The following is a 144,179-nucleotide window of genomic DNA, read 5'->3' on the forward strand; positions in this document are numbered from 1 at the left end:
ATCACATGGCGTTTCAATTACACCAGGCAAAGACGCATCATATGACGTATCAAGAAAAGACGTTGAGTAAATAAGAAGCACCTGAGGCAAACAACTGTGTATTGAGGCGAGGATTGTATGATTTTATTAGCAAAGCCTCGTGGATTTTAGTGTCGAATTCGGTGAAACATTTACGCATAATTCTAAAGGACTCCAATGATGGTTTGTTACTTGAACATGTTTGACAATCGAATGCTTTGCTTGTTCAAATTAGTTAAATCCAAGTGCTCCCTCACTCTCGTGGCCAAATGCCGCGTAGACATACCGATGTATGTACAATTCGCGTCATGCGAACAAGTGAACTTGTAGGCTACACGACATTTGAACACAAGTAGGAGGGAGTCCTAGATTTAAGCTGAAAATAATAGCCAACTTTGAACGTTTTATACACAGGAACAATATCCACGTTGAACTTCATTTTGATAAAACTTGACATATTACTGACAAAGCGTCTCGATGCTTTACCCACAAAGGGAACTGTAAGACAGTTTTTCCATTCACGCTCGTCCGCCTGAGAGTGCGTAGAACGTGAATCCAAAAACCCCCTCAGCACCTTATTGAAAAACCATGTGGGGTAGTTGTTCGCAATAAAATCCTATGTTAATAAAATCCAATAAAATCCCAAATTCTCCTATGTTCTGCCGTTTCATTTTGCATTTCGTTTTTCAATTCAGTGTTTAGATCAGTTATTCATTTTCATTGTAGATATGATAAGCAGTTATTTTTTGTTACTTGATAAGGGCTAACGTGTGTATGGCCGAAAACGTTTGTAGCTTATAGTTTTGTTCAATTTTAATCGATTATGTTAAATGCCGTGTGGTTGCTTGGTTGTATATGTCTGTGGTTGAAGAAAGTGACCTCTTTACCAAAATTGTACTATCGAATATATGTGTGTATCATTTATCCATTATTAACTTTTTTCTAAAAAAACGTTGTAATTTAACAAATACGCATATTACCTTGTTGTATAAGCAAAAATATTTTTTTATGTTTCTTAACATCAAAAATGCACACCATGGGGCGTGTAGTCACAGCTGTGACAACACGCCCCGTGGTATGAAATCACGTGGTTTCAACAACCATGATTGTGTACATCTCTACTTGCATGTCTTATCTGTTTGGTATGATGAAAAGAGCAGGCTTAAAGCAAACGAATGGTATCTTTCTTGATCAGTTATGATCATACCTTAGTTTGCCAGACCAATTTTTAGTTTAGTTATAAAACCTGATTTTGCCCAAAATTCAATGGAACTCCTCATAATTTCTGCTGTGGTGACAAATTAATTAACCTTAATTGCTTGTAGCCTACGAAAGAGAACTGAAAACTATGCCTTCCATTGAAAACTCGTAGTTATACGCTTGGGTTATCACATGGAAATCGTGCTGTGACAACACGCCCCTGTGACAACACGCCCCACTTTGCCTTATCTGTTGTGAATTATTATATTCACGTAGAGTATTATCAATGTAATATATTCGTATATTTTGCCACCCCCAATAATTTGCAGCCCTACGCAACTGCCTACTCTGCCTACTGCTAAATCCGGCCCTGGCTATAGCCTACTGTACAACTCATGCTGTGTTATTTCATACAGAATACAGTTAGCCTACTTTTAATACAGAAACCTCATAAAATTGATCCAGTTTTGCCAGGGTGTCGCAAACTATTTATCTCTTTGATAGGGTGCCGCAAGGTCAAAAAGGTTAGGAACCACTGGTGTAGGAGAGAAAAAAACAAAACAAAGACCAACCACAGAAGTAGTAAGTTTATAAAACGTGTATGCGATGCAGATTTAAAGGCTACGTAGATGAAAGTAAATTAGGCTTAGAACGGCCACCAAAGCTAACAGTTTAAAATTCAGGAAGCTTGTTACCTTTTGAATATCATTTTTGTGTAGCCTAATTAGCCTAAGTTTAAATCGACCTTGCACTTGCAAGTGTTAGGCTAATTGTAATTGTAGGACTATTATCACAAAAAAAAACAATTTATTTTTTCTATTTCTGTTCTAGGTTTGGTGCAGGGCTAGTTTGGTGGTTGTACAATTTTAAGATAGTGGCAGTTTAGCTAGTAGCCTATACAACTTGGGAAGTTTGTAGAAATTTCAAGATCAAAAACTGTAAAAATTTGTAATGAGAAAAATAGTAAGTTCTGATTACAAAAAGCAGAAAAAGAGCCTTGGGCTGGAAATCTGATAGCACGTGTGATGGAGAAGACAATGACCTCGTTTTTGTTCGAAATCACTCAAAAATTGGAAGAAAAATACTTTTTGATGAAAGTGAAGATCAATTTTGGACATCACCTTGAACTGGACAAAACATATTGCAATGGAAATGCTCAAGTACCCTTTGTAATGAAACTGTGCTTGTGAAATGAAATCACGATTGGGGTTTTTCAAAGCGGTTGTGGAAAAGAAAAAATGAAGAAACCAGTCAGGATCGATGCCTTCGAGCTCTGGAAGTAGGCTATAGGCGAATGTTAAAAATTTAATGGAAACAATGACAAAGTATTATCCAAATTCAATTCAAGCAAAATTCTTTTGCAAATAGACTACTCTAATTAGGGATATGTTTAGGTATCCCTGACTCTAATGAAGAAACTTAAAATATTTTGGACACACGACAGGCAAAACTTCTTACAAAGATCATCGGAAGAATGGAAGATAAATGATAAAAGAAAAAAAAAGCAGGCAAAGAATAATTTGAAAAACAAGCATCTCTAAATAGACAAAATTAAATTGTGAAATTTCTCTGAGAAAAGCTCATGATCGAAAAGTGCGAGAACAATGGCGTATCTCATTGTATCTTTCCCCTCAATTAGAGGAAGAAACATTATGATAGGAAAAACTTAATTTTTTAGAGTCTGGCAACGCTGATAAAAGACATTATGAAAATAAGTCAAGTGTGTAATCAGTAATCACAGTCACTGATCAGTTCAGTTCGGTTCGATATTATTTTGTGTCAACAAAGCGAAAACAATAAGCATTAAAGTTAAACCAGTGTTTCTCAACCTTTTTTGGCTCAATGCCCCCTTCATGAACTGGCAAAATGTTACCGCCCCCCAACAAAAACGATTAATTACGAAAAGCGAATATCATATAAAACAATAAATACCGTACTATTGACACTACAAAAAGTGCTCAATGCCAAGCAGAGTGAATTACATCAAATATAGGCTAGTTACCAGTCTCTAAAACCCTTACAGCCTGTTATACCCTAAAAGGAAGATTATCAGAAGGTCCTTATTCAAATATAATTCTATTTCTATTAGAATAAGGATGTTTTGATGATCCCTCTTTTAGGGTGAAACAGGCTGTAAGGGTTTTAGAGATTAAACTAGTAACTATACTTGAAAAAAACAAATATATATTTGCAAACATGAAAACAGTACAATATAGGCCTACTGGTAGTCAGTGTGAACCTTGGGCTTGGTGAGAAAGTGTCAGTTTCTTCACGTCCGGTGTAAAGCCAGTGAGAAACATTCGAAGATCACCTCTTATGAATAATTAGATATGTCAAGTGGGTTTCGCTGTTTGGTATGTAGCAGAACAACACAGCTAAATGGCCGTCTTTAAATGTAGCAAACCTAGCAAACCTCGCAAACCTAGCAAACGTAGCAAACCTAGCAAACCACAAGGTTGCCAGATGGTATTTTTTATTGTATTCTTTTAAATTTCTTGGCTCTTTATTTATCGGGTGCATGTTTTTTAAAACCTTTTGAACATGTTACTTGTTTAGTGTTGATGTTGCAGATTATTCTCATCTATAAAAAGATATCATAATCTCTGCTTTGTTAGTTATTGTTAGTTTTGATTAGGGCAAGTTTTTGTTGCACTAAAAACATGAGAAAGTTGCACTTAATTTTAACAAAAGTTGCAGTTAAAAGTTGCATTTATTTATTTACCTTTTTACCATTCATTTACTTCGAAAGACTAGACACAACCTGTTTCCGTTTATGCGGGCTTGGCCAAAAGCCAAGTCATACTTCCACTTCTAATTTAGTTCGGGCGCTGTCGTGCTTGGCTGAGGTTGTTGAACTTCTAGCTTGCAAGCAAACTGTTGCGTCATAGATAACATTGAGATGCAGCTAATCCATCACATAGCTTTTGTTGTGCAAATCAAAGAGAATAGAACCATACTGTACTAGAAACAGTTTTATAGCATGTTTTTTAAATCACTCCTTTACATTTTGCTCAATACTTGATAAAAGTTGCAGTAAAAAGTTGCATGAAAAATAGAAAAAAGTTGCAAAAAGTTGCAATATAAAATTCCTACAAACAGCTTAAAACATCATACTACATAAATTCTGAGTATTTAGGAAGCTGCCGGAAGCTGTAAAAAAAGTTGCAAAAGTTGCAAAAACTTGCCCTAGTTTTGATATAAATACATTTAAAGCAATGCCTTTGCGATCAACATTTGTGAGATAGCCTATTGCAAGTTAATATTAACGCAATATTTGGTAGTCAGACATTCGGGAATCAGTACTCCATCCCTTAGTTGACCATGGTTGGGTGAGTTCACTAATCACTGGTTTTCTAAAAACCGGGCTGCAGACGATAAATAAAACTTAACTTTTGCAGACGACCGTAGTTCCAGCCCTGGGCTACGCCGTGTGACACAAAACGAAGAAGTTCCTAATGACAAGTTTTTGTGTGTGTTTAGAAAGTAAGGGATATTTTGTGAACGAAACCGGTTTTTCCAAGGTTTGGTCGTTTGAAGTGTGTTTAAAATACATATATGCTTTGGCTCTTTTTTGGGCTACTTGCAAAAAAATGGTTTGTTTTTGGGATTGGTTTGAAACGTGTTTTTGGCTGGGTAATTTTGTGGAATCTGGCAACTCTGCAAGGTTTGCTTCTTTAAACCTAGCAAACCTCACAAGATTTCTACATTTGTACAATTACCTAGTGATGGTAGCTACTATCTAGGCTATGACTTTTAATAAGGTCTGTGCATTTGTCAATTGATAGTTATGAGGTTTTCTCAGCGGGCGTCTTTAAATGTCGCGAACTCCGAATTCCTCGCAAAACTTGAGAAGGTTTCTGCATTTGAAAGCCTACCGCAATAGGTTTTCATAGTCTCCCTAAAGAAGATATAGACTAGCAGCAAGTAATGATAAGGTTGTCTGTAGTCTAGGCCTATCTATTTGATGCAAACTATGAACAGTTGAAAACCTCATTGGCCATCAATTGTAGAAACCTTTCTCAAGATTTGCGAGGTTTGCTAGGTTTGCTACATTTAAAGAAGCAAACCTTGTAGAGTTGCCAGATTCCACAAAATTACCCAGCCAAAAACACGTTTCAAACCAATTTTTTTGCAAGTAGCCCAAAAAGGAGCCAAAGCATATAGGCATTTTAAACACACTTCAAATAAACAAAACTTTTGGAAACACCGGTTTCGTTTAAAAAATATTCCTTACATTCTAAACACACACAAAAACTTGTCATTAGGAACTTCTTCCTTTTGTGTCACACGGCGTAGCCCAGGGCTGGAACTACGGTCACCTGCAAAAGTTAAGTTTTATTTATCGTCTGCAGCCCGGTTTTTAGAGAACCAGTGATTAGTGAACTCACCCAACCATGGTCTAAGGGATTAAGTATTGATTCTCGAATGTCTGACTACCAAATATTGCGTTAATATTACCTTTCAAGTTTCAACATCTCACAAATGTTGATCACAATAGCATTGCTTTAAATGTATTTATATCAAAACCAACCATAACCAACAAAGCAGAGATTTTGATATCTTTTTACTGATAAAAATAAGACATCAACACTAAACAAATAACATATTCAAAAGGGTTTTAAAAAACATGCACCCGATAAATAAAACGCCAAGAAAAAAAAAATACAATTAAAAAAAATACCATCTGGCAACTTTGTGGTTTGCGAGGTTTGCTACGTTTGCTAGGTTTGCTACGTTTGCTAGGTTTGCTACATTTAAAGACAGCCAGCTGAATCCCTTTTCCACCAGGTAGGCTATAAGGTAGGAAATGCTACCACGAAGATACGAGCTCTTTGACGAAATTGTAACCCTGGGTGGTAGATGGGTTAAATCAAAATACCCCCAAATAATCAAAACGCCCCCCTTAAGCCGAGTTAATCATACCGCCCCCCTGCAAAATCAAAATGCCCCCCCGGGAGGTGGTACCGCCTTCGTTGAGAACCACTGCATTAAACATTAAACAAAGATAGGCTCGCAGAGCTGCATGGAAAAAAGTTATAACTCGAACGTTAAAAAGTGCTCAAGACAAAAATTAACATAGGATACAAAGTGAAACTATAAGGTCCATTTGCAACCATGAATGTATTTCATTTATTTTATTTTTCTTTATTAACGCGTCCGGGACGAAAGAGATACCACTAACTACAATAGTCGATATAGGCCTACTAGCGTCCAATTGGCAAACATTTGCGATTGAAAATAAATTGACAGAAAAAAATTTAACAGTTTATTTAAACCATTATTAATACTACAAAAAGTGCTCAATGCTAAGCAGAGCAAATTGCATCAAATATAGTTACTATTCTCCACAGCGGCACAGCCTGTTTCACCCTGAAAGGAGGATCACTTTTGCAGGTTAAATTAAGGTTATAGCATTCAATATCTTTTCAGGTACCGGTACTGGGATGCAACCTAATTCGTACCCTGAACAATTCGTATTCGTAACCTCATTTCGTATCCTGAAAAAATCGAGAAAAAAATTAAAAAAAGCCAAAATAGCACATGGATCAGAGTTTCCGCTTAATCGTAACTTTAAAATTTTTGCGGAAACTTTGATTAGCGACTTCGGCTTTGTGCTAGTTTTTCTCTCAATCTTTTCAAGGTACGAATTAGGTTGCACCCGTATTGTCATGATATCTTAAAAAAAAACTATACCAGTTGTTGTTGTGATATCTTTTGCCAGAAGTGTTATAAAGATATATATAATTAAGTCACTAACTGTATTATCATGGTATAACCTTTACAGCCTGTGTTCACCCTTTGTGGGATCATCAGAAGCAGGGTTGGCTGATTTAAATCAAATGATTTAAATCATTGATTTAAATCATGATTTAAATCAAACAATAAAAATCAAAAAAATCAATTAAAAAAATCAAATGATTTTTTATTTGCTAAAATAAAAATAAATACATCAACAAACGTTTTACTGCTTCTTTGTAATACAAAAGTTATATTTAAATACATAAGGCTATAGGCTATGCATGTTTTGAAAGGCAACTTAGTTTACTTGGCAGTTCACACTTGGGACTTGTATACCAGCTCCAACATAGTATATTAGGCTAGAGCTTTTTAGGTAAAAAAAAATACAATCAACGATTCAGAAAAATGATCTGTGACTTAGTAAGGATGGTACTATCATAATATATCTGTGATGTTAAGGACAATAACGTTAGTAGGTGGGAATAATTGCACATGGCCAGGGTGACTGCTCTTGTCATTTATGAGAAAGGATGAGCCCTGGTCTGAAGTTGCAGCAATGTAATAGCTCAAAGTATAGCTGTGATTTAAGATACTGATAATTAAGTATAATACGGAGTTTCAGTTGTGCATTTCAACTCAGACAAAAAATTGTTTCAGCATTTTAATACAAAAGAGGGTAAGCTGCACTATTCTGCATTGAGGCTCAGGGTTTTCAAATGTGAGAGTTTGAGCTAAAAGACACGGCACAGATTAATTTTTATTAGACCTTTTTTAAAATGCCTGTCCAGGTTAAAAACCGTTTTAAAAGATTGGTACTTTTTAGATCATAGAAGTATTTTGCAAAATGTGTTTCTTTCTTTTTTCAAAAACATGTTACCATTCCACAGCTATTGATATTTTGTAGAGCCATAAACTTTAGCGCGAATTTTTCCTTTTTATTCAACACAGATGTTGTCATGCAATGTGACGTCACGATGGGAGTTTTGCGCTCAAACGTAAGGAAAGATCTTAGTGTAGTGAGATGACAGTCTGAGACTCACCTCAATCTCGATATGCACAATTGTGATTTAGTATAAAGCAACATATCACACCTACTTAAAAATATGTGCAATAGACAGGCTAGCCTACAATATGATAATAAAAATGATTAAACACTTGCAAAGCAAAGCCTTTCAATCAATCAAGGGGTTAAAAATGATTCTGCTATCTTACTAAAATGATCTCTTCCCCCAAGTAGACTCGACGCTTTTTTATCTAAAAAAAATCAAAAAAATCTGATTTAAATCAAAAAAATCCGATTTAAATCAAAAAAATCCGATTTTTTTGATTTTTTTAAAAAAATCATGATTTTTTCCAACCCTGATTCAGAAGGTGCTTATTCAAATAGAATAGTTTAAAATAGTCTATTTATCTAGATTTTCTTTTTCGTTGCAATAGGTTTGAAATTATTCCTGGTGAATTTATCATAGTTCCTAAAGCGCTTTTACAAGTGCATTGTGTTCCATGTAATGTTAAATACTTAACTAGACTGCAGTTGTTTAGATAAAAAAGCACCATGTCTGGTGGATTAGAGGACTTTGATTTGGCTGCATTGAGAGTAAGTGGTTTTGTGTGACAGACCTACATGACATTTTATTTGTGGCCGGTTATGATGTGGAAAACCTTTCAGTGTGGAGCGATCAATAGGCTATTTTGAATGTTTTCAGTGGCAAAAAAATTGATAGCCTGTTAGATTTGTTTTTCATGAAAGTGCACAATAAGACAGTTACCGTACTGCTTTGTAATATACTGGTAGCCTATTGAACAATATAATGCATGCTGTTTTTAACCTGTGCAAGATAATAAATTTTGTTTTTTGTCTATAATATTGGTTGTTTGATGGTTCAATTAAGGTCGAGTTTGCACTGTTTATTCACCAGCAGAAAAAAAAATAAACTGAACTGTATTAAAAAGTAAAACATGTCTTTTCTCCGTGTTAAAAATTAAGGTCTTAATTAACTTCCAGGTCACTGCATGGAAATTTATTGCCCATGTGGTGATGTGGCTGCAGTATTGTCGTATTCCACTGCTGCAATGGCTACCTTGTTAAATAGAAAACTGTCAGGTAAAACGGCTTTTGTTTAACCCAATTTTTTATATCAGTATTTGAAATTTCCAGGAACCAGCAGGAATTTTTGAATTGGTGGAGGTGGTTGGTAATGGCACATACGGACAAGTCTATAAAGGCAGGCATGTCAGGACAGGACAACTTGCTGCCATCAAAGTTATGGATGTCACTGAGGTATTTTGGTTTTGTGGCTATATTGATGTTATCATTCAACTAGTTCTGAAAACATTATTGTGCATGGATGCTTTGCGTGTACAGTAGAAACCGTCAAGTCGACGACGGCTAACTCGACGCTTTTTTTCTGGTCCAAACAAAACGCCATTTGTTTTGTACATAGCTTTGGGTTGGCTAATTTGACACCTCATATATCTTGATGTTCCCTCTAATCTAATTGGACATCTTTTTCACGGTCCCCACAAAAAGAATATTTCGTGTTAGTCGACAATTTCGATGTGTCAAACTGAATGCTATGCTTGAATGCAAAATTTCAACTTCCAACTGAACGTCATGCTGTGAATAGATTTGCAGCTAAGCACCACGTTTCACAGTTTGATCTTTTTTCAACTTTTCCAAGTTGTACAATTGCAAGTTTCAATTTGCTTATTTGTAACAAAAAAAAAAAAAGTTTACGTTTATTGCACAAATACGGTTGCTGCGAGTTACAATTTTGGACAATGTCAGGAAGATCTATCAAACTAAAATTCTTAACTTTGCAAGAAAAGTACGATATTGTTACAAGCAACTAGGTATAAAAGTGAAGAAATAAAAAACAAGACAACTTTCTGATGAGTTTCTCACACTTATCACCTGTCTGGCGTCGTTCTTAATTCTTATCCAAGCAGCTATTGTCTTCAGTAACAAGGAACAATCCGTTCATTAATGAAAACTCATACAATCATTTTCCGGTTTCCAGACGCGATGTTCTGCGATGTCTGTTCGTTCTATAATAGCAACGTATTCTCATCCCAAACTCGATCTATCTTGCGCAAATGGATAGCGTCTACTGCAGTAATACGGTACGCAAAAATACACGGGGTTCGCCTTATTGTGGTGGAAAATTCATGTTTTGCTTATTTCGACGGCTTCTTCGATTCCCCTTTAGGTGTCGAGTTAGGCGGTTTCTCTACTATAGTTTCTCTGCCTTGGCATCTTGTGAAATTACAAAACTTTATTTTCACCTTTTGACCACTCAGTAAGAGCAGGTTGTTTTTATTTGACTATTTTGGCCTTGTTTTGTGAGTTAAAGAATTCTTGTAGCAAAATAGTTTGTTTTTTATTTAAACCTTATTGTGCAAAACTTGTAGGAAGAAGAGGAAGAGATTAAGTTGGAGATCAACATGTTGAAACAATACTCAGATCATCGCAACATCGCCACTTACTACGGTGCTTTTATTAAAAAGACACCCTCCGGACATGATGATCAACTCTGGGTTAGTCTATGATCGTCCCAAGTAGTATTTTTATTTGATAAAAGAAAGATCTATCACTGATTGAAATCTGAAGTTTAAAAATTTAGAAACAATTAAATCCATGGTTTAGAAAGTGTTTTGGAAACTAAGATAAAGCTATTAAACAGAGTAAATTATTTATTATTCAGTGCTGCAACTTATCAATGAGGTTACTTTGAAAATTGAAATTGAACCATGACTTTGGTTTCTGCATTTTGACCTCTATCCCAAACAGCAAATCGACTTTTTTTTTTTTACATTGATTCAAACGGTTGATTTGCTGTCTGGAATGTTATTCATTTATCTTGTGCTTGACGTCGCCTTTTAACACTTTGCTCCTCAAAGGGAGGCCAGATTTGGCCCCCCCCTCATATTTCCTTTAATTATTTGAAGCACATTAACGCCATGCACTTGGTTTTTCTTGACTTTTCCTAAAATTGCCAGGCGGATCTGATGATATTAAATTTAATGCTAAAAGTTGTGCCGTTTTCTTGTAAATTCAAGATTTTGGTGAATTTTTGCTATTTCTAGCTCACTTCCAGCAAAGCGTGAAATGGATTACATTGCGATAACAAGCCATAAGCTCATAATTGCTTCGTGCATCGATATGCGCGAGCAGAGAGAAGCATCCTCTTGCTTTCCTTTGTTTGGTTTGACCTCAATAATACAAAGCGCGTTATTTCTTATGCTACAAAGAAAAGCCAGTGATCGTAAAGCTGTTAATTAGAAACAATAATAGCAAACGTTTTTTGCGTTATCAGCTCTACAAAGAAGAATAACAATCCACGATCAAAATAGTAGGCTATGGAGGCCACAAACTATTCAAAACAGTTGTTTCAAGCAGATAATATTCATTGACGAATAAAAAACGTTACAATAAGAAATCTTCTCTTGGATAAAGACACGAAAACCTGGTTTCGAAATAAACGTTCTATGGAAATGCTCTCATTGACAAAACTTGCAATTGAGGAAATGTATCACTGCAAATGCTTTTGGGAGAAGCCGGAGAAATAGCGTTTTTGCAAACAGTAATTGTGAGATACACTCAAAATTATGAAATAGGCTCCATTTACACGTATCAGCTAACTCGATAGCGTCCCTTCAATGCTTTATGTCGCCTACTTGTTGTTATGTCCTGTATTTTTGTTTCACAGTGCACTGTATTTTGTTCCAAAGAGCGCAAAATAAAGATGATAATGCCTCATCTACATTACAAAATATTTTGTAATGTAGGCCTACAAACAAAATGTACAATGTACACAATGTACATTACAAAATATTTTGTACTGTAGACGAGGCATAAAGTTAGGCGTCACATAAGACAAACAACAAATCAGCTTTCTTCATCATTGATTCAACATCTGAATACGTTGCGCCAATGTATAAGAGGCCGGCTATTGTGAAGACCCGCCATTTATAAACGATCCGATTATACCAAAAGTGGGACAAACTAGTGGATCAAAGAATGAATAAACAATGCTGAGAAAACTAAATCTAAGTGACGAACAATACCGATGTCTTCATTTATCTTGGAAAAATGCTGCCTAAACTTATCAACAAAAAATACCGTAAATAACGGCAAGGATCCCGAAAGCAGAATTTGCTCGACTTTGGCATGAATTTAGTCAGACATCTACAGTAATAATTCCACACATACAATAATGGGCTCTCAACTGCTGTAAGATACATAATAATCAACCTGGTTCTGGGCGATTTGTGTAACAGTTTAGGGGAAGACACTACTTGAAATGATGCACCACACAAAAGATTTTCAATGAAGACTGAGTCTAAAAACCGATGTGGATTGTGCTGCACAATAACTTCAAGTTTAGGACAGAAGAGGCACAAAATATCACGATAAAAATAAAGACCTTGTGGGAAATTTTCGAGAATCATAACACGATGCAAATACCATAAACGCTTAGTTTGCATGCTGCTCTAAGCTGGCCGGCAACTACAAAGGTAGACAATAGCCTACAGGCAGTTTATAATTCGATAACAGCGCAATAAACATTATAAATACGTAAACCGACAATTTTCTTTTACAAACGTTTTACGTCTAATAGTAAATTTTCCCCCAACAATTTTTTGTGAAGCACTTGCAAACCACGGTTTTGTAAAATAATTCATCATTATTATTTTTTACTTCTCGGATATTGTAAAACGTCATCAGCAAAATCACAAAAAAAATTTCATTACTTCAATGTAGTAGGCCTAAGAATTTTTTATAAAATTGTAGCCACGTTGTTTCAACAAAGAAGCCATTTTTTAGCAATATAAAGTTATGGAAAATAATTTGCAATCCTGCAAATGATTGGAAAGAATCTAGGAAATCTTCTCACAATCTGGCACAAAATGATTATGTTTATTGTATCTCTGTAAAATTTTTTACGACAAACTTTGAAGCTTTGTTATAACTTAATCATTTTTATCTTTGAAGTCAAAAGTTATTTTTTTTTGGCCAGAAACATAATCACTGCCTTGCTGATGTTGTCGCTTTTACGCGTATTTTTAGTGCTTCAAACAATAAGGACCCAGTCAGCAATCCAGTCCTTTTACATTGATTCAACATTTGTAAACGTTAAATTTATGTAGATTTGCTGACTGTGGGTTATTTCACATTTCCTTTGTTTACGCATGTTCCTCAATTCGCTGTTGCATTATTACGACGCTGGCGGACTAAAAATGTATTTTCAAATTGATTGACACAATCTTCAATAAAAAGTGAGCTTCCAACTTAGCTTTGTTGATGTAAATGCTGTATTTTTTGTGGATGTAATTTATGAGTCATGTTTATAAACACCCGTAAGCGAAATGACTTATGATGTGGCCTGCATGATATTTGTGATGCGACTTGACACAAATCCACAATTTCAAAAGCACCTAATTTGGACTTAGAAATTTCAGATAATTTCAACAACATGTTCAATTATCTTCTCTCTACTAAAAATATTCATACTACGAACTCAATTGTAGACCTAAAATACACAAACGAAGATGTAAATAGCTATTCAAGCAGGCTAAGCTGTTACTTATGAAAAATTTAGTTCCATAAAACTAGAAGCTAGCCATGAGTTTCGGAATGCATTAGTTTAGGATAAAAATGTAAGACAACAAACGCAGTTTTGATTTTTTTTCAAATTGGTGTAACAATGTTACTCTGATTGTAACTATTTTAGAATCAGTGAGTAGCTTACAATGAGATTTGCTCGCAAGTCGTAAATTCTAATCAATGCAATGATTCGGCACACCGCACACACACTTCGTGCGTTCGATCGAGCTCTTTGTTATTCAGAAGTTTGCATGAAATCGGATTAGCACAGTAATTAAATAGTGGCAAGTTAAATCAAAATTGTCGTTTTTGGGTACCTTTGCAAAAATTGAAATATCAAGTTTAACATATAAAATTTTAAAATAATGACTTTTCAAACTTATAGACAAATGATTTGCTTTCACACCAGTGCAACTTCTGTCGAAATAGCATCAGCGGATAACACGTAACAGCTGATTGAATTTGATCCAAAAACGGCCCCCCCTTGAGCAGTTAACTTCCAAAAAAACGTTGAAAAGCAAAGGGTTAATAGAGATGTGCGATACAATATTTTGATGACCAATACTTTAGTGTTACAAAAATAAGCAGTTTTGTGACGTGGTAGGAGTTAGATCGAATGCTAAGTTTGAACAATGAACATATTTGCATAAAACTATTATAAAAGCATTGACTTGTCATAATTTATTTGTAAAGATATTCTTTCATTATCCCTTTTTAAAGATTTAGTCAATCCAATTTAAATTGCATTGTTGTTTAATAGTAGTGTCTAGTAATAAAAGGCCACCATGAATGGGGACTGGGATATAAAGAGACGAAACAGACATCATAATGGGGTTTCTGAAATATTAATAAAGGGCCTGCGCAAACTCTCCAAATAACTTATCATAATTGAGTACAGTATAAAATTTAAACCAAGTCCTTTCTGTAGTCATGTGCAAAAACTTTTCGACAAGCAGTGTTTGACCTAAAGACGCTTGTCATTTGACTGAAGCTTGTGCCAGGCTGAATACGGCTACCCAGGCAGAAAAAAATGTGAAGCACAGGCTAATGTCGCGGTCCGAAAGTGACGCGAGCACGAATGACGCGATCCCCTTGACACAAGACTCGAATGACACGAAACTTAATATTTCTTATATAAAAAAAATATTTGGTGGTTTTCAGTGGGCTGGTTCTATCAGTTTGTGATTTAATTTTAACCTTTTGGCTGTAATGAACTCATCAAGCTCAAAGAATATCACGGCAGCGTAAGTAGGATATGAACTCTCACAGTAATCACCACTTGTTTCTGACAAGTCAAAAAACACCTTTATCTTGTCATGTTGCCTATTTGCGTCACATTTTTTGTGGTTTATTACGCTGATAATAATCGCCCTTCGCTATGTTTGTTGCATCACAAGGTGTGCGTCAATGTAACAAACTGTTGGTCTGCAAAAAACTTTTGAAATTTAGAAGTTTAATATTTGAAAAGATATTGAACACTGGTATGTGGTGAATACAAATTCATGAATGCTGATTAGGAAATGTTGCATTGAAATGCTACTCTACAAATTTGTTCTTAGTAATTCTGTTTTGAAGGTAGATGACGATTGACGAGTGTGAACAAAAGAATAAATTTTAAACTTAGTTTGGATTGAAAAGACATGTCATAATGTCTACCATCCTTATCACATTCACAATGTTTCAAAAAAATAACGGACCACGAAAAAACGGACCACGAATCCTCATTAAACCAATCAGTAGATAGTCTTTTTGCGCCTCAACATGGCAACTTTATTTTTACTGATCTCCGGAGCTGAAGTAAACCTTAAAGGTGATATCGACTTGTCACATATAGAGTAATGAATGCGTAGTTCTATTGAACTTCAAAATCAAAACGTGTTTATTTTGTAAGGACCAAACCGCGTGGCGGTGAGATAGCGCAGCAGATAAGACGTTCGCTTTCAATCATGCAATCCTGGTTCGACTCCCGGTTTGAGTTGGTTGTTGAAAAACACCGCTCACCTCTACCCAGGATGTAATAAATTGGGTGGGCGTAGTTGCTGAAGGAAAGGCGGCCGAGAGAAAGGAACTGGCCACCCTACTCTCGTCAGTGCCGAAGGCTTAGAAATGAGAACCTTATCTTCTCAAGTTCTCATCCCCCCATGCTTGGATCAAGCATGGGACTCACCTTTTTACCAAACCGCCTGTGACGATCAAATTTGTTGATTGATTGATCGATAAAATGTTGAGCTGATGTTACGTTATTACACCGATTTCAATGTGACGTTAATTACTACTTCAAAAAGTTGTATCTTTGCTGACTGAAAGATTCGCAGTAAATGCGTTTTTTACATTTTTAGTATCGGCCAAATTTAGCCGATACCAATCCCGATACTTCGAAAATGGCCGTTATCGATATATCGCTACATCTCTTCCTTTTAACCATATTTCTCTGACGTTCGAAACTAACGCTGCCTACCCAATCCTGCAGTCAGTGCTTGGCCAAATTTTATTTTAAACACTGCGTAGTGGAAGTATTTATATTTTATGGTTATGTTATTATTGCATTGTGGACGTCTTAACCACCAGTCGGATTTCAACCACTTACACTAGTACAAGATTGCTGATGACAAATATACTTTCAGCTTGTCATGGAATTCTGCGGTGCTGGATCGGTCACAGACCTTGTCAAAGCAACAAAAGGCAACTCATTGAAAGAAGATTGGATTGCTTACATTTGTCGTGAAATACTAAAGGTGTGTACTGTGTAGCTCGATTTGTGAACATTCAGATGGTCAAACCCTATTTGACTGGGTCCCGTTTGAAGGGGCCGTTTGCTGAACCAGACCAATATTATTCGGTCTCCATGTGCTCTGCATTAAATGATTAGTGACAAAACACTTTGAAAGTTACTGAAATGATCTGTAATTCTTGTTTTCTCAAAGCTTATTGATCAGTGTAGGATTTTTCAAAACTTTTCCTTTATATTTCAAGGGCTTACAACATCTACACAAGCACAAAGTAATCCATCGAGACATTAAAGGACAGAATGTCCTGCTGACAGAAAATGCAGATGTAAAGTTGGTCGACTTTGGTGTCAGTGCCCAGCTTGATAAAACCATAGGAAGGCGGAACACATTCATTGGGACTCCATACTGGATGGCTCCGGAGGTTATCGCCTGTGAACAAAATGCTGCTGCCACATACGATTATCGGGTATGTTTTACAATTGCACCATTTCATTAAGGAAACCTTATTCCAATGAAAACCGAACTTTCTACATACCTTTCATGTATCTAGTCATGTGCATATTTACAGCTCAGGTTGTGAACGTTGGAGGAAAATTTGTAAATGTGAAGTCCATTTCACAAGTGTGAACTTAACATTTATATATCTCAGTGATCATGTAATTGTTGAAACAATGGTTTGGACGCTATAGAAATAATAGTCTCACCAATGGCTGCATGTTTGTTATGATCGGAAACGTGTCACGAATATTCCAATCACGTTCTTGTAATTGACTGATGTGCCATGATAAGTTGGTATATGTTCGGCCAGGACCAAGAAGGTTTGCAATAGATTGAGTTTCGCTTCAAGCAGCATGATTTTTGTTTATTTTACAAGTAGCAAACAACCTGTTTTTGCTTGATTGTGCAGCATCAAGCTAAAATAGGTCGTTTGATCTACACTTGTAACATGAAGAAGGCTTGGTTTGGTTAATTTTCATCAGAGATTGCGGCTTGGTCGGCTTTCACATCATACACTTTCTCTATTATCATCGACACGAAACCATTACGCAAAGCTTAATTTGACCGTCTTTGTGCTTTGCCGGATTGTGAACGAAATACTGCAGATGAAGATCCGAAAAGGCTGCAAGCATTCTTAAATGAATGTGAGGTCTTTTTACATTTAAATTTTTGATGATAACTGCAACAATTTTTCATGAGCCAACTGTAGAAGCGCCTTGCTGCTCCCATGGAAAATTCCACTTGATCTTTTATGGACCTTTTACGGACAGTTAATATGTCTTCTATTCTGGTGACTTCGTGACTTCAGGCAACTGCAATGAACAACTCTTGTTGGTTCGGTAGCTACAGTGAATTTTTACAGCGGAGTTCTTTGGCGTTAACAACATCCAACACTTCATGTTATAACAAACAGGCGAATCATAGCTTCCTTTAAGTCGTGACGTCATTAATGGTTAACTTTGGCGGCGAAAGGCTGTCCGACATGACCTGTACCTTACGTGATATTACTGTCAACATGCGTTGAACTTAGTGAAAACATTGTTATCTAGTGACAGACTTCTCAGTTGTTCAGTGTTTGTTTTGTCAGCAGCTCAAACGTTTCGACAAGTACTTGTAAAAGTTATGAATAAACATTGACATTATGTTTATTGTCACTGGCAGCTTGGAAAAGTTATTGACTGTTATTGTGTGATTGGTGTATGCTGACTAGTGACTACACACTAACAACTGCGATACCATGCAAAGAGTACCCAAACAACAAAATCCGTCATTTTTACGATGTAAAATGTAACAATGACAGATTTGCTGTCTGGGTAGTAGTCTGCGTGGCGGGAGAGATCCTTCAAGCTGCAAGGAATCGACCTTCGAAACTAAAACCATCTCACCCGCACAGCCCCTCCCATTTGTGGCTGGCATTTTTGTCTCACGATTTGGCACCATGGTCTAGAGCTGTCAAACTGTTGCGCTGTGCATAGCAAGCAATGCGATTATCAGCCTGTTGATTCATTGCAAGATAATCTGTTTTTGAATTATTTCACCAACGAAGTGTCTCTTTGGTTTTGCCATGGCAAAATGTTAATGACATGATGGCCCAACTTTTAACAGTAACAATATGTCTTACATTGCCTTCGCGCTGTAAAAGTGCAAAAATATTAGTTTGGAATTACGTGATTTCAAATCTAATCCAGTTCTTGTTGCATGCTGTTGATTTACCAATACTCCTTATTTTCGTGACTTAGCCACCCTGCTGAGTGTTTTGTGGACTTGCAGTTATCGTAACCTCATTTGCCCAGCATTCACTGACGTAAATGAATTGCCTCACGAAGTTTCATGTGGAGGTGCTAGATCTATGACGAGTGAGGACATCCCAGCCGACAATCGGCCTTTTCATGCCAGTGATGCAACGTCCGCAGACATTGAGTCAATAGATAAAAATAACAGATTTGTTTGGAGATATTGCACCTGCGAAACTGCAGCGCAGTGCAAGTTTGTTCGGCATAATTAAAAATAGTCTACTGCATGTCCAAAAAATTTTTCAAAGCTCTTCGTTTTAGAACAGAAACTAAGAAAGCAAAGTTATTTTATTTTACACTAATTTAACATCTTCAGCCGTTTCATTGAAAAGTTGTTTTAAGTTAACGAGTTGGCATCAGGCGTTGTGTGTTGCATTCAATAAGCAATGCTTGCTGCCACCAGATATTAAATTTAATGGGTTTTAGTTTTCAAAACAACCTGGTTGGTATTCGATATGTTAACAAATGATTACCGTATATGTTTATCTTTCCTCACAAGCCAAATAAACGAGGAAGCGCCGGCATACACGTGCTCATGGTTTGGGTTGCGTCATTTTTCCGAGAAGTTGATCGACTTTCAGTGTAAGTCTGACATCATTCTCCTTTTCTCCCCAACCGCAAGCTCGCGTTCATTCGATCGTTGTCTCTTTGTCATCGTTTTCACGTCGAAACGCATCAGTATAATGTGAACGAAAGCTGAGCTTCGCCAGCTGGCCACTTGCCTGAACAATACATTTGGCCTGCCCACGTTAACTTTTGTACACCCACTCCAATCAGCACCTTGTATGTCTGGTGTAAGAATTAATCAACAAGTGATTATTTTACATCACTTTATATCTTCTTTTGATCTGTTTGATAAGTTTGTGAAAGGTACAAATTTGATAACGAAGTCTGCGTATCGACAAGCAATAGACTGTTAATTTAATTCGTGAAATATTCACAAGTATTCGTAGTCATCTGACCTCAAACATAAAATAAACACAGCTAGGCATTTTAAAATGATTGATTGATTGAATCTTTATCCTCGGACTGGGAAAGCTTCTTGCAGAGCTTAATCCTGGCAGTTTCGCATACTTGTAGAGGCTTTGAATCACTGACGCAGGCCCGGTGACCGAGATTGACAGAGTGAAGTTTCCGATTGTTGAAGTCTTGTTGCTGGGAAATTATTCCATCCATTAGATGCCGCTGAATGGATAGCAGTCCTTAACGTGCGTTGCTCAAGCGCACACCCCGAGAGTCGAACCAGCGCTGCTTGATCTTATAGTTATCTTCGTTCCAGAAGTGACGCGCTAACCAACTGAGCTGTCGGGGCGTATAAACGCTATCAGTAACCACAACGTTTCTTTGAACCACAAGGATTTGAATTCTTCACACATTGCCATGATGCAATGTTAAGCTTCCTGGACACCAACACACCACAATACCGTGCCATCTGGGGTGTTGTTCTGAAAAGGTTTCCAACTGTTCAGTTTGTTGTTTTGCTTGCTTTGTCCTTTGAGCTCGATTATTCGTGACGGGTTGGTCTGTAGATAAATTGGAGACCACCAATGGTGTTTTTCGTTATTTTTGCGTCACTAAATAAAGCTTACTACCCGCTATGGTTTCCCATTTGAATAAGAATACTATTCTAACAACGTCTCACTGCGTTGAAATGGGAAGCTTTTGTAACCGGTTTGGAATCCATCCATACTCAAGGGGTTTCATGAAGCCGGCTGCTATTGAAGGCTCGTTTACTTTAAGATCTCGTTTCACCAAGTAGTGAATTGTCTTTACATTAATGCAACATAGAGCTTGGTCAAAACACAATTAGATCAAATTTGGGAGTTTGTCACTTGACTGGTGAGCATCTGATGTGGTTGTCTCCAGTTAGAAAACTTAAATTAAACTGAAAAAACGATCTTCGTTAGGAGGCGTGTTTTCTTCGTTATAATTTTTACTTTACGTTTCTCACTTGTTCAAAATATAAGAGATGTTAACATTGGAGTCAATCTGGTCAATAGCCATGATTTGGATTGGCTGCATGCATTGTTATTTAAGCTGATGGTCTATAAAATAAGCCTTGTTGAGTTGAGTGAAGCATGGCGGCATTTATTAGTGAGTGTGTAATGTATGGGTTGCTTTGTAATAAAGACCAAACTAACTATACAACCGTTTTCGCTGGAATGTAGAATTTGTAGACATGCTTTTCTCGTTGTATATTATCCAGGAATGTATCTCATTGTATGATTTGATGCGCGGAGTTATTAGTTTGGGTCCACTGGAAAAGAACGTTATCTCCGCAAACAATCTCTGTGAAAGTGATGCAGACTCGTTGATTCAAGCAAACGAATTACACGCTTGATTTATACTTTCTTACGCTCTCCAGGTCCGCTAGACATGCTAAGTCATTACAAGCTTATCCGCTGTTGTCATCCTGGTCTTGAAAGTTCGACATAGGAATAAAAGAAATAAATAGTTTTGTGGGTAAATTTAGTTTTGTGGTTAAATTTGATACCGAGCAATCAAAATCCGTTTGTTTGTTTCTTTCGTCCACGCGCATTTTTATGTCTTGCATCTGTGTCTTCAAGAGTTCTCGAAAACATTCTTCTTAAGTTGTTTCTACGAGAACGTTATTGTATGAATACGTCCAAACTTTTTGCTATTTGCCGTGATTTCTGTACTAACACATTCGCTTTGCTGTGAAGGTTGTGATGATACCACCGCTTTGCAATATTGCCAATGGCAGCGAATTATTTACAAACTTATCGGCTTCATGTTGCCATAGAAATGCACAACCATAAAAACAATCTTGCTCATATCCTTGTAGAAGAAACCAATTACAGATGTTGAGATATTAGCGTGAACAATATTTGTTTTTTTCAGAGCGACATCTGGTCCCTAGGAATCACAGCACTTGAAATGGGCGAAGGCTCTCCACGTAAGCTGGCTAGGCGTTTTAATTCTTTACACTTAGTTTTGTTGATGTGTCAAAGCTTTGCAATCCCCTATTCGTAATCTGATTATAATATGGACAATAGGGCAGCATCCATGTGTTATTGCTCTTACTTTCAATGTACTTTGTGAAGCTTTGTTTATCAATAAACTATGAAGATTTTGCAATAGCTGTTCTAAGTTTTTTAATTCAATTTGATGGTATCTCATGTTATGTTGAGAGCTTTGTAAAGCTACATAAAAAACTATTTTCCCGACATGAGAGTGAATGTTGGTGAACCGACACGAGGTCTGTACTGTGCACAGTGTGAAAATGTAATGTCCTGCTCTCTCATGTATCTAGTAGATGGGTATTGGGTACGCCCGAACCTTGCCTGAAGATAGGATAAACGGTTATTTCACGTCGCACAGTCGAAATAAAACGTTGAATTGCTACAAAGTTAATATTTTCTGTTTCAGCTCTATGTGACATGCATCCCATGCGGGCTCTCTTCCTTATTCCAAGAAACGCCCCTCCAAAGTTAAGAGAAAAGAAATGGACATTGCAGTATGTTTTCTTGTGATTTTGAAACTGGTCTAAGCGTCTTTGTGACGTATTTGAATGTTTGTGACGTGTTTGAACGTTTGTTGCAACTTGTACATCCCAGCTGACATTGACGTTGTCCTTTTTGAATTGAATCAACGTGGGCAGACTTTAAATCAATATAAAACGGACGGATTATGTTGGCAAGCATGCCTGGTACCGAGGACCCGGCATTGGAGTTAACGACACCATTACCATATAAGGATTGTAAATTTTAAACCATGGTTTCGCCAAATAAGTGCACGCATGATAACCGGTTAATTTTTCATAATACATCCGGCTTTTAGAAATTGCATAATTCGCTTGTACGAATAGCAATGCTCAGGAAATGTAATTAACTAAATTCGTGCGTGACCTGTCTTTGGGTAGGCAGCACCTTCAACACTCAACAGTTCTTAATGGAGATGACTCATCGGTATGATAGAGGATGAAAGGTGATGTGGGTTTGCTTCCATCACTTTTTATTTGGCTGATATTATCATCAAGATTATTTCTCTTCGTAAGCAAGCTGTCCACAAATTGCAAGGTTTTAGGATCATGAAATTAAAGATGAAGTTTTTGATCAAAATTGATCTGAACCCCAGTGAATAAAATTACATTGAAAACACAAAATGATCCATTTCATTGCATCACATTAATTATATGCCCAGCTGCTTTTCGTCTAAAGTCCAACACAATAAAATCAATATTGAAACGCAGCAGGCGACTCAATTCGCCACTCTACTCCAGCACACCGTTAATCAGCATTGTTTCAACAGAAAGTAACGTCTTTTGCATGGAATAGAGTGATTGTTGCTTGCTTTCCAGGTTTCAGAGTTTCGTAGATCAGACTTTGGTCAAGAATTATCACCGTCGTCCCAACACCGACAACCTCCTCAAGCATCCTTTCATCAAGGAGCAACCGACAGAGAGACAAGTGAAAATCCAGCTCAAAGATCACATTGATAGGACAAAGCGAAAGAAGAGTGAGTTGTTAGATTTGATTTCAGAGAACATGGTTTTGTGTGTGCAGCCTCTTTTCGCACGGAGTTACGTCCACATCAATCACTTAGAATTCTAATTTGTTTTATGATGATTGATGATCTAATAATTGTGACTATAAAATTTTGAAGTTGAACCAAGCTTACGCTGGATTTCATTGCTATGATTTGACGTCCGGTCTCTTCTCCTTTTTTTTTAAATGGACAAATTTGCTTTTTCAACCGGATACCAACTTGTTGCCACTTCCAGTGGTGGGAGTTGGAATACGTTGCTTGGTCTGCTTAAGTATTTTGATTTGTGACAACAAAAGAATTGTTAAATCACAGTTTGAACTTCACACGGTTTCGCCACCTTTTCCCATTCATTAGCGGGCTGGTGCATCGCATACTTGATTTTTTTCTCAAAGACGTTGTGGACAAACAGAAAATGGAACAGAATAAATTATTTTACATCAAAGATTATTATAAAAATCACTCATGTCCACTGTCCAGTGGAAATTATTTCGTTTTCCTCACATGTTACTTTTTCATAGACATGCTTTTCAATCATTGCTTTCCCACTTATAAATAATGCACTAGTTTTGACTGAGCGTTGTTGTCATAATAATTAGCGTGATCTGTTCAAGTACTCCTGACTCTTCTTGGCTAGTAACTACCAATCACATCACACAAGCATCGGGTTGCAATGCCAATCATTACAAACAAATACAGCTAGTTTCGAAGTGAGTGCTACCAACATTGTGCCACCAGCAGCTGAAGACATTACAAGTTTCCTTGCTTTCCTGACATTGTGTTCTTGTTTTTTGCTAAATTTTTGAAGCTTGACTAGCCATGTGGTAACTTACTGCACATTTCATTTCGCATTTCAACAATGCATCGATGTTTTGCTCATATCAGTTTTTTCCCAGGTGTGACAACTTTGTTTATTTTATTTCTTACTTCTTACAAATGGTTGCCGCCTTTCTTTGCAGTTGGTGAAACGGAGTATGAATACAGCGGATCTGAGGAGGAGACGGAAGAACCCCCGGAAGAAGGAGAGCCAAGCTCTATCGCTCTTGCTCCAGGAGAATCAACTCTGCGGAGAAACTTCCTTAAACTTCAGTAAGAGAACAAAGAATAGTACGCTCTTGCGCCACCTCCTGGAAGAAAAACATCACTTTAAAATTTGTCATCACCTAAACAACCACGTGACCAGTGCGTCATTATGATCACAGCAACCATTCTGCCACTCATGAACAGAAGGAGTACGCGGGTTGGGTTGTGCAGAACCTGAACTTCACCACCTACCATGGTACTGTAATGGTGGCATGTAGAAACAGTGCCATGCCCCAAACGGCAAATTCCGTCATTTTTACATTGATTCAACGTCTGCAGACGTTTTGTTGTCTGGGCGTTGAGTATTATCCAGGAATGTATCTCATTGTATGATTTGATGCGCGGAGTTATTAGTTTGGGTCCACTGGAAAAGAACGTTATCTCCGCAAACAATCTCTGTGAAAGTGATGCAGACTCGTTGATTCAAGCAATCGAATTACACGCTTGATCTGTACTTTATTACGCTCTCCAGGTCCGCTAAAAAAGAGCAAGATGAGAAGAATAAGCCCAGAGATCCGGTGGATGCGCAGAAACGAAAGAACGAGGATGGCAACAATCCTCTTCAGGTTAGATGGAAGATAATGACATTGATTCCACATTTTAATTCGATGTTTAACTGACATCACTTTTTTCAAACTTTTCTGTAATGTTCATTACTTTCCAACCACTAAGATTGCTTTCGTTTTGGAACCCAGTCATGCTACCCACTGAATTCCACCGAACCCAGTCATGCTACCCACTGAATTCCACCGAACCCAGTCATGCTACCCACTGAATTCCACCGAACCCAGTCATGCTACCCACTGAGTTCCACCGAACCCAGTCATGCTACCCACTGAATTCCACCGAACCCAGTCATGCTACCCACTGAATTCCACCGAACCCAGTCATGCTACCCACTGAATTCCACCGAACCCAGTCATGCTACCCACTGAATTCCACCGAACCCAGTCATGCTACCCACTGAGTTCCACCGAACCCAGTCATGCTACCCACTGAATTCCACCGAACCCAGTCATGCTACCCACTGAATTCCACCGAACCCAGTCATGCTACCCACTGAATTCCACCGAACCCAGTCATGCTACCCACTGAATTCCACCGAACCCAGTCATGCTACCCACTGAGTTCCACCGAACCCAGTCATGCTACCCACTGAATTCCACCGAACCCAGTCATGCTACCCACTGAATTCCACCGAACCCAGTCATGCTACCCACTGAATTCCACCGAACCCAGTCATGCTACCCACTGAATTCCACCGAACCCAGTCATGCTACCCACTGAATTCCACCGAACCCAGTCATGCTACCCACTGAATTCCACCGAACCCAGTCATGCTACCCACTGAATTCCACCGAACCCAGTCATGCTACCCACTGAATTCCACCGAACCCAGTCATGCTACCCACTGAATTCCACCGAACCCAGTCATGCTACCCACTGAGTTCCACCGAACCCAGTCATGCTACCCACTGAATTCCACCGAACCCAGTCATGCTACCCACTGAATTCCACCGAACCCAGTCATGCTACCCACTGAATTCCACCGAACCCAGTCATGCTACCCACTGAATTCCACCGAACCCAGTCATGCTACCCACTGAATTCCACCGAACCCAGTCATGCTACCCACTGAATTCCACCGAACCCAGTCATGCTACCCACTGAATTCCACCGAACCCAGTCATGCTACCCACTGAATTCCACCGAACCCAGTCATGCTACCCACTGAATTCCACCGAACCCAGTCATGCTACCCACTGAATTCCACCGAACCCAGTCATGCTACCCACTGAATTCCACCGAACCCAGTCATGCTACCCACTGAATTCCACCGAACCCAGTCATGCTTCCCACTGAATTCCACCGAACCCAGTCATGCTACCCACTGAATTCCACCGAACCCAGTCATGCTACCCACTGAATTCCACCGAACCCAGTCATGCTACCCACTGAATTCCACCGAACCCAGTCATGCTTCCCACTGAATTCCACCGAACCCAGTCATGCTACCCACTGAATTCCACCGAACCCAGTCATGCTACCCACTGAATTCCACCGAACCCAGTCATGCTACCCACTGAATTCCACCGAACCCAGTCATGCTACCCACTGAATTCCACCGAACCCAGTCATGCTACCCACTGAATTCCACCGAACCTAGTCATGCTACCCACTGAATTCCACCGAACCCAGTCATGCTACCCACTGAATTCCACCGAACCCAGTCATGCTACCCACTGAATTCCACCGAACCCAGTCATGCTTCCCACTGAATTCCACCATGTTCATTACTCATTCGATATTTTCATTTTGCGGTTAAGTTTGGCAAGCTATGGAATTTTCCTCATTTTGACAAAGTCTTGTTACCCAAGCGTTTGAATCCAACAGAGAGAACAACTCCGACAGCAGCTTGCAAGGAAGGAGGAACGAGCCAGGGAGCAACGGAAGATGTTGGAAGCGGAACGAAAAAAGAAGGTTTGTATCGTCCAGCTGAAGTAATGCAACGTCGACCATCAATCTTGGATCCTCATCAAGTGTTGTTTGTGATATTTGACATTCTAAAATTTAACGAGCATGATCGAACGTCAAACCAGCTAATGGCACCCTCATCCAGCTCTATTGGTTACTTCAAGGACAAAGTGATGTGTTTCTCGTCTTCATTCACTCTCCGTTCCAATCTTACCTATCTCGGAACATTTGTCATTGATTACTCGCTATGTAAAATTATTTTGCATCCTTGTGGTTTTATCATTAATCCTCCTTCCTTGCATCTTTCCAGGAGGCAGCAAGTATTGCGCAGCAGAGATTTGCAGCTGAAGAAGCAAGAAGACAAGCTGAGCAGGTAGCTGATATGTGTTGCTGCCGTACAATATTGAAGGCCGCACGCAACTCTTAAGATTTTCCTTTTATTTTTAACGAAAATGTTCTGCCATACAATCTTTCCCCACACCTGAACTTAACCCAACCCAGAACTTAACTCACCTGAGCTTAACCCAACCCAGTCTTGCCCTAATCAAGGTTGTTGCCAGGTTTTCGCATTTCCAAGATCGCAATAGATTCGAAGGCCATGTGATTGAAATCCTGATCATACAGTTTTTCTTTTAATCGTAGTTTGCTTCTTTTTGCAGCAGTTGAACCGCGAACGATCCCAACAGCAACGTGAGCAACCGCAGTGGGCCAAGCAAATCCAGGAGAGAAGCAAGAAAAACCGACCTGGCTCGTCACCGGTGTGTCATAATATAATGGACGTTGCCCAGTCAGCAGTCAGTCGCTTTTTACGTCAATTCAACGTCTGCCAGACGTTAAATCAATGTAAAAACGACTAATTTACTGGCTGGGTACCTATTTCATTCTATAATAATACTTACATTGATTTTATATCCTCTGACGTTGATCCAACCATTATTTTCACGACAGAATGGATCTCCCAGCCACAGTCCCCCTACCAGCAGACGACAGCTCGATGGGGCTCAACACCCGTCCGCTGCCCAAGCTGAAAGACTGATGGACAGTGAGTACAGTTCGTTTTTGCTCGATTCCATAATATCGCTGTTCCTTATTTGGATTTTACAAACAAATCTTGCATAGGAACGTGCTCTTAAACCTTTGCCATGCGGTTTCTGTGCTGCCCTGTGAAGTCACAATGGAACTGCATTATCACATTACAAATTCATTGCAAACCGTGTATTGGCATGACCAAAATCATCAGCACGCATATTGAAGAGATCTATGACACATTATTTTACTTGTCCTGCTCATTTTCACCAACCCGTGTTTCTCTTACAGAGGGTCGCCCCAGAGAGGACCGGAACGCCCAGGGACAAGTCAATCCTGACTCTGTGGCCTCCCAGTTTCGAGCGATGGCCGCCCCTTCAGGGTAAGCGGGTTAGATGTGATGATTTGGTAAAATGTGCTTTGTTCTGCCAGATAGTTGCTAAAGAAAAACATTATACGACATTGCTGCTAATATGTTTGCGCAAGTACACATGCTTGCATCTGTAGCCATTTTCTCAATCAACTTATTTATTATTACTCTGGGTAGGCCAACAATATTTTTCAAAATCTCCTTCAACCCCTTAACAAAACTTAAAAGCTTGTACTGACAGGGCATCACCAACTAGTCAACGAACGACAGCTTACTCGTCGTCATCAGACAGTGACAGCGATGATTCGTTCGTGAACGTCAAAGATCTCGGCAATCGCCCGTGAGTCGACTACAAGCATTGGTCTCGGTTGCAACTCCAAATAAAATGTTTTATTTTTCAATCTGTTAAAATATTTATCCAGTAAAATAACTTCTTTCCAGCGGATATAAACAATGGATTGATATTGCTTGGTGTCGATTGTTCTTACCATCTAACTCAAGCTAACCTACTTGATGTGTCTGAGTTGTGACGTGCAGTGGAACATAGTACCGTGGGAGTTGTAGCACCCAGCGCAGACGCACTGCCATGTCCAGTGGCTCCGAGAGAGGGGGGAAGTCGGCCAGTTTCCCCCCTAGCAAAACATTGTAAAGGAAAAACGAGTAGTTTTTTGTTTTTGCACTTTTGAGGGGGGCTCATTTTTAGTACTAAAGTAAAAATGTACCAACTAAATGATCAACAAATTCTTAAATGAAGTGCGTAGTTCCAAGTATTTCTCAATCATTGTAAATGTCACTCTCGATGCTTCTCATCAAGAACAAATCATTTTCGTGTTAAGGTAGGCGATGTTGAACAGCTTCAAGACGTAAAATCTGAAGCTGAAATGATTTCTGTATCACTGAAAGGTTTCGATTGTATTGATAGTTTCAACTTGAAAACTGGTGCTGTTTTAGCTAAGCGGGAACTATTTTTGCTTGACAACTGAACCTTAACTTCAAAATCTGTGTTGGCCAGGCATAGGATGTTGTATCCAACATAAGTTATCTGGGAAAGTTAAAGGTATCAGTCCAAGCACGATTAAAAAAAGTAAATCCTGTATATTTTTTGTTTATGGATCATCATCATTATCAGTCATCATCTCCGCCTGCAACAGATTGCGCATCAACATGAGTTATTTGCTTCCAAGAGTGGCGATTTTGAGCCAGCTCGCCCAGTGTCGTCAAGTTGAGTCCGGTCCATGATTGGATGAACTATATTGTCTTGCCATCGTTTTGGTTGTCTGCCACGTTTTCTTTTTCCTTCTGCTTTTCCTTCTGTGCAAACTTTGCTGATTCCGAATTGTGATCTTTTAGTGTGGCCGAACAGTTTTAAAACTTTTGATTTTATTATTGCTGCAATTGGATGTAATTTTGTCATAGTTAAAAGATCTTCTGTTTTCTTGTGGTCAAGTAGCCTTTTGTTGGTCATGCTTCTCATGATGTGATTTTGAAAGGTAGTGAGTTTTTTGTTTATTTGAGTTTTTTGTTTATGGCTGTTGTTGCTTAGGCTAAATCTAGTTGGAATTCATAATGTTGCCTGCAGACAGCGTTGTTCAAATGTCTTATCATTTTTGGAGTAATTGATTATCTGTAAGCTTGTGGCATCTTTAAAGTTATAGCCCAGTCAGAGGAAAAATTCTGAAAAATCTAAAGAAAGCTGTCCTATCATCTTGCAAAGAAAATTGACTTCGAGAAGATAATCAAGGCGTGGTGCGGTCAAACCCAATGCTTTACATTACCCTTTTGCAATTGAAAGTCTAAAGACGTTTCTTAAATGCATCAAGTTGGAACTAGCAAGAGCTTGATCGGAAGCTGAGTCAATGCTGAAGTAGCCTACAACTAGCAGTTTTAAATTTGTGACTGCTTTGCATTATGTGGATTACGGTCCTAAACAAGATTCACTGATGAATTTAATGAAATTAAAGGAAGATGTAATCTAAGTAAGAGAAAGCTGAGAAGAGTAGGCTACTACTCGCAAGCTAAAGTTGCAGTGGCAGTTATAAATTTAAAAGAAAATGATTTTCTTTTTCTGAGAACAGAACGCTTTTATAACTCCACTTAACTAGCTGAATCATTCGAAGGAAATGTATTCTACCGTACATTGCGAAGGATTCGATAGTTGTTGGAATTGACAAATGTATTAACAAACTCAAACTTATCGTCGATGAGTTTGAAGTTCCATGAAAATTTCATCGTATGTCTGCTGTGCAGTTGCGGGCATGTGGACAAATTTAAACCATTTGTAGGCTACAACAATGACATTTTTCAAGACATTTTGGATGAGTTGGTACTTTTGACAGAAAGCCACACAGGAAACTTCAGCTGCAAACCAGAACGAACCACCCCATAATCTCTACACAAGGAATCATTGATTGCAACTTTCGAAAGGTTTTTCCAAATAGTTTTGTTATGATTTTTTTTGTGTTCCGGTAGCTACCTCCAACGGTTGCGCTTTGAGAACGTGGTTTTAGCAATTACTGAAATTTGTAAAGAATTGTTTGCGCTCTAGTAGGCCTATGACTCAAAACCGATTGAAAAGCGTAACTAATACTATACATGTTGTGCATCAATTCAGACGTCGCAAAATTTTATCATTTGATGCTGTGATCCGTAATTTTGCGTTGCAAAAAGTCCAGAAAGGGTTGAATTAAATCAGGGATGTCCAAAGTCCGGCCTGCGGGCCAACTCCGGCCCACGAGACGTTTTTGTATGGCCCGCGCCTGTTGTTGTACAATGTGTTATTTTTGGCCTGCAGACACACAAAAATCATATAAATTCAACTTGCAGTTTTCCGAAAAATTATTGTGGCTATTGGCCCGCGAACACTTATTATCAAATCTGGCTTGCGTGGGAAAAAGTTTGGACACTCCTGAATTAAATGCTTGGTTGAACTATTTTCATTGCCTGTAGGCCTATTGTGTGTTTACAAAGCTAACTAGGCAACATAGTTTGCCTCAATGGCATTTTTGCTGCAAGTGTAACCCAGTGATTATTGATGATTTTTACATTGAACGAAGTTCTTTTCATGCTGAGGAAAGTAGGCTAATTTCAGCTTAACACGAACATGCAACGCAAGGTACAAATTAGTTGTATATTTGCTAAAAAATATTATGGGGCCCATTTTTCGTATTGTTTCCCAACCAGTGCTGACTTCTCTCGGAGGCCCTGGCCATGTCTAGTAGAAGACGCCGAAAAGAACGTTTTTACCGTCTGAATGCCGCTAGACCTTGAATCAGCGTTAAAATATGCGGCATGCCAATCACGTGACCCAAGCCACTCTTCCATGTTGTATGCAGGTCCAACCAAGGGACGTTGGTGATGCAGAGTGGGCGTCCATGGGAGGAACACACTGTGGTGAGTGCAGGGATCACTGAACTTGTTTGAATTTTGTTCGTTCAACTTCATAAGTTTGCGCTTCGGGTTTTGAGTTTTAGAACGTGTTAAAATTGCTGTCTACAGACTATGTCACTCGAGCTAATGGAAAACTAAAGCTTTGGTGGAGAGTTTGCTTTGTTGAACCGTAGAGAAATAAAACAGAGTAACCTTAGCGGGTTTAACATACTTTTTCAACATACATACTTTTCGGGTTTAAGTATGTTAAACTCGCTAAGGTTACTCCGTTTTATTTCTCTAATGGAAAACGGTTTTATTTTTAACTCCAGTTTTACAGGTCAGAGCCTTGTAACCATTTTCGTCTTTCAGTCACATGATTTATTGTATAGTATGTATTGTCCCTCTATCTATCCCTTCCTAACTCATAGTCCGTTTACTGCGCACGATGTCATACTATGCTCTCATTATCCGGTATTACGAAGCAATGATGTCACAGTCGCATCATGCTGGCCTCGTTTTCGGTTCGGATACCCCTGGGATCAATCCATCTAGAACAGGGGTTCCCAACCTTTTTTACACCGTGGCCCCCTTTGACAATTTTGAAAAATCAATGGCCCCCCTATTTTTTCAACCTTTTGAAAAAACTAAGAAACGTCATTTTAATTTATTTCTTTTGTTATATAGTGTTGGAGTGGACTTAGAAATGATAAATTAAAAAAATTCTTATTTTTCCATGGCCCCCTTGAAAAAGACTCATGGCACACTAGGAGGCCATGGCCCTCAGGTTAGGAACCCCTGATCTAGAACGACTTCCTTTATAACGGCGCATGTGACTTGACATGGTCAAACAATCCAAAAGAGACGCTAAACATGACTCGTTGTTGTAGGAACGTAAGCACAGCGGGAGGGGTGATGAGGATGGGGAGAACCAGTCCAGCTGGGATCGGCGGGTGGGACCTTCTTCCGGCCTCCCAGACCTTGTGGCTTCCTCCAGGAGACAACAAAATGACAACTTTGACACTGAAGTGAGTAGCTTCGTGGTTGGATTTGTATGAAAGATTATTTTGAGTAAAATTCCAGGTTTTTGTCTGACTCTCTTCAGGAGCCATCGTCAGAATAAAATAAACGTAGAAGTGGTAAAGTATTTATACTGCAGTAGAAAAAAAAAACGAAATGTAAATTTGGCTGATCAGAACAATTCAAAATAACGAAGAAGTTTTAAGGCATAGACAGATTCTTTGTGGCGGCATAAGAAAGCTGAAGAAAGTCAGATGAAAATCGGCAGCTTCGAGCTATGTGCAACGTTTTACTCGCAGTTTTCAAGCTTTGTACCACGAATCAACTCTTGAAAGAATATTTCAACTAGGCTATATTATTATGTAAATGTCAAAAGGATTATATCTTACAAGACACTTGATAGCATGCGTGGAGATAAACACGAAGATTTGGCTTTCTTGCCTTCCCGTCCACTTATCCAACTTCTCATCATTAGACTTAAAAGCTGGATGTGTTATAAGATAAAAATAGATGAGGATGTTGTGTTTATGATTTTGCCAAACGTTATCTAAAACGTTGCAGTTTGAACATTGTCGAATTTCGTGAATGTTCCGAAACGTCTCTTTAACGTAAAATAGCAACGTCTAACCTTACGAACATGATCTTCCTCCTAGAGCATCACAAGTGCATCTGTCCCGTCATCAGTACGGGAAGATAGGAAAGTCTCCATCGTGAACGTGAATCCTCATGCGGCGGAGGTTGCTCCCGTGGTGAGCACAGAAATGCCGGAAATAAGAAAGTACAAGAAAAGATTCAACTCAGAGATCTTATGCGCCTCCTTATGGGGTGAGGATGCAATGACATCATCCCATCGTTTGTTTTCAACAGCTCCTAATTCACTTCACAACTTGTAGCTTAGGTCTCGTCTTTTCTATTTCCTTCACATTACGTTGATACATTGGACCGGAGGTTTATCACGTGTGACTGACGATCTGGAGACGCGTGTTCGACACCTTTCAAGAGCATAGAGCTGTGTCTTTAGCAAAAAACTTATCAAAATACTTAAAGGTGGACACGAAAATTGGCTTCCATTCACTTAACCCAAATCTTCAACCACCGAGCATAAACCTGAATGTTACAAAAATAATGCGTCTTTAGCGTTTCGTCTTTAGCGTTTCGTCTTTAGCGTTTCCAATGCGTCTTAAGTTTTTGTGCCTTTCAAGTGTTGGGAGCATTTTTATCAAACTAAACTTATCAAAACATATCTTCCACTTCTAGGAGTGAATCTTCTCATCGGAGCGGACAATGGGATGATGCTTCTGGACAGGAGCGGCCAGGGGAAGGTTTACCCGCTGATAAGCCGAAGAAGATTTCAGCAACTTGATGTCTTGGAAGGCCTCAACCTGGTTGTCACTATTTCTGGTGAGCGATCCATGTCGGTTCACTGTGGATGGTGCAATAGTAGTCACTGGTCAATGCTAGTCACATCTTGTTGAAGTAATATAGATAATTGATATCGAAAGGACCGCCACTGACGCTTCTGTATTTACATCACAGGCAAGAAGAACAAGCTTCGGGTCTATTACCTCAGTTGGCTTCGCAACAAGATCTTGAGGAATGATCCGGAGGTTGAAAAGAAGATCGGTTATGCTGCTGTAGGTGACTTGGAGGGATGCACACAATATAAAGTAGTCAAGTGAGTACAAGCCAATCATGGGCTGTCGCCTCTGTGATTCATCAGTTCGCATTGTGACGTAACGTTTTGATGTTTTCAAAGCAAACCTGTCCTTGACCTCACATTTTGTCGTCTGGTAATATCTTCCAGGTACGAGCGCATCAAGTTCCTGGTGATAGCGCTCCGGAACAACATCGAGGTGTATGCATGGGCGCCCAGACCCTATCACAAGTTTATGGCCTTCAAATCGTTCAGCGAGCTTCCACACAAACCAATGATTGTCGATCTCACAGTGGAGGAAGGATCCAGGCTAAAGGTATGTCACTGTGAAGTATCGATGACGTAGGCCATGTTTGATAATGTATGTCACTGTGATGTCTCGATGACGTCACCACCGCTTAGTGATGCATGCCAGTGACACGTCATGTCTATTGCAGCTGCTGTACGGGTCAGCGTATGGTTTTCACGCCATCGATGTCGATTCTGGACAGAACTACGACCTCTACATTCCCAGTCATGTGAGTAGCAGTGTTTGTGCGTTTCCTGTTGCAAAACTCTTGTCTCCCTTCTGATTGGTTTAATTGATGTTTAATGTTTAATTAATCTCGGGGCTCTGTGGCTTCTGGCGTGATTCGCGAAGCTCTTGTTCACATTTCTCTTTGTCCACTTTTCAGCTGTATTGGGAGAGCTGTAAAAACTTTAGGTGCTAACTTTATGTTTATGTTTAGCTATGTTTTATGAAGCCTGTTATGGCAATCTTATTAGATAAAAGAATATGCCACATCCCATTCACTTGTCGTTGTAACAACGTTGTTGGTTGTTGCTTTTGTATTAACCCAGTGGTTCTCAAACCCTTTTCTTGCGAAGTTTTTTGAAAAGTTGCTGGACTTGCAACGCACCCACCGATGGGGTTTTAGTAATTTTAATTTGTTTGTTTGTGTCTCCACTCTCCAGCCTTTTATCTTGCGGCGAAATGAACTCGAATTGTGCTATGTGATGGTTAAATTATAACCAACTGCTGCAGTTTCATAATAATGAGTACGAATGCACATCTATTAATATCTGTACTGTACATACGCATGATATCTGTAGCATTTTATGACCGCATTTAAGTTTAGATACAAAGCAGAATTATTGTGCGGCGCCCTTGAAAGATTGAACCCAAGGTCATCGCGGCGCACACTTTGAAAATCTCTGTATTACACGGTAAAACTAGTTTTTAAAACTAACGCTGACCCCCCTCAGATTGAACCGCCCCTCACCGCCCATGCCATCATATTGTTGCCAAACACCGACGGTATGGAGCTGCTGGTTTGCTACGAGGATGAGGGGGTCTACGTCAACACCTACGCCAACGTTAGCAAGGATATCGTGTTACAGTGGGGAGAGCATCCAACATCAGTGGCTTATATCAGATCAGGTATGTCAGACGTTGAATCAATGTAAAATGACACATTTTTTGTCCGGGTATGTGTTAGGACAATCTCAATGAAATGCTTTCAGCCACCCCGATGGTACGCAGCGCTTTCATTGCATTCCACTTTGTTAAGATATGTAGAAGCACTGCAAATTCGCAAAAGATGCAAGCTGTGTGTTGACCCTGCGGCCTGTCTACCCATACTGGCACCAGCATTACACCCATGGCGATCTGTAAATGTCCTCAGTATTATTCGCTGCTGCAGCGATACCGTTGCTATTATTACGTACAAGGCTGGCCATAATGTTGTGGGACGGCTTTTGTTCATATCAACTTGTTGAAGCAATTTATTTCATTAATAACCAGGTCAAATCATGGGGTGGGGAGAGAAGGCGATCGAGATCCGGTCCGTGGAAACGGGCCACTTGGACGGAGTCTTCATGCACAAACGCGCTCAGAGACTCAAATTTCTCTGCGAACGAAACGACAAAGTCTTCTTTGCTTCCGTCCACAGTTCATCATCCAGCCAAGTCTACTTCATGGCTCTTAACCGCAACCTTCAAATGAACTGGTAGATATGTTCCCGCCCTTGTCACAAACATCGCTACCGCCGCCTCACGTTGCCACTCATCAGTTCTCAGGCAGAAAATCAGTCTTTTTACATTGATTCAACGTCTGCAGGCCTTGAATCAGTATTAAAAAGGTGTGGTTTACTGGCTGGGTTTGCAGATCTTCTGTTGGTCCTGGCTATTCACATTTTTTTTAGGCGGAAGTGAATTTTTTTACACTACTGTGACGTCAAACTGACGTCATTGTTTGCATCTGGCGTTATTTGTTTATTTTAATTGAGTGGATGTCGTCGTGTGTTGCGCAACAATGCGCACTCGTCAACTTTGCAGTGAAATGCCAACTTTTGTATCTCCGTCCTTCTTCACCTGCCACGTTCCCAGACACCAAAATTCGTTTCTTTTACATTGATGCACCGTCGGCAGACGTTGATTCAATATAAAAAGGCGGATTTTGAAATGTGAGTTCTCGTGCAGGCAGTGCCATTCATATTATTCTCAATGTAATATCAACATCAACGTACCGAAGATTTTTTTTCATCAACTTGTTAACAATTTTGTACCGCTAAATCGCTTTATTTTCTTTTCCGTGTGATGGATCTGCATCCCATTGCAGTGAAGCGTAGACTGTGCGATATCACAGCTCTAAGTTCATTGCAACTCGCATAGTAATCAACTAATCATCAATGCTTGTCAAGAGGGCGTCGCTGTGCAAGCGTTTGCACTGCATGGGTTGGGAACGGTGAAGATGCCCGTCTTCACATTTATATTTAATTTCTAAAATTTGAGGTTTGAAATCGAAATGTTGCTACCACCTTCCTCGTCGCCATTTGGCAAAAATATTTTATTGCACTGACTTTTTGCTGACTAATATTTGCAGTGCTGACGCAGCAAAGCGCGTTTCGGTTTTGTGCATAATCATCTTTTTTTCGAACCAATGTTTTCTTTATGAGAAGTGCATTTGAAGTAGTACAACTGAATGTATCAATTGTTTGTTTTATTTGAAATCACTGAATGTGCTTAAAACCCAGACAGTTAATCAGTCGTTTTTTTCATTGATTTAACGTTTGCAGACGTGGATGATCCCAGACATTTAACGTCTACAGAGGTTGAATCAATGTAACACACGACTGATTTGGCGTACGGGAAACAACGACAAATTGTGTGCCGTATTTACGTTGATACAACAGTATAACAACGAAATCTATCTGTTACAAATGCAGTCTGTGCCATTATCACCGCAATATGCTCGTGTTGTACTTTGGCAACTGATTTGTGAATATGAGCTTAGAAAGGCAACTGGTTCAGATCGAACTAACCTCTCCAGGCACGGACAAACAAGCCAGGAAATTGGTCGTTTTACAGTTGATTTTACGTCAGCAGACGTTTAATCAATGTAAAAAGGGACTGAACTAACCAAACCCTGATGAGGCTCCGACTCATCTGCAGCTAATTGAGCTTTACTGCGAAGCCGTGTGCCGATAGAAGTCGGCAGCGATATCTTTCCTTCGTACTTCTTCACTACCAGCAGCTGGATAATAAAAAATCCAGAAGTGCCAACGTTTTGCAAAGAAAACGTTGAGCTTGTTCGGCTCAGCAGTCAGTCATTTAGTTTTGTTCTGATGCAAAACAAAACGCACATAAAAAACATCTAGTGAGAAAAACCGTAGGCGTGGGTCAAGTCTGCACTCTCCAATTTAAACAGATATAGGCCTTCAAACACAAATATTACATTAATATTCAAATAGTAAACTAAAATAATAAAGAGAAAAAGTACGAATTTGGACGCAAGTAATGCTGAAAAGAACATTGAAAAAAGTCTGCTCCCAACATGTTTGTGGGAGCATACGTTTTGGTTTATAAACTTCACAAGAACAGCTTGAGTTCAAAACTGGGCGACTTTCGTATCGGTTACGTTATGTTTTTTGCTTATCTACTTCTAACCTTGAACTAAATTTGATCTGGGTATTGGAATCAAGACGTTAGTTTCATCCTTCACATCAACACAGCTGTGTTTTACACGAATTCCGGATAGTTTATGAAAAAAATACTTAAACCTGCATATTGTTTCGAATCTTTATCCTCGGACTGACAAAGCCTTGGTAGGTGTTTCGCATACTTGTGACGCAGGACCGGTTACAGAGATTGACAGAGCGAAGTTTCTGATTGTTGGCCGGAGAGTTAATATTCTTTCCACTAGGTGCCGTTGTATGCTTCAAGTGCAGGTAATTTGTTCGCTTACAAATTCAGCCTTTCAATAAATGTCAGAAATGTAGATTATTTTGCACTGTTTATCATTTTAACTGTGAAGGGTCCCGGAAATTCTTTGAAGATTAAAAGGGGTCACGAGAAAAAAGTTTGGGAAGCCTTGAGCTATACGATAAGGAGGCGTGTAAGTAGGCTACAGTAGAACTCAGTTAATCCGGATGAAACTGGAAGTACGAATGAGTCAGGATTGATAGAACCGTTATCGGTTAATCCGGATGGAATCTCCGGTCAAATCGAATTAATCGAGTTCTACTGTATGTCGAATGGAACGCATTTGTAATTCGCAGATGATTTATTACCCAATCAGAAAGCAAGACGTACCCCAACTAATTGCAGCCAGCAGCAGTGAACGTTTCTCTGTCAGAAGCGTGGCTTAGCGATTTGGGGGCAAGTAGTCGTTTCGACTCGCACCCCTGCTGTTATTATTGTTTCTTTAATTACCAAACTTTAAAGCAGAAAAACTCTATAGCTGCGTGCTAGAAGGGTCATAATGACTACTGACTAGTCATCTGATTCACAACAAAAATTGTTGTGTCTTCCACTCAAAACACCCTATCAGCTTCAGCGACCTACAGATTACAATAAAGGCCGAACATCGGTAAGCTTCGCTTCTGACCCATGATTTAATTGTACACCCACACGTTATATTTGGAACAGCCGACTGTACAACCTACACCACTACCATCTTTTCTGTATTACTATCAGCAGCAAGAACAATTTTTTTCAAAATTTCACTGACAAGCTCTGGTCTTTGAAATGCTGGCGTGGCAGCGTTATAACCTGCACCTATCTTTGAAATTCCAACATGTTTACGATGACCAGCGACGACGCGGCGTGACTTACAAAATGTTTCTTGTCAACCCTAAGACAATCTTTCTACGAGCGGGTCATGTTTGAACAGATCAGCTCTTACTGTAAGTCTGGAAAAATTCCTCTTCCATAACTTCACTGCCATGATGTTCATTGTAGTTGTGTTGCGGCAAACTATTGGAATGATATTAGTTTTGACCTGGTTGCATGTTTAGCAATATTGGTTGTTATCCACCGAGATTTATGCTGTCACAATTGCCTTGACTGTTGACACGTACAATTTTGCGCAGACAGATATTCTTGACATGGTGAGAAAACTACCAAAAAACAAGATAAATAGAAATTCTTTACGTAAATCATCCCGTCTTGAATAAAAAGGAACTCAATAGCGATAGAAGGCTTTAAAAAAATATTCCAAATCGGCCATAAGCTTCTTAGACACAAAACATTGAAAAACGAAAAATAGGTTTCGGTGGGTCAAGCCAGGAGCAGCATCACTTCACTTCAGCGTATGTGAGCAGTGAGCACTCATGTGCTTGGAGGAGTTTCTACAGTGTACAATTCACGCCACTCGTTTTCAAAAGCAAACGACACGTCCCAGAGAGCAAATCAGTCGCTTCTTTCATTGATTTGTTGCCTGGGACTCAATAAAACATTATTCAACAACAAACATCAATAAACAACTTTATGTTGACCGAGATTTTCTATTTTCTTACGTTAAATCAACGCAAATACACAAGACATGCAACAATAATAACAAAGTTTTACTGCAGATAGTTTTGAAAGTAATTGCACGATGGTTTTTGAAAGAGACCGAATCAAGGTGGACGTGAGGCAATAAAGCCAACTTGGAAATGACAGTTTTGAAGCGAGCAACAGTTGTCCTTCTTTACATTGTTTCGATAAAAAGGAGGAAACTACTGCTGGCTGGGATGACACACATCGCATGATGGAATTTATTTTTGAGCCACTAATCGAGTTTGGTGCCGTGGATAAGTTATTGATGTATGAGAAAACACTGGACACTGTTAGTAGTTATAGAAAATAACAACGACAGCCTATATTTGACAGCTTTTTGCATGATGACAACGCAGCTTTAACAATCCAGTTTTCTGGCGAAATATATGACTGATCTACTGGAAAAGAACTTCATTATAGAAACTTTAACTGCCCAAATTACAATAGACATCGTTTTCCATTGATTCAAATCAGTTGAAGCAATGCAAACGACGTGTATTGATTGAACAGACGAGAACATAAATGTATGGAAGTAGCGATTCATTCACAACTTGAACGTATCGACACATGAGCGGACATTTTGTTTGAAGCTATTCTTCTTGTCCATGGGATGCATGGATCAATTCCGAACCAATCACTCAGTTGAGAACCAATTCTCTCAACCCTTCCATTGGGTTGATGCCTACACTTGGTGTTAACTGGTCAACTAATCCATCATCTTATAACGCCAACTATGAACTGAAGATTGCATACTCGCCCGTGTAAACTCGATGCATTATGCTACTAATTCCACTGTATAGCGAAAGTGTTGATACTTTATAGGTATAAACCGCCCTTTTGTCGTCAGCGCTAACCGGCCTCCGCGGCCATAGCAGGTCCTCAGAGCAAGATGCAACCACCACGACTTCGCAACATCCAAGCTGATCTCTCCAACATCAGAGCAAATCGCTTCCCCGCATTCAAGTTTTCAACTTTTTTGCCTGTATGTACACAAAGATTAATTTGTAATGTACGTTCATTGTTCAGGGGTAGGTCGACCACATAAACGAGTGTGAGATCTGGTACGGCATTCCAAAGGGCGCCGGTTCGACACCGCTCAAGAGCATGCTACTGTGTCTTTGGCAGGACACTTAAAGGCATGCCAGAAGGTGGACACGAAGATTACACTTTTGAAAAAAATTCTGTAAAATTGGTGTTTATTCTTAGAAGCTAAGGAGATTGCTTTCCTTTTCAGGCTGTTTGTGTCGATGTAGTTCGCCCAAAGGAGGGCTCCGAGGTTATTTAAAATACTAAAGCGAATATCGACACTGAGCAGCATTGACCAATCTGTTGACGTGGCCAGTGATCCCACCAAAACATAAATCCAAGCATGATACTAACCAATGTGAAGTGGTCGTACATCCTCATCAGTTCCTCAGTGTGGTACTGGTTGAGGACGACGAACTCCCTCAGGTCGGCGCTCACGCTCATTGCACAGTTCGCGCAGTGGACGAGATGAGTCTGGAGGTTCTCCGACCGACGCACAAACAAGAGGTTGAACACTTCCACCTGGAGATGCAGATGTCAGGAGCATCATCAACATCAATGTTATTATGAGGTGAGCAACAAATCTACTGGTTTCGCAGGGAAATCTGAGATCACAAGACTTTGAAAGTTGAGGAAATAAAGATAGCACGCCGTGTTAGCCTCTGCAGTATCCCCAGGCTTGTGACAATGAATGAAACGTCTCACGAGCGTAAGAATATATCCCAAGCAGCCCACTATGAGTGCCGCCCTGTATGGGTCAGCATGAAACCTTAAAGCGATCGGGCGATAGTACAGATACGCAGCAGTTGTGTTATTACATTAAACACACCTATAAGCGTTGAAAGACAGAACAAAACACTAGCAGTAGTCCAACGCTTGTGAGATTACATTAGCGTGAGAAGATTGTGGCCGAAACTGGGCAACCAACGTTGTAGAAGATCATGACTGATGACAATACCTCATGCAAATATTTTGACAACACGAGGTAACTTACGTCACAGATCTCGCAATAATGCGCCGGTTCATGAGCAGTCCTCCCATGCCAAACCACGTCGATGTTGTTGTGCTTGAGCTTGTCCACGATCTGCTGGCATCCCCACAGCGTGCGCATCATGCAAGTTCTGAGAATGGAAACCAAGACGGAAAGATCACATTTTGGGGACTTTACAAAGTGATAAGTTCACTGATTTAACGTTGCTACATGTGAATAGGTGGACATCAGTTTCAAACATGCAGCACGCCCGTCCACCAACACACCTCTCAACTTACTTCATGATGGAGAACAACCTGGGATCGGTGACACGGACATGCTGGGACATGTTCCATGTTAGTTCCACCAGCGGTACTATAGACTTGTAACTAGCAAACTTGTTCCACTCGTACCGTTCAATGGCCATCTGGTACTGGTATGCCGATACGAGACCTACGTTCCACGCTATGTTGTTGCACCAGCCCTGGAAGGAATTGAGCATTTTAGAACAAATGTTTTAAAATTGGTCACTTATCCCAGAACATCCTGGATTTCGGAAGCGGCAACCTTCAAGACCATGCTTCCAACTCGTAAAAGCTATCGGGAAAACAACAACAAAGCATTGGTTGCCTAGTATCTGTTACGAAAGACATTGCAACAGCAATACTTTTTCATTGGAAATATTATTATTCAGATAAGCTTGAATGATCAACCGCTTTAGCAAGAAGCTAATTCCCAGACAGTTTTACATTAACTTAATGTCTGATTACATCGATTCAATGTAAAAAAACAACCGATTTGGTGTCTGGGTTCGTTGGCTAATTCGACGTTGAATCAACATTGAAACACCGACTTTGCAACAAACTCACCACAGCCTGCACCCAGTGTACGGTCCCCGCGTTGAGCCATACCATGTCTCCAGGCTTCTGGATGAAACGATAGACAGGGATGTTGGCATGGTACAGCTCCTCCAGGATCGGCCACCAAGATCCGGACAGGTAGTTGATGTTGTGTCTGTGGAAGATACATCAAAACATTTCAATGTAAGTAGCGTCCATGGAAAGAGCGGTAAAACCAGGCTTACACGAAGCTAGCCTCAATGATTAGGATTACCCTCAACCAAGACACTGATGTGGAGCTGTTGGAAAGAATAAAAGCCGTGAATCTTCTTCGCTTGAACCTTCTTCGCCACCCTAGGGGTCAAGGGGCTTTGCCTGTTACCACCTTTGGGCAGTGGCGGCGACTCAGTCTAGATGTTTGGACAGGTGTCGAGCAGCCATTGAATTGATTCGTCATCCAGTTCATGCAGACCATGCACACTAGGATGTTTCATTTTTTCACGATTTTTGAAATCAAAAATGCTTGGGGTCTAATCAGATCGGATTTTGGCCACAAACAACCGATCCAAAATATTTTTTCGATCGGACGACTTTTAGAGGGTGCGCGGCCCCCCCAAAGTTTGAAAATTTGAAGCGTGGGAAAATTTGCAGGAAATATGCGATATCTCGGTAACGGAAAGTGATAGGAAGACGTGTAAGGTGTCAACTTGTGGGGAATGGCCAACTTCCTATCTGCGTTTAATACATTTTGCTACCCTATCTGCAACGAAAAAAAAGTTAATTGCAAAAAACTGTTTTTTTCATATTTTCGATGTTTCGTTCTACAGAAGCAAAACCCTTGGAACCAGTAACTACAGTGATTACAAGTTATAGAGAGCAACAAACATGTGCTATGGCATAGGGTACAAGTGTGCATCGAATGTTACACAACAATGGACTTCCTTTCACGATTGGCTTAGAATACCGCCATCTCCTATCGCACAGTGTCTCTCACATGTAAACGTTTCAGCATAAGCTACCAACACAGAGTAATTAAACAAAACAGTTGACATTGACGTGGCTGTGCAAATCAAGAGTCATACACCATGTGAACGCGAAGAAAATCATAAATTCAACAGTATGTACAATACTTGCGGACTAGAGGTACTCAAACGCAGGAACAGGGATCCCCAAGTCATGACCAGTGAAAGCAAAACAAATAAGCAACATCATGTAGAACGAAAATTCGGGCATGTTACCCAAGAATAAAAATTACTGCCGGCATGTAACACTTAATGATTATTCTTCAGCATTGCTTAAATGCACCACATGCACCAATAATCGCATTAAAGACAGCTTCACTATTAACAGAAATTTCCTTGAGAAAAGACTTTACTCCGATAACTCTTTCCATAGTTTTGTTCTTTGCTCGATCATGCGTTTGAACCAAAAACACATAACGATCCATGCCATTCACATTTCGATCATCATAATGAAGCTGCAGGAAATCAGAAGCAGAGATGTCATCATCACATTTTTCTAAACACAGCTTTCTTGTTTTCTCCCTACATCTATACATGGTAGTCGGTGAGGCAGCAATATCGTCACCAGCACATGCAAGCAACTGGTCAGATTGTTGGCGAGTAGAAGTGTTTCGCCGGTCAGCTAACATACAGCTTAAAGAACTTACGGCAATTTTTCGTTTTTTTGTGTACATCTTGCCACCTGTTACTGCTGTCTTGGCGAAATCAGGATCAAGAATTAAGCCTCGTGTCTCATCTTCCGAAGACTCACTGCTGGAAACGGTTATATCAGGTGTAATCATATCTGCAGGTCTTCGCCTTAGCCTCTCCTGTGCTACCAGGCTGGAAGTTTCTGAGCTGGTTGAATAAGAGCAAGATGGTTCATCTTCACTTGGTAACTTTTGCTGGTAAGAACTCTGATGACTCAATCTATTTTTTTACCCTTAAAGTAAAAGATCTGTCGCGAGATGCAGTAATAAACATCTTTCTAGCAGAACTTTGATCTTGCAAAAACTCAACCTCCTCTTCTGGGATACGGTGCATCCATTGACAACTACAAGAAAGTCTGCCGTTGTAAAACTTCACCTGTGATGGAATGGCACATTTACACTTGCAGATATCAAACAGCTCATGGAATATACCTTCTGTCGCTCCCGTCTGTGGCTGTTTTCTTTTCTTGATTGCCTTAAATTTGTTTATGAGCAGTTTTAACCTGGTCTCAACTCGAATGATGCTTATCACCGGAAGGCTGGCACTAACCCAAACATGAACTATATCATTTATCAACTGTCCCTTGACATCAGCAAAACATGGAGGCTTCTTAAAGAACTTGGGATTCGTTTCACTGCATTGCTTGCATAAAAAAATGTAGTGAAGAACGCTTATGTTTGTGGGTAGTACATTCCCTGGCAGCTTTTCAAATTTCTGCAATGTCTCACTGGCGTCAAGTCTTGTTTCTGGCATAATAGCAATTGAACTAACTACTTCTGGGTACAAATAGCCAATACTTAAATCTTAACACCTGCAATGACAATCCATGGTAAATTATACCAGCAGATGGCGAATGACATCGACTCAATCTGCAACGGGAGCTTCTCAAAACAACTCTATACATTATAACTAACAAATCTTCTTACTACAATCTCGAACAAGAATGTAGTTCTGAAAACTTAAAAAGCACAGTATAATATTCTACAAGTCGTCCACCTGCATTGTTAGATCAAAGTGCATTTAACAAAACCTTTTGTTCGTAAAAAATGTCATTTGTCATCACTGCAGTTACTGGAAGGGTTTTGCTTCTGTAGAACTGGGAAGAAAACATCGAAAATATGAAAAAAACAGTTTTTCGCAATTAACTTTTTTTCCGTTGCAGATAGGGTAGTAAAATGTATTAAGCGCAGATAGGAAGTTGGCCATTCCGAACAAGTTGACACCTTGCCCGTCTTCCTATCTCCTTCCGTTACCGAGATATCGCATACTTTCTGCAAATTTTCCCACGCTTCAAATTTTCAAACTTTGGGGGGGTCGCGCACCCTCTAAAAGTCGTCCGATCGAAAAAATATTTTGGATCGGCTGTATGTGGCCAAAATCCGATCTGATTAGACCCCAAGCATTTTTGATTTCAAAAATCGTGAAAAAATGAAACATCCTAATGCACACCATTTGACGCATGGTAGATGGCGCAGTTACAGATGGTGTGGTCTCCTTGCCACACTCACAGATCGCGGATGGAGCCATCCTCCATTTGTGCATGTTGGAGCGGAATAGTCTGACGCCAGTACGCTGGCGGTTGAGCCGCACCCAGGCCGTCTTTGACAACAACGTTCCGGTTGGGTGGGAGCCGGTGTCGGAGATTAAGCTTTGGAGTCTTGAGGATTTTTTTCATTTCGAGCTCCATTGGTGGCCCGCCCAGGTAGCCGCACTGATGGATGGAGACTTGAGGGGAGCAAGTGGTTGGGGTTCATAGCGCGGCGAGAAGGAGACAGGATGCCTTCTTCGCGACAAAGCTCAGGTGGTTGAATGCATGCAAGGACAGGGAGATTGTCCGATGGTGTAGGTCGCAGGCATCCAATCACGATACGCAAGGCGTCATTGATGGCAGTGGACACTGCGACTCCAGACAGGTGTACAGTACAGTATTCTGCTGGAGCGTGAACTAGCGCAATAGTGGCAATGCGCAGGGTGTCAACTCCGGCTCCCCAGCCTGAGCCGACCAGACGCCTTAACAAAGCTAGAGACCTTTTTGCGTAGTGACTCCAAATGTTGACGCTAAGTGAACGCCCAGTCCACGACTATCCTTAAATATTTAGGGTTTTCATAGAACAAGATTTTTCTATCGGCGTTGATCTTGCCGTACGCTTCGCTTCTCGATTGTTTAAGTGGAAAGCTGTCGTCACTGTTTTAGTTTCGCTGAGCTTTAATCTCCGAAAATAAACATTTACAATTATACATACTAGGAAGAAAGAGTTTTACGAGTAAACATCAATTTGCAGAAATACGCCGCAACCACCGCATTGCATTTCACTAATTATATCGGTGTAGCCTCCATGCTAGCCACCAAGACTTGCAAAAACAGTGGTCTAGACTTAGAGAATTGTGGCGTGTACTAGTGGTGCGGAACTTATGAGTCCAGCCTCGCGGGCAAAACATTTGTCTATCGCTGTCAATTCTTGTTAGACTGCCAAGAAGCACTTACTGCTCGCACAAGTTATTAATCTCCCCCCAGTATTCCTCAGGGGTGGCAAACCATTCACAGTCACCAGGCCCAATGTTGATGTTGATGGCGGAGTAATTGTTGTTCTCCTGGTGTCCAGGAGTACGGGAGCCAGGGACCTTCATGTACAACTGGATGGTATTCATCCCCAAGATTTTGTGACTAACATGACTCAGCATATTTCCAGCAGAAACAAGCTGAAAGAGATAAGAAATGGTGACTAAGCAATTTCTAATCATATTAAAACACGGTTACAGCATAATTGTTTTAAAGTTCCTAGGAACGAACAAGCTGTTGCCAGCAGTGAACGGAATTCCTGTCAAAGCGGAAGCACTAAGCGTCGTCAACAAGCTGATTCGCGACAAGCGGCGCACAGCTAAAAGTTTGAAATCTCCCTTCCCTACTTCGTTACAGGCACCGCTGTATCGTTAACTTTTCAACGAAGTTGTATTAGCTTGTTGGGAATGAAGCCTAAGATATTGCGCGAATACTCGACAAAAAACTACAGACAAAAACATGATGCTCTATCAAACATTTTGCAACAGGTTCTCATAACTTTTGATAAAAGTTACTAAAAACCTTTCTTGCATTGATTCAACGTCTGCGGAACTAAACGCAATAGGGTTTATCGTTTTCGCATTAGATAACGTCTAGCAACGTTCAAACAACATTAAAACTTTCTCCACTTACCCTGAATAGCCATGGTAGCTTGGATAGCTCCTGCAATTGCGGCCGCCATTTCTTTTCGTTGGAGAGGTCGATGTTGGTTCCAAACTTGATTGGTTTAAAAGTCTTCTTTCCACCGGATGATTTTTTTGAATCATGGGATTCGGACTTTTTGTTGTCTCCTCCGGATTGGGTAACCCTCTTCGCTTCCTCCTCCTACAAAAACACATCACTGTTTTGTTTGTCGTATCCAGGCTTACACCTGGTGGTTGAAGATTTAGATTAAGTGGACGGGAAGGCAAGGAAGCCAATCTTCGTGTCCACCAGGCATGTCTTTAAGAGTCCTGCCAAAGACACAGCCGCATGCTATTAAGCGGTGTCGAACCAGGGCCCTTTCGAACGTCGTTCCAGGGCTCTCACTACTCGGCCATGCAACCGAGTGGTAAACGTCTTACAAGTTTCAGTTGGGCCAAACACTGGTAAGCTACGATTACACGCATCATCTAACAGAGTGCCCTAAGACCGAAGTATCCAGTAGTTGAAGTATTATTACTTGGATAACTGGAACGGACAACAACGAGAGTTAAAAATAATTTTCCCTCAGTGCGTACGGAACTCAAACCATGATTGACTTCAACTATTCATAACGCTCAACAGCGATAGAGGTTTCAAAACCAATCAGGACGGAATACCTGTAGTGATTCTTGGAAGGTGGAGGCTTGGTACTGTGCGTACTTGGCTATGCTGGTGTACGACCTACTGCTCTCACACAGCCACACCTTGTTCGTGCCACTCGCATCCCAGTTCTCCTCGGATGGTTGTCGAACCTGGATCAAGTACCATCACATTTCTTCAATCGCATACAACATTGAACAAATGTCAACAATTAAACTGTTGGTTAAGTTTTTTATCTTATGATGGCGACAAGGATAACAGCTTAGATTCTCATCAACAACTCTGTGGCAATGTGGCATGCATCGAAATGTTCGCCAGTTTGCAATCTCAAAACGGTTTCAAGATAAAAATAACAAACTTGTTCGATTGTGAAACGCGACTGCTTGTTTTTTGTGCGGGGTGATCTCAGGGAAGCGGCTTGGAACCGAACGGTTTGAACTTTTTATTGAAGAGTTCAGCACGTGCCCGATCGTGGGCTTATAAAGCAGTGAATTACCCCACACTTCAAGTATGGGAAATAATGTATGGGCGCGGTCTTCATCTTAAAACAGGAACGTTTCTATCAAGCGGCTTGTTTTCACGGGAACATTTCATCACTTTCTTACACTGTAACAAGAGGCATACAATCAAGGCTGGCTTATTACCAAGAAACAACAACAACTGTTGTTTTACCTGAGTCCTGACTTCAACTGAGCAGTCGGGATTGCTCTCAACGAGAGTCTTCGTGGAAAAGAGACCAAGGTCAAGTTTAAGGGCAGCGGCCAATCCTCTAATCACAGTGACTGGGTTCTTAGGGTTCGTGCAAAAGTCAGCGAGAGCCCGGGACATCGCTTCTTTTTTGCATTCAAGCTGTCAATCAAAGATAGATGTCATTCTCCAGCCAGAAAATCAGTATGTTGTTCGAATGGATTAAACGTCTAGAGACGTTGAATCTATGCAAACACGTTGCAGCCAATGCAAAGAGGACTGAATTTTGGATAGATTAATTCTTGTCAAATGAACATAACGAATGCGTGATATTTGATACAACTACGTCTTAAAAACTACTGTACATTTTATCGTATTGCTCATGTTTTTATACAAGAGACAAACAGAACTTTCATTCAATACAAATTATCTTACAGACGAAAAAGTAAACCACTAAGATCCAGAACAACTCACATAAATCGTTGGGGCTGAAGGGCTCAGCTCTTCTTTCGGGATGACAGCTGGATTGCAGCGTTTAGGAAGAGATGGAGGGGGGCACTTTTCCAGGAAAATATGTTGTGAAGATGCTCCGTTACCCGACAGCTTCCTATACATACAAATGGCATGTTAGTGCTCTCATTTGCCCCTGTTGAAATGCACCATGAAATATACTTGGCACTACATAAACTGTTGGCAATAAAAAATTTTGGTGTTTGAAAAGTGCATATCTGTTGGTCGGTTATTTCTACATTGTCATTTACTTCATTATGTCATGGAACCAGGGTTTAAAGGGAACAAGCCTTAAGCTGGGTTTAGACTACGTGCGTTTTACGTGCGGTTTTGTTGCGTTGCGATTTACGTGCGTGTTGTCTCAAACAGCTCGCGTTTACACTACTTGCGGTTTTCATGCGTACAGTGTTACGTCATTTTGAAAATATAGGTTATTCCCCTACATTGATGTCAATCAGCTGATCTAGTTGATATCACTTCAGTTCTGTCAATGCGATCATTACAATACATGTTGATTGTTGAGTTGTACTTCCTCTGCACAAATGACTTTCACAGAAAGAAACAAGCTCATAACACAAGTAATTGAACTCTAGACTACACTAGCTATTAGCACACAATGATATCAAAGTAGAACACTTTTGAGGGTCATATATTGCGAATGGAAAAGCCAAAAAAAAATTACTTCTCAATATGAAGTGCAGAGTGGCATCCAGATTTTTAAAACAATGCCAGATACATTTAATTTCACCGAGTGGGTTCTTGTGTTAAAATAAACTTTGTTACATGTGGACCAACACCAAGAGTGTACCACTGGAATTTTTAGACAGGCTATGTTTTTAGAATAACCTTGGATTCTAAACTCATGTTTAGCAAACACTTCGAAAACTAAACTGTCTATTTCTGAGCTATATATTTTTTGATTAGATTGACCTTGCATTCCAACCATTTTACCCCTGACATTGGTATCTTTGTTCAACAACCTTTCTTGTTTTATAACCTTTGAGGAATAACTTTGAATTCTTTGTTGGCTTTTTAGTAGATTGGTTTCTTTATTTAAACGTTAAAAGTTAAAACTATACCACAAGTCTACTGCTAAAAATGGGTCTGCTACTATTCGGTGAGTTCCTAACCTCTAACCCTAAAACGGCAATGATAATTAGGCTACGGTACCCGATAATTTAAAAAAAAAATTGAAAAAATCCCCCGTTAAGGGACCGGACTCACCGAATCGGACTCACCGAAACGGGCCATTTCCGGCTAAAAATTGCTTTCCTACTTTGCACTCAGCATAAAGAGCACTAAAAATGCCGGCAATGTAAACCACTGAGCAATGCAATTGTATATTTGTGTAAATATACGCTATACAATACAGGGTGTATGAGATCTCACAGATCACTACCATTTGTGACGGACTAGATTTTCTGATATTATGACAGGCTATAGTTTAATAGCTGTTTATTTTCTGCTTTCATAAAATATTAATAGGCTAAAACAAACAAAAAAACTGAATGCAATTCAACTTTATTTGTCACCAGCGAATCAAAACTTACATAGTATTTTTGCATGTTGGCAGTTTTCTGTATACTTGTTAATAGGCTATGCACAAATAATGAAAAAAGTAGATGCTACAAATTTGGTAGAAGCAAATAAAATAGCACTAACAGAATTAAAAAGGTTGCAAAGTCACAACAATGAAAAGTATGGACAAAGAATTCTTTGTAATAGCAATGTTAGTTCAGGCCCTTAGAGGCAAAAATGAGCATCTTTAGGCTAAACGTGTTACACGTTGTTTTTTTGCTTTTTTTTGTAGTTGATGAATCTAACTTCAATTTTAGTGGGTGCCGCAACTTTTTGGGTCACGTGATCACCCCCAAATCGGGGATTCCCCCAAGTCAATTTTGAGCTCTTTTCACGGCATTTTTATGCAATTAGATACGTTATTTTTTTACATTTGGACTGACTGCCACTACAAAATACACGAGATAAAAATCACACAAAATTATGTTATTAATGACGTCATTGTGACGTCATGTATTAATTTTTTGCTTGTTTTTTTCTTATTGTAGTCGCTTGTTTGTTGTTGGTGTTACTTGTTTGGTTACAATAAGTTACCAATGGTTTTTCAACTGATTTGATTAGTATTGAGTGTCAGTACTAACATATTCAAAATCTTAAGAAATCCAACTTCCGGAAAGTGGTTATTTTCAAGTTAGCTTCCAAGATGGCCGCCAAACCATTGAACAAAACAGTAAATTGACCATAACTCGGTCATCATATGACCAAAACATGTAGTTTTGGTGTCTATATCTAGGTTTTTCTACCCTGTGAAGTCAATGAGACTGTTCTCAGAATTGTTGAATTATCTGATAGCCTATAAATTCAATATGGCCATCCAAGATGGCCGCCAAACCATTAAAATAACAGTAACTTGACCATAACTCGGTCATCCTATGACCAAAACATGTAGTTTTGGTGTCTATATCTAGGTTTTTATACCTTGTGAAGTCAATGAAACCATTCTCAGATTTATTAATTCATCTGATAGCCTATAAATTCAATATGGCAATCCAAGATGGCCGCTAAACCATTAAAATAACATAGTAAATTGACCATAACTAGGTCATCATAAGACCAAAACATGTAGTTTTGGTGTCTATATCTAGGTTTTTATACCTTGTGAAGTCAATGAGACCATTCTCAGAATTGTTGAATTATCTGATAGCCTATAAATTCAATATGGCAAACCAAGATGGCCGCCAAACCATTAAAATAACAGTAAATTGACCATAACTAGGTTATCATATGACCAAAACGTGTAGTTTTGGTGTCTATATCTAGGTTTTTATATTATACCTTGTGAAGTCAATGAGACCATTCTCAGAATTGTTAAATTATCTGATAGCCTATAAATTCAATATGGCAATCCAAGATGGCTGCCAAAACAATTAAAAATGTACAATAAGAATGTATTGTTTATTAATAAACCCGGTAAATTTCTATATATATTTGGGTTAACTGAGCAGGCATAAAGAGCTCATACGATGTGGTCATGTAGACTCTTGACATAATCAGCGTAAAGAAAGCAAATGGATCAAGTATTACTAATGCTCATCGCTGTCGCTCTCGATGTCATCGTCTGTAATTATGTGATTGCTGTATGGACACATGAACCACTTTGGCATGGTCCACATCCAGCATGGTATGGTAGCACATATCTCCGGCAACTACAGTGAGGTGAACACGATTCGCAATTGCAGTGATCATTTTCAGTAGGTTGTTTGGGGCAGCTTTTATGTCCGTCATGATTGGAACCATCTGATTATTGTCTACTTTCCATCCCCAGTCTAGAGCATCCATACCATCGTCAGTAGCCTACCCATCCTGACCATAATCTGGTAGTAAACTCTGAGGCAGTGGAATTTGGTAAAGGATGATGTAGGTGGCAAACGTTCAGGGTGAACAAAGGATTTGGCTGTTTTAATTTTCTTGACCAATGTATTGTATCGCTGTGTTTCTAGGTTACTACTGCCATCGTTGCCAAACATAACGGTCATAGCTTTGTTTCCAAGATCCTTAATGATGTGGTCTGTCTGATTTGGGAGAATAAAGCAATTTGCACATTCTTTGATTATTGGTTGACTTTTCACTAGTTTCTTGAAAGCGTCTTCTTCCCGATACCAAATATCCTTGACGTTGAATCACAACCGGTGAATGAAGAGGAGCTGTAAGCATAATTATGTCTGGTCCGATGATTGCTTTAAGTTTGTTGATGTCGTGTATCTTGGTTGCGTTTAAAGCCTTTTCGGAGCGGAAGTAGAGGTCTTTAATGTCTGGGTCAGTGTCAGCATAGCGTAGTATCAATATTAAAAGGTCCGTGTCTTCACCAATTAAAGTCGTACTATGTCGATGAGGGCTGTCCATCTGCCGTCTTGACGATGTCAACATCTGCATCACCTGGAGCGTTCCTCACATTGCAGCTTCTATTCCTCAGTTGAGCAGAAATTAATCCTTCCTTGTTGGAAGCTCGAGGCAAGAACTGCTCCTTCTTTCCAATGAACTGGGTGTCTACAGTAAAGTGAACAACCGGGTGGACGTTCATGCCGCGTCTTTGATGGGTATTGTCTTTGATAGACGGACCACCATATCCATCAAAGACCACCGTTGCTAAGCGATAATGACGAATGGTAAAATCTGCACACGACTGTGCAATAGACCCATAACTGTCTCCAGTTTCCATGGCACTCGATGCAACAAGAACCCTCCATCAAGGACGTAGTGATCGGTTTTCGAGGCAGATTCTTTCACTACTTCATAATCGGCTGACATCACACTGCTGGCATGTTCTGTGATGGCAGTAGCTATTTGAGGCATATCTTCTGCAAGAAACAGGGTCTGGATGTTACGTGGCTGTCACAAGTAATACTCGTCTTCCTCTCAACTGGTCTGAGTTTTTGGGAAATGACAGCAACAAAACTGCGTTATATCAACTGGTTCAACAAGCTGTGATAACTTTAGTCGATCCAGACTTGTTTACGATTGTTGTAACATCGTTAGACACAGCTCTTAACAATCAAACATTGGACATGCCTGAGGTTTCCGCATGTGATCACGAAGAGGCAGACACCCGTATGTTTCTCCATGTGAAACATGGAAAATCCGATGCCATAGTCAAAACAGTAGATACTGATGTGGTAATTATTGCGATTTCGTGTTTTGACAAGTTAGAAATCTGTAAACTATGGGTTGAATTTGGAGTTGGAGAAAAAACTCGCTTCATTCCAATCCATGATATTGTTTCATCTTTACCTCAATCTCCGATGATTTGCGCTTCTTTACCTTTGTTTTATGCTATCACAATCTGTGATACTGTTTCGTCTTTGGAAAAAAAGGCTTGGGATTGTTGGATGCTTAATCTTACCGCAATGTGTGGCTTATTTAACTCTCTAAATGTCTCAAGCTCACCTAGTTCTATAAATGACATACAAAAGTATGTCATAGCTCTTTATGGCTATGGTCCTACTGTCACGGATGTAGACGAATGCCGTTATATGATGTTTAGTTTGTTTACCAATGGTTGCACTATTGAAAAGCTGCCACCAACGTCAGCTGCTCTGATGCAACATACACGCAGAGCGATACATCAACCTAAAATACGGAAATCAAGCCTCGTAAATGTTCAGCAACTACCTTCTCCTTTAGCTTGGGGTAAACATAATGATGCAAATCAGCTTGTTCCGTTTTGTCAGTCTACTTGTGGCTCTCGATGTTCCTGTAAGAAAAAATCCATAAAATGCGCAAGTCTTTGTTCATGCGAGTACGAAACATGCAATTCGACCACAAAATATCCAATCCTCTTTGATGTTTCATCTTCAATCCACATTGACGTTTCATCTCCAGTCCACACTGATCATTCAAGAAATGCTTTTGACTTTCTAAACTCTATCTTGTAACTTGAAAAAACTTGTCGTACACGAATTTTTTTGACATCAAATTACGTATGGTAGGAATTTAACATCGAAAACCGCTAGTTTTTTCATCTTGAATTAACAGTGTTAAGACTCTGACATTGCATCATCTGGGGTCATAGGCGTCATTTCAGGGGTGCGAAGGGTGCTTGAGCACCCCAAAATGAAAATCTGAGGTAACAACATAAATGCGAGAGCACCCCTGGGTCCTGGTTTGCATACAAAATACACCGATTCAAATGGAAATTTGCATTGCTAAATAATGTTTTTTTTTTCTTTCTTGAAAGTCGTTTCACCAAAGCGCAATATTTTCAGTGTTTTACATTTGTGTGTGGCACGCAGCGCCACACATATCAAGGGCAGACATGATTGTACTATTGCGTAACAATTAAGCACAAACACGCGCACTGCGTCAAGAAGTGCCGTTCGAGAGAAAACGATTTGTCTGGCTCGAAGAAAATTGCTGTTTTCTACTCAAACGTCTACAAAAACATTCTGCAAACGGCGTCAGGTGCAATCGTTAGCCGTTTCCCTTGTTCATCATACCGAATGGCAGACTTGCTACGAGAGCTGCTAGAGAATCCCACAATGAAAGACGACGAAATTGCTGTTTTCTACTCAAACGTCTACAAAAACATTCTGCAAACGGCGTCAGATGCAATCGTTAGCCGTTTCCCTTCTTCATCATACCGAATGGCAGACTTGCTACGAGAGCTGCTAGAGAATCCCACAATGAAAGAAGCCGATGTTACGAAAGTAAGCCAATTTTATGATGGTGATTGGGAACGCAAGGATTTGCTGCGTGAACGCAAACAGTGGTTCGCTTGTTGCAAACGTGACGGTGATGTTGCGACAGTGAATACGCTACGTCAGAATTTCATTGCACAGCCGTCAATGGTCGATATAATGCCAATTATATATGCAGCTTTGGTAACTTACATTGTTATGCCGACTTCTTCCTGTGAAGCCGAACGTTCCTTTTCGTTATTACTACGCTTGAAGACCTACCTTCGCAGCACTCAAACGCAACAACGACTGAACAATTTGGCCGTTATAGGTAGTTATCGCGAATTGGCGGAGAAATTAAACATGGAAGAACTTGTCACGGAGTTTGTTTCCAAGACAACGACCCGCAGAAACAAATTTGGATGTGATTAATTTATAGCAAGCCGCATTATAAGGCAGACGTGAACAAATTAAAGTCGAATATATTTCAATATTCAATGCATGGTGACCTCTAGTAAATTCAATGTAAGATCACTTTCGCCTCGCATGTAATACTTGTTTTCATTTCTATCTGATCGTTTGACACACCGCTGCAGTCTATTCGATTACACATACAACAAAATTATCTTTTATGTTGATTCGACGTTTCATGACGTAGGCTAAACATGGTTGAATTTACTATTAGATTGAGTCATTTGTTTTAACATTTTTCATCGGTCAGATTTTCAATTGATTAGCCTATATTGACAATTTTCATAAGATAACTTAGAGCACCCCTAATTTCGACAAATTTAAAAAAAAAATTACGCCAATGTCTGGGGTCGTGTATTAATTTGATTTGTAGATCATAATTAGGCCTACATATTATTTGAAATTTTAAAGTGGCACGACCAAAAGGGAAATTCACCCCTGGTAGCTGCTCTTCTGGTTATTCCCTTGATGACGTCGTTATTGCGTCATACTGTACTGGAATTATTGTTATACTTGCAATTGTAAAATTTTAAGCATTTGCAAAACTTATAATGAGAGTATTTGATCGCTTTTTCGGAATAAACTTACCTTTGGTTCCTGAATTTGAAGTTGCCTAGTTTTAATAATGTAATGATGACGTCATAAATGATGCAATCATGACGAAACTACTTTTAGGAATTGTGAAATGGTTTTAGTAACCGGTACTCCAACTAAAACCAACAGCAAACGACCAAAATAGGTTAAAAAAGCAAAAAAATATATGTGATGACGTCAAATAGACGTCATCAATCAAATTATTTTGTGTTTATTTTGTCTCACTTATTTCTATGTGCTTTTTAAGTTAAAATGTGCAAAAATCAAATATGTAATTGCACAAAAATGACGTAAAAAAAGCTGAAACGTGATTTCTGGGGAAATCCCCGATTTGGGGGTGATCACGTGACCCAAAAAGTTGCGGCACCCACTAAAATCAAAGTTGGGTTGATCAACTGCAAAAATATGCAAAAAAACAACGTGTAACACGTTTAGCCTAAAGATTCCCCTAAGGGCCTGAACTATGTTGATAATAATAAACCACCATTATAGTTGACAATTTTTGGCTGTTTATCAACAAATCTATAGGCCAGCAATGGCAGTTATTCATCACAACAAACAATTTTCAGTAAACAAATTCTCTTGTGTTAACCTGCCTAATGATGGCAATTACAATATTCTATATTGACATGTTTGTGTCACACATGTATGGAATAATGTCAGTTAATATTATACTTTTGACAAATCAATTGTAATGCCTAAGAACACATACTATAACATGATACCGTATGTTATGTGTGTGTTCTTACCACCAAATTCCTTTAAGGGTGATTGTAATGAAATGCACAGCCAAAGTAATCATAAGAACAAATGACTTCAGAATAATTAATTTTAAAAGTGGTTGTAATAAAACACATAGGCTAGTCAAAGTAACCATAAAAACCCATAACTTCAAAACTGAAATACAAAAACATAATGAAATAGGCTATAAGCAAATGTACACCTCCAGTCTACATGTATACTTTTGAAATATTGTATTATACTAGAGTAAGTGTAATGTATTAATTTTGATATAGTATAAACATGTCTATGACAGTACAATGATTACAATGAAAAAGTGGCAAAACCATAATGGTTTGAAGTGAAATAATCAGCACTTCCAAATATAGAATAGGTAGGCTATTTGGTATGATCATTAGCTTCATACTTTAAAATAACATTTAGGTAGTAGGAACTTGATAGTCAACTAGTCATTTTACTCACCTTCTGGTTATGGTAGCCTCTCATAATGACATAAGCATGGTGATCACTGATTGATTGGTTGGTTTTACATAACTTTCATAATCATAGCCTAGATTTTTTTATGTGTAACAATCTATCGAAAATAAAGTTCAAAACGGTGGCCTAAACCTTGAAGAATGAAAAATAAATTAAGTTTGACCAAGAAAAACACTACTGAGAGGCATCTATCTTGCTTAAAAATACAATAAAACCCTTTCAAAAAGTCTAAACTTCAGCAAAATCTGCCCAACAAGTCCCTTTTGATGTAAAAAGCAATTTTTCTATCAATACTTCACAAAAAACTAACCTACCTAGGTGTTTTTTCGCAAAACTACCTAGTAGACTGACTTAGCAAATACGTTGGATCCGTTGCGACAGCTTCCACTCAGTTCGGATCGCTTGCGACGGCTTGTGATTGTCTGAGACCGAACGCACGAAATACGTACGCAGTGTAAACGGTCCCAATCACTTGTGTGTGATGGATCGAGCGATGCGTATTGTCGGAGTGCTTCATCATCATAATCCATCGTCGGTTTGTTCCCCACTAGTGGGGGTGGCCGATTGTTTCCGCGGCAACGCACGGAAAACGCACGTAGTGTAAACCCAGCTTTAGACATAAAGTGTTTTGAGACAGGAGGCGCGTCTCTAAAAGGAGGTTTTGGATAGAGATAGGGATGTTGCTGATAACCAATTCCCGAATTATCAAATTTAGCCGAACTGGGACATTACTGACATGAATCCTAACTCGAAAACCGAGAACTAACAATGCCCTGAGAAGTTTGTATATTTCTTTATTTTGCCAAGAAAGTCAACATTGACACTGTGGTTGGGCTTTTTATTGTTGGAAGGCCAATGGCATGAAATATCAATAGAAAGTCATGCTATCCTAAGTCAACGCTTTCTTCTGCAAGAGTGAGTGACTGCAGGTGGAAGATAGCTGTCATCTCTTCTCAATCAAGTGAGTACTCACAAGCAACTAAAAATGATGCCGGCACAACAAAGTGGTCAGTTTTTTAACCTGCTTCGATTATTAAGTTCTTAAGACATGGCAACACAAGCAACAGCTCACCTGCAGGTGGTGATAACTTCCCTTGCTGGTACATTTTCAGATATCCCAAGAGGTTGAAGCAATGGAGGTAAAGGTCGTCCCGGTATCAAAGAGAGTTCATATGCTTGCCTCTCTGTAGGACCAAGGTGATCAAAAGATGATTCTGATGGTGCATCCTGCTCTGTTGATGTACCAGGAGGAGACAGAACGCCATCTGCATTGTTGGAAGTTGTTAAGAATAGGGAGGATTTCTTTGATTCAGGAGAATTTAGTGAGTTGAGTTGTTGTACGTGATTGAACAGCTTTGTTTGTAGTTGAAGGGGGTGGGTGGTTGTTGGGGGTACCAACCCACTGTCGCTGGAGGGGGTGTCTTGTGGAGTGTCCATCACGCTGGTATACTTCATTTCTTCTTGAAATTTACTTTCAAAGCCACAGTTGTCAATGCATTGAGCATTATCTTCATCATAGACATCCTTCAAGGGATCATTGGTGAATGAATGGATGTGATCACTAGCGTTTGAGGTATATTTTGTGCTGCAGGGGTCTGCAGAGGGGGAAAAAGACAATGGACTATTGGCCGTCCTCTCATTCGGTGATGCTTGGCTGTTGTGAAACATTGTATTTGAAGCAAGTTTATTGCATGAAAATTTCATTTCTCCGTGTAATGAAGAGGTGGATATGCCATTTTGGACAATAGAGCTAGGAAGAGAAACTGAGGCGGCTACAAGAACTGGTGATGTTGTCATTTTCGGACTTGGTGAGGATGGTGGCCGCCCGTTTACTTTCTCAGATAGACTGTTACCAGGCAAAAAGCATGGAACCGTAGCGGAAGGAAACCCACAAATCGGGAGGACATGCTTCTTCTGCAACTGCTTCCCTTCAGTCTCTTCTTTGACTGCCTGTAGATAAAATAGAAGTATTTTAGTTCGTAACATTAAAAAAAAATCGCATGGAAGCCCAAATACGACAATTCGACAAGTCAAAAGCACGAATACAGAGAACACAGAGAGACACACAGACACACGAACACAGAGAACACAACCCGTCATTTTAGAGTCTCAATACATTACACAAATACACAAACATAAGACTTCAAGTGAGCAGGAATGACACTGCACAATTATTGGCGGCGAGCCGCTACAGCAGCACATCGTCACCATGCTTACCCTCCTGTGGCGGACCATGATGGAGTAGGTGTGCTCCAGTCGCTCCAGATCCATCAGTTGATGAGGAGTCAGAACCGAACGGTTCAATCGGAGGTTTTGAAGGACTTGGATTTGTTGGGAGTTCAAATACCACAGCGGGGAAGAGCCCCATGATTCCGAGGGTACCTGGTCAAAGCAACAATAACCAGTATGTCGGCACACTACATACATGCAACCACGTATTCAACAAGCTTCTAGATGTAACACTTGATATTTAGGTTCCAATATACAGTTAAATCAGTCCACCAAACTTTTGCAATACGAGTAACCCAAGACTACTATACTTTCAACCAAACACCCTATTCAAACGTTTATAAAATGTTGCATGTTATAAGAAGGGCGTAAATATAGCACAACGAAGCGTCAAATATAATTGTCGAGGGATTTTTGAAGATCAATTGCTCGATGTCGGCCACTTAGTGCGGCAAGTGGCAGCGACGATGCAAAGTTGTGCAGTTACCGTGGAGCCGAGTTTTCTTTTTCTGTTCGATGACTTTTCGTACACAGAATATGACTGGAAGGTAGCCGCAGGCAGACTGGTGCCGTTAGTAGCGACCACAGCGGCGGATGGCTGGCAGCCGGGACTGGCCGATGTGGGGTGGGTCATGGTCCTGGATGTCCCGGTCGTGACGTGGTCGGTATGTTGGGGGTTACACAATCGTTGGAGGGAGCATCTGGAACAGAACAATCACGACATGTGTGACGAAACTTGACGAACCAACCAACGCAGAGTTTTCTAACCACCTTCGGGCAAACGAAGCCCAGCGTCACGTGCGGGCGATGGCGCCTAACAAGCCCCGTCTCTATTACCCTCACCGTGTAACACGGTTATGTGTACTGTACACGGTTAACAACAACGCAATATGAACCAAGGCAAGCAATGGCACGACGATATAAAAGGTATTCCATTGTAACTGGATGCTCAGCAGAAAAATACTTTTATGCTGTCTTTTATAAGAGTATTATTTGCACACAAACTAACTTACAAACGGACCATAAGCGACTACATATACTAATAATGCTTGTTTTTATATAGCGCTGTTTCCATCGCAGATACGCGTTGCTCTTCAGCGTTTTACAAAACAGACAGTGTCAGTGGAGTCGTATAGAGACGCAGCCGACTACATGAAAGAATATACGGAAAATCATACAGATTAAAAATTGCAAATCACTAATTGAAAACACACTTGAAAGCGTTCTGTCTCTGAGTCAGTTCGGCTGGGATGGGAAGGGTCCAGGCGTCTTCAATGCACGGGAGAGACTGGCCCTTGTTGAAGTGGTCGCTCCCGTACGATGCCAGCTTATTTTGGAGTGATTTAATCCGCTGGATGAGACTGGTGTCGCCTTGAAGCTGAAACAACGCAAACAGGCATATAAAGTAACGTTATTGGAAAAAAGTTGCATACACTACAGTGGTGACTGAACTCGGGATGTCAGTGGACTTCGTACAATAAGAGGACACGATAAAAGGAAGTCAGTAGACTTTGTATATATCTTACATTGTTCTTCATCTTGATACAGTGTTGAGCGTTTATATAACAAAGCAAAGCGTCCTTTGGCTGATGACAGGCTTCATACAAGATAGCGAGGTCTCTCCACGCAGCCTCGTGGTTCCGATCCAGTTGCACGGCGCAGATGTAAGCCTGTGGGAATGTTTCAACATAACACTTCATGGAGATTGCCATATCGTTAATAGACAAGAAAATCTCAGTATATTCAAGCACACCCACACATCGTTGAACCAGCCACTAACCGCACAGAGGTTGGTAAACCGAGAATTGCCAATAAATTGGCTCACTCTTACAATTGTTCAATCACTACAGTTCGAAAATAGATTCTATCTGTCTCTAAAATTGCAGCAATTAAACAAGATCAAATGTCAATCTGAGCTAGTTGATGCCACCGAGAGAATTATACTTGTGTAGAGAACTTTTTTATTGGCAATGTATTTTATTACTTTGATGCTTGAAATAACGTTAAGGTGGCGATGCTGGTAGCTAACTTCGGACTAGCTCAGTGAAAGTCTCTACTAGTTTGTACAGTATTACATTGTACATAAGGTAGTAAACATAGTTCATTACATAGCGTGAAGTTTACTGCGGGTATGACAAATGTATAATGCATTCGTGCAAATAAATGAGCTGAGCACTACCATAGTAATGAGTTAAGTACTTTAAACTGATGACAGATAAAGTTATTTATGTTGCAGTGTAGTAGACCGTGAACACAACATGGAACAGACCGTTGTACCTGCAGGGCGTCCATGGGCTGATTCTGTTCTTGGTACAGGACGCCGATAGAGCACCAGGTGCTGGCGCTGGCCTCCGACTTGTCTATTGACTGGCGGTAGGAGACAAACGCGTCGTGAACCTTTCCCATGCTTGAGTAGTGCCTGGTAATGGAGGTAGTGGATCAGAAGTTTTTAAGGCGGTGCTTTGGTCTATAAAGTTATACTGTACAAGTGGTGCCGCTCACAGCTTCATGGGGAATCTCGTGCGACACCGACGTAACTTCGAAGCTGAATGACGTCACTTCAACCCAAGGTCACTCCACCCAATAAATGGGTAGGCACTTTTACGTAGTACACTGTCCGAATTCCATAACGCAATCATGCGTGACCTATATGACATCACTGACATTTCAGTCACAATTTTCCTTATTAACCACATTGATTGCAGTCATTAAGATTCTTCTTGCACTCAGTTCAGTTGCAGAAGGTGGGAATCGAACCCACGCAATCAAAATTACTACTCCTTTGCCCTAACCCATTCGGCCACGCAGGTTGTGGGGATGCATTCAGTTAAAGTTCTTTGTATCAAAATCTTTCGATAAAGACGACCAGATAATCACGTGTTGAGTCACATGACTGAAGTCAGCTGATTTGCGTGTACGTTTTTCGATGGTCACGCATGGTTGCGGTTACCTTTTCGGGCAGTGTAATACGTTAAAGTGCCTACCCAATAAATGACGAGTTGCGTCACTCACAGAGAGATTATTTTGCAGGGAACGAAACCCACTAGAGGGAAAGTCGTCTGTCTGAGTAATGTTATGTTGGAAATCACGATACGCATAAAAACATATATTTCGTGAGAGAATAAACGTGGATGCATGAATTATGCATCAGGTCATCATCATCATAATCCATCGTCGGTTTGTTCCCCACTAGTGGGGGTGGCCGATTGTTTCCGCGCAGCAATTGTTTTAATCCCTTTTCTCCATTTCACCCTGTCCCTTGCATCTTCCTCCTTCAGTCCGACTTTTTTAAATTCATCCTTCACTTGTTGTTTCTACGTTCTTCTTGGACGACCGCGTTTCCTCTTCCCATCCAACTTTAGATCTAGTGCCTTTCTAAGAAAACTTCCTTCCTCCCTCCTTATCACATGTCCATACCATAAGGAGGTGTAGATATCAAATCAAGTCAGGTGTAGATATCAAATCAAGTCAGTTTCGCATAGTTTGAGACACCTATCTCATGCAAGTCACCAAAAGCGGAAAAACGAATTGAAACGTTCCAGTACCACACTGTGTGTAACACGAAGAACACCATGACAGTAGTCATATACCTTCCTAAGAAATACCAGGTCTGGCCATTGTTCGGGTCAATTTCAATTGAGCGTTGTAAATACTGCAGTGCGGTAGATGCTCGGGATGTGGCTTCACCAAACTCATCTACAGTATGAAACATCCATCCTGAAACAGAGAGAGTTGTGTAAAGTGAAGAGGAAATTAACAATTGACGAAAACAACAAGCAACACTTTTCATTGATCCATCGAATCCGTTTAGCCAGTTGAATTGCAAACACAACACAGTTACACACCAATGAGCTCAAAACGTTCTTGCATCATAAAATTCATGACACGTTGAGAAGGAGCAATCTTCCTGGCGTCAGCACTACCTGACTACTCAGTATAGAACAGCGAGCATTGTGTTTCGCTAACTATACCGGTGTAGCCTCCACACTAGCCATCAAGAATTTTCCAAAAAACATGTGTTTCTCGGCAGTCGAGTGTAGCAAGAACTGAGCGATAGACACGTGTTTCGCCCATGAGCCTGGGCTCATCAGTAACGTGCATGTACTCATGCGTTTGGTGCGGTGCGGAGGAGCCCAGCTTCATGGGCGAAACACGTGTCTATCGCTCAGTTCTTGCTACACTCGACTGCCGAGAAACACAAATTCATGACAAGTAATTGAAGCTTGCATTTTGCTTGTTGACAGCTCTAACAAACAAGAACAAAAAATAGCAACAAAAACCAAACCACTGTGCAAAGTCTAGACATTGAAGCAGTTCCTCGTTTACATTGAAGTAGTTCTTGACACATCATCGTTTATATCATACAGATTACAGAAGGCAAACATATTTGATATACTGGAATAACACACCTAACTGTCTTAGGGTATTAGCTTGGACGAGAGGCTTCACTTGAGCAGCAGAGAGTTCTAGAATTTTCTCGTATTCTTTACGTGCCTCAGGAAACTTCCCCTGGATTTCAAACAGGTGGCCCAGATGGAATTGAACTGGAGGAAAACATGTTTTCAAAATTAACAGAACAAAAGAACTATATATATACATGAAAGTTGCGAAGACTTGCTTGTGTTACTTATGTTTGTTGTTGCAAAACAAACCACTGATTCTTGCAATTCTGATGAAACAATACATTAACAGTACTTAGCAGTTTCAAAAAGATAAATTAACTCAAAACTGTGCTTAGTAATGAGGATGGTTACGTGCCTAATGTGGTGCAGACATTTGCATTTATGGCCTTCCAAGCCTCTCTGTCATGAGATGTGTGTCGAATCGTTGGTTTTGAGTTTTCGCTAAAAACCATGAACCAAACCACCATTGATATAATTCAGCGTGGTCCAACTACAGGCCCGCGGATAGAATTTTTACGGCCCGCGAGCTTTCACAATTTTGATTTAATTTGTATTTATGTTACAGAAAGTAATCTCAATTAGAACAAGTATAGCATTTGGATAAAAAGTCTCAAAAATTTAATTCAAAGTTGTAGACAGCAGGGCCTATACTGTTTCAACCTATCAGGTCAGGTCTCGTCAGTACAACTGGGCTTCTTAAAGGCTGATATGTACCTAGTGTTAAGGACGTTTATCTTGTGAAATTGAGAATTTAGATTTAAAGATTTTGACAGATTAAAACCTAATCTCCATTTGTATAACAATCCTATGGATGTTAATGTGGAAACACAGCTACCAGAACTTCAGCTCAAACTCTGCGAGCTTCAGTGCAACCAATTCTTGCTGTCAAGGAAGAATGAAACCTCAGAGTGTTTCTGGAAATTAGTCAGCAAGGATAGATTTCCCAAACTGAAAATTTTTGCATTCAAAATACACTCAATGTTTGGAAGCACATACATGTGTGAGAGTACATTATCTAGAATGAAGCAAGTCAAGTCTAAAAACAGAAATTGAATGATAGAAGAAACACTGAAAGATGGTCTCCGACTTGCTACCACTAACATTGAAATTGATGTAGAAACGATAGTAACAGAGAAACCTCGACCACAGGCATCTCACTGATAGAGATTTGCAATAAATTTCTATTTGCTATTGTTTAACAATTTCGATTACGCACTCACTATCATTTTATTGGAAATGGCCCGCAAGTTGTCACGTTTTTGTAAAGTGGCCCGTAAGTCAAAAGTAGTTGGACCACGCTGATATAATTAATGCAAAACATGCAGCGCTTACTTTCCGACTCGCTGATGCTACAACTCCTGTGATCCAACAGAGCACGATAGAAGTGCTGAAATGCAAAGAAATGGCATTAAACACAAAAAATGAACAATAGTGGGATCATCTTACAATTTAATCAATGAGCAACTAGAAAATAATGATCTTGGTGGGCAAAAAATTATAACACGTCATTCCGAACTAACCATCGTCATATAGCAAAAAACTAAGTTCCGAAAGCTAGTGCAAATCGTTATTACCACTACGAACTCGCACTTCGCAGCATCATGTTAAAACAGGTCGTTACTATTTACATTGTGAATAAGCAACAATCATGCTGCTAAAAGCGAAACTTAATCGTTTGCATAACTTAGCAAAAGTCGATAACAAAACACTGTATGTATCATATATATTTACAGTACAGTGATGATCTTGCTAAATACACATACTTCAATACAATTTGCAGTGCAAATGAAGCAATCCACAAGGTCGTATAGACTGGAATGTAATTTTCTTGACTATAATCTATATATAAGTAACTAAATTGTTGAAGCAGTCTATTTCTCATTGCATACCCTGCTCAGTACAACCATATGGACTTGGAAGTGAAAGAACTTTTGTCAGAACATCGCGATATAAACCCGACTTATGTGCCAGAGACAATCACAATATCCCGTTGCATGGTACTGTAATAACAGTGGCAACCTCACCTTTACAGCACAATGATTACGTCCAATGTCTTTGAAGATAAGTCCAAGCCGGCAGTGGACTTCTTTTGATTTTGAAAATCCAGGGTCGTTATAGAGCAATTGTTGAAATAGAGTTATAGACCTAAGGTAAAATGATACAATTAATATATCAGTTTAAAACCAGTTCATCACACTGACATACATAAAATTGGGAACAAAACTAAATATTGTCACTTTCATACAAGGATTTACTTTAGATTTAGAGCATGCGTTGCTTGAATACTCTCCTACACTGACGATGTTCTATTTTCAAAAAACACTTTGCAACATTCTTTTACTATTCGATTTTATTGAGGCTAAACTTAAAACCATGATCAAATTAATGTATCGTAAGTGGTCACAGGCCTCCAAGCCAAGACCTAACCCTGAATAGACAAAAAACATCTCAAAGTTACACATTATTTAAAACTTACTGTAACAGAACAGCTACAGAAGGACTATTTAACTATTAGCTAAGGACGCCGGCGGCTTATTACTGTACTTCTTTGACAGAAACGCAACTGCTGGTTTAATTGCTAGTTTGGGGACTTGTCTATTAGAAGCCGAACGGCACGTGTGGTAAAATTATGCGCTATGCAACAGAATACTTTGCAAGTTTGCATACACAATACTGTTCTAACGTAATTGGTGGGCTGTAAGCTATAAACTTGCTTTAGGCAATAAAGCACGGCGTTAGTGCAGAAAAATAGACAACCAACTACACCTCTCCAAGAAACACGGTTTGAACTGCGTCGAAAGCTAACTTCGACTGCATGCTATTGAGATGTATGCAGCACATCCTGTGTGCTGCCGCTTCGCAAATATTCTTGCAATCCAAAAGTGCAAAACCGTCTGAAACTGCTTTGAGCTGATTAGAGAAGCCGCAAATTGGGTCAAGCAAGAACGTTGCTATCTGTTTGCCTGGAAGATCGCTCCTGAACAACGTCAATATCTGCGGTTTACAGTACGCTGAACCACTAAATGCCTTCAATCATTCCAAGCGTTGCTAACTCTATGCCGCTTCAACGATGAATGGAGTGCGAACGCTGCGTTCGTGTGTGCACAAACAAAGCGAGATCGCCAATACCCAGGACCTCCTGTGAAAAGCGCTGCGTGCATCTGCAGGTACAAGCAGACACCGGTCGATAGCACAGCGTCGTGCACTACAACGTGCCCGCTCAATCATGTCCAATTTGTCACGTCGCAATGTCAGACAATGGAATCTATCTTCCAATCTATTGACTAGTTCAACACATGAAACATTTTGTTTCGACACACTCAATACCTTTGCCACACTTCAATCATCCTTTGTTCAAAGGTGATTTGCCTGGTCTTGTGCGAAATACCATAGCAAAGTCTTGCTGCTAGTCCGTCCCACAAGTTTCTAGTTTTATGAATAGAAAGAATACAAGAAACCACTTTCAAGCTTTCCTGCGGTAGATTGCTTCATGCAAATCATTCTAAAAGCATCCGCAGCATGGAAGACATGGCAAAGTACATACAAGCAGCTTCTAGTCTTGAGTGAATTGAGAACGCAACCTATTCGTGTGCAGCAATATTACTCTAGGATCAGCTAGAATTTGCTAGACTGTTTTATCGGTAACATTCGTTTTGAAGACTTGGTCTACGTCTGTGATGGAGTTTATTTTTTACAATGTTATGTTATTCGATTGTTTATACTTGTACCGTAACTATTCTCACAACAGACGAAATAAAAGTCTACTCTCGATCGATTTCGCGTATTTTCCATTTCTCTTTTTCAGGTACTCGTAAATACATCTTCCCGCGCGCCAGCCGAAGGTGCTGCTAACGAAATGGATTCTCAGATAACAACGCTAATGACTATATTTTGCTAATGGCAGCATTGAGAACCAAAGTGATAAATGCTAATAGGGAAAAATTAGACATTTCCATTTGGCCAGTGGTTCTCCACCTTTTACTGAGCAAACCTCTTTTCGTTACTGACAAAGCAGCTGAGAACTCTTCTGTAAAAGAATAGTTCAGGACTTTCTATGTCAGAACCGTAGAAAACGTAGAACCGTAGAATTATTGTATGTCGATCTCAACAGCCAATGTCTTGTATATGGCTACTTGCTACGATTAGTAGCTCACTGTTGCGGCTGCAGAGTGCTATACACAAGCACTTGTTTCAAACACGACGCACTTTTGCTGCACACATCACAGGCCTTGCCAAAGTAAGAGGTTTGAAATTTGATTGAAGACAGTCTACTAGCCTACTACGTACGCTAGATCAGGGCTTCCCAAACTTTTTTGCCCTCGACCCCTTTTAATCTCCTAAAATTTTCCGCGACCCTATACGGTTAAAAGGATAAACGATGCGAAATAAACGTTTGTGATATTTATTGAAAGATTTAATTTAAACGAAAACTAACAACAAGCTATCCGTAATCGAAGCCTACTACTTTACTACTTGTAGCCTGCTGGAAACAAAACCAAAAAGTTAACACATTTATTCAGTGTGGTGGGTGCGACTGCTCTCTGCTACAAAGCAAGTCGCTCGATGTTTGTTAATGCTGGTCTCAATGCGGTTCCAATGTTGCTTAGGCTGGAACGGTATTTTATAAACGTTGAAAACACAGACATGCACACGTGGAGACAAACGGCAGGAGTGCGGTTACTGTTAAGCCATATAACGGTGAATAATCCGCTCTAACGTTAGACTAAGCCAAAAAGTGTGAAACTTTTTTCCAGAAAATTCAAGCCACGAAAATTGAAAAGTCAAAAGATAAATCTGCAAATTTTGAGATTTTAAAGAGAGGTGCTCGGTATTTTGTTTTTGCATTGCAAATGGGTTTTGCATCCAATCTAAATTGGTATTGTCCAATTCTAGAAGAAAATGCTTTTTAAACTCTTTCAACAGTCTTGACAAGTGTCGATAACCAGAGGCTTAATAACATTTGATTCCACGCCATTGTTAGCCAAAAACTTCTCAGTAAGCTAAATGAGAATATATATATTTCAAATAAATCATTTTCAATCTTTTGTTTCTAGATGTTTAATTTTTTGATGAATGCTCCAACTTTAGATTTCAATGTAAAAGTAAAAACATAGATGTTTTCTCATTGGAAGGAGAAATTAAATTCGTTTCCCTTTTTCAAACAAACCTGACAAATGGCATGATTTAAAAAGCCTTTCCAAAAATGTCTTCACAAAAAGGGCGGACTAAGTCTAAACTTTTTTCGTTGGAAAAATCACGTCTTAATTTTTTAACACTACCGGTAGGCCTACTGTAATAACTTTTTAAAGCATTAGCTTTAGCTTTGAAATCCACGTTTACAATGCAGCAAAGAGGGTTTTAAACTCTAATTCCTTATTTCACTGTATAAATTTACAAAATACGGGCACGGTAGCCTATTGAGTGCATGACTCTTTAATAAAGTTACAGTATACAGTAATAACTTTCACAGCATCTTACACATCAGTGTTAATATGCAGTGCTTTGTGTAAAATTTGTATACTTTCTGCGACCCCCCGACGTTCGTTACGCGACCCCTCAAGGGGTTGCGATCCCCACTTTGGGAAGCCCTGTGCTAGATTATGATAACAGTCAAGTCGTTAAGATAAGTTGCTAGTCAATATCGATACAGCTGGGCGCTGGCCCATACTTTATGAACTTGTAGATTTGTACAAATTTAATCTGAAAAACTCTGGCTAAACTGCATAATGAAAGCCTAAATGACAATCGTTTCATAAGTTACGCTAAAGCAAATAAATGAAGCAGATACAGCGGGACTGTCTTACAGCAAACAAAAAATGCTAGCTAATAATATAATAGCAAAACACAATAGCTTAGAGAACATACTCTACTGAATTCTGGTAAGAGTAATAAAAAATAGCACCAAGATTGTTTGCGCTCCGCATTGTATAGCCGCTGAAACACTGAAACTTACCATTGAAAAGCACTGAAGTGGCTGTACACAATTCCAAAGCCAAACAAGAATGCGGAATCCTGAAATGCAAGTTTTTAATAGGAAGTTAGGTCATCCAAGAAGTATCACTGATGACCTTCAATGTACGGTATGATATAATGCACTTAATGCAGTCTAGGGTAGTAGAGCAAGGGGTCTTGAATATGATCTATCCTAAAAGAAAAAAGTGCAAATGCAGAAAAAATATGCTTCAATCAATGGCGATCACATTAACCCAACAGACAACATACAGGCTACAGGGCCAGTGTGTCCTATATCAGCAGCAGCTAACCAACAGAATTTAATGAAAAACTACATGGTCAACTGGTCACGATGCTACAAACACAGCACAGTGCCATTACGACATTCAATTTTTCTAAAGAAAGTGTTAGTGTCCAAGTAACACGGTACACCTTGTTCTACCATTGGATTCTATAAACAGTAGCCCAGCAAATCTTTACGTTAAGAAAGATTTTTAAAATAGCAAAGTTTTAGTAACTTTTCAATCTTAGCAATTAAAACATGCAACATTTCAATTTTACACGAAAAAAATCATTTTCTAAATCTACATTGAAATACTGATACAAGAAGAATTAAAGCTATCAAGATTCAAGAACGCCATTGGTAGCCAACTGCTGTAAAACTATATCAACCTGGAGCTGGAATTGAACCAGAGGTGAAATTTCTGGTTTTAAACTTCAATAGACACAAAAGCCTTGCTAAGGTTAAACAAAAAGAAGTGTGCAAATAAAACAACCAAAACAAGGTAAAATTTGTCATTTTATGGGAGAAAGGTTTCCACAACACCACTTGATTTTTTTTTTGAAAAATAACTTTCATTGTCAATTCTCCTTTTTTAGAAATAAAATAAAAGACGAATAGCCGGTGCCCTAAATTTATTTCTTAGATTAGTTATAATCAAGTGTAAAGATATAGTGAAAAAAAAACTATCATGAATAGGCAATTAGTTAGTGGTAGATAAACTCCAGCACATACCTTCCAGTAGTCGTTTCGAAGGTGGTAGTATTTGCTGTAAGCGGACAATGCTGAACAAAGTAATAAAATAAATGCGTTACTGATCTGAAAAGTTAAATACAAAGTAGAAGAAAAATGTTTTGTAGTTTTTCAAACATATGAATTGTGTCCATACCATCATCATTGTGTACCTTCCTTATGGTCAGGGTTGGATGTAATGCATCACTGTTCATGATCATTGCACATAAATATTATGATAAAGATTAAATTGTGAATTTAAAAGTTTTAAAAATTTAATTAATTTTAAGAAATCAACTAAGCATTTTCAACATGCACGACCGTACGTACATGTGTCCTCCTCAGGAATTACATAAATTAAAATGTAAAATTAAAAGATAAATATGACTATGCACTAAACTGTAATGACACTACGGACTGTAAAGGTAAAGCACAAACTGAACAAGTGATATCAGAATGGTTATTGATTACGAGTAAATTATACGACAGGAAGCAGATCACATGAGGTGTAAAGTATCTGTTTGCTGCAGTATGTATAACTTAACCGCAATCATTCTTGTATCACTTGTTCAAAATGTTCAATTTGTGCTTTTCAGCCCCGAGTGTCGCTACAGTTATACTGCATAGTCAGAGTTATAATGTCATTTTGTGTATATTGCAGATTTAAGTAATTCCTGATGAAAACACACATACACGTCGAAAACGTTTGAATTGATTTTTAAATTATGTTATATGTCGTTGTAATAAAACAATGTTAAACCTGCTAAAGTTCCTTTGTTTTGTTTGTCTATGGTTCAACAAAACAAACTCTCTACCAAAGCTATCAAAAATAAAAATATGTAAGACAAATAAATCAAATTCTGATGTCACAGTGTGCATGCATAATATTCTATTCTCTACATTCAAAGATAAATTTAATGGTAGAAATCTTAGATAAAAATTATAAAAAACTAGGTGTGCACAGTAGCAATCACAAGATAGTATGTATTTAATCAATACTCAAACTACACTTGTGGAGTGGTACACTGGTACAGCTATGCCCTATTATTTGCTTAGAGCAAATATTTATCCAGTTGTTGCTACTCATTAGATCAAACAGTAGACCTAATTGATGGCTTAAGTGTTAAGAACTGGGTCAAGCTTACCCTTATTGTGGTCTTCAAGCAATAAGTGCAGATGTCCTAACTTGCAAAACACAGAACAATCTATCGTCTTGCCTTCACTAGAGGTAACCACACCTTCATAGTATGAAACACCCTAAATATATCAAAATAAAATGTCATTATGCAGCTGCATGTTCACATATTCAAGCAGTGATTGAAGACCATTTCATTACATCAACAAACACTTGGATAGAAGATGATGGAATTGTTTCGGTTCAATTTTGTCTAGTAGGCAAAAAATGCCTGTTGATTGCAACCAGACAAAGGAAATGGGAGGTTAGGAAAGTATGCTAGTATCAGAAAATGACAGTGCAAGCTCACTGCGCCTGGGCGATTCGCCAACACTGCTCTCGCCTGTAGTCTGCAGTGCATGTTGTTGCAACTTGCAAATGCTAGAAAAAAAGAGAGCTAGGGTGTGTGTATTATATTCTGCACACCCACCAAACTGCAACAACGCGCCAGCACACATACTAGAGTTGATAAAGCAAAGAAAGCAAAACGAGAGAAGCACAACAGCTGTTACAAGACGGCTGCTGTACAAAAAGCGATATGGCTTAATGGCGCTTTTAGTGTTTACAAAACGAAGAATGAAAAGCAGATTCTAGTGACGTCGCAAGCAGGAAAAATCTGTTCGCTGCCCGCACCGTAAAAAATCTGAAAATGTCATACTGCATCCGCACCACACCGCAAAAATCTGAAAGGGTACTCGCACAAGTGAATGGCAAAATTGATAGCATTCATTTCTCCATTTGGTTGGTATTCAAAATGTTCTTCTCTTCAATCTTTTTTCACAAACAAGGTAGGTATGAGAGTGGTTGTCGACCTATTAACACTCGAAGACTAGCTCTACACATACTTGAAAGCAGTGAATTTAAATACAACTGCAAATATGTTTCAGCTCTTTGTTTGAGTTCTTCTTATCTGAGTGCACATAAAAACACGATATCAAATTAACGGGCTTTTTGTTTTGGCTGCCGGCCACGAGAATTTGGTCGCCCGAAAAAATAAACGAGCTTAGAGACCTGGATATACGCACATGACATGCTTCTTATATTTTAATACTTTTCACACTAAAATTGCTGTCATCTGAAACATCACTACAAAAACCACTCTTTTTATGTATGTTCTTGCCACTAACCTATAATTGCCTATTAAAATTTTTAATCAACTGATTGCCTCCAAAAAATAATGAAAGCTTTGAGTAAAATTATGTTGAATACTGCCGAAAACTGAAAACACTTGCAAACTTTGCAACAGATCCCCTTGCCTAGTTGCAAACTATTTTTGACTGGCTAATGAAAAAAACAATATTTCTCTTCAAAGCATATTATCTCAATGTTGCAAATTTAACTAGTTTGTTACAAACTTCAACTTTCTCATTTTTCATTATGTTTCTTCAGCTTATGGCTTTAATCACACAATGTGTGGTCGCTACTGTGAATTTTTTATGTACACATTGGTCTATGCTCTATTGTGAGCATCCTCTATTCCTCTTATCGACAGCTTCCATACCCTCGGCCTCTAATGCAGTCTCCACATCCTCTTTTAGATATTTATCTCCTTTATCTTATCCATTATTAGTTGTTGAACAGTTCTACAATAATCTACACACATAAACAACAAACATCTTTCCAACTCGTTGTTTTCATGGATACTGCAAGTTCGGTTCAAAAGGCTTAGATACTTCCCACCCATAGTCCATACTTATGTCCTTTCGTTTCAGATCTTAGGTTGCCTCAAAATACTTGTTGTAGTCTTGTAGGCTTTTCCGTTTCCAGCATATAAAACCTCAAACCCGTTTTTCTTTAACAATACAGCTACACATTTTTGGTAGACGGAAGCAAGAGATAATAACAGCCAGATAATAATTTAATCTTCACGATGGAGGTACAATTAAAAACACAATTTTCCATCCAACCCTGTGGCTAATGGTGTCACTAGATTCCATCCCAAACTCCATGAGAGCAATGGAGGAACAAACATACCTTCACTACAGATTATTTCACAAAAAGATTAAATAAGAAGAGTGTAAAATAAAATAAAAGCTTAAATTAGTTATTTCACCATTGCATCGCATTTTATTTATTAGTTACAAAGTTTGTATAACAGAAAAGAAGTCATTTAATGATGCTTCAAGAAGCTTTGGTAAGATTCTCAGTATTTGAGCAGTTGACAGAATTGCGTTTGTTGCGAAAAGAATAAAGCAGAAACATGTGAAACTGAAGAATGTACTATTTGTAGCAGTGCAACAGGAACAATGGAACATATTCCGTAAAAATCAGGTGGTTTGTGAAGAATGGAATTGTTGATGTGCAATTGTGCATCCTATCTTGTAACAACTAAATGTTGGCATTTCATTTATAAATGATTGCAAACATAATTCGGTTCCCAACTGCAAAATACATTCACATCACAAAAAGTAGAACAAAAATCCATACAACGTTTTTGTACACAAACACAGTAGCCCAATTTAACAGATGTTACGGTATATGCTATGCAGAATCATCTCCTCAAAGCATATCCAATGCATCAGCATAGCTTGAGTAATGATGAGTATCTAAATACTGCAGCTGCAAGTCATTTCAGTAAAAACAAGCAACAATGGAGACAAAATAAATATATATATACATAAAAGTTGTCCCTTTCAGTAACAGCATTATCCAACTATAATTGGATTATAGAGGCATATAATATGCACACAACTTTGTAATTGTATAACTTCGGAATGGCCCGTTTCGGTGAGTCCAATTCGGTGAGTCCGATCCCTTAACGGGGGATTTTTTCAATGTTTTTTAAAATTATTGGGTACCGTAGCCTAATTATCATTGCCGTTTTAGGGTTAGGGGTTTGGGGTTAGGGTTAGAGGTTAGGAACTCACCGAATCAGACTCACCGAATCGGACTCACCGAATCGGACTCACCGAATCGGACTCACCGAATCGGACTCACCGAATAGTAGCAGACCCGTATAACTTATATGCCACAGCTACAAAATATCACATCAATTAAAACGTAGGCAACCTAAACAAAATGTGTACAGACCTTTTTCAGAAATTCCTTTTTGTTGTCATTTTCAGGTCCAACAAGCTTTCCAAACAAACAACTGCAACCACAATGCCACAAATTAATATACGACAAACATAAAAACTATGGGAAAATGTCAAAACATCTAACACTGCACACTGTTATTAGTGCTGTCGCCTTTCGTTGCAACTTGAGTAAAACTATTCTGAACAAGAGACTCAACAGCCACCCTAAAGTAAATGACAAACATTTGTATCTTATTACCATGATCTACTAACATTGAAAAGACAAATGAAAGCATAAACGCGTAAATCCCTCAACCCAATAAACAAAGACAAGAAACCATTTCCTGTTACCAAAAAGTGCATCATATGACCTACCATTACATACACTATTGTACACAAACTTTACATTATTGTGTATATATATAAACCATTTTCCCAATCACTTTCAACAGGCTATTAAGGTTTAGTTTAGATGGATAACAACAATATTAATTGCTCTGCTTGGCGTTTTTGCATTGCATTGAGCAGTTGAGCACTCTCTTTGTCATGTTGATAGGCTAGTATTTATTGTACCATAATATATGGGTCTGCTACTATTCGGTGAGTCCGATTCGATGAGTCCGATTCGGTGAGTTCCAAACCTCTAACCCCTAACCCTAAAACGGTAATGATAATTAGGCTACGGTACCCGATAATTTAAAAAAAAAATTGAAAAAATCCCCTGTTAAGGGATCGGACTCACCGAATCGGACTCACCGAAACGGGCCATTCCGATAATATATATGGGGAGACCGGGGCAATATGAACTCCGGGGCATTGCAAACCAGTCTATTTTCTGGAAACTGGTAGGAAGCTCGGAAACTTTAAAAGCATGTTTTGGTCACATGACTAGCCTACTATGCTTTGTGTTGAGCCATTATGTTGTGTCACAATGTGTCAGCACTCAGCAATGCTTTGTTTTCAGACAAATTAGAAAAACATGATTTTGATGAAAGTAAATTCAATTTTCCTTTTTGGTAAGCCTAGCACAACTTGTAGAGAGAAGCTAGTAGTCCAGATTTTTGATCAAGGAACGTAGTTCTGAAATATTACTGCAGGTTAATTTTTTGGATAATGTTAACTCAATTTTTTAACACCTTTAGTGAGAAAACTCTGTCCGGGCATTATGAACCAACTGGTTCATAGTTCTATATCAAATCAAACTTTTAGATGCCTTCTTCATATCTTCTGCTGATTAAAATCTTTTAATGTTTTTGCATTTACTTTCATCAGAGGAACATTGCAATTACCGGTAGTGTTAGAGAAGATAATAATCCTGATGAGTTCAGAGTTCAAACAAAGAACAAAAAAATTAACTGACACTGAATTATACAATATACAAAATACATATTATGATATATATATAATACTATATGTAATGGTCCATTTGCACATAATCTGCAAAGCAGGGGACACAAAAATAATGTGCACTGATAACCATTGGCGTAATGTTTTTTTAAATTTGTCGAAATTAGGGGTGCTCTAAGTTATCTTATGAAAATTGTCAATATATAGGCTAATCAATTGAAAACCTGACCGATGGAAAATGTTAAAACAAATGACTCAATCTAATAGTAAATTCAACCATGTTTAGCCTACGTCATGAAACGTCGAATCAACATAAAAGATAATTTTGTCGTATGTGTAATCGAATAGACTGCAGCGGTATGTCAAACGATCAGATAGAAATGAAAACAAGTATTACATGCGAGGCGAAAGTGATCTTACATTGAATATTGAAATATATTCGACTTTAATTTGTTCACGTCTGCCTTATAATGCGGCTTGCTATAAATTAATCACATCCAAATTTGTTTCTGTGGGTCGTTGTCTTGGAAACAAACTCCGTGACAAGTTCTTCCATGTTTAAATTCTCCTCCAATTTGCGATGACTACCTATAACGGCCAAATTGTTCAGTCGTTGTTGCGTTTGAGTGCTGCGAAGGTAGGTCTTAAAGCGTCGTAATAACGAAAAGGAACGTTCGGCTTCACAGGAAGAAGTCGGCATAACAATGTAAGTTACCAAAGCTGCATATATATTTGGCATTATATCGACCATTGACGGCTATGCAATGAATTTCTGACGTAGCATATTCACTGTCACAACATCATCGTCACGTTTGCAACAAGCGAACCACTGTTTGCGTTCACGCAGCAAATCCTTGCGTTCCCAGTCACCATCATAAAATTTGCTTACTTTTGTAACATTGGCTTCTTTCATTGTGGGATTCTCTAGCAGCTCTCGCAGCAAGTCTGCCATTCGGTATGATAAAGAAGGGAAACGGCTAACGATTAGATCTGACGCCGTTTGCAGAATGTTTTTGTAGACGTTTCTTGAGTACAAAACAGCAATTTTCTTCGAGCCAGACAAATTGTTTTCTCTCGAACGGCACTTTTTGACGCAGTGCGCGTGTTTGTGCTTAATTGTTACGCAATAGTACAATCATGTCTGCCCTTGATATGTGTGGCGCTGCGTGCCACACACAAATGTAAAACACTGAAAATATTGCGCTTTGGTGAAACGACTTTCAAGAAAGAAAAAAAAACGTTATTTAGCAATGCAAATTTCTATTTGAATCGGTGTATTTTGTATGCAAACCAGGACCCAGGGGTGCTCTCACATTTATGTTGTTACCTCAGATTTTCATTTTGGGGTGCTCAAGCACCCTTCGCACCCCTGAAATGACGCCTATGCTGATAACTGACTATATAACTTTATCTTAAGTAAACAAAATCACTACTATCAAACTAGCGTTAACAGCCTGTTTCATCCTTTGCGAGATTGAAAAGATGTGTATAATATTTCCTTAAGTGGCTGTACTGTATTTACGAAACCATCTGCAGTATAAAAATTTTGTGGAATTTCTATTGCATCAGAATGCTTTCATTGTACATGCTCTGGGACTCGCTGATAATATTGGTTTGTGTAACACAGAACTAATAAACTGTTTCAAATTTAACCAGAATTGTGAACAGTCGGTAGGATTGTATCAGTTGTAATCAGGGTTGTCGGTATTTTACCCAACCCAAAAAAACCCATAAAAAAACCCAGAGCATCATATTTGTCCATTTTTTATCAAAAAAATGAAAAAATGAACCAAAGCACTACAAGGTACTTAAAACAAACTTCAAATTAGGACTTAAGGATGTGATTGTGAAGGAAATTTCCAAGGATAAATTGAAAACACAGTGGAATGGATATTTCTGTACACAAAAATCAAGCAACGCCACTTTGTACTACACTAAAACTCATTTATGCAAGAAGGCCTCATAGTTAAACAGCCCTAGTGCATTGTTTTATTGAGTTATGCCAGCATGTATGATACTGTGAGTGAGAGGCACTTCATTGGTAAAAAGTAGTATTTGAGGTGAAATAAGCATGAATCTACCTTTTTTGCATCTTTTTTAAATAAAACCCAAAAAAACCCGGGTTTTTTTTAAAAAAAACATGCGGGTTGGGCTTTTTTAAAAAAACTCGGGTTTTTCTCAACCCTGGTTGTAATGATAATAATGTGCATTTCAGTCTATAGTTAGCACATGCACATTCCCAGCAATATCGCTCATTTACAATAAACTTTTTTTTTAAGCAAATTGGTTAAGCATATCAATGAGATAATCATATCAAAACATCTGACAAATAGGTGATATGCTTAAACCAGGGATTCTCAAACTTTTTTTTGTTGCGACGCCTCTAGAAAAGTTTTTTGGACTTGCGACGCACCAGCAAATAAAAGTAAATGAAGAAAATTATGATTAAAGTTTTGTTTATTGATACAACAGCAAAAAGCAATGCATAGGCCTATTATTTAATGTGACGTGTGGGCTTGTTTGTTTTCACAAAGTTCATTGAATGTTGGGAGAATTTTTGAAATTGCCACCCGCATTTCTCTTTCATTGTTTATTGGTGATCGATATTTGGTTTTATCACCGCCAAGGCAGAAAATTTTGCTTCACATAAATACGACGTGGCGAATGGGATAATAATTCACAGTGCTTTCTTTTACCAAACCTGGATAATCGTCATTCATTGAATCCAAAAATTTGGCGGAAAAATTTTCCGGGAAGTATTTTGCAAATTTCGACTCGAGCTTGGACAAATGTAAATAAATAGGCCCATACTTCGCAAATATGAAGGGAAAAAAAACGCACTTGCAACTTCAATTCTTCAGTGTTTTCAAAATGAAATTACACCTAGAAAAATGATTTAGAGTTTCCAATTTTTTTTTTGAAGGATAGACATCCAATACTACGTTATGGTATCAGCAGTGGCAAATTGTTTAGTTAATTGCGGTGTAATCGGCTAAATGCATGGGACACATGCGTCCCAGCGGTCCACATAGGGTTAACCTGATTTTTATAATCTTAAATTGAGTTCAGCCAAGAAACGGAATTATTCTGCGACGCCCTTGGAAAAGTGAAACGACGCACCAGGGCGTCGCGACGCACAGTTTGAGAACTACTGGCTTAAACGATTATGGTATATATGTCTGGATTTCACTTTGCCTTATTCTGTCTAATGTTAAATTCAACTCTAGTAAAAATACGACAGTTTTTGTTTTGTTCTTAGGCCTATTAAAGATAGCAACTTGGCAGGGTTGTCGGTACTTCACCTGACCCAAAAAAAAAACGGGTGGGTTTTTTTCAAAAAACCCACTTAAAAAAACCCAAAAAAAACATAAAAAACCCAGAGCATCATATTTGTCCATTTTTTATCAGAAAATTGAAAAAATGAACCAAAGTACTACATGGTACTTGAAATAAACTTCAAATTAGGACTTAAAGGGGTATTAAAGGAAAAACCTGACTTGGCGATTTTCCACGTTCTTTGTGTTTAACATGCTACCATAAAACGATTTTCAATAAAATTTTGCCCCATTGCGGTCTGACCACCATTGTGCGCGTGCTTTTGTCAGAGCTTTCAAAACGAGATTGGCCTGAGCAACGAAGCGTGCGACTGTAAAGAACGTCATAAAGTCTATGTCATAAAGTCTAGCAATCAACCGATCACGCAATAATTGTTACTGCGGGCGATTTGACTGTAGGCTATGTATGTATGTACATCAAAACAGCACATTTCAACATCAAAACAGCAGACAGTTTGCTCAAAACATCAGATGTGGTAACGTGGCTTTTGTTATTGCTGGACTTTATGACGTATTCTTGAGCTGTGTTTGCACGTTTTGGTCATTTTGAAAAAAATGAAAATAAATGAAACACTGGACTTTGGGCCTTGCCAGCGCCATTGAAAACAACTTTTTTTGGGTAATTGTTTTTGAAATGTATTCTTGAATGTTCAGTTTACTCATTTTAATGCTTAATTCCGGTTTGAAATTTTCCTTTAGTATGCCTTTAAGGATGTGATTGTGAAGGAAATTTCCAAGGATAAATTGAAAACACAGTGGATATTTCTGTACAAAAATCAAGTAATGCCACTTTGTACTACGCTAAAACTGATTTATGCAAGAAGGCCTCATAGTTAAACAGCCCTAGTGCATTATTTTATTGAGTTAAGCCAGCATGTACTGTGAGTGAGAGCCACTTTATTGGTAAAAGTAGTATTTGAGGTGAAATAAGCATGAATCTACCTTTTTTGCATCTTTTTTAAATAAAACCCAAAAAACCCTGTTTTTTTTTAAAAAAACCATGCGGGTTGGGCTTTTTTAAAAAAACCCGGGTTTTTCTCAACCCTGCAGCTTGGTGATCCTTAGTGGTCTTTTCACTGTCTTTTTTCCATTCAGCAGCAATTGTTAGTTATTAATTTCATGCTTCATGTTTTGATTGATTGTCTGTTAAATGGAGATTGGAAAATCTTGCTGCTTTTTACTTTCGCAAAGTGGAATGATCATTAGGATCACCCAACAAAGCTATCAAGACAGACTTTTTAATAGTAAATATGTGAGATTAATCATTATAACAAGAAATAATATGATTTGCCTCAAAATCCATTTGCTACTGATACTGAAATGTCAAGGCTTTGATGAGACACTGGGGGTATTTCATGGGGAGCACAAGTTGCAAATGCAGACAGGAGCAAACGATGCAACATCTACTCGAATGGCCTGTCCTAAAAGCAAGATGCTCTGCACAGGATTTGGCCGAGTTCAATGATAGAGCAAGAGCTTGCGTGATGCTCTGGGCTACGGCTGTGTGACATTCAATGAAGAAGAAGTTCAAAAATTTTGGACAACATTCCTAGTCCAAGTGCACTGCCCAACTTGCATGTTTAAGTGTACTGGTACTGTTTGTTAGGGATGGGCAAAATATAATAATTAGCTATTCTAGAATACTGAAACCGAATATAGAATACAGATATCTATTCTAGAATAATTGACAGTTTTTACCATCGACACATTTTAATGAGTTTACAAAAACAATGAACATCACAAAAATTGCTTATTGCAGTGTAACAAATTTAGGCTTTCTAAATGTTCACCAGTCAAACGGGATCTCAACTTGGTGGCAGTTAAACCTGCACTTGAAAAACATCTTTCTGAAGAAGCTGATGTGGCAGCGGCAATCTTTTGAAGATTGATTGCCGTTTTTCATCAACTTTAAAAATCTGTGTTTACAATGCTTGCAACAAACAAGATTTTCTCTGTTTGGTTGCGAAAAGTGTTCCCAAACAATTGAAGTCTTTTGTTTCGCTGGCATAGTAAAAATAAAAGCTAAGACAATGCCAACTACCCGGACATACTTCTGCAAGACTATGACATGAAAACTGCAAGCGCTTGACAAGAAAGATCTCTTTCATGCGCACAACAAAACCGTGCGTTTTTCCTATGCCACATTGCACTAAATTGATATATATACAGTTTTACTTTCGCTGCAACAAGTTTGTTGCGACCAGACGGAGGCCGGAGGGGTACGAAGTCGATCGTTAAAGCAGTTTCAATTATCCGATTTCATGTGCATTTTGAAACTGGTTAGGCTTTACAAGCGGTTATTCTGTATTCGGTATTCTATTTTGCCCATCCCTACTGTTTGTAAGTAAAAAAAAGTTGCAGAGCACTGGTTAAAGCTACAAAGTGAAACACATTAAAATTATATTTGCAAGTATGCAATGCTTGCACATGCGCACAACAGGATGTCAAATGCTTTACTTTTCTTAGAATGAGTTTTATTTCGTAGCAAAATGGGTGGAACACCTGGCCATTGGCCAATCCAATAAAAAATAAAGAGCCCAAAATGTAGATACCAAATTCACGCTCAGAAAATGTTTCCAAAACTAACTGTTTTCATCTTCAGTGCTATTGAATGACATAAACTGAAACTCAGAAGTTTAAACATCAATCATCTTGGATGGCTATGAAGATTCAATTTAATTTATTTTTCATTGCTGGTGCGGACATATCTAGAGAACAAAAAGCAAACATACAAGTTGGCACCAACAAAAGAAAAAGATAAAACCGAAAAGTTTAAAATATGCATTAGGGTGGAGTGAAAACAATTTTTTTCCTGAAATTCAAAAAAGTGTAGTTCTTAAAACCCGACAAATGATCCAAAACCACTATAAAAATTGATTTTAGGGGGTTGCCACTTTCATTGTCCTGGCAACCGGCCACAAGATGGCCGAAGAGGCCCCAATTTCTGAAAATAGCCATAACTCCTGAACCGATCATTCTAGAAATACATGGTTGGTCTTAAAAGATGCAGAACTATCAAGTTTCTATATGTCCTAAAATAAGTTTTTGGTCTAAAGTCAACAAGAAAAAAGTTATGTGAAAAAATGTACATTTCTCCCAGAACGAGCAAAAGCATAAAGCAAAGATACATTTAGGAGCAAAATGAGTGGAGCGTTTAGTTAATCAACGCTAAAATATAAGAGCCAACAGATTATCAAATAGACTCATATCTTCATGAGACATTTTGGATAAAGACTATATCCAATTATCCATCATCAGTGTTAAAATTAAGCTAAATTATTGCATTGACACAATAGAGTCATTGAGGATCAATACAAAATACACATCACAGACCTGTTTACACAAATTGCTTCTTGGTATCAAATCGTTTCATCAGCTTCCTCGATTTTATTCTTTGAAGAATCATACCATCTCTTCGATATGTCCTATTACAGCAGAGGAAGCTTCTGAAGACATGCCTTTCTACGGCTTGATTGTGGCAGGGTTGTATAAATGTTAAAGGTTTCATCCTCAGTTCTTCAATAAGCGAGTCAGTGAGATTTCGGATTGCTGGAGGTTCTTCGATATCAACTGCATTGAGGTTAACAAGTCTGTGGTAAGACTTGGCATTGAGGTTGAGACGGGGTAATAGAAATCGCCTTATTGATCTGCATCTGGCATCAGTGTTGGCATCGCCCTTGTCATCGTCACGTTCAACATACCCTCCTTTAAAATTATTATCACTTATTACAAAAGGTATTTTACCCCTTAATGCCAGGACTTTGTTGACTGCTAACCTGCGGATATTTTCATCCTCATCGGAAAGCATCCCAAGAAGAATATTCTCAGGGTGTGCAAAGAATGCATTTCTTTGCACAACTTTCAATCAAATATCTCGAATTTGTTGGTTGGGAAATTGAAGAATTCTCTGCACAAGATTGAAGAAATTCTTGGATCCATCAGTGATTTTGTTTTTTAATTTTATTTGAAACCAAGTAGGAAAATAGATATGAACACAGAACTCAGCCAGGAGTATTAAATTTTCGGATGGTCTCCTTGTTGAGGTATAATATCGGAGGATTCGGCAAGCAAGAGGGGAGCAAGTCTTTTAGGCGCAGACAGTTAGGCGCCGGTCAAATAGACGCGCACACTGTGGCGTCTGGATATTTAGGTGTGGAGCACTGTAGCGCCCGTTTATTTAGGTGCTAGGCCTATTCCTAGTAAAGTCTGCAGATTGTATCAGTTTGGCAGGTAGGGCAATGCTTTTCACACAAAATGTTATATTGAACAAAAAATTATGTCATGGCTTCCGTGAGTAAAGCTGCTTATGCCGACAATGCTTTTCCCACAAAATGTTATATTGAACAGAAAAATATATTGTATTTTAATGCGCGTGTTCGGCATTTATTTGTTGTTAGTCCAGGTTTGCGTCGGCGAAAGTTTTATCAATAAATTATTCAAGTTTCCGAACATTAGGCTACTGAGTTCACTTTTAGTAAAGTCAAATAATAACTACACTAAACATCAGTAAAAAATATACCGTAGCCTATATTCAAGCGGGTGGTAGGCTTGAGTGAAGAGTAACTTAGTTTTCTGTCAAAACCCGACTAGGTTTAATAACGAGCAAAGTCGCACCATTATGCTTGCAACTTGTAACCAGGGTTCACATGCCCTATAGAAGTGTATTCATGTAGTAGAGCGTTGTCTCATACGTACTCGCAACACGACCAATCCATCCGAGTAGAAGTAATTGCGAAAGATAACAGATTAAGTAAAGGTCCATCTGGCTGCAACCTGTGTTCAGGATGAATAGCTGTTCTGTGGAGATGAGCTAAAATCAAGAGTAGTAAAGCGTTGTCTCGCACCTCATATCCACATGCACATTAACAAAACAACATATTTTTCTGTTCAATATAACATTTTGTGTGAAAAGCATTGCCCTACCTGCCAAGCTGATACAATCTGCAGACTTTACTGGGAGTAGCACCTAAATAAACGGGCGCCACAGTGCTCCGCACCTAAATATACAGACGCCACAGTGTGCGCGTCTATTTGACCGGCGCCTAACTGTCTGCGCCTAAAAGACGTGGACCCAGCAAGAGTGAGCCACCTTGCATGATCAATTGGACCTATCTCCAACAATTTTAGATCCGTGTGTACCGTACCAAGAATGATTGCCATACATATTCTGTAGCCATAGTATTGATCATGGCTTAAATCATCAATAATTTCATTTGGAAGTGTTGGGAAATTTTGGTTTGGTATATATCCGCTTGAAGTTTTCCACTGGCCAGTCTGAAGCAACCCCACCAAACATTTTGCCAATATAGGTCCTGAAAATGTAGTTGGACTCTGAGTTGTCCCATCCAGACTAAGAAAGACATGTCTCAGGGGCAATTCGTTGCAGTGTAAAAGACATATGGCCCATTGTAGTGGCCTGTTCACTAGTTCTTCCAAAGCTCTGATGCACCCATTTTTTGCACCAGTCATAGATGCAGTGCCATCTGTCCCAGCAATAACCAACGCTTCCTCTAAATCAGTATCTTTGATTGTGTTGTATATATCTTGTGCTATAGTGCGACCTTTACCATTCTCAGGGGATATATGTGTGAGGTAAAACTTTCCAGGCTCGCCAACTATAGCATAATGCTCTTGTAACTGTGTCGATCTATACAATTTTTCATTTTCCCCCATAAGCATAACCAGAGTGGCATTCTTTCTTCCATCAAAATACAAACTATCGACCAAATCAAAGTACTTCTTCTCTTCTTTCTGCACTATACATCTATATTTATTTCGCTCCCTTCTCAACTTGCTTCTGTCAATCACGTAGGATTCATCTGCATCAGTTATTACACCAGCATCTTTTATCATGCCTCTAGATCAAAAGAACTAGCTCATTTACATACATTAAAAATGCATTTTATTTTTGGTTGCAGTTGCTCTAAAATATAGATTTTTTTCAGATAACTATTTTTCTAGTGGATTTAGACCAAAAACTTCTTTTAGGACTTATAGAAACTTGATAGTTCTGCATCTTTTGAGACCAACCACGTGTTTCTAGAATGTTCGGTTCAGGAGTTATGGCTATTTTCAGAAATTGGGACCTCTCAGACCACCTAGTGGCCGGTTGCCAGGACAATAAAAGTGGCAACCCCCTAAAATCAAATTTTATGGTGGTTTTGGACCATTTGTCGGGTTTTAAGAACTACACTTTTTTGATTTAGGAATTTCACTCCACCCTAATATGCATCGATAAAACACTGTTTGGAAAACACTATTTTAAAAATGCACAGCCACCAAACCTAGAAAAGAAACAGAAAAAATAAAGGAAGTGGCTACGTTTACGGCGCCGTAAATACAGCCGTTCCATGCCTTTTTTTAATCTTTACGTCGCTTTTACTGCGCATGCGCGCTGGCCGCTGGTGCGTATTTTTTTCTTTTTTCACCTTCTCTTTGAAAGAAAAAGTGAATATATAACTTCTAAATTCAACCGCCTTTGCCAAGTGAGTCAGTGGTGCGTGCGATTTTTGTCTGACTCTTACTCCCAAGGATATGAGTTCAATCCCACCAGGAGGTGATTCTTTTTTTAACCAAATTCTAACCCGAAGTGACTCAATCGTTAGGCTACGCATTTTTGTGGCCGTTCAGTTTAGTTTGTTTTTAGTTCTGACCATCACAACGAAAATGCTTCCACAAATTAGTTAAAAGAAGCGTAAATCGGGTAAACTTTGCGCGATTTACGATTTGCAAAATTTATTGGTGTCTTTCTGTGCACATGTCTAAAACAAGTCTTGGGAGTTGTTAATAATCAGATGTCTTAGAAAACAATATAAATTTATACAAATTATATTAGGAGCTAGTTGAGCACTCTCTTTTGATACAAACATTATATTATATTTTCAACAAAGGGTTCAACTTCGGAATCCAAACTTTGAAAAATTGGGGGGGAGGCCATGGCCCCTTTCGCCCCCCCCCCCTGGCTACGCCTATGGCTATAACGTATGTGTTTTGTCGGTTCTACCTTTTTTGCACAATAGATTTTCAAAAAAGTAGGGCTAGAGTCAGTGGCACGGGAACTGTTTTTCTCCAGGGGGGGCCAAAGCTTCCGTAGTGTTGTCAGCTTTTGGGGGACTTCGCCCCCCAGACCCCCCTTATGCAGGTGAACTCTAAGAGCGAGTTGTAAGAATTCGGTACCCTCCTGTGCAAAAAACGACACCAAATCACACACTTTGTTATTGTAACAAATGAAGAACGGTAACAACAAAGCAGCTGTTCAGGAAATCAATATGAAATACGCTTCCGAGGAGTGCTTTTCGCTCAAGTGTTTTTTCTATAAACTGTGTCATGAGTTCTTTGACATCGACAGTGTTTTGGTGGACATAATCATGTTTTTATTTGCGCCTATTGCGATAACATACAGTACACTGCGATCACAAATGCGATACGACAGGAAGCAGCAAAGTGACATATAGTTTTCGAGTCAGCTGCTCCCCTTATTGTGGCTTGTCTTTCGTCAAGACACAGCCGCGTGCTCTGGAGCGGTGTCGAACCCACGTCCTTTCGAACGTCGCGCAGACGTTCTCACCACTCGGCTACGCAGCCGACGACTACGCAGCCGGACATGCATCAACGCAAGATGAGTAAGTCTTTTTTGTGTCATTGAGCTTCTCAAGCATGTTTTAAGGCGTTTAGAGCAGAAAAAGAACGTTCTGATGATGCAGCTGAAATCGGGAGGCAAAGACAGAGCTCCACGAATTTCCGCGTTTCTTTGAAAAGATCTAGTGCTTGGAGGTTTAGTTGCGATAGTATCTCAGCAACCTTTTTAACGGAGTTTGCGATTTTTCCACTTACAACATCGCTGAGCAAGGTAAGTTGCGATTTTAGGAGATTATTCTGATGGCATCGGGTAAGCTGATCTCAGTATCCCACCTTTCGTCACCGTTTGCACAGCTCAGAAGGGCCTTCTCTCTGTTGGCTGCTGTAAGCAGATCCGCCTGGTTGAATCTTCGATCCAAGCTCAGCTTGAAACCTCAGCTTTCTCACGGACTCCCAAGGGGTTTGCAAACCCCAGGTTGGGAACCACTGCTTTGAAGCATAGCCTGTCCGAAGTTTCTATGAATTAAACATGATTTTGTTCCGACATAAATTTACAGAGCCTTTACATTTCTAATAATTTACTTGAAAACAAAAGCAAAGTAGGTAGCAAAAGCATTGTGTTTTGTCAATAAAAAGAACACTTCAAATTTATTATATACATATTAGTAGGCTACCAACGCAAACCTTTGCTTTTTGTTCTAAATAGACATAGTGACTCAGAGTAAGTTTTGAGTAGCCTACCGCAATCGTTTCAATCTTAGAATATCGCAGCAACAAAATTAGTCGAACAACGCTACTGCTGGCCAAGCTTCTTTAACAACATGGATTAACTGTCGAAAATATGTAGTATCAAAGAGTGACGCAAAATTAGGTCAGCAAGTCATAATCGCCACTGTTGCATTGTGCGGGGATCAGGGGCGCCGGAACGATTTTTGACTGGGGGGCAGGATTATGAAAAAGGGGCACTTTTGTTGCTGAAAAGCCAATTTTTTTTTTAAGTTTTAAGATAAGATATAGCGATGATGCTTTTCTATCAGCTCACTATCGAGTAATTATACAAGTGTCCTCCGGTATACAAAGAGCAATGGCACGAAAGGGCATCATACTATATTATAATGATGTAACCTTAGGGCTACCATATTTCTTCTTTTTAGAGGATTTGTCCTCATTTTCAAGAAAAATGAATAGTCCTGCGAGGACACTCAGAAATGCTCAAATGTCCTCTTTTTTTGGTATTTTGAGTTTTCTTGCTTAAATTTTCAACAGGATTTTATTGCTGTGCGAATTTTCGGCGATGGCTTGTATGTGCTTTCCAAAACAATTTTCTGCACCAATAATATTCAAAGATAATTCAAAATTTGTCGTAGCCTATCTTGATGATCCGTTGTTGTAAATAATAATCAGACGTCTACAGCCTACTGTATTGTAACATATCAAACACCATTGTTTCGCAATTATCGGAAATTTGTGACTTTGAATTTGGAATTTTATAAGGAAATTTGTGACGAAATAAGAAATTTGAGAAATCAAAAAATTAGTGGGCTATGTAGTATGTAGGCTAAATCATGAGGAAATACATTAAAAAATGTGACCTAAAATAGACAAATGCAAAATAGTTTATCGTATTTATAATTTACGACCCTCTGCATACTTCTACAAACAATAATCTTTTTACTCAGATTTTATTAAATTGATTCAACGCTTGTAGACGTTATGATTACCAACTTAAGAGTTTGGCTCGTTGGTCAAGTGAAGAAAGTAGGAACGAATTCACAAAAGTGCACCATGAATAACATAGCTTACGGTAGGCTACTGCAAAAAGAAATCGTGGCGTAGATACTTTCAGTTGATGCAGATGCAAATAGAAAGCATTTTATGTACGATTCTCGTTTTAGCCTCAATAGTGCATGGAAATAAACAGCCTTTTAGTTATCTCAGTCCGTTTTCAGAATCTTATCTATTGAGTAGCATACAATTTCAATCATAGCCTATTTCATGCCAACAATTTTGTAATTTCAGAGCTGATCCTTTCTCACTGAAAAAGTTAAGGCATTGCTACCTGGAGGTGGTGCCTGATTTGTCACATTTTGTAAATTTTTGCAATCGTTGCTGTCTGACTTAATTTTTTTTTAAATTAGCTGACTCGTAATAATATGAAAGCTTTTTGTTGCCTTGAGAAATCAGTCAAAAATGAGAAAAACTGTATTAAAAAACGTTCAAGCAGGCTGTTAAAAAGTCTTTGTAAGCAAGTCCTGTTGTCAGTCTGAATGAAATCTTATAGGTTAAATTGTCTTCGTTTTTCCAACCCTTGTGATGTTGAAACTCATTGTGTCACTTGGGAAAGAGAGCAAAAGATGTTAAAATATGATTTTTAAAAGTTTCACTCAGACAGTAACCAAAAGTTGGAAAAATCTGGAAACGTGTTGCAGAATGTAGGCTAACAAATCAGGCCGTATAAGGGGGCTGCAAAATATTCATAGGCCAAATCTGGCATATAAATTTATCTTATTTTTTTGCTGTAACTTTTGCTGCATAAGTTTAAAATTATCCAAAAGATGTAAAAGATTGTCCAAACGTAAAATTTTACTTGCTGGCGAAACGTGTCCTCTTTTTGGGCTATAAAAATATGGTAGGCCTATGTAACCTACTATGATACAGAATTTTGTGCCGTGAATATAATTTTGAGGCAAAAGTGAAAGATTATAATTAGACTAAAAGCGAATAACAGAAATTGTTATATTGCAAAATATGCAGTAGCTTACATGGCCTTAAAAGGGCACCATTGCCCCCCTGCCCCCCCATCCAGAGAAAAATTGAGGGCAGGGGGGGCATTCTCTCCCTGCCCCCCGCTTCCGGCGCCCCTGGCGGGGACATTTGTTATTGATGAAATATATAAATCTGCGATCACCAGCGCTGTAAGTCTTGTTTGTAATATGTTTATTTTAACAAAGTCTTAATCCGAAGTGCTAATTTACATCGGCTGGCAATATTGTCGTTTTTATGTCGATTTGTCTGTCGGACATTGCATCGTTGTTAAAAAGGAGAACTAGGTTAGTTGACATCCAAGAGGAAAACATTTTTTGATCATATTTTGCAAAAATTATGCTTCTTTTAGTAATGTCCTTCCAGGCGCGGATTTATGGGGTCCGGGCCCCCAAATTTTGTGAAAAATTGTATGTTTCCGCATCAAATGGTTTGATATGCTTCTAAACAGCTGATATTAGTCCCTCGGCATCACAATTGATGAAAATGGTTGTTTTAATGTCTATTTTCTAGCATATCGTATATGTCGTAATATCATTGTTCATATCTGTTTAGCTTTTTCTTTCTTTTTAATTGATTTTCAAATTTTCTGGCCCCCCCCCCAAAAAAAACTCTTAGATTCGCGCCTGTGTCCTTCACATCATCGAAATACTTATTTCATTACCTCGCCGTCATCGTCAACACAATCATGTCGAGAGTTGTTTTTCGTTGCTAAAAAGAATTCTAGGGAGTGGCAAACTTCTTTAAAATCAGCCACAATGGAGACTCTCGTGCGAGTGTCGTTAGATGGTCCCGCAGTAATTCGTTGTCGTTCTCTTCAATTCATTAAATATTAGGCCCCCCCAATTTTTTTTCTGGCTACGCCACTGGTTATAGCGTGCATGATAGCAAAGCAGGACAATCAGTTTAAAATATGGCACGGTCGTAACACCCAAAAATTTTATGAATTTAGAAAAAATCACTAGCTTTTTTTCCTCTTCGTTCTAAATTTATAAAATTTTTATCAAGGTGTTACGGCCGTGCCATATTTAAACTGATTGTCCTGTTTTCGGTATCATGCACGCTAGCCTATAACGTCCGTTCTTTGTGGCTTCTACCTTTTTCTAGACCTCTGCTGTGTTTGTCATATACTGTTTTTTCGTTGTGATGGTCAGAAGTAAAAACAAACTAAACTGAACGGCCACAAAAATGCGTAGCCTAACGATTGAGTCACTTTGGGTTAGAATTTAGTTTAAAAAAAGAATCACCTCCTGGTGGTATCGAACTCACATCCTTGGGAGTAAGATCCAGACAAAAATCGCACGCGCCACTGACTCACTTGGCAAAGGCGGTTGAATTTAGAAGTTATATATTCACTTTTTCTTTCAAAGAGAAGGTGAAAAAAGAAAAAATACGCACCAGCGCGCATGCGCAGTAAAAGCGACGTATAGATTAAAAAAAAAGGCATGGAACGGCTGTATTTACGGCGCCGTAAACATAGCCACTTCCAAAAATAAAACATCTTTTTGACGACTGTAAAAAGTAGGCATAGAATCACTTCACTTGCAAATGTAACCAGGGCAATTTAAATTTTACAACACACAAAATAACTCAAACAGTGACAAGTTTCCTGAACTTTTTACTTTGAGAGTCTAGCATTCAAAAACTTAGTTGCCATAAAAGACTCAGCAAGGTAAAAAGCTTGACGATATTTTTCACAAGCATGTCCTCCTTGGCGACATTCAATGGGCTTCTGCTAGAGGTCTTGCAAATATAATGATACGAATCTCACATTTTCCAAAAGGCCTTAAAAATTCTAATGGTGTAGCCAAGAAACTTACCGTAAATACATACGTATGTTTTAGTCAACAAAGGAAAACTGCTGGCATTTTCAGAAAGTTTTTGTTTTCAGTCACACATTCAATTACATTTTTCTAATAATCTTAACTTGCCTATGCTTTTGTACTAGCCTACTCAATTACCTGTCATAGGTGTCAAGCTCTTTCAAGTCTAAAGTGAGATGAGATGTTTCAACTAAATCCGAATCTTTCACAGACATATCCACCAAATATGGATTATCACTTTAATTTTTCCATAAAACACTTTTGTAGGCAGCCATACATTACCAAACGCTACATTTATGACCTGCACAAACTTCAACAATGTCAATGTGATCGCATTTGCAAAGACTTTCCCGCTTTACTTTAGCGTATGTCCGCAGGAGACCTCTACCAACATCACCATCATCCAAACATTGGGCCTTGTCACGTGATACCAATACGCGGTAAGGTTGCCAGAGGTTAACATAAAAAGGAGCCCAGCTTATGCAAAAAGTAGCCCAAAAGTAGCCCAATTTTTTGGGCGTTCTAAAATGGAGCCCAAGCAAAGAGATAGGCTTCCGGAGCGCTTGATCATCAGTCCCAAATTTTAAGTGTTTTTCTAGTTCTTCACATCTTTCAAACAGATTGGCAACCATGAATTCACCCGATAGCTCAGTTGGTACTTGGTTAGCGCATTAAACCGGGAGCCCGCGACGTCCACCCTAGGTGAAAAAGTTACCAATTTCTATTCATACAGCGATGTCCGGTGGTATGTGGGTACTCATAATCTGGAAGTCTGCCGGGCCGCCGGTGGTGGGTATGGGAATGGGGGGCATTTTTCATGGCCCAAAAAATGCGCTAGGTCAGCTGAAATAGTTAGGTACCGCTTGAAACTTAGTTGGTCGTAAAGTAAATTGTTTCTAGATGATTGTCTGGTATGTGACAGACATTTTCGGTGGTGGGGGGGCTCTGACAGACAAGTTTTATACCCCCCAAAATTTGCGCTAGGTCAGCTGAAAAAGTTACCGGATAAAACCAACTGATTATTAATCTGTGAGTGTTGAGCTTCACAAAACTATATGTGACAGACAAATTTGCTGGTGGGTGTCCCCTGACAGATGACCTAAAGTAGGTGACCCCCCTAACTGAGCTAGGTCAGCTGAAATAGTTATACCGGATAAAACCTATTGAAAATTAATGTGCGAGTGTTAAACTTCACAAAAATGTATGTGACAGACAAATTTGGTGGTGGGTGTCCCCTGACAGACGATTTAAAGTAAGTGACCTCCCTAACTGAGCTAGGTCAGCTGAAATAGTTACCGGATAAAACCAATTGAAAATTAATGTGTGAGTGTTAAGCTTTACAAAAATGTATGTGACAGACAAATTTGGTGGTGGGTGTCTCCTGACAGACGACCTGAAATAGGCCTAGGTAACCTCCAGGTTTGCACTAAGTCAATTGATAGGTGGGATTTGTTTGCTGTGCTTTTGAAGTATGGTATACTAAGTAACAGAACGTGATTTATCTACTTCATTTGTCTACTTCTACACAAATAAAAATAGTTTCAGTGCAAGGAACTATAGGCTATCAAGCGTTTTTGCATCTGCTTGGCTCATTACAATCTCAGCCAGTAAATCAACCGTTTTCTACATTGGTTTAACGTCTGCAGACATTGAATCAATTTAAAAAAGGGTTGATTTGCTGTCTGAGATACAGAAATCCGGTTGTCTTACTTTTAGCGAGTTTGGTGATTGGAATTTTACAGCCCTAGTGCAAGCTGTTAAATTAGTTTGAAAGGGATCATTTGCTTTTGTGTCACAGTGGGCAACGACACATTACTAACAATTCACTCCTTAAAGCGCTTGATCATCTGACTATACCCTAACCATTTAGCTATGTGATAACACTTTTTTCGAAACTCCCTACAATAGTCTACTATATGACACCACGATGATAAATAATCATGTACTGTACGTTTTTTATTCCCCAAAACCGTTATTCCATAAACAAGACTTCAAAGTCAGTGACAATTCAATTTAGGCTACGCAACAAATCAGCGATCTAACGAGTATGGATAAATATTAGTAGGCTAAGTTGAAAAATATGATATAAAAACAGTGTAAAAAGCATCCTTTCGAAAAAACATTGACAGCAAATCAACCGTTTTTTACATCAATTCAACGTCTGCAGACGTTGAATCAATGAAAAAAAAACGGTTGATTTGCTGTCTTGGAGTAATTAGTGTACGTTATTAGCCAATACAAGTATTGCAACTATTTTTATAGTTTTGATTTTACTGTATGTCTGATAATGCCCAGGTAATGTCTGCAATACGTACTCCTAACTTTACAAGAGTTATCAGGTGGCTTGGCTACTTTATTATTTTCAAGCCAGTAATGTTTCGCCTATCACACCAACGTTTTATTTACCCATAATTCTAGGAGTTACTCAAAAGATTGGCAAGATTTTTTGTAACAAGCATGTTGGAAAAGCAGCAGTAACTTAACTGGACAGACTTCAAAAGAATGTCCGAATTTCGGAGTGATATTTTACCGACAAACAACCACCAAATGGAGGAGTGTGTCATTGATCAGTTGCCTACAATCATCGTAACTCCGCCAACCGATGAGGATGCGAATGCGACTAAGGTACCGTATAGGAACTATTACGATAAAGGATGGTATTTCGTACGCGATATGGAAGCGCTTGATTTGAGAATAACTCGTATACAATTATATCCATAGGCGTCGATTTTTTCTTAGAAAAGAGGAATTCTGGGTGGGCGAGAATTTTCAAACAGATTTCATTGAATGTATATGTTTGCAAATTCGCAATGGTTCGGTCTTCAAAATTAGCATATTTTTACTTCGGCAAAAACGTTGCCGAGGCCAAACGGCAAAAGTTGAAATTGCCTCGGCAATTACTGTGAATATTTATTAGAAAGATTGTACTAAAACATGTAAAACGAGAAGCGAAAAATATACTAGAGTAGTCTATTACGAACGCATTGTTTGATGTGTTGTGATGTAATACCAAAAGTAGTGATAAAGCGAGCAACGCGATACGCACGCTGTTACGGTAATTCACGTTAAAAAACTCACCGGGAGGGAAAAGTAAGTTAATTTTGGGTTGATTCAACGTTCGAGTCAGCACAAATCGATTTAATTTTTCCGGCAGGTTATACTGCGTAACAACAATGCCCAATAAGAAATTTACGTTTGTTTTACATTAATTCGACATTTAGCGACGTTGAATTATCATAAAATAACGTTAATTGCTCAACCAGGTACGGGTAACATATTAATAGCTCCCTGCGAGAAGATCGATTGATTGATTGACATTTTATTTGTTGCGAGTATAAACACACATATTCAACAAAATCGGATAAAACAAACGATAACGTAAAATGTATTATGTGTGGATACTGCAACGGGTGGCTGCGAAGTGACCTGGAAGGTCTTCTAGTCGAGCAGCCACCCTCAACAAAAGAAAAAGTAACAAATTAAACATCAATGAAGCGAGGCAAAAGAATCTAAAACATAAATTTACGGTATAATTGCTTGAATGAACACAAAATACATCATCTAATAAAAGTTCTACATAGTCCTGAAGCCATCATCATTGGTAAAATGATAGTAGTAAATTTTTATAATTTTTTTTAAATGAATTAGGTGATTTTTTTCTTATTTCCAATGGGATTGAATTCCAAATTTCCACTCCTGTATACTTGAAACTACGTTGAAGTTTTGAAGATGAATATTGAGGAACATAAAAATTATCCTTGTCAATTGCATTTCTGGTATTGCGAGAATGAACATTTTTTGCTTTTTTAAAATAATTAGAAAAAGTACATGGTAGTGAATTGTTTTCATATTTGTGCATTAATTTTGAAGTTTCGAGTTTGAACAAATCTTTTATTTTAAGAACATTTAGTTGTTTGAAATATGGAGTCACGTGATCTGACCATCGACCTCCTGCGACTATTTTTATTGCTTTGTTTTGGAATGTTTGGAGTTTGTCGACATGTGTCTTAAAAGTGGAACCCCATATTGTTATTGCATATTGTATATGAGGATGCACAAGCGAGTGATATAATTGAAGTCTTGTTTTCGGTGGAATGAAAGATTTCAATTTATACAAGATGCCGACGGACCGAGCAAGTTTCAATTTTATATCATCGATGTGGGGTTTAAACGAAAGTTGATTGTCAATAGTTATTCCAAGATATTTAGCGTGGTCAACTATTTCTAATTTATCACCGTTGTAGAGAACATTGATTTTATCAAGATTACTGTAGTTTTTTTTGGGCGGAATTACTAATAAATTTGATTTGGAAGCATTGATAGTTAACTTGTTGGCATTTATCCAGCTATTGATTTCGACTAGATCCGAGTTGAGCTTGTTTTCTAACAGACTTAAGTTTTCAGCTTTGACAATGAGACACGTGTCATCAGCAAACAATCTTGGTATTGATGATATGCTATTGGACAAATCATTTATATATAACAAGAAGAGCAGTGGGCCCAGTGTGGATCCTTGCGGAACGCCGTACTCAATAAGCTGATGAGTGGAAGAGTAATTGTTAATCTCAACATATTGTTGACGGTCATTCAAATAGGATGCGACAAGGTCATTTGCTACTCCCCGGATGCCATAGTGGTCAAGTTTGCGCAAGAGTCGTTTATGGCAAACAGTATCGAAAGCCTTTTTTAGATCTAAGAAAGCAAGCCCTGTAAAATCGTTGGTCTTCATTTGATCGTAGGAAGTGCTGATGATATCGAGAGCGGCATGTGCTGTAGAGCGATTAGTACGGAATCCATATTGCGTAGGAATGAGTACAGAATTTTTACCAATAAAACAGGAAATCCGTTTAAATATTATCTTTTCGAATACTTTTGAGAAGCACGATAACAACGAGATAGGTCGATAGTTAGATACATCTTGTTTGTTACCAGACTTATAAACTGGTATAACTTTGGCAACTTTTAACTTGTCCGGAAAAATGCCATATGAGAATGAATAGTTGATCAAAGCTGTCAAAGGAGGTGCGATAATGCTTGTTACAGGTCGGATAAAATATGGCGATATATTATCATAACCAGACGCTTTATTAGTATTTAGAAGACGTAATTCATTGTCTACTTCAGCTTCATCCGTTGGTTCGAAATAGATGGAAGATTTGGCTCGATTATTTAGGTACCTGAGATAATCATAATCATTACTGGGTTCAACATTATCGGCCAAGTGTTTTCCAATTTTACAGAAATGATTATTGAAATTATCAGCTATAATATTTGGCTGGGAGATCTGTGTTCCTTCTACATTAATAGTACCAACAGTGGCTTGGGATGATTTTTTATTTGGTAAAAGCGAGTTAATAGTTTGCCATGTTTGCCTGGCATCATTACGATTTGTATATAGTTTTTGTTCGAAGTAATGCTTTTTTGCTAAAGATTTTACTTTTGTTAGTTTATTAGAGTACTTTTTGTAAAGGAACCTACTTATGTCATTGCCCTTTAAGAAATGAGTTTTATACATCTTTTGCTTATTTTTAATGGACACATAAATTCCTTTAGATATCCAGGGTTTTCTATACAATTTAGCCTTTTTACGCGAGATTTTTCTAAGGGGTGCATGATTATTTATTACATTTTTGATTATTTCAATTAGCTCGGAGAATTTATTGTTTAGACTTTCAGATGATATAGCCGTAAGGCAACGCATGAATTTTTCCACACAATCAGAAATTTCTTGGCAATAACTTTCCAATTCAAAACTTCGTTTGTCGCGTGAGTAGGTTGTTGAATACTTAGATGAGGAATTGCAACTCGTGATGAGACAGAAAACTGGGTAATGGTCAGTCATATCGTAATTAATAACTCCCGGCGTTAAACAATGAGAGATGTCATTGGTAAGGATATGATCGATGGTGGTCGAAGATTTTTCAGTAACTCTCGTGGGTTTAGTTATTAAGGGATAAACTCCGTTGCTTGCAAGCATTGTAAGATAATTGTTTGCAAGGGGACATCTGTTGAGGTCAGAAATGTTTATATTAAAATCTCCGAGTATGAAGTATTTTTTCTTCGAGTTGTTTAGTTTGGACAAAGTAGCATCAACAGCTTCAACAAAGTTAGTTTGACTAGTTCTAGGGTGGCGATAAACTGCTCCAATTATAAGCTTACATTGAGAAGAGTCTATATCAATGTTAACCCATAGGTTTTCACAGTCGTTACTTTCAATTTGATATTCTGTTACAATGTTAAATTTATAATTATTCGAAATATAAATCAATACTCCTCCTGCCGAGGTATGAGAATTTTTAAATACATAATCATAACCTGTTAGTGATATGTTTACACATGGCACATCTCTAATCCGTGTTTCACTTATACAGATGACGTCAGGGGCTTTCTTAAAGGATTCAAGAAATTCATGTAGTAAATCAATGTTTTTTTGTATGGATCGGATGTTAACGTGCAATACCAGTAGCGATTTTTGTCGATTATTACTGAAGGTTGGAGTATCAGGATCATAGTAATTGCACAATTTAATATTAGAAGTCAATGAGGACGTAAGTGAATCATTCAAGTTAAATCTATTAGGAGTTCGTAGAGTTGCGTTAGCAATTTTAGTAGAGTCTAGGTACATGCGGCGCTCACGCAGAGTGCCTGAAAGTATTACAAAACAGAAATAAAAATTGGTGCCTCGAGCGCTAGGCTCATTTATGTCAGTTAGCTCGACTTATGGTAAGAAACAAACAGAACGTTACACAAGGAAAAAAATAACAATAATAGCAAACTTGTCAGCTTTCACCACAGCAACCATGTGGTCCAGGCCGGTATAAAACGCCTCGATTTACGTAAGCTTATAAGCCAACATAATTTCGGCACAATTGGGACACTGCGAGCAACACAAAGTCTGTTTGATGAACTAGTCAGAATCGGTATCATCAGATGCTGTATCAGCTGGACGAGATAACGGAAAGCGAGGCGCAACAAGAAGTGGATACTTACAATAATTTGACGTCTACTGGAGTTAAATCAATGCAAATACTAATAGGGTGATATTTTTATAAAAGATTCTCCCAGCTGGGCACGTGTCTAAGTGCCGGCGAAGTAGGAAGTAACCCAAATAAAACATCCAGCAATAGTAAGATTGAATCAACATTCTAGTCTGGTGTAGTCTAAGAAAATTAGTTTTTTCTTGTAATCTTGTTGTCCTTACAATCACCTCGGCAATTGCCGACGCTAATTTCGAAAAGTGTGCTTAATCTTTCTCACAAAGACTGCGTTTAGCGTCGCTGCAGCAATTAAGCTTTAGTAGGTTGGATGTTTTCTTTCTTGCATCTTGCGATCTTATGAGCGCTGCTAAACTAAACAAACTTCTTTTATGTTTTCCTTTGCGACCTAAAAAGCGCGTGACTCGTGATCTGTTATATTTAAAGTGGCGCCTTCGGATTTGCCGCATTTGTAAAAGCGATTGTTTTAGTACGTCTCTAGTTTGTATCGGTTATATTATTGTCATGTTCATTATGATGTCATATTCACATTCCCTTGCGCTGACCGGGAACTGAAGTTTGATTGTGACGTAACGAAAGTTAGACCATTCGGAGAAAAGATCAAACGTGGCTTTCTCCCACCAGGAATTGCCAGCTGTGGCAGTTGCCGTAGCAACAACAATGCAGTGAGTACCACATTTTTTTCCACGCAGCGTTGTTGCGGAATTGCTTTGTTCTGTCGGATACCTAGCGAGAGACATAGCGTAAAACAAGAAGTTGCGCTGCAGTTGGTTGGATAGTCCAGCGTTTAAGAAAACCGGAAATAATTGTAACGAACACCTCATAAGTGTCATGAAAACAGGGTGGGCGAAACATATTTTGCCCACCCTCGTTTCACGACAGGGTGGGCGTCGCCCACCTGGCCCACCCTATTTCGACGCCTATGATTATATCGCGATTGGCAACGCAAAACTATAGATTAGTAACCAACATGTTGCTAATTTTACTTTACGTTGACATACGTCAAACTCTTTAGGCTCACACTTTTTTTTCAGGTCAACTATGAAAGACCTGGAGAACATCAACTATATATGTTTTATTTGCTGTAGCACGACTTCCGACGATGCAAAGTGTAAAGTTGTGAATGTAACAATCTGGACTTCATGGAAAAACATTGCAAGCATTCGACTACAATATTATTATTATCCGATTGCTTTTCTGTCACCACACGTAAAGTCATTCAGACAAGTTCCTCTGTGTTGCCCATAGGTGTCTACAGTATCATCAGCCATGTCACAAAAAGTTTACCTGTACAGTAGTTAAAAGAACATTTCAACATAAGGCAGTTACTTTATCTTCTGCTAAAGTCGCTAAAGTTGAAAGAAGATGCAGAAGCTCGCTCCGTCGGACAAAATAGGTTTATTGAAAGGATCCTATATACTTTGCGGTCGTAAGCGAAAGAAATACAAAAAAAGAAGAAAATACCGTTAAGGTCTCAACGATGGATAGATGCGAATCACTTAAGTCAAGAGCAGTGTTTTCTAAAATCGAAAGGATTAAATCACTAATTCGTAGTGGTGTGGACTTACTTGCCAAAGAAGCAGAGTATCACAACTCACAAGTCTTGCTGGGTTCATTTTGATAGAGAGACTAAAAGCAATCCCCAAACCACTACAAACTGGAATAATTCATCTCGCCAAACTCACAACCTTCCTTTCCTAACAATATGCGAGTTTGTTGAAAAAGAGATGCAAAAGCAAAGGCCAATGCTATTTTCAATATTATTTGATCTTTACAAATATGAGTATTTGATAAATGGAGGAAATGATGTTCAGCTATGGTCTAACACCACACAGAACCTTGTGAGGAAAATTTCTGATAAGTTTGGTAAAGCACTAACAATAAGTAGGCAATTTTATTTACACCTCACTTCTCTCCGCCCAAGAAGAAAAATATGCTCTGATAGGTGATTATAGTGCTAATCAAGATGATCAGATTCGAGCAGTGGCACTTCTCTGGCACTTCTTCTCGAGGTGGAATATTGAACTTACAAGCTACTCAAAACCAAAACCCCAAATCCAACAATCATAGAGAGCTTGAAGGTTATGGCCCCAAAACTTCCCGAATGATTGCAACTCTTCTATACCACAGTATTATACGGGTTGAAATCCAAATTCAATGATTCTCACACAGACACAATGGAAAGAAAAGTAGAATCAATGTAGTCAAATGCTGTGTATAACGTCAGTCAAGGTCATGTAAAGCCATGGAAGCACACAATACTTGGTTTAGGAGCAATGACAGGTTCCAAGTTAACTTTGTAGATACCTAACAGGGAAGGCATCACAATTAACTACAATGATGTGAAAAGTTTAGAGCCGGAATTTGCATACTCCGCTTTAGCACAGGAAGAAAGTACGAATCACGTTCCGTGGGAGAAGCATCTGATCATATTCAGGAAATAATGGATAAAGAGTCCATCTTGACATGCAAAATGAAGCCGCTAGATATGTATTGGTTCGGCAAAAGTAGAGATTTTGCAACTCCACTCTATGCTGGTTTCATGAGCAATAATAGAGTGGATTGTCTACCGCTACAGTGAATATGTTACATGGACCCAATAACAAGATCACCAACCAACAACAACGTTGTTAAAGAAACACTGGTTACTGGTTAGAACCATGAAGGTTGCAACTAAAACTCACCAACAATATGCCGTGGTGACGTATGACGTAGTTGTTGCACACCCCTGGTTGCACAAAAAGCCTACTCCATTCAAGCCATTGAAGCCCCTCTCTTTGACAATCTCCTCATTAGGCTTGGGAATTTCCACATGGATCTTGCATTTTTCGGAGCAGAAGGAACCTTCATAAATGATTGCGGGATAGAGTCCATATTGTCGGAGTCAAAGATCCTTGCCGAGGGATCATTACAAGGGTTCAATATAGGAAATTTTACAACAGGTGTACTCGTGTGCACGAAATTACAGCCAACGTTATGGAAAGAAAGCTATACGATCGATTCTTGACAACTTCAGATGCAGATGAAATTGACAGCTTCCAGCAAGTCATGTACACTATTCCAACTGACTCTGATAAAGTAGAAGTATGCTTGGCCAATCCAGTAGTCACCGAACATCGGTAAAAGTATGAAGAATGCTTTAACAGGTCCATGAATGGAGTGTTTGGTGAAACCTGTCTGTTAGGAGAGATGGTGTCTCCTTGCCTAAGCTTTTCACAGCATGCTTAGAAGAAATTTTCAAAAATTTAAATTGGGAAGAAAAAGGTATCAGAGTAGATGGCGAATACCTATCCAATCTCAGGTTTGCTGATGACATCATTTTGATATCTTCAACACCCAATGAACTCCAAACAATGTTGACCGAACTCGACGAGACAAGCACAGAGGTCGGTCTCAAAATGAATTTGACTAAAACACAAGTTATGTTCAATCACCATGTCAAAGGAAACCAAAACATTACATTAGATGGAGCCAATCTCCAAAACGTAAACAAATACACATACCTTGGCCAAATAGTAACCACATCACCTGAAAAAGAAGAAGAAATTAAAAGAAGAATTACACTTGGTTGGCAGGCATTTGGAAGAGCGAGCTCAATATTTAAAAGTAAATTACCAATCTCAATGAAAAGAAAAGTGTATAATCAATGCATTCTCCCAACAATGACATACGGAGCAGAAACATGGAACTTAACGAAAGCACTCACCCTCAAACTACGCACTGCGCAAAGATCACATGAAAAAGTAGGCTTAGGCATTACTTGGAAAGACAGGAAACCAGCCAAATGGATACGACAATAAACACAAATCAAAGATATCATTCAAACAATAAAAAGTTTAAAGTGGAATTGGGCAGGATATCATGCGAACAACTAACAACAGATGGACAAGAAGAGCTACTGACTGGATACCGCTTGACAATAAACGCAAACGAGGGAAACAGAAAACAAGATGGCGAGACGAACTCTACCAATTCGACCAACACTGGACACAAACGTGCAAAGACAGACAAAATTATAAAGATATGGGGAAGGGGAAGGCCTTCGTCCTGCAGTGGAACAACAAGGGCTGATAATGATGATGAATGGATGGAATAATTCCCCGGCAAAAATTAAGACTTCAACAATCGCGAATTTCACTCTGTCAATCTCGGTAGCCTAACTCGCTCTGCGTCAAAAGCCTCTAGCCTACAAGCGTGCGAAATTACTCCAACTACCCGCACTTGCTGTTGTTTCTCTGGGCAAGAAACTTTACGATAATTGCCTCTACCCAGTGACAGTGATCAATTTCGAGTAATGGGTAGGCCTAGTACTAAATTTAAGTCATAAGTAGCCTAGAGTAGACAACCGAAAACAGACATTGCAGTCGGCTGCAGCGTGGGTCAGGTGTACGTCGGAAGGCGTACACCGATGCATAGCGCTCAAGTCCGCTTTCCCGCAATGCAGGATAAAGATATGAAAAACAAACAAACAATAACCTATTAAGACTTTGTCAGTGCTATGATGAAGATTCAAGACCAAACCAGACTCCTGCTCCACTCCGAAGTTTGCGACTTCAAATCTACTCCTGCTCTAAATGTACGGCAGGCTACTTAGAAATATTGATTCCAAGCTCCAATACGACTGTAAAAACATAAACCACAGTCCAGATTTTTTACAACCTTCTACGTGTAGGAGCTTATATTTTATGTACCGGTAGTGAAAAGAAAGGCATAAGGTATTTTTAAAAGGAAAAAAAAATAATTCGAAATCGCGATCCACAACAAGATAACTTGATACAATTTGGACTCGTCGTACATTTTTCTTGAATAGAAAAAAATAATGCTTGGAAAATAAAACCACAAAAGTAAACAACATTATAACATCCGTGCTTTGTTGCTTTTATCTTTTCCTATACCTCTGCTGTGATTGGTATAAATTGGTTTTTGCTGTGATGGTCAGAAATAAAAACAAACTGAACTGAATTGAAAAATAGCAGCTGCGTCAAGTAGATCAATTGGCAAAAAAAAACGACTCAGGCTCCAATTCAGCTCCTGTCTTTGCCAAGAATTTTAGACTCCGGTTCCACTCTGGCTAGACTCCGGCTGAAAACCGAGACTCCGGCTTTTATAGACTAATAGACTACTCCCACTAGCGTACGCAGGGGGTGGGCATTGGACCATGCCCCCCCCCCCCCTTAAAATGTTTTAGTAGTTAACGACGTAGATTAAGGCATTTAATATGTTTTGGATTGCACTGTCAAAGCAATTAACAATGTTGTTCTATAGCAGAGGTGAAGAACCTGCGGCCCGTCAAAGAATTTTTTGCGGCCCGCAAAACAATTTGACAATCGCTCATGCAGAAAAGACATCTCAAAGCTGTTTTATGCCTTTACTGGTAGTCTACACCTTTCCTTCTTTTCTGTCCTTTTCAATGTCACACCTGCTTCTGCACCCTATGAGCTCCAACTTGAACTCATAAAAGTACAGAGTGATGACACGCTAAAAGCGATGTATGTGAACAAGTCGTTGCTTGAATTTTATCGTGTAGCCTATGTTTATCAAAGGAAGAGTTTCCAAACTTGAGAGCTCACGCTCTCAAATGGTCATCTGCTTCGGCAGCACGTAGCCTACCTATGCGAACAGTTCTTTTGTAAAATGCACTTTACAAAAAGTCGTTACAGGTTGAGATGAAAATCTTAGTATGCAGTTGCGAGTTGCCACTTGCCACATCGTCTGTTCGACCTAATATTGAACGCTTAGTCAAGCAAAATACTTTCCAAAAATCCCACTAAGCAAAAAAAAAATTCAATGCTTCAATGTTATTTTTTTATATTTTATGCTTCAATGCTGCATTAGATAGCTTCAGCTGTATGATTTGCATGGGCTTTTGTTTGTTGTTTGAAAAATAAATTTCATTAACTAATTTGTTGTTTCGGAGCATAATGGTCAAAACATTTAGTCAACTTGAGCAAAAAGGACAGAGCCAAAAAACGAAGAAATCATACTCATATGAAAGCAAACGCTTCGAAAATTAAACTGTCTTCATTATCAGTGCAAGTACCGGTACTACTAGGCTACTGTTGCTCTATCCTTTTTGCTCAAGTTGATTTGTTTTTATTTTTTAATGTTGTATGTTTCGATTAGGTTTCGATTCTGCGTAGGTAAGATAATTTCAACTGTGTGGGTTTTATTACTTTCATCTGCCGTTTGTTACTTTTCATGAATAATATCTTGAGTCGCTTCTAAAAGATTTCATATTATGTTACAATTTTGGTAACGAGGTCACTTTCTTCAACCACAGACATATACAACCAAGCAACCACACGGCATTCAACATAATTCATTAAAATTGAACGTCCTCAGTTATTCATTTTCATTGTAGATATGATAAGCAGTTATTTTTTGTTACTTGATAAGGGCTAACGTGTGTATGGCCGAAAACGTTTGTAGTTTATAGTTTATGTTCAATTTTAATGGGTTATGTTAAATGCCGTGTGGTTGCTTGGTTGTATATGTCTGTGGTTCATAGTATGTTACGATTAAAAAGTTGTGTGGCCCGATAACACATGTGTTATTGACAAAGTGGCCCGCGACCGCAAAAAGGTTCATCACCCCTGTTCTATAGACTAAGCTAATACGAAATACATGGCCCAATCCACCTACCCCACCCCAGGTATGCCAATGTAGCATAGTGTTCTGTAAGCCTAATAGGCTATAGTGAGAAAGAAATGGATAAAGTTTAAACTAAAACCATACTGGGATATCATGAAGACGTCTGGGATAGGCTATCAATGGCCAGTGGCGTAGCCAGGGGGGTTTGGGGGTTACAACCCCCCTTTGGCACGCATGTGACGTCACGATATTGAGAATCATGGTTTCATTCTCTTTATGCTTGGGAATGATGCTTTCAGTCTAAAAAAAACTTGCCTAATTTTAAACAAAACTGCATTAAAAGAGCGAGTTTTGCCAATACCACACATTCAAACATCTCAGCCAGGAATTAGCAACAGGAAAACATAGAGACTTAGCTTTATTTCCGAAAAATTCCGAAGAAAACATGCTCTTATCCTTTTGCTATGCCACCTGACAGCACCATTTTACAGGAATATTCATACCCACATTTTTGTTGAAAATGCTCTCAGAATGCACCAAATTCGTCCTCTTAGGCGAAAACGCCGTCGGGCTTTGCCCGCCGGTCGTCACCCCCCCCCCCCCCTTGAGAAAATCCTGCGTACGCCACTGGCTACTCCAAAACTAGGGATTCTGTACACCAGAGATGTTCGGATCAAATTTTTTCCAAAATATTGATCCAGTCCTGATCAGACGAGTAGCATAGGCCTACAAGTCGTGATCGTGTTCTAATCAGATGGTTTCAGAGAGAAGGGGAGAAAACTTTTGTTTCGTCTGTTGCGAGAATAGTACGGTAGCCTAGCATGACTGAATCATCACATAGGCCTATTGAATTCTTACCAATGTAATTGTGAACTTGAGTGCACCCTGCACATCAGTGCACACGAAACTACAGCTCAGAGGTGGCCAGTGATGGGCATTATCGGCGATAATTCATCGGCGATAATTATCGGCGATAAATTTTTATCGCTTATCGTTATCGCTCAATTATTTTTTCAGTTATCGTTTATCGTTATCGCCAAAGGCAATATTTGATTATCGCCGATAATTAATCGCCGATAAATTTTATTTCGGATCAACGCACAAGTGGAAAGACCATGAAAAGTAATATTTTTACTAGCCACCTAGTTAATGATACTAAAATTAAAATCAGTTCTTCATCAGTGCCTGAAGTGTGTGTGCACAGGTCGTTATCAGGGAAGGGGGCACGCCCCCCTGCAGCGACGGCCCTGACAACACAATAATTTTTAGAGTTGCAAATTGCAATGCATGCAACATACGAGGCCGCTTTTACATCGGAAACATTGTCTTTCGCGCCACCTCACGATCAACTATTTTATTCTTGTGTTTTCTTGCTTCGTTGGAAGTGTTAGTTTTTAGTAATTGTCGTAAAAAAATAAAATCTCTTTCGTCAAAACATGAAACTTACTGTTTTAAGCGCATTAAATCTTTAGATGAGTAGATTAACTAAAATTGCAAGAACTTGCCTTGAGACGTGCGGTTACGTCACAAACACAGAATAAAAGACAAAATTTACACACAATAACAACACAAGATCGGTTATAGACTGTAAGATCGATTTTTTTCTAGCTTGGCGATATAACTTTAATCCAAAAATAATAACCGAATGCATAAGTGCTATTTAACTTAAAAAGTTAACCCATTTGTGCCTAAAGTGAAAGTACTTAAAAAAATGTTCGGAAAATTTAAATATTGCATCATTATGACCTAAAAAACATAATAATAATTATAATCATGCTTTTATTTGCGCCCATTGCGATAACATACAGTACACTGCGATCACAGATGCGATACAACAGACGACAGGAAGCAGCGAAGTGACATATAGTCTTCGAGTCAACTGCTCCCCTTATTTTGGCTTGCCTTTATGTGTCTTTCGCTGAGACACAGCCGCGTGCTCTGGACCGGTGTCGAACCCACGTCCTTTCAAACGTCGCGCAGACGTTCTCACCACTCGGCTACGCAGCCGACTTATCACATATCACAATTATTTTTTTCCTAATTGTGTTTGTACTTTTTGAGAAAAAAGCCGTCCTATATATAAGACGCTAGACAAATCCGTTATCAAATTTCACAAGTTTCTTGTGCGTAATGCTTAAGCGTTATTACATTTTACTTATCGCTCAAAGTGATAAATGGAAAATGTCTTGTTCATGTCTTGTCATGTCATTATTGTCATCGAGCATTTTATTGAAATGAAAGTTCAAAAAATATGAAGATGAAAATTAGCAAAGTAACACAACATCACTGAAACAAGTCATTGCGGAATATAATTTTGCTTGAAGCATTTGACATGCAGACCGACATCACATTTTTTGCATCTTGTAGTAGTTTTTGCATGACAATAGGCGCATCGAGTTGCGTGGTAAAATTATGCTAAATACAGTATAACCTTTCTCATTTACTGTAGCCTACCTATGCGACATAGCCTACCCCAATCAAATATTTTTATTCCCACTAATACAGTGCCTACATTGTAATTCTTATCTCAACAACTCAGCGTTCTGCCATTGCTTTAATGATGGTGTTCACAAAGAAAACAAAAAAAATTATCAGTAAATTACGATAATCATGTTATTGTTCTTAAACAAACACGACTAATTTGACAAGCTTGATGGATTTCACAGTATGCACATTTTTACTACCAATGACGCTTAAGATTACTGATAAATTTTCAAGCATTTTGCGTTTTTGGGAAAATTTTCAATCATTGCTGACTTTGCTGTAAACAGCCCTTTAAGCAGAAAGCAAAATACAAAGTTTGGAATTTTTTATGGTATTTTCGTTTGATTTAATTATTTTGCCTACTGCATGTAGGCTAAGCGGCAGTGTAACTCAATTGATAAAAGCATCCAACTGGTACCTGAATGTATAATTATAAGCACGGCGGTTACCTCAGTGGTTTGATTCTGGATCAAGAGGTTGAAGATTCGATACCCACTGCCGCTATTGCGATTTTATTTATGCATAACTTACAAAAAGTTTGGTCCCTTTACAGTATATTATGTTCGATTTTTCGGCATGTTGATGAAAACAGTTCGTGCTGCATGGGATGGGGCAGCGCTAATCAAGAAAAAAAATTATCGTTATCGGACATTATCGGCGATAATTTATCGTTTATCGTTATCGCTTAACTTTTTTTTGATTTATCGTTTATCGTTATCGCTTTAGGCATTTTTCGTTTATCGATTATCGTTATCGCTTAACTGAAAAATGAGTTATCGCGCCCAACACTGGAGGTGGCCAACACCTCGATCGCGATCGACCGGTCGATTGCGTCGGATTTTGTGTTGACTTGATAAGATGTTTAAAAGTGTCTTTTTCAATTAATAGCCTGCCGGTAATCCTGGAAGAAAAATTGTCGAACAACTCAGACAACTTAGTCCTAGGCCTACATGGTTGGATGGATGTAACCAGGGCTTTTGTTGGGTGTAAAAACAGAACACCGATCATACACTCCATATAACTTACTGTAAAACACATTTTCATGTAACAATAAGGCAACAGCAGATGCCTTGGTGAACAAGTAGCAGTAACTTTCCACTTTGATTGCTGCCAACGTTAAAAAAAGAGGCTAGTTATTTTTACAAGGATTGTCACGTGCATTTATTGCAGTCTAACCTTAGTCTAATATTTTCTTCTAAATCAATTGAACATGAATATAACCTACTGCTCAGTGCTGACGATTGTCTGAGGCTACTAGGCACTCGTTGGAATGATGCATAGCGCTCAAGTCCGCTTTCCCGCAATGCAGGATAAAGATATGAAAAACAAACAAACAAACATCGTCTCAACAACGATGCAATCCTCAATCGTGCTAAGTTGCTCAGTCTAAAAGTCACCATATTGCAGCAGTGGCCGAGTGGTTAGCGCGTTGGGCTCGCAGTCGAGAGCCTGCATGTTCGACTCCAGCCACCCGCACTTGCTGTTGTTTCTCTGGGCAAGAAACTTTACGATAATTGCCTCTACCCAGTGATCGATTTCGAGTAATGGGTTTATGTCAAATTTAAGTCATAAGTAGAGTAGACAACCGGAAACAGACATTGCCGTCGGCTGCAGCGGGGGTCAGGTGTACGTCGGAAGGCGTACACCGATGCATAGCGCTCAAGTCCGCTTTCCCGCAATGCAGGAAAAAGATATGAAAAACAAACAAACAAACCTCGCTGGACAGTGGACAAGACATGTCGTACGGATGGACCCAACTAAGCTTCCTCGAATAATGCTTTTTTCCATAGAGCAGTGGTTCTTAAACTGGGGGGCGCGCCCCCCTTAGGGGGCGTGTGAGGTTCACAAGGGGGGCGCAAGAAATTGAAAAACTCTGCATGAATTATGACTAAACATGTCTTCACAACGACGCTGGACAGTCGATTGTTGAGGATGAAACTTTGTGCTACAGCAGTACCAGTGTTTGTAGAGCGTGTTGTTGTCACATCTCGCATTCTTTGTGATGTTTTAGACGTTGCATAATATTTCTGCGACGCCTTAACTCTCGTAACACAACGGCTTTCTGACACAGCAGCCTCGAGCTTTAGTTGTAATAATAATGGCAACGACTGACCAACAAGTGACAGAGGCTAGAAGTACAACAGTATCCCCAACTCTACAATAGTACCATGCGTAAACTATTTTTTTAATTTTAGCATTGATTTAATTAGGTTTATTTTTAATTAATCAGTTCTATTGACATAAAATAAGTGGGGAAAAAGAGAAAGTATGACAAAAATTATCTGAAGTTTGGCTTTATAGATGTCATAGTAAATGACCGAGATCTGGTGACGCGAAGATGGGAAGAGTATATTAGCGACCTGTACGGAGATGAGAGAGGAAATATTCCTGCTATTAATAATGAAGAAGGTGAACCAATACTGGAATCTGAATTTAATGAACCCATAAATGAATTGAAAAGCCATAAAGCTCCTGGTAAAGATCAAATAACAACGGAAATGATAAGAGCTCTGGGTTGTAAAGGACTAAAACATAGCCTATTTATAACTTATGTAATAACATCTACATGAATGGCCACATACCACTGGAAATGAATGAATCCATTCTTGTCAAACTGCCAAAGAAGCCAAAAGCCACACAGTGTACAGAATTTAGAACCCTTAGTCTGATGAGACGAGTCATATACTAAAAATTTTGCTGAGAATTATTCTCAGAAGAAATAGAAAAATCATCGAAAATGAAATTAATGAAACTCAAAGTGGTTTTATGCCGGGAAAGGGAACACGGGAAGGCATTTTCAATATGAGAACTATATGTGAACGTTACAACCAAATCAATAAAGATATTTATACCTGCTTTATAGACTATGAAAAGGCCGTTGACCGAGTTAAACACGAAAAATTGATGCAATGTTTGGCTGGTATAGGTTTAAATGGAAAAGATCTGCGACTGATAGCTAATCTGTATTGGACGCAAAAGGCGTTTATTCAGATGGAAGATGGTTTATCTGGTGCAATGGACATAAAACGTGGAGTTCGCCAGGGATGTATACTATCTCCATGTCTATTCAACCTCTATACTGAAATGATTTTCAGACAGATTGATGGAATGGAGGGTATCAGCATAGGAGGTATGAATGAATATATCCAACCTACGGTATGCAGACGATACTGTTTTATTGGCGGAATCAGCAGAAGCTCTCCAAACAATGATAGAAAAAGTGAACAATATTGGAAAGGAATATAACATGAAAATCAACACAAACAAGACGAAAACGATGATTATTACAAGAAAAGAAAATGTAGCCTACCAAGTGTAAATATTACTATTGATGGAATGCTGGTCGAGCAAGTCAAAAGCTTTACCTATCTAGGACACACAATAACTGAAAATGGCAGATGCGATACGGAAATATTGAGACGAATAGAAAAAGCAAGAAACAACTTCGTAAAAATGAAAAAGACATTAACAACACGCAAAATTAACATCAACACTCGAAAACGAATTATGAAATGCTACATATGGACTACGTTACTTTACAATGCAGAAACATGGACACTGTCATTACAAATGGTTAAACGACTTGAGGCATTTGAAATGTGGATTTATAGAAGAATGCTTAAAATTTCATGGAAGGATAAAATCACAAACAAAGATGTACTATCTAGAATACAAACCAACATGGATATTCTACAAACAATTAAATCAAGAAAATTGAAATATTTTGGCCACATGATTCGCAATAATTCTATTCAAAGACAACTACTAGAAGGAAAAATGAACGGCAAACGAAATAGGGGCAGATAACCAAGAATTTAGACTAATGATATTGAAGACTGGTCAGGACTTTATTTACAAAACTGGAGTAAAAAATCTCACAACAGAGAAACTTGACGTCTCATTGCCTTCAACCCTCGACGAGAGGAAGGAACTTAATGATGATGATGATGAGTAAATGACCAACTCGTCCGCAGCGTCATCTTGAAAAAAAACACCTTGACCACCAAAGTAAACTTTTAGATTTTTTCCAATGCAAAAAAGACTCTTTTAAAAAAATGAAGATTGCAAGTAGCGAGTGCTTTCGCCAATCGTCGTCGGCGGAAATTATAGAAGCGTCTTTCGGAATTTGGCATTGTCGAGTTGGCCTACCTTGTGGACATTTTTGAAATCTTTAATAATTTAAATCTGCTCCTGCAGGGCAAGGATACTAATTGCATCAAAAGCTATGATACCATCCAGGCTTTCATAGCAAAACTGGGGCTGTGGCATCGTCGAGTTCAAAACAGAAACGCAGCTTCGTTTTCTAACCTTGATACTGTCCTTGAGAAAAACCATATTGAACTGAAGGGCGAGCTTAAGTTCGAACTTCGAAGTGGAGTGCCACCTTCAACTTTGGAAACAAGAATTTCAAAACTATTTTCCAGACTTGGGTGACACCGAACTTCCAGGATGGCAGATGACAAGGAATCCCTTTCGTCTAAATGAGAAAATTATTCCCGACAATTTACAAGAGGAACTCTTGAAGCTAAAATGAAATTCTACTGCAAGGGACAACCTTGAAGCAATGCCACTAACACAGTTCTGGGAGAAATATGCGCACATTTACAAGAGTGTGGGTCTGTGGGAGCTGTGGCTATAGGCACACTTCTTCCATTTTCATCCACTTACTTGTGCGAAAATGTTTTTTCTACTGTTGTGAACATCAAAACAAAATCTAGAAACACACTTGAATGTGAAGCCGATCTGAGATGTGCATTATCTGCTACTAATCCCCAAATTACACATTTGGTATCAACAAAAAAGTTACATCCTTTGCATTAATGCAACTTATCTGGAAATAAATTGCTGTTCTGCTTAATGTTTTCTGATTTTAAAACAAGGTGGGGCGCGAATTTTGTTAGAATTGTAAAAGGTAGGCGTGTCTCAAAAAGTTTAAGAACCACTGCCATAGAGTCTATGGGAAACTGGAGACAGAGAAAAGACCTCTTGGAAAACCAAAAATTCAATATAAAGATCAACTAAAAGCATCCTTAAACCAAGTCTACATTAATCTGGAGTCATGGGAACCACTTGGCAATGACAGATCAATATGGAGAAAGAAAACTAGGGATAACACGGTTTTTTTCGAAAAAAGCTAAAAGCTACGTTCCCCACCCTTCATACCATGTGACCTTTGCTTATATCTTTTCCACCATATACTGGGCCTCCAAAACCACATCCAACATAATCCAAGGCCACATTTGACATCCTACATAACCATTCTAGAGGTTAAAGCCAAAACGAATGTTCGGAAACGAGCTGAATCTAATTACGACGACGGCTGGCGATGGTAAATGTAAATCCCTTTACAGTAAAGGTGTCACGGAAAAAAGTTACTTAGTGACTTCATTTCCCACCGGTTGATCGCTAGTATTTAAGAATTTTTCTAGTTGATTGCAATCGATGAGAAGTTGGCTACCTTTGCATAGCTTACTTCATGTCATGCATAGGCTACATAGAATAAAATCTAGTAAGTGTATGAATAATTTTATTTTCTGTTTTCAACCTTTGATCTGCTGCAAAAACTTTTGAGTCCTGTCCTGATCCTGCAAGTTTTCAATGATCCTGCAGGATTTGGATCCTGATTTTGTGAACGTCTCTGCTGCAGACTACACCTCTGCAACAAAGCACAGATCTTTTGTGACGTCACAGACGTTTTTAAAACCTTTAACCGTCTACTAAAAATATTAAGGACGAACGGATTAGTGCATAGATATTCATTTACATAATTGTTATGTTTATCTGTTGTTTGTTGTTGCAAATATTTTGACCAATGACTAATTCGATGTTTTTCAAAACAAAAAACAACAGTGTGTAAAAAAACAAAAGTAAAGAAAAAGATATTCAGAACAAGTGAGAGCAATGAAGACAAAATGTTGAAAAAGGATCACATCAGGAACTTCGCCACATTTTATGACTTTTTCTTTCAAATTCAATAATAACATGGAAGACGAATCAGGTAGGCTAGATCAATGCTCTTCATGCGTATTCCGGTCTACCTTGAGGTGCTCAAGTACAAAAAAAGATTAGGCTATAACATACAGGGGTGCATTATAAACTTGTCCCACTAAACAGTTGGTTTTTACTAAAACTTAAACTTCCTGGGTAAGCAGAAGTTAACTATTATCCAATTTCAGGATTTAACCTAGAATCAATTTGAAGTGTGGTGCGTAAGAATTAGACGATAGGTTAACCAAAAGCACTATAGGTTAGATCAGGGGTCACCTAACTTTTTTCTCTGAGGGCCGGATTGCTGCGAGATTAACAGCTGCGGGCCTGATGCAAATTGCGAAAAGATATACAACTATTTAGAATCTCCATTGACTTGAAGTGAGCACAATAAATAACAAAGTCAGCGGTGGAATAGCACAGTTGTGATAAAAATCGAAAGGTTGCTGGAAAAGATTTCCCCTGCTGTGATACACTACAGGGCATCGTGCTCTTGAAAAAAAAAACATCTTTCCAAATTTGGCCTAGGCTGTCCCCATTTGTGGTGGCATAATGATAAAGGTGCAAGGTGATGGTATCTCAAAAGCAACGTCAGTCCTTTACAAAAGTTTGGTAACTTTTTTCCTTAACAGTTGTAGTGCAGCTGTTATTTCCACAGCATGTGGCGGGCCAGATGAAATCAGTTCGCGGGCCGGTTCCGGCCCGCGGGCCGTAGTTTGGTGACCTCTGGGTTAGATGTATGGAAGATGGTAGACAGTTACTGCCATATCTCTTTATTTAAGCTCTCTGTCTTCATTGAGCGATTTTTCTGCAACAGCAACAAATAGTTTGTCATGCTCTTTTGTGTTCGACAGTAGGCTATGTCATGTGTTTTTCCAAATTTCAGCCTCACTTGGACCAGCTTACGTTACGTAGCCTGTAACGTAAGTAGCAGTTTAACTTAAAGCTTAGCGGCACCAGGGAATGCTTTCATTAGCACTGAAGATGAAAACAGTTTTGTTTTTGAAACGTTTGCTAAACATAAGTTAGTAACTACATTTTGAGCTCTTTATTTTTTGATTAATGACAAGTAAAGTTGGATATACTGTGTTTCCATTTCAATCGAATGTAATTAATTACACGTTTTCATGTAATTGTAATTATAATTGATAAAGCTTTGGTAGAGAGTTTGCTTTGTTGAACCATAGAGAAATAAAACAAAGTAACTTCAGCGGGTTTAACATGATGTATTAGTATTACATACACAAATATAACATAATTAAAAATAAACTCAAACGTTTTCGACACGTAGGTGTGTCCTCATCAGGAATTACATATCTGCAATATAAATAAAATGAAAATTGTAAGGTAAATTTGACTTTGCACTGTAACTGTATACTAACGACACTCCAGACTGAAAAGCACAAACTGAACGAGTGACACAGGAATGACTACAAGTAAATTATAATTATAAATTATAATTAATTATAGGCTATAAGTTATACACTTGAAATATCTAATGATACTATCGCTTTTCTTGATGTTGAAATCGAAATTAAACACAATTCTTTTGACACCTGGATTTGGCAAAAACCTACCAACACTAGCTTGCTTTTAAATTATAATATAACGCTCTATGCCCTTACAAATGGAAATCTGGTTTAATTTTGTGTCTGTTGTCTCGTGCTCGTTTGGTGTGTTCTGATAATCAGTTGTTTCAGAAAGAAATCAAGAAATTGTAAAACATGTTTTATTTAAATGGATATCCTTCCCACTTTTCAATAAAGTTTTAAACACCTTCATGGCTGATGAACCAAAAGACACGCCTGAAGAAGTAGATTTTAGTTATTTTATTAGTAGGCTACACCCTTTTAGGAAAAGATTCAACAAGATTTGCCAAAAACCTAGCTAAACTTATAAAAAAGAAATTTTCATGTGACATTCATTCTGTATATAAACCGTTTAAAGTGCACCAATATTTTCAACTGAAGTCGCCTACACCCTTTGCTCTTTCTTCGAATGTTGTGTATAAATTTAGTTGTTTGCGTGACGCAAACCAGACATACATTGGTATGTCAACCAGACATTTGTTGACAAGGGCCGGGGAGCACTTAAACCCAAACTTAACAACCAAAAGTGCAATTAAAGAGCACATCGTTTCTTATGAAACGTGCACTGACAATGTCTCGATCAACCAATTTAAAATCATCTCTCAAGGCAGATCTGAATTTCAGACTAAGATCATGGAAGTCTTAAGAATCAAACGTAATAATCCGTCTCTTAACCGGCAGTTATTCGCCTGTGGCTCATCGTTCCTCTTGTGTGTGTTGTAATTGTTTGTCAAATGCCTGTAGTTTACACCTCATGTGATCTGTTTCCACCGTATAATTTACTTGTAATCATTCCTGTGTCACTCGTTCAGTTTGTGCTTTTCAGTCTGGAGTGTCGTTAGTAGGCTATACAGTTACAGTTATAGTGCAAAGTCAAATTTACCGTACCTTACAATGTTCATTTTATTTATATTGCAGATATGCAATACCTGATAAGGACACACGTACGTGTCGAAAACGTTTGAGTTTATTTTTAATTATGTTATATTTGTGTATGCAGAGGTGGGCACCCGCTACTTTTAAAGTAGCGCGCTAACCGCTACCGCTACTTGGACCAAAATAGCGCGCGCTACCGCTACTTCTTCCGCTACTTTTGTCTAAAATGACACTAAGAAAAACTCTTCAAGTCCCTAGTGACGCAAAAATGACCTTGAAAACGAATGTTATCATTCGTTTACGCTGTCATTTTAACGTCTTTATAGAAAACACATTCTAAGGGAAATTTATTGTTACGCATCTTTCAAAAACACGAGGATTTCAAAATGAGAGTCACTCAGTCCTGCCGCCTGCCGGCTTTGGCTTAAGCACATCTTTTCCAACAAAGAAAAGTCTCTCCACCGCAGCACTGGAAGGAATGGGGGTGTTGTGTTTAATGAACAGATGTTTTAACTAGGTATTCGAAAACTCAAGGACTTGCTCCTGTCCGAAAAAGAGGCGTCCACAATTGCTGATTCCTTCTGCACCGACGTTTCACGGGATGGCGCCAACACACAAGAAAATTCATCCTCGAAGTCGTGACTGGTGTTGGTGTCACACTTCTCGGTATCAACCTGGCTTGATGTCTCCTGCAACAATCGAATTACATCTGTATTGACTTTTTCTCGCAGTGCATCAGCATCATCCGTGGAAACGTAGTGCAGCATTTTTAAAAAGAACTTTTAAAAGAATTAAAAAGTAGCGGGTAGCGGGAGTGCGACTGAAAAAAAGTCGCGCATCTCCCGCTACCGCTACTTTGGAAAAAAATAACGCCGCTACTGCAGCCGCTACTCCAACTAAAAAGTAGCGCCGCTACCGCTACTTTTACCAAAAAAGCAGCGCCGCTACTAGCGGAGCTACAAAAGTAACGCGCTACTGCCCACCTCTGTGTGTATGTAATACATCATGTTAAACCCGCTGAAGTTAATTTGTTTTATTTCTCTAATTATAATTGTAATTGAAACTTTTTGTAATTGTAATTTCGAAAATGTTTGTCTAAATTACAATTTCATCTGGTAAGTTGTACGGATGATAGCCTAAGCTACTTTTGTTGAGCAGCTGTAGTTGGGATTCAAAAGGGACTTCTACATTGCAACCTAACTTTTGTCAAATGCAATTCGACTTGTCTTTGATGACATTAAACTGTAAAAAATCCTCGATAAACATAAATATTGAAACACATAATTTTTCCAATTGAAATGTGTAATAATTCCATTCGGAAGTAATTGTTATTTGAAAATTTTAGAACAATGTAATTGTACTGTAATGCAATCGAAAAGTTTGATGGTGTAGTTTAATTATAATCGCAATGTTAGTAAACTGAAAATTATGTAATTGATCTACTAACTCTGATAACAAGTTGTTGTAATTTTTTTACGTTAGTTTTTAGTAAGCTTGTGTTGCTTTATTTCGCAATCTGTTTGACAATATTTTGCGCTCACTTGCACTCATTGCCCAGCTAGAAAAAATAATTCGTAACTAGTGGGTCGACTTGATTCATTTTAAAATTGCTGATTTTGAAGACAGTTAGAAATCGAAACCTCAAAAATAACCGTGCAAGTGAGTTTGTCTGAAAGGCACAATAATGCATATCAAAGACACATACAAAAAGTCAAAAATTGCGCTCCGTGTTGTCGAAACAATCTACTCAGAGTAAAGCTAATCAGACAGTCTAACTTAGCAAACTTCACAAATGTATATACAAAAGACCTGTTTTAGCCTGATGCTACGATCATTCGTCATATCACATGACTAGGAGGCTGTGTTCCGAAAGCTAGTGCAAACCGCTGTGTACTACCACAGCAAACTTGCAGGCTGCAGCATCAGGTTAAAACAGGTTGTTTGTATCTACACTTGTGAACCTCATAACAATCATGCTGCTAAAAGCGAAACTCAATCTATTAGGCTACATAACTTAGCAAAGGTTAACACGAGAATTCATTCATGTAAAGTCGCAATCAAATCAAACAAAGCTAACGTAACATTCAATTTCAGAAAACTCTTCAATCAAGAAATGGTTGATGACAGTGCGTGAAGTTGAATGCCAGGAAACGCTACCAAATTCTACAAACAAGATGAATGCGACAAATAAGCGAAATAGTGAGGAAGCAGAATCATCAATTCTAACACACTCAACACCAAAGAGTTCAACATCAAAAGTGACAACAAGATCACAAACAAAAAAGCTAAATGGCAGCCTGCACCCCAGCGACAGCGCCAGCAAAGTATCAAGTAGAAGTCAGTCTTCAACAGTTAACGCTAAAATTAGGAAGGCGGTAATACTAGCTAGATTGGAGTCACAAAAGAAAATCTCTCAACTGGAAGAGGAACAAGCGAAAGTAAGGGCAGAATTTGAAAGAATGGTTGTAGAACAAACCCAAATTCGTGAAGAGCAAGAAAGAAAATTTCTGCAACAACTCCAGGAAGCGAAATTAAAAGCAGAACTCCGAGAAACAATCGTTCAACTATCGGATGAAGAAAATGGTGGTGACAACTCTAGAAACACTAAAAACAATAATTATTGATAAGCAGTAGCGTTAATAGGGAGATGGGGACTTTTTTCCAGGAGGGGGGATGACAGGGTCCAGGGGAACTTTTGAACTCGAGCCCGGGACGATTTTACGGACCCGGGGTCTTTTCAAGGGGCCTAAGAATTTCGTAAACCACTTCGTATTCTTTGAATATAATGCGTTTTTTTGGAGAGGTCATGGTGTTGGGCCCGAGTATCTTCTTGGTACTGGGCCCAAAATATCCTCCCAACGACCTTGGTGATAAGCGTAATGATAAACTTCAATCAAATGCATTGGTTAATGATGACAATAACGCTGTGTCTTCTGTGTTATCTCATTTGACACTAAAGACGCTTGTAAATCTACTGCTGTTTCAAAGAAAATTACGACTTCGCAAGTAATAGAAAATCAATCGCTTACAAACCACAAACTAAGTAAGACTAGGTTGTATTCTCAGACATTTTTTTCTAAATCAAACAAGTGACAATATTTTACCAGTTAGTTCAAACCAAATTCCTTGAATTAAACTAATTATCAAACCCATCCCCAATGTTATCCGTAGAATCTCCAATGTTTGCTCGAATTCTGCGGAACAGGAAAGTTTTGTTGACGCCTTTGCAAGGCCTATGAAAGGGGGGTACGGAGGGTACAGCGTACCCTTGAGGGCCCAGGACTGTGATTTTTGGGTGGCTCGAAATTGTGATTTTATAGTTTACGCGAAAAACTATTTGGTTAAAATCATCCTAAACAACTAAATTCAAGCATAAAAGTTGTTATTCTTTAGTCCCGGGAGAGAAGGGGGAGGGGGGGCGTAATGCAGAAAAAAAGCAAAAAAACAAAACAAATTGAATGCATTGCGCGCAAATTAGGGGCCCAATAAAGTGATGATTTAATGCTTTACGTGCAAAAATATTTTGTTAAAAACACCCTAAACTAAATCATAAAAGTTGGTTATTTTCCTGTCCGGGGGGGGCATAGCGTAGCAAAAACAGGGTTAAGAAAAACCCGTTTTTTTTAAAGCCCAACCCGCTAGGTTTTAAAAAAAACGTGTATTTTTGGGCTTTTTTGTGTTTATAAAAAACTGTTAGAAAAAGGTAGTTTCAGGCTTAATTCACTTCAAAATGAATTTCGGAGCAGGAGACGGAGTGAATACTTTCGGAGCCGGAGTGAAAAAAAAGGGACTTCGTTCAACTCCGCTAGGCATGTGGTGAATGCAAAAGTTAATGAAGAAAGATTATTGGTCAGATAATTAAATTTATTATGTTTTAACAAGATGTTATGTTAGAGCCTTGGTAGAGAGTTTGACATGTTGTACCAGATACATATAACACTCAGTAAAGTTATCGGATTTACCATTTTTTTATTAAACACAACAAAAAAAAACAAGGAAAAACTACTAAATTCAACGTTTTCGACACCACATAGCCTAGTATTCTCATCAGGAATAATTATAGGCTACATCTAAGAAAAATATATAAATGAATTTAAAAATTTTACATTAAAGCTGTACAAGCGACACCTCTCAACAGCATCATCAACAACCAGTGGCGTACGCAGGATTTTCTCAAGGGGGGGTGGGGGGCATTGACAGTAGCGTAGTCAGGAATTTTGAAAGGGAGGGGTTTTGAGGACCGGCGGGCGAAGCCCGACGGCGTTCTCGCCTAAAAAGACACCCAGCGGCGGGGAGTCTGGAGGGGGCCCCCAGAAATTTTTGAAAAATTACTTTGAATTTGGTGCATTCTGAGAGCATTTTCAACAAAAATGTGAGTATGAATATTCCTGTAAAATGGTGCTGTCAGGTGGCATAGCAAAAGGATAAGATCATGTTTTCTTCGGCATTTTTCGAATATAAAGCTAAGTCTCTATGTTTTCTTGTTGCTAATTCCTGGCTGAGATGTTTGAATATTTGGTATTGGTAAAACTCGCTCCTTTAATGCAGTTTTGTTTAAAATTAGGCTAGTTTTTTTAGACTGAAAGCATCATTCCTAAGCATAAAGAGACTGAAAGCATCATTCTCAATATCGTGACGTCACATGCGTGCCAAAGGGGGGTTGTAACCCCCAAACCTCCCTTTGGCTACGCCACTGACCATTGATATCCCATACGTCTTCATGACATCCCAGTATGGTTTTAGTTTAGACTTTATCCATTTCTTTCTCACTATAATAGTCTTTGAATACCTGGGGTGGGGTAGGTGGATTGGGCCATGTATTTCGTATTGGCTTAGTCTATAAAACAACATTGTTAATTGCTTTGAAAGTGCAATCCAAAACATATTAAATGCCTTAATCTACGTCGTTAACTACTAAAACATTTTTAAGGGGGGGGGGGGCATGGCCCAATGCCCCCCCTGCGTACGCTAGTGTCAACAACTGACCAACTGACACGCGCATTCAATACAGGATACACAAATTGGCGAGGGACAGATCACATGATATATGTCCAATCCTGCAGTGAAATGTTATATGGTGTGCAAACATCACGCAAACTAAGCAAACATCACGCGTTTTGCCCGTAACAAAGGGGGCCCGGAGTGAGAGATGGGTCCAGAATGACTCTTCGTACCCTTAGTGAAAATTTCTCTCAGAGGCTCTGCGCCTTTGATGCGTTCATTGCAGAACCAAAACGTAAACTTTTCCACTTGCTATAATACACTAAAGGCTCTGCTCGCGCTTTAGTAAAATACTTTCAATGTATGTCAGACCACAAAGGCAAGAACTTTGCTACAACAAACCTTTGGTCAAAAATTTCAGATTGCGCGTGCATGCATTGATTCCGTTATAAACAGTCCATCTCTTCAATATTCAAACTAATACTCTTCAATTAATTTGTCTTCTGAACTTTACGCAATTTTCGTGACGAAGTTCACTCAATTTCAAACTGTGTTAGCAGAAACTTTTTGTTAGGCCGTTACACGGTGCTTCTTCTGGATGCATAAACTTTTAACAGTTTCAACATAGGTGCCAAAGAGAAGTTGACAGGCGTGTTGGGGTTTTTGGGGAAAGTCGACTGGCTGCTTTTTGTTTAGTGGTTTTTAACCTTTTTTGTATTTTACTCTTTTGCCAAACAAGATTACCAGATTTTTTTTTCATTTTTATGAATAATTAAAGCGTTATTCCATGTTTGTATTATTTTTGTTTTTGACAAATGAATAAATTGATGTAAAGTCTAAACCCTGAAAAAAAATCAGCACTTTTTTTAGATAAACTCCCAATGTTCAAGGCGATTGAACTTGCAGGCTAATCGCTAGTAACTTATAACCTTTTATTTCTTTTCTGCACAGTCTGCTAACGCAGTTTTAACACGGCGACCTTTTTACGCAGAACATGACAACGTGCAGCTTCAAATTTGACTGAAGGCCGATCTGTTAGTAGCCAAAATCGCTCGTATTGGTTGACAGTTTGAGTATAAATTAATGAATATAGTCTTTGTGTACATGTTGTTTGATTTTGAGGAACTTTTGAGCTATAGTTACCATTCAGATAACGGACTAGATTTTTGCACGTGCTGGAAATCCAAAAAGCGCCTGGCAGCACTGATAATAGAGAAAGATTTGTCATTTTGTTTAATGCAAAATTAGGAGTTTTGCAGTGATTTGAGATTTAATGATCACACTTTTGCTATTTGGATTCTCAAAACTATCATTTCAAATAGATATAAAGTAAATTTAGCTTAGATTTCAAAGCCAAAATTATATCTGCCTTCAGTCAGGTCTCCAGCTCGCACGTTGTGAAGGCTTGTGTATATAGATCGCCATGGTTTAACATTTCTGTTTAGGTGGGAGCGTTTGCGAAAGTGACTATGACATACACGATTACTCGGAAATGGACTTTGCCAGTCGCTCAGATGAAAATATGTTTAACAAATTTTTCCGAACTTCGTCCACATTTTCATTGGAATCGCCGCTAATCAGAGTTACATTGGGAATTTTATGTGGTGGGTGAGTGACAAACTAAAGTGACTAAAAATCAATTGCAATAAACTAATACGAGAGAAGGAAGAAATTGAAAAGAATTGCTAAAACTCAACACCCAAAAGAGTTGAGCCAGCCTTGCTCGACTTTGCCTTTTCTTTATTTACTGAGTCGTATTTATCCGGCTGAGCCATCAGAGCGAGTAGACAGAAAGAGTGTAGTGAGGTCATTCCGTGTTTAATCATGTAATAACCCAGTTGTTCATTACTTTTCAGGCTCACGTCGTTCGTCTCAAAGAAATACAGCAAAGCAGCGACTTGGAAGATAGGAGCGGGCCTTGTTCTCTTGCAGATCACTCGGCCAACCAAGGACCTATCTTATGCTATGAAGAAAATGGACAGGAGGTTTACGTTAACGAGTTTGCTACAAGACATTCCAAGCGATGGCCAAACTACAGTTGGAACTGTAGTTAAAGAAGTACGTAGTCTAATCATCTAACCGGGACTCAGTGAGCTCACAAACACCTCCGGATCTAATCTAATTAAAGACCTGAGTTGAAGAACTTATAAGCCCAAAATACGAATTTTGAGATAAAGCCAGTTCTTTTAACGCTATTTATCTTTTATTTCTGTGCAAATATCAGCGTGTGCTCCAGTGAAATGTAGCCTAGTATATTTTTTAAAAGCAAATCTTGCGAAGGGACGCGAATTTTTTTCCCACGAACTTTTTGTCTCATTTGCATATTTCTGTAAATGTAGCCATTATTGGTTACCGCGCGGCGCGCGTAACTGTTTTTACCGATTTTCGCTCTCCAAGTCCAAATCTAAACATTGAACTTGAAAAAAAACGTAGTCTGGAGACACACTTAGTCTAGTCAAGTTTAAAAAAGTTGAGAAAAAAAATTGATTCTGGTCACTAGTCTGAAAGTAAGATTTTCCGAATTGATTAAAAACTAACCCTATTAATTAACCCTAACCCATTAACCCAACCTTACTTTTTTTGAAAAGCTTTTGTGCACCGCAAAAATTAATGTAAAAAAAAATACTTTGATGGGCGTCGAACCGATGTCCTCACGAATGTAAGACAAGACGAATCCACTGAACCAAACATGCCAACGAAAACTGTTTGCATTCACACGGTATAAATACAAACTCTATGCGAAGTAACAAAAAGTTTGTGGGAAAAAAAATTTCGCCGCCGGACAGGCATCGACCATCATAAGCTACAATAGCCTATAGGTTATATTTTAGTAAAACTCGATTTCTACAAAATGTGACGTAATTGGCCTACTTCTACAACTCGGGTCTTAATCAGATTGCACTTTTCTACACTTGAGGATGTGCAACAGAGGCTACTACTCGCGAAGTTCGTAAGCAACCTTGCTTTCTCCATGAGTGGAAGTGGAACGACTCCACGCGTTTTTGTTGAAATAGGAAAACTTTAGAATAAGTTTAAGCCATTCAGCCCATACTTTGTGATTTCCAATTTAAAGATGATTTACTTTCGTTCTGAGAATAGCTTTATATACTACAGTAACCTAGGCTATTACGGTACTTCGTAAGCTAGCCTACATAATATTGCTATTCTCTTATGTAGGCTGGGCTAGTTTATCAGTTTTTTTTGCACCAACAATTTGTCTACTATTTAAATGTTGAAACAAAATTCGTACTTTTAAATAATCAAGACTTCGATAAGCTTCTAAAGTAAAATTTCGTCACTAAACTTTTCATTAAAATCTTCTTTTGACTTCATCAATGATCCAAAAGGATGCGTATTGGGTAGTGTGATAAAATAATCAAAAAAGTATAAGCGTATCACATTAAACTTGGCAAATGCAAGTTTATTAAATTTAAAGAACTTGAATTTTCAATTTAGTGTGGTTGCCTAGTGTTTACTTTTTTCATCAATAAGTTAACCTGTATCAGGCGATCGCCACGTCTCAACACGTCATGGTTTTGCCATTCTGGCTTTGAATTGCTTTTCATTTTGATGAAAAATAACTTTAGTCATTTATTTTTAGATTCGAAACCTCGTTAATAGAAACGTTCTCGTCAGACTGAGTTTTACCGCCGGATTCCTGCTTGGTGCGACTCTGTGGTGAATGTTCGAGCAATAAAAGTTTCGTTTGACGTGTGGTACATTGCTTCACAGATGAAAAGCTTTTGATTGACAGAGTGAAGTTTTTGATTGCAGCTGTTGTCTGTGAATTATTCCATCCACTAGATGCCGCTGAATGGGGAGCAGTCCATAAAATACGTTACTCAAGCGCTTATCCCTCAAGCGAAACTGCAGCTTTTTAACACTTAGAACCTATGAACAGCCGACTTCATCTAGCACTTAAGCGATAGTAGATTCAGATTCATCTATTGCTCAAACCATCTCTGAGAAGGTTTTAACTTCGTCCATCATGTTGCTATGACTGGTAAGTTGTCGCACTTTGAGAACTACTCTTGTAGAGGCTTTGAATCATTGACGCATGCCCGGTTACCGATATTAACAGAATAAAGCCGCCTTATTAGTTCAGCGGATAAGTGTCTCTGGTTTGACTTGGAGTCGAGCGTCGTGTTGTTGTCTTGTGAATCCAATGTTTGAAGAAACTAACAAATTAATCGAACCAAAAAAAAAAGAATAACTTCTGAAAGATGCTCAGTGCCCGATGCGTTCGCTTCAACCATAACAGCCTATTATTGTTTCTACTGCGTGGATTGTTCACAAAATTCAACAGGTGTCTAGACGAGAAATTAAGTCACCAAGCCGGTGGTGACCATATAGCTTTGCCGCAGTTACACGGCACAACCTTGCGTGGTACAACTTTGTAAGAGGGCTACAAGGAAAGCAAAAGTGGTTACAACACGTCGCTTGGGTTTGTTTTACGATTGGCAGTTTTTTCAAATTGCGCTATTTTTTACGTTCAGAACGTGCGGTGAGCAACAAAGCAATTGTTTGTGAAAACTAATCGGAAAATTCTCAGCCGGCTTTTTGGCCATGAACACGGAATCTGTAGATGCAGGTGAAGCGCGGATGTCCCCAGTTGCTTGTCACACGGAGTTCGATGAAACCAAAGGCATCCTCCACCTTGTATGTGTCATCGATCTCATAATACTGAATCGGGTTCTTGTTCTCATCATATCTACGTGAAGACATTGTGACGAGTCAGGTTTACAAATCGGTGTTATTACGTTGGTTTAACGTCTGATAATAAGAATGCTTGTTTTTATACTGTGTCCATCGCGGAATACGCTGCTCCTCAGCGCTTTACAAAGCAGACAGGGTCAATGCGGTCGTATAGAGGCGCAACTGAGTACATTACTACCCGAATCCACTCCATTGCTCAGTTCGAAGCAGGAATCAGATTCAGTATCATTTTGAAAAAGTCTTAGGTAAGACCCGACAGGGTATCGAACCAATGCCTACCGATTCAGAGGCGGTCTGATCATTGAAGTAATGGGTTTTGATACGTCAGGGAATGGTGAAGCTGAACGTCGTCCATACATTGCATTGCAACGGCCATTCTGGACTCAACACAGCATATTATTGCCAATTACGGATGACAACTTTTGTTTGATGTCACAATCAGCACACCGCGAGGTCTAAGCAAAAGACTTAACATGGAGACGACCAAGATGCTTTCTTTTCTTCCTATCTAAACTTTCACCACGAAATATGAGCTTGGATACGAGGTTGCTAGTTTCAAACAGGGTTACATTCTAACTCAATAACTTTGCTGTTGTAGGCCTACCAGCACAGCGATGATGAAGCTGGTAGTGCTTACATCATATAGTTGTTTAATGTTAACGCATTTAACGCAATAACACGAAAGTACTCAAAAAGAATTGAAATATAAGGTAAGAAATAATTTCGGTTTGCTTGGAGCGCTTCAGCTCAGGATTCCTTGGCAACTCTGGCATCGACAAATTATATCGAGGCCCGCAATTGTAGTTTTGTCAAGTAAATTATAACAAAGACCCAAGTTGACAGGGAATCAAGACTGTTGTGTGTCTGACAGCCTTTAACAAGAAACAAGTTTGTGTAGTTCCATCAGACACACAACAAATTCAGATCATGAAATTTCATATGGTCTCAAAATGCCATAAAATGACTTTATATAAAACTTGTTTTGAAACAGTTTGAAAGTGCACCCAGGTACAAAACAAAATGGGCGTTACCTGAACGTCCCAAGCAGCATCCCAGCCTCATCGTTGGCGGTGCTGAGACCGTACACAGAGAAGTCTTTCGGAGCACTGGATATGTTGTTGTACAGAGCCAGCGCCTTCGGTATATGCTCCAGGGTGAAGGCGGTAGGTAATATCTTGAACGACAAGCTGATCACTACGAATCCTTGTGAACCCTGCGGAGAAACAGTTTATTAACCTCCACTGCACATTAAAGTAAAGTAAGCATGATGGTGCAGGGTTTAATCGACATACGCTTGTACCAATCAATCACGTCTAATGGGTCGTTGCATAAACAATGGAGTATCAAAGAAGGTTGAGCAGGCAATGTAGTTGTTCTATAGGTCGCACATTCAACACAAGATAGACTGTTGGTCCTCAGAGGCAATTTATTAACACTTCGAATGAACTGAATAAGTTCAGTTCTAAATCCAGAAAGCCTGGTGAAGATACGAAAAGAAGGCAAAAAACAGTGACACAGTTCTGCTGTCAATGACTGAAAGTTTCATAATTTGAAATATTCCAAGCGTGCAGAACTATCAAAACTTTCTAAAAGAAACAAGAACTAACCTTGAACGCCCAGCATTCCCCAGGCATGACGCTTGGCTGGATCACAGACCGGGGGGTGTTGATGTTGTAGTATATCGGTATGCCCAGTATGCTCACTAACGCTGTTCTGCGCTCGAACGACTCCGAACATCTGGTGTTGACGATGGAAGCGCCGGTACTTTCCAACGCAAAGTCCGGTACACCGATGCGGTCGGCGCTGGGGTAGAGAAGGTGAATTGAGCAACAAATTATGATGAAACAAAACGAATCGTGTAAGGACCAAACTATAGGAACAACAACACCAACAAATCTCGAGAAATATTGGATCTTAAAGTGGAAGGTCATCTACCAAATGTCATAAAAACAGGATCTCCAGGATTGACTTTAAAGTGTTAAGGTTCTGTTGTTGTTGATATAGTGTAATTACAAGTTTTTAAGATTAATAGAAATTGAGAAATAAAAAGATAACCATAAAACAACCAAGCCATCTCGGCTTATCGGTGATTACTGCTGGTGAGTGTTACTACTTTGTAGATGGTTAGGTCATAGAAAGCAATAATGAATCAACAGTTGATGTCCCATCACATCACGCTCTGTCCAGAAGCACACAGCTCAAGCAACGCCTCTATGCGATCGGCCAAGTCTCATGAAGCAACCATCATCAAGTTACTTGCAAAGATACTTCTCTACACCGATACCAAACAACCCTAGTAGCCGCCATCGCTAGCATCCAACCTGTATAAGTTAAGAGCGTTTTGGATCCAAGCCTTCACCAAAGCCTCTGATATCTTGGACGAGTGCCGGGTCTGGGAAACAACGTTGCTCAAAGTGATGGCCGGTTGGGCCTTCGCCTTGGCAGCTTTCTTCAATGCCTGTTGTGGAAAAGAGCAGTGAGGTTGTGATCGGGACAATTTGAGCCTGAAGTTACAGATCTGCTCATATTACAGAACGGTAAGAAAGGTAAGGATTCAATTGACTGACGAAGAAGCAGCGGTTGAGAACTATGTGGTATTAATCAGTGGTGTGATACTGGTGAGCCCAGCCTCATGGGCGAAACACGTTGCTACACTCGACTGTCGAAAAACACGTGATAATGTGTCGATATTAGTCTTTCACTCTCAATGTGTTGAACAGCTTCAACAAATTCCACGCTCAGTTGGCGAAGTTTAACGAAAACAGAAAAAAAATCATTAATCGTTTAGCCGCGATGTTGTACAAGAGCACAAATCGACTTACTATGATGCTTTTATCCAGCTCTTCCTTGAAGTTCTTCTCAATCTGGGAAGAGTTCTTCATGACCTGCTCCTGCATCTTTTGGAGAGCACCTTCCTGCACGAACCCTCGCTTCCCGAGCCACTCCAGGAAGAATAGAGAGAGGAACTGGTACCGACGATTCTCCGGAAATCCATGAGGCTGCGTAGCCAAATAAAAAGCATATCAAATATAAGGAATATAATATAATAACATAAAAGCATAAGGAATATAATAAGCATATATTATGAAATAAAAAACATATATGGAATATGACGTTATTTGCATGTTCGCATGGACTGACTTTGAAGAAAAGGTTGATTGAAAAAGAATGTAAACAGAATTTTAATTTTAAAACAGTCACAACAGGTGCAATGAAATAGAAAAAGTAAGCGAGCTAGTGTGAAACTGACATCTTCAAAAGAAGTGGAAAGAGTGCAACGCAGTTGTTTGCGCCCAGTGCAGACATGTACTGCATGACACCATGCCAGGACTATTAGTCTCAAACATTGATGCAATGAACGACAGCAAGGCAGTCATGTCATCGTAGTGCACCAGCAAGATGGGTGGATCTTACCTGCTGATCCTTAGGAGCACCACTCGATCCCTTTTGGAGGAGGAACAAGAAATTCTCTACGAACTGATTGTTTGAGACTTCTTTCAGGAATGTTATATTACCGGCATGCTTCTCCATGCTTGACTTAAACAAACTAGAAATATATAAAAATTAGAATATTTTTATAATCTTTCAACAAGTTTGTGTAATTCAAGACTTGTTTTAGTTCAATAAGTTATGACGTCACCAAAGTAGGGTATATGTTTGTGGAGTTTAGATGTTGAAAAAGAAAAGTTTGTAGTTAAATCGTTATAATGTTTCAAAGCAACCACTCCACAATAGGATCTAGGTTATTTTTTATAGTTATACACCAGTTATATATTTATAGGCTGGGTTCTTTGTAGTACTGCCAGCGAGACTGCAGTGTTCACACCTCAACCAAATTATTTTATTGGAGTACCGGTAGTTTCGAAAACATGACCACAAACCTAGAGTAGACTACATAAAACATTCTTTGAAAGTGCACAATCGTATAGCGCACCACAAACATAGTACGGCTTTGTCGACCGTGACACCACGTTATAGCTCACCAACAAACAGAATAAATTCGCAGCGTTGTGATAAAATGAAGATAGAACAAGGGGGTGGATTTAATGCAGAGCTCAATCAGCAGGTGGAGAACATATGTACTCTTGCTGTAATGTTTCACCGCTGGGTGGATTCAAAACCAAATGATCAGCAATTAGGTTTCAACAAAACAACACATTTGAAGCATCGACCATGCTGCCGTACATGCCATCACCACATCTCTACCTGTGGTCCTTTCGCAGGATGTCGACCTTCCTCTCAAAAGTGAGGAGAAGCTTCTTAAACTCCGTCAGTTTGTCAAGGAGCTCCTGATAGGCTCTCTTGATCAGCTCCACGTTCGAGTTGATCTTGTTCCTCAGGGAGAGGATGGCATTCGTGTGGTTCGCTCGGAGGTAGCCAAGTTCCAGCTGAAGAGGATGACAAAGAGTTGATTATATTCAATGAGTTTCAAATATCGTTTGAACGTAAGGATGGAAATATTAGTTGAACACTAACGATCGCATTAGACAAAGCTAAGTAACGAAGGAGAACACTCTCATCAGCAGCAAATATATAAAACATAAGAAACTGGCACAGGTGAGATTCTTGGCATTTATCTTCCGGAAGGAACAAACAAAACGTAACAAGAAAAAAGGTTAAAACCGCAGTTTCAAGGAAATTCAAATTTTTGCATCAAATCAAAATACAACAGCTGGAAACTTTTACATATGCAACTTCTTTTAAGCACGAAAATCAGTTCAAATTTCCAAATATAGGCTATAAAGTGCGGGAAACTATGCAACTTTTACAAAATTTAAACATCTGGCAGCATTAGAATCGTGAAAAAACGACCAAGATGAAGCATTCTTGAATCATAAAGCATTTCAGCAGTAGGCGGATGAGAAACTATGACATAGATTCAACGTAGATATGAGTTGAATCAATGCAAATAATGAGGATATTTGTAAACTGGTCAGCAAGCATGTACACGTACACCAACTTCCTCTGGCCGTTTGTTATTGTAACAAAGCAGCATTGTCGTCATACAACCGTGTGCTACGTCGCATTGCTCCAGTCGAGACTTCTAAGAGAAAACTTCTATTTTGTTTGTTGCGTGAATGGTACAAGGACAAGTGCATTACGTAGCAGCATAAAACATTGAATTTCACAATTAGAGGAAGCAGAGAATGACTATATAACAGTCATCGAGTCAGCTGCTTCCCGTCTCCATCAAGTATCGCCACATTGTGTTAGAGAGGATTATGACAATTCAAAAAAGAACTGTGTTGCTCAAACAAAAGCTGTGGTTGCATAGATATGGTTTGAAGAGATTGTTCCTATAAATGTAAACATGTATGTAATAATGTATACAAATAAATAGAAGTAACTGCTGCCATCAACGATGAAACAACAACACAAACAACAGCAATAGCCTATACTCAGTCATTACACTAAGTGACAGCAATTGCAACACTGCTCAATATTGTAGATGTAGACAAACAGTAGGCCTAAACCACCAGTTATGAACATCAAATCAACAGAAAAAAATACATAAAAACAAATTTTATGTCTAACGTTTTCGACACTCCATGAAATCGATGACTGACATTGTAAAACAAAGGTAAGGATTCAATTGACTGACAAAAGCAGCGATTGAGAACTATGTGGCATGAATTAGTGGTGCGATACTGATGAGCCCAGCCTCATGGGCGAAACCAGGGATATCTATAACTACGGAATTGGAAACTCTGTGGAACTGAAAACCATTTTATACACCAGTAGGGTCACTTTTCTTTGTGCGCTGCTGTGATAAATAATCACATAAATTGAGCTCAAAGGGCAGCAAGTGGTAGGCTAAACGAACAACCAAAAGTGTAACAATCAATTCACCTGCTGTAAATTGTAAGGACTACGCTTGCCTGGTTTGTTTATTTGTTTGTATTCCATTAGTGCAGTCCTGTTGTATTTTGTTTGCTCCTTAAAAAAATTTCCAGAATGACTATTGGTTTTAGTTCTGATAACATTGTAAACGTATTGGTTTCGTACTGGATTGGTCTGTGAACAAGTTGATGATACAACAGCACATTTCACTGATTGTTGAACACTCCTCATTTACTTCTGATCCGATTTGCAGAATTAAAATGCTTAAGAACAACAGTAGGCGGTTTTTGGACTCATTGCATTCATTCATTTTTTGGATTTATCGTTTTTTTCTAGCAGCGTAAATGTACTTTTATGCATTAATTAAGTTTTAACGTGAGTGTACATTTTGTACTATTATTGTAAAATCGAATTGTGTATATCTTTTAGTGGGTATTGTATTTTGTTAATCTTTCTGTAGTCCTAGTAATGTGATGACCCTACTGATGTATAGCACTGGATAGAGTTTCCAATCCCGTAGTTATAGATATCCCTGGGCGAAACACGTGTTTATCGCTGTCAATTCTTGCTACACTCGACTGCCGAGAAACTTGTTTGCTAACGAACTTGCAGTAGCATGTGAATAAAGTGCTAACCAAGGTACCAAGCAGATCAGTGCTTTTTACATTAATTCAGTGGTTCCCAACCGGGGAGGAATTCCTCCCCAGGGAGGAATTTTACAATTTCCAGGGAGGAATTTTACAAGTTCTATTTTGTGAAGGCCAGTGGTTTTTAAACTGCGAGTTGCGGCTGCTTGGTAAATTATTTTTTCGCAGTTTATTTCAAATGCAATATTAGGTCGCTAGTCAATGTTAGTAGTGATACAAATTACTGGCAAGTGGCAATGCAAAATTCATTGTTACGTAACTGGGACTTAGTTGTGATGCAAATAATTTTAAGTCGTGTATTTAACTTCATTATTACATAAGCATTTGGCGCCAGTCACTGTAGTTATAAGGAAGATTTCGCAATCGAGTGACTTTTGCAGCATGAGAGCAAATTCTAGTTGCAAATTTTAGCCAAATTTGTTTTAGCGACATAAGCAATAAAAAACGTAAATATGATGAATCTTATATGCAGTATGGTTTTACATCAGTGATTGTCGGTGGTATGGAGAGGCCACAGTGCGTACTTTGTAATAAAATACTCAGTAATGACATAATGAGACCAGCGAAGCTCAAGCAACATTTGCAAAGTGTGCATCCTCAGAGCAAAGATAAAGATAAAAACTACTTTGAGCAGAAGAATAAAGCTCTAAAAATGATGAGACTGGATGCTTCGAGCGAGTTTTGTAGAAGAAGCAGCAAAATTGTTGAAGCATCGTATGAGGTCGCGTTAGAAATAGCAAAGCAAAAAAAACCACACACTATTGGCGAAGCATTAATCAAGCCTTGTGTTTTGAAAATGGCTGGTAAAGGTCTTGTGAAAGATGCAGAAAAAAAAATTAGCTGCAGTTCCCCTCTCTCAAATAAGTGAAATAACACAATTCAAAGACGAATAAAAGATGTGTCTGATGACATCAAAAGTCAGATAGTGCAGCAAATCAAAGATGCTCCCTTTGGTCTTTTTGCAATCCAACTGGATGAATCCACAGACGTCTCATCGTGTGCACAATTGATGGTATTTGTAAAATATGTTTACAATGATGCATTTAAGGAAGAGTTTCTTTTCTGCAGCTCTCTAGAAACGAATACAAAAGCAGCAGACATTTTTGAAAAGGTTTCAACTTTGTTTGAATCTGAGCACTTGGAATGGAATAATCTTGCTGGCTGTTGTGCAGATGGAGCACCCGCAATGTTGGGATGTCATTCAGGTTTTCAAGCTCTTGTGAAGCAGCTCGCTCTAACAAGCAAAAGTGTTCATTGTATGCTGCATAGGCAAGCCCTAGCTTGCAAAACTTTACCTGATTCAATTCAAACAGCTTTAGAACAGATGATATAAATTGTTAATTTCATTAAAGCCGGAGCTTTAAACTCGCGTGTTTTTAAAAGGCTGTGTATCGACATGGATTCAGACCACTTGGTGCTTCTCTACCATACTCAAACTCGATGGCTTTCCAAAGGAAACGTAACTCGAAGATTCTTTGAACTTAGAGAAGAAGTTAAAGCATTTTGTGAACTCAAAAACAAGACAGAGTATTGTTCCTGGCTGGATGATGAAGAATGGATGCTCTCTCTGGCTTACTTATGTGACATTTTTGAACAACTTAATAAACTCAATCTTATGCAAGGCAGGAATACCAACATCATTAAATTTGTTGATGCATTGAAAGCTTTCACATCAAAATTGTCAAATTGGAAACGAAAAATCCGAATGCAGAATTATTCAATGTTTGAGAAATTAGATATGCTTCTTGATAACAGAGAGAATAAACTGCCAGTGCAAATCGAAAGTGGTATTTTGAAACATTTGTCAACACTTGAAAGCAAATTTGAGAGAAATTTTCCAGAAATTACGAATGATGAACGTGACTTTGTTAGAAATCCTTTTACATTTTCCGTTGAAAAGCTTTCAGATGAATGCCAAGACTAATTTTTGGAGCTGGTTAATGATTCTTCAGCAAGGCAAGCTTATCATGAAAAACTTCTCACACAGTTTTGGATTGAAATAAAAGATTCCTATCTGAAAACTACCGAAAAAGCTCTGCGCATTCTTATTCCTTATATGTCTACACTACATACCTGTGTGAGGCAGGATTTTCTACTCTGCTACAAATCAAGACCAAACAAAGAAATAGACTCGATGTTGAAGATGCCACGCATTCAGCAACTCTCGGATGATAAACAAACACAAGTTTCTCATTGACTGATTGAGTTAAAATAAATGATGTTTCGTTATTAAATCAGTGTGTTTTGTTAAGCTTAATTGATACAGGGGAGGAAGAAACATTTTCAAAATCAGCAAAGGAGAAATGTACCAAAAAAGGTTGGGAACCACTGCATTAATTCACCACCTACAGGTAAATGCTGAGTCAATATGCAACAAGCACTGATTTACCAATAGGAAAGCAGCAAAGACTTGTGCACCAGATGAAATCAATGGCTCAATTATAAACGATTGCCGTGACGAAGTGACATCACGACACCTCAAATAACATTGCAGCCATTAGAACATATTATGCTTGCCAAGCAACACCCGCAGTCTTCGATATAGTATAACTATATAAGTCTTCGATATAGTAAGTCACACATCGTTCAGATTCGTTCTGACTGACTGACTCGCTGCTGCTGATATGTTGGAGATGAAGATGGAGAGATGGCTATAGCACATAAATAAACAATGGTAACTTTGTTCTGGTTTGTCTGTTTGTCGTATCCAGGCTTACACCCGGTGGTTGAAGATTTAGATTAAGTGGACGGGAAGGCAAGGAAGCCATTCTTCGTGTCCACCTTCAGGCATGCCTGTGTCCTGCCACAGACACAGCCGCATGCTCTTGAGCGGTGTCAACCGGCGCCCTTTCGATTGCCGTTCCAGGGTTCTCACCACTCGGCTATGCACTATGCAGCCGACATTTGTTCAGGTGACACCCGTGTCAGATATAACGCGATATCGCACTGTCTGCTGGGTATAGGAATGTATTTGTTTTTTCAACCTGCTAGTTTTAGGTAATATAGGCTGAATGGAAAAGTAAAATTACAATTTGTCAAAATAAAATGAATTGAATAACTATAAAACAGGCAAAAACTTTTCGATATCTCGGAACAACAATGAATTGAGACGCATAAGATGATAAGGAGTTCAATATACCAAAGACAGGCAAGACACAACAATACCACAGGGTTGATTGTGTCTTGCCTGTCTTTGGTATAAAAAAGCAAACTCTCTCCCGAAACTATAGTTCAATATACGTATTGCTCAGGCAAAAGCCGCTTTCCAGCAAATGAAATCAATATTGTGCAAAAAGTAAGTATATTTTTCAACTAGATACAGAGTAAGTGTTACATTATCTAATTTTTAAATATAGTTGAGAAACCTGGACAAACAACAAAAGAATGATTAAAAGAACAAACGGGTTTGAAATGCGGACATTCCAAAATATGCAGAGGATTTCCTGGACTGCCAGAAAAACCAACCAGTGTTTTAAAGCAAGTTAATCAAACAAAAAATCTACCAAAAAAGATAAAAAAAAACTTCAATTCTTAAGACACGTGCCGCGTAAAAGAAAATTAGAACATCTCTCTCTCACAGGCAATGCTTAGAATCAACTGAGACAATGAAAAAAGGCCAAATAAGTTATGATAGAACTAGAAAATTTTGAATGGATTTTAAGTTCCACAGAAATGGTTTATTTTTATGCGTCAAAAAAAGTGGGACAATATTTGTGAATAGGGACTGGACAAAGAAAAACCAAACAACCCATCCAACCAGTAAAGTTGCCGTTTTTACATCGTTTTCATTTAATTAGACATTGAAAAGATGTGAAAATGGCAGGCTTTGCTGACCGGGTACTGCTCACACACAAGTCCCACTTAATGCGCGCTCCACGATGGCAGTTGACCGTGTGGCAACGCAGGAAAGCAACACACACGGAAGCCCTTGTAAAGATGTTGTTGTGGCTCTTGGCAGCTATTTTAGTTTCAATTTATGAATACGAGCCTGTACAAGAGCTATATTTTCGTGTTCTTGCCTCACTTCAAATGTTGGTAATTCTGCAAGATACTATTCATGGTTTGCATGATGGCCGAATGTAGTTTACAACAGTTGTCATCTCGAGGCTTTTTATATTCTCACAAAACCGATTTCTAGCATCCGACCAGACACTAAAACAATGATGCTGCACCAGATTGGCATTTCTTAACTATATGCTTCAATCAAAATTCAAAAAAAATTAAATAGTAACTTTTCCAGTCAAAAATATACCTTAGGCGGGTATTGTAAAAAATTGTCGGGTAGTTATTGTATTGGTGCAAATGCTATTACATGTATCATTAGTTGAATGACTAACCAAATGATGTGCTCGATAGCAACTTGTTAAGCTTGATTGTTTGTGTTCGCTGTTCACACAGAAGATACTACTTGTCAGTGCTTCTTAAACTTTTTTAGATTTGTTCACCCCTAGCATCTATCTCCAGATTTCATTCACCCTTGTCTCATGAGTCATGATATAATATAACTAGGGCAACCATATTTTTGACCTAAAAACTTGAAATTTTGATATAATAATTTACAAATTTTGACCTAATTTTGACCAACAGCTTTCTGCGTTTGCAACCCAAATGTGAAATACAAAGCATATTAGAAATCAAACCGTTAAGTAAGGATATCTTCTTTTTGTACTGAAATGAAAGAAAATTGTGGAAGACTCAACGACACCACAGCTAACGAACAGGTAGATACTGAAAGTAACTTGAAAAATTGCTAAAGATAACCATAAACATACATAACGCAGCAACAACACTACATTTAACATTATAAAAACAAAAAACAAAAAGCCAACGTTTTCGGCTAGTCATACAGCCCTTTTCAAGCCTATAAGAAAATACATATTAAAAGAAATGCTAAAGAATCATATAGTATCACAGCAACAAATATGGTCAAATCTAAACATTTGAGAAACTGCCTCGCTCACACAAAAGGATAACTGAAAATTACACAGCACAACGGGTCAAGTATTTGAGGAATCAGGCAGAATTGCGCAAAATTGACAGAAGCACAACACGAGATAGTGGCACAAACAAAGCAAATGCGAGAAGCACAAGACGCATTTGCTTTGTTTGTGCCACTATCTCGTGTTGTGCTTCTGTCAATTTTGCGCAATTCTGCCTGATTCCTTTTCTGAACAATTAATTAATTTTTTACTTCTCAAATACTTGACCCGTTGTGCTGTGTAATTTTTAGTTACCATTTTGTGTGAGCGAGGCAGTTTCTCAAATCTTTAGATTTGACCATATTTTTTGCTGTGATACTATATGATTCTTTAGCATTTCTTTTAATATGTATTTTCTTATAGGCTTGAAAAGGGCTGCATGACTAGTCGAAAACGTTGGCTTTTTGTTTTTTGTTTTTATAATGTTAAATGTAGTGTTGTTGCTGAGTTATGTATGTTTATGGTTTAAAAGAGTTACCTCTCTACCTAAATTGTATGCTAAAGATAAATACGGAGTGTCTTTAAATATCGCGAAATTACTGGGAGGGTTCTGCAGTATTATACTTCAACATCAAGTAATGTTTCACATTATCGCCTTTTAAGTTCCTGCCTTCTGTCCATGGGCGCCGGAAGCGGGGGGCAGGGCGGATGCACCCCCTGCCCTCAATTTTTTTATGGATGGGAGGCAGGAGGGACAATGGTGCCCTTTTAAGGTCATGTAAGCTACTGTACATTTTGCAATACGATATAATAATTTCAGCTTTTCGCTTTTAGCCTAATTAATAATTGCAGTATAATCTTTCATTTCTGCCTCAAAATAATATTCACGAGTCACGACACAAAATTCTGTATCACAGTAGGTTAGTCTACATCATTATAACATAGCATGATGCCCTTCCTTGCCATTGTTCTTTGTATACCAGACACTTGTATCATTACTTGATGATGAGATGATGGATGAGCATTATCGCTATATTTAGGTTATCTTAAAACTTTAATAACAATTGGCCTTTCAGCAACAAAAGTGCCCTTTTTTTATAATCCTGCCCCCCAGTCAAAAATGGATTATCATGCCAGAATAGCAAAAGAAATTGCAACAAAAAATCAGTATCTGTGTAGCTTTAATAAAAGATCAGTAGAGAGAAGAAAGCTACGTTAAAAGGAAAGTTTGACCTAACCATGAAACACGACCTTTTTTTTACTTAGTAATTTTGAAACCTATCTTCGTGTCAGCCCGAAATTTAGTTAATGGGCGTTTTATAAACTTTGAACAAGGCAGAAACAATTTGACTTTATGGGCTTTTGGTTGCCCTAGATATAACTATCTCTTCTGTAACAGCACAAAATGACTTAGGTTGTTTCGATTATTGTTAAGATCAACTCAAGCTAAGTTTTACGATTACAAATCTACAATTTCTCGAGTCAAGAGATATAAAGCTACAAAAGCACAAAACACAGTCACCAAATTTTTGTACTTAGGCCTATACACTCATTGTAATAGTGAAGTTGGTTTGCACTAAGAAAAAAAAAAAACACACCATAAAACAACAGTTCAGTAGACGATTTACTTAAATGAAAAACTTCGAATTGATTTTGTTTTTGGAAATTCTCACCTGTCGACTAAACAGGTTGAACACCCGGAATATCCGCCCTGCTCGCAAGCTATCATCCATTTCTGACGGTTCACCCTTATTCACCCCTTTTGGTTGGTTCACCCTTGCAAAAATTTTATTCACCCTGGGGTGAACCATTCACCTGTTTAAGAAGCACTGTGCTAAATAACACACGGCAATGCCAGTTAAGCATAGGGATTTGGTTCACTCAATAATATTTGGCGGGCTGCTCTCTACTGTTTTTTTTTTTATGAAGTTGCCATAAAAAGAAACGAGCAGCTGTAGTGTGAATGCACCACAATGCATAAGTTCACATTTCGATTGGTTACTTACAAGCGTTGACAAAATCTGCTTTCAAACTAGAGCTAAAATATAGGTTTATACACAACTCGGGAAAAATAAAATAAACTCATCTACACAAAGACGCTGACGATGGTAGTAAGTTGTTGAAAGATAGAGATCAATAGATCAGCGATGAGGATCGTGGATGTTACCTAAAGGGATCTTTGCATGGACTCTGAAGACCTAGTATCTGCAGTGCAGGAGGGTGGGTCTGTCTTCCCGAACCCTGAAAGATGTTCACAATTGACAAACCTAGCGACCCATATATCGCCGTGATTGAAACATAGGGATTAAGGAATGACAACATTTACCTAAACTTTACTAGTTCCATGATAAATTCTTTACATTTACGCCACTCTTATGTGCTTGCGGGTGGTACCACAATACAGTAGCGCACCCAGAAAAAAACTTAGGGGGGGGGGGCTAATTCAGAAATGTCGGCCGAGTGATTTGCGACAATAGTGACAGTGATAATACGCTAATGCCGATTCTTTTGATTAATATTTAAAGGCACTCACGTCCCACAACCCACCGGTTTCCGATACATCAGGATTCGTTCTCTCAATCAGATTAGAAGTTGGCCTGGTGAACCCCATGCTACTAGCAGCATCCTCACCTCTACGTCCACTCTCGCAATCTTCTATAGATCTCGAATGTTTCGTCATTTAGGCTATAACAAAACAGAATTAGCTTTCCGTTTACCAACACAAATAAGTGCGAAAACAACTAGCACGAAAACACTTTGAAACAGAACACTAATTTTGTAAACAGTAAATTTCATGTGGACGTTTTTCCTACTTACAAAACATTCAAAGTAGTTCGTATTTTCAACTAAACTCCCAGACGCTTTTGTCTCTCTGCTCAAATGTCTTATACAGTTTTACTTGTCCGTTAGATTCGGCATTGACGTACGGTACATCGGTAGCCTATAGCAGTGGCGTAGCCAGGAAAAAAATTTGGGGGGGGCCAAATATTTGGTGAGTTGAAGAGAACGAGAAAGTGTTTGATTTAAATGAAGACATCGCCACCTGGTGTGCAGTGGCGTATCTTGGTGGCTTGAGCAAGGGAAGCAATAAAACAGGTGGGGTTAGAGCGTGCCGAAGGCACGCGTATTCTAGGGGGGTCCGGGGGCATGCTCCCCCGGAAAATTTTTGCAAAATTACACTTAAATGATGGATTATAGCGCTTTCTGGAAACACTTCTAGGGTAATATTTGTATGAAATTTATTAGCAGATAAACAGCTATTAACGTTTTAAAGGTAGCTCTTACACACGAACGGCAAAATCTGTGTCTAAAATTAGAGAACACCAAAAACTCAGCTACATAAAAACCCAACAGAGTAAGCCATTCTGAAATTGCTTCCACAAATTAGTTAAAAGAAACGTAAATCGAGTAAATTTTGCGGGATTTACGATTTGCAAAATTGTCTTTCTGTATGTCTTTCTGTGTGTCTAAAACAAGTCCTTGGGGTGTAATAGCCTGATGTCTTGGAAAACGTTATAAGTTTCTACAAAATTTATTATATTTTCAACAAAGTGTTCAACTTCGGATCCAAACTTTGAAAATTTGGGGGGGGCCATGGCCCCTTTCGCCCCCCCCTGGCTACGCCTATGAGCCTATGTCCACCAGACATTTGACTACGAGAGTTCTGGAGCATCTGAACTTTAGGGAGTTAAAGAAAAGTGCCATCAAAGACCATATCATGGAGTGTTCTTTTTGTGCAGATCGAAAATTCTCTGCTGACTCATTTAAAATTTTACGCAAAAGCAAATCCCAATTTGACACCAAAATTCCTGAAGCGCTGTTAATCAAACGCTACAACCCAAATTTAAACAAACAATTATTGGCCAGAGGCGCATCCATTCTCCCCAACATTTACTTGATGTATCACGTTCCCTGTGGTGCAATTTTTTTGTAGCTACAGTATTTATGTAAGTTAGTTGCCTTTTCCTAATCTAATTTTACCTTCAAAAAGTTGAAATTTATTGCATTTTTATAAATATTTTCATATTCCTGATGAGGGCTTAAGTTCCCGAAAACGTTCGACTGTTAAAACTATTTGTAAATATGTATAATATAGGCCTATTGTTATAATGCTCAGCCCTGTTGTATTGTTGTGTCTTAATTACATCTGACTTGTAATTGTATGCAAAAGGTATAAATAGGAAACATACAAAAACTTCATTTTTGGTGACGGGTTTGGGGGGGCTTGAGCCCCTTAGCCCCATGCTGGGTGCGCTACAGCCACAGTACAGAATCGAACATCTAGTTTTAACATTAAGGGTGTTAAGCCAACGCTCAAAATCAGAGAGTGATAAGAATATGACTAAAATCAACCAACTGGCCAAACGTTATATGAAAATCTTTGCTTTGGACGCAAAGTGAAGCAATAACAGACAAAGTTTTTATAATTAATTGGTCTGAGTGGCAGTTGTCATCTCAGTCCACATCGTTCAAAGTTGCACGTGGCATAATCTTGAATAGGCAACCAACCACGTGTAGCATAAAGCTACAGCTGGAGTGAAATGCATGGCGTTTCCCAAGTAAGAAGACCAGTTGGAGCCGCGTTATATTTTGCTGATAAAACGACATCCAACCAATCAAAGCAGCAGCACTAAGCATCAAACTAAACGAAGTTGTACTTACAGTCGAAGAATGAGAACGGAGAAGCACATATGGGAGCATGTTCCCTCTGGTACAGTGAGAAATACAAAAGCAGTAAACCTAATATGGCAGCAACGAAGTTCTTTAATCTGAACATCTTCGCAGGATGTGTTGAGTCTACTTGAATGCAACTGTTGGGTCCACTTGCTTGGTCCAACTTCTAGTTAACAGCCAAGTGTCGAGAACCAGAAGTCGCGCAACGCTCTGCATTGATTGAAAAATTACAGCTCGCAAAGTTTCCATTTTGCATCGTTTCAACGTCTAATGATGTAAAAGCGCAACTGTTGACGAAGACTTTGGAAAGAGACAGCGGCAGAAACACATTGCGCACGCGCAGGAGGAATGTGAGGCCACGCCCACTGCAGCTTGTATCGCAATAAAAAGTTTACTCCAGCGCTTCCACTTTGGTGGAAATTACCACAATTGTGGAAATTTCATCATGCTTGTGGTAATGAAAAATTTGTGGTAATTTAGTGGTAATATGGAAATTTTGTGTGGAAATGTTGCCAAAATGTGGAAATTATAAATTTTGAAAATTTGACATAAAATAGCCTACTACGCTATCAACAAATAAGAGCATTTAAACTGTTGTCTTCCGAAATCGAACAGATATGCAAAAAACTACTTATAATAGCATGCGACATGCGTCCTGACTTTGAACCTAGGGTGACCATGTGATCATATTCATAATCAAGATGTCTTTCAGAGTCTAGCTGCAGTGTCAAATACTGTAATTTACTTACTTATTTCGGACGTTTTAATTAACTGTTAATAACCGGTAGGCCTACTGTTAATAAACTGAGTAGTTGTTTTAGACCTTATTTTACACTCGTCGTCGTCGTGTGAGCCTCTGGGGCCGAGGGTCTATCATTTTACCACCCCAGATTCACAACCGAATGCCCACGGTGACAAACGCGCTGTGAGGCCCACCATTGGCTCAACGTCGCGTCAACAAACTATTTTTTCTATAGCGTTTTTGTTGAAATAAAGCTTTAAAAATTCTTCATTTCACAGAATTATAATACATACTTGCCATAATTCTTGATTCGTTTGCCAGAAACACCAAAATTAAGATTTATTCTCAAAAGGTTGGCTCACAACCGAAAGCCCACGGTGACAAACGCGCTGTGGGGCCCACCATTGGCTCAACGTCGCGTCAACAAACTATTTTTTATATAGCGTTTTTGTTAGAATAAACCTTTGATCACTTTAATTTCATCAAATTGTAACACATACTGGCCAATACTTAGAATTATTGTGTTGTGATTACGAAAAATGATATTTGTTGTAAAAAGGTTGGTTCACAACTGAATGCCCACGGCAACGAACGCGCT

General features: G+C 38.8%; 5 protein-coding genes across 6 annotated transcripts; 3 read left to right on the forward strand and 2 right to left on the reverse strand.

Moving 5' to 3' along the window:
- The first annotated feature begins 8,400 nt into the window (after positions 1–8,400).
- LOC145785679 (misshapen-like kinase 1) lies at positions 8,401–37,558 on the forward strand. Its single transcript, XM_082597368.1, has 25 exons — positions 8,401–8,554; positions 9,116–9,238; positions 10,369–10,494; positions 16,189–16,299; positions 16,538–16,759; positions 21,447–21,501; positions 21,975–22,062; positions 22,906–23,063; positions 24,050–24,179; positions 24,646–24,739; positions 26,568–26,654; positions 26,959–27,021; positions 27,308–27,406; positions 27,597–27,690; positions 27,966–28,056; positions 28,286–28,384; positions 31,377–31,434; positions 32,301–32,438; positions 33,084–33,255; positions 33,688–33,831; positions 33,967–34,105; positions 34,235–34,400; positions 34,522–34,602; positions 35,330–35,504; positions 35,868–37,558. Exons 1-25 carry the CDS (start codon positions 8,513–8,515, stop codon positions 36,074–36,076), a joined length of 2,964 nt encoding a protein of 987 aa, XP_082453494.1. The 5' UTR covers positions 8,401–8,512; the 3' UTR covers positions 36,077–37,558.
- A 2,332-nt stretch (positions 37,559–39,890) lies between these two features.
- On the reverse strand, positions 39,891–92,845 carry LOC145785678 (histone demethylase UTY-like). The gene is made up of 25 exons (XM_082597367.1): positions 92,717–92,845; positions 75,746–75,806; positions 72,687–72,798; positions 71,545–71,594; positions 70,531–70,589; positions 66,602–66,722; positions 65,910–65,964; positions 64,584–64,718; positions 63,765–63,891; positions 62,452–62,593; positions 61,701–61,844; positions 61,389–61,552; positions 60,662–60,875; positions 60,163–60,327; positions 59,018–59,895; positions 49,436–49,568; positions 48,947–49,123; positions 48,292–48,426; positions 47,624–47,815; positions 46,916–47,130; positions 42,749–42,893; positions 42,179–42,363; positions 41,904–42,030; positions 41,264–41,431; positions 39,891–40,863 (listed from the first exon to the last, which is right to left on the reverse strand). Exons 1-25 carry the CDS (start codon positions 92,791–92,793, stop codon positions 40,843–40,845), a joined length of 4,002 nt encoding a protein of 1,333 aa, XP_082453493.1. The 5' UTR covers positions 92,794–92,845; the 3' UTR covers positions 39,891–40,842.
- A 21,539-nt stretch (positions 92,846–114,384) lies between these two features.
- On the forward strand, positions 114,385–125,761 carry LOC145785681 (uncharacterized). Of its 2 annotated transcripts, none has more exons than XM_082597370.1 (5): positions 114,385–114,646; positions 119,196–119,687; positions 123,488–123,650; positions 123,899–124,100; positions 125,644–125,761. In XM_082597370.1, exons 1-5 carry the CDS (start codon positions 114,601–114,603, stop codon positions 125,722–125,724), a joined length of 984 nt encoding a protein of 327 aa, XP_082453496.1. In that variant the 5' UTR covers positions 114,385–114,600; the 3' UTR covers positions 125,725–125,761. The 2 variants fall into 2 exon arrangements, with proteins under 2 accessions (XP_082453496.1, XP_082453497.1); XM_082597371.1 differs by having other exon boundaries at positions 119,196–119,684.
- An 829-nt stretch (positions 125,762–126,590) lies between these two features.
- Positions 126,591–131,300, reverse strand: LOC145785906 (SUN domain-containing protein 3-like). Its single transcript, XM_082597603.1, has 8 exons — positions 131,235–131,300; positions 130,965–131,146; positions 130,173–130,305; positions 129,581–129,757; positions 129,080–129,216; positions 128,366–128,561; positions 127,790–127,971; positions 126,591–126,753 (listed from the first exon to the last, which is right to left on the reverse strand). The coding sequence occupies exons 1-8, from the start codon at positions 131,298–131,300 to the stop codon at positions 126,591–126,593; spliced, it is 1,236 nt and encodes a 411-aa protein (XP_082453729.1).
- Positions 131,301–134,642: 3,342 nt separating this feature from the next.
- On the forward strand, positions 134,643–135,170 carry LOC145785907 (zinc finger BED domain-containing protein 5-like). The gene has a single exon (XM_082597604.1). It carries the CDS (start codon positions 134,643–134,645, stop codon positions 135,168–135,170), a length of 528 nt encoding a protein of 175 aa, XP_082453730.1.
- The last annotated feature ends 9,009 nt before the right edge of the window (positions 135,171–144,179 follow it).

Source organism: Aplidium turbinatum, chromosome 16, assembly GCF_918807975.1.
Source record: "Aplidium turbinatum chromosome 16, kaAplTurb1.1, whole genome shotgun sequence".
NCBI lineage: Eukaryota > Metazoa > Chordata > Ascidiacea > Aplousobranchia > Polyclinidae > Aplidium > Aplidium turbinatum.

Bases quoted from the DNA above. Each gene is read 5' to 3' on its own strand.
- LOC145785681 (XM_082597370.1), top strand. From the start codon at position 114,601: ATGACTTTTTCTTTCAAATTCAATAATAACATGGAAGACGAATCAG. The intron at 114,647-119,195 runs GTAGGCTAGATC...ATTCAATTTCAG, and splicing joins TAACATGGAAGACGAATCAG to AAAACTCTTCAATCAAGAAA. The intron at 123,651-123,898 runs GTGAGTGACAAA...ATTACTTTTCAG, and splicing joins TTGGGAATTTTATGTGGTGG to GCTCACGTCGTTCGTCTCAA.
- LOC145785679 (XM_082597368.1), top strand. From the start codon at position 8,513: ATGTCTGGTGGATTAGAGGACTTTGATTTGGCTGCATTGAGA. The intron at 27,691-27,965 runs GTGAGTACAGTT...TTTCTCTTACAG, and splicing joins AGCTGAAAGACTGATGGACA to AGGGTCGCCCCAGAGAGGAC. The intron at 28,057-28,285 runs GTAAGCGGGTTA...TTGTACTGACAG, and splicing joins GCGATGGCCGCCCCTTCAGG to GGCATCACCAACTAGTCAAC.
- LOC145785906 (XM_082597603.1), bottom strand. From the start codon at position 131,300: ATGTTTTATATATTTGCTGCTGATGAGAGTGTTCTCCTTCGTTACTTA. The intron at 130,306-130,964 runs GTAGAGATGTGG...ATATATTTCTAG, and splicing joins ATCCTGCGAAAGGACCACAG to TTTGTTTAAGTCAAGCATGG. The intron at 127,972-128,365 runs GTTAGTTCTTGT...GTTTCTCCGCAG, and splicing joins GGGAATGCTGGGCGTTCAAG to GGTTCACAAGGATTCGTAGT.
- LOC145785907 (XM_082597604.1), top strand. From the start codon at position 134,643: ATGGATTCAGACCACTTGGTGCTTCTCTACCATACTCAAACTCGATGG.
- LOC145785678 (XM_082597367.1), bottom strand. From the start codon at position 92,793: ATGTCTGTGAAAGATTCGGATTTAGTTGAAACATCTCATCTCACTTTA. The intron at 61,845-62,451 runs GTACAACGGTCT...ACATTCCCACAG, and splicing joins AGCCCATGGACGCCCTGCAG to GCTTACATCTGCGCCGTGCA. The intron at 42,031-42,178 runs GTAAGTTGAGAG...TTCCATTCTCAG, and splicing joins AGGTTGTTCTCCATCATGAA to AACTTGCATGATGCGCACGC.